The 137,818-nt window shown below is 41.1% G+C and overlaps 1 protein-coding gene across 1 annotated transcript; it reads left to right on the forward strand.

Annotated features, from left to right (window-relative positions):
- Positions 1-29,564: 29,564 nt before the first annotated feature.
- LOC126252972 (GTP-binding protein 10 homolog) lies at positions 29,565-109,533 on the forward strand. The gene is made up of 7 exons (XM_049953993.1): positions 29,565-29,718; positions 43,791-43,929; positions 44,172-44,336; positions 64,554-64,772; positions 65,378-65,616; positions 81,228-81,351; positions 109,232-109,533. Exons 1-7 carry the CDS (start codon positions 29,674-29,676, stop codon positions 109,453-109,455), a joined length of 1,155 nt encoding a protein of 384 aa, XP_049809950.1. The 5' UTR covers positions 29,565-29,673; the 3' UTR covers positions 109,456-109,533.
- The last annotated feature ends 28,285 nt before the right edge of the window (positions 109,534-137,818 follow it).

Genomic DNA, 137,818 nt, shown 5'->3' on the forward strand with positions numbered 1-137,818 from the left:
AGTAAAAGGGGGAATGGTCTTTCAGACCATGATGCACAAATTTTAACACTAAAAGTCTTTTGTACTGAAATGTCGCATATAATTACAAACTATGTAGGAAAGTTAATCCAACAGCAATACAGAATTTTTTAAACCTTGTCAGGGAACAAGAGTGGCAGGATGTTTATAGTGCCGATAACATAGATCATAAATATAATTCTTTCCTTAACACATTTCTCATGCTCTTTGAGAGTTGCTTTCCATAAAAACCTTCTAAACGGGGTATTAGAAGTAATAGACAGCCTGGGTGGCTGACTAGTGGGATAAGGATATCATGTAGAACAAAGTGGAAATTATATCAAAATGATAGAAGTAGTCACAATCAAGCTGCAGTAGCCCATTATAAACAGTATGTTAAGGTGCTTAAAAATGTTATTAGGAAGGCAAAGAGACTGTGGTATGCAAATAGAATAGCTAATTCACATGATAAAATTAAAACCATATGGTCAGTTGTGAAGGAGGTATCCGGTCAGCGGCACAAGGTCGACGATATACAGTTAGTTCATAGTAAAAATATTTCTGTTACTGATAAATCAGATATATGGACAGTATTTAACGATAATTTTCTGAACACTGTTGATGAATTAAATAAAAGTTTAGTTTCTACAGGGAATCATAACTTTCTTGGCAAGTGCCTTTCTGAGACTGATGTCTGAAATACTCCTCTGTGATACAGACAAGGGAGAGACTGAGTCAATAATTAAATAACTGAAGACTAAGGACTCTCATGGATATGATGGAGTGCCTAGCAGAATATTAAAGTACCGTGCTGCACATGTTAACTTGTATTTAGCCATATTTGTAATTTTTCCTTTAGGAGTGGTCAGTTTCCTGAATGGTTAAAGTACTCAGTAGTGAAGCCACTTTATAAAAAGAGAGAAAGGAATAGTGTGGAGAATTTTAGACCTATTTCTATGCCATCAGTGTTTGCTAGTGTTATTGAAAAGGCTGTGTATGTAAGGATAATTGATCATTTTATATCACATGATCTGCTATAAAATGTACAGTTCACCTTTAGAAGTCGTTTAACAACTGAAAATGCTATATTCTCTTTTCTCTGTGAGGTACTGGATGGGTTAAATAAAAGATTTCAAACGCTAGGCATATTTTTTGCTTTAACTAAGGCATTTCATTGTGTTGATCACAAAATATTGCTCCAGAAGTTGGACCATTACGAAATATGGGGAATAGCTCACAATTGGTTCACCTCTTACTTTAGCAACAGACAGCAAAAGGTCATTATTCACAAAGTTCAGAATGACTGTGACGTGAGGTCTGAGTGGGATACAGTCAAGTGGAGGGGGGGGGGGGTGCCCTAGTGATCGATGTTGGCGCCACTCCAGTTCCTAATTTATATATAAACGATATGTCCTCTAGTATTACAGGTAACTCTAAAATATTTCTGTTTGCTGATGACACTAACTTGGTAGTGAAGGATGTTGTGTGCAACATTGGCACGGTTTCAAACAGTGCAGTTCATGATCTCAGTTTATGGCTTGTAGAAAATAAACTAAGGCTGAATCACAGTAAGACTCAGTTTTTACAGTTTCTAACACACAATTCAACAAAACCTGACGTTTTATTTTCACAGAATGGACATATGATTAGTGAAACTGAACAGTTCAAATTTCTAGGTGTTTAGATACATAGTAAACTGTCATGGAAAGCCCACATTCAGGATCTTGTTCAAAGACTTAACGCTGCCATTTTTACTCTTCGAACGGTATCTGGGGTGAGTGGTAGTTTGGCACGAAAATTAGTCTACTTTGCTTATTTTCATTCGCTTATGTCGTATGGTATTACATTTTGGGGCAACTCTTCCCACTCTAAAAGGATATTTTTGGCTCAGTAACGGGAGGTTTAGGCTTGATGAACAAGTAAGTGTCTGACTCAGACAGCTTGCCAGCAGAGTACGAACACCTACAGCAAGTGTTCGCAGACAATGGCTACTCAACAAGGGACATCCGCAAGGTGTTACATCCCTCCAGACGACCTGATACTGAGGGTGAAGAACAAGAAGAAGAGACCAGGAGGGTAACCTTTCTACCGTATACAGGACCTATATCTGCTAAGACCAGCAAAATACTGAATAAGCACAATATCAAGAGTGTGTTCTGCCCACCAAACAAGATCAGGGCGCTTCTTGGAACGGTTAAGGATGTTCTGGGATTGAGAAAACCTGGTATCTACCATATATCATGTGAATGCGGTATGTCTTACATTGGCCAGACCACCAGGACCGTTGATATAAGATGTAAGGAGCACCAAAGGCATACCAGGCTATGAGAAGCCACTAAATAGGCAATAGCAGAACATTGCTTGGAACTTGAGCACACCATGAATTATGATAAAACCAGGATCTTATCTCAGACTCCAAATTTTCGAACAGTGTCATCACTGAATCGATCGAAATCAAGATGACAGAACATGATAAACGGGGAAGCTGGATACCAACTCAACACGGCGTGGAACCCGGCTTAGGACATATTACAAAAACAACGGAAGGAAATACAAGACCAGGAGAATGACAGGGGCGCTGTAGAAAGTCGGAACAGTCACCAACAGCAAACGCAGCCTGTGGACAGTGCTAGGAACGCGCCTGGCGGGCACAGACCTAGTAGGGTACGCCATGAAACGGCCGCCACCGGGGAAACAGCGGAAGCGGGCGCGGACGTAAGACGGAACATCTGGAGACCAACCGACACGGTCGCAGCGGGAGCGGACGGCGTAGGGAAAGACAGACACCACCCAGACATAAATGCGGGACACGGTCAGCCTGTCGTTCAGTCAGAGGAAGCACCTGATGAAGATGCCGAGGTACGACGTCGAAATATTGTGTTAGATAAACGCGGACCACCGGCAGTACACCCGATTTAACGAGATGTCACAAAATCGCCTGGAAAGTCTAAAAAATTACTTCAGTAACATGAATTACACAGAAGAGGCACGCTTTTCAGCAAGAAAAATTTACATCTGTCTGTACTGAGTACAGAACCATTTTTGATGACGTTATTGTGGTTAAAATCTGTAATCAAGCGGACTGCCAAGAAAAATTAGAAAATGGACAATCTTTAATGTTAAAGAGGGAAATATTTGGTGGATTTAAGAGTCATCTATATGGTAAATTCTCAAAGCGCATTTCTGTGTGAAATGACGTCAAGGCAAAACAGTGCGACTGCAAGAGGAATATTCGAAGAGATTGGTACAGTAGCTCTGGAAACCATTTTGAGGAAATATAAGAATCTTATAGCTGTACCATATAAAGTGGAACTGGTTGACGCTAAAATGGTTGTATTAATAGATGAGCTGCCTGGGATATTGCAACAACTCTTTCTAGACGACTATTGCGTTAGGAATTCGGATACAAGGCAATTTTTCTGGGATTTTTTAACAAAATGGAAATGTGTGATTACCTACCACAAACTAAGATTTCTGTGTACCAGAATACTACGAAGGAAACAGCAATGTGACTGTGAAAAACGTTAAGACACTTGGAATAGGCACTTTAAGGAGGATGAACTCCAGTTGTAAAATAGAGACACATAACAAATTTATGTACCAAATCACAAGGCCAGTAGTGGGCTGAGATATCTGTAACCATTTTAACAATTTTATATAAAGTTCCCTGTTATGCATCTACAAGGAAGTATTATGTCTTATAGGGCTAAAGAACATGGTATTACCAGACTGGAACCTGCGATTTATAACTGCTGCTTAAGATGTACTTTGCCATGCTTGTGCCTATCACTTCTATGCAGCATAAAGTACGGCTTACAGAGCAGTTGGCGTATTTTTTTTAAACTGTTCTGCAATTTATCCAATTGGGTGCAATAAGAATACACAAAAGCTGAGTAGTGTGCAAGTAAACTTTCCAGCCAATCTAGGTTTAGAGTAGATTGTAAACTATGTTCTTCTTGCCTACAGTTTTAATTATTTGCCAGCAAACAGTGTGGACATGGTTAACACAAACTCCAATAAGGACAAAATAACTTTTATATTGGAGAAAAGCATTTTTTTTTTTCCAATCCAGGACACTGATTTCCAATCATCAAATACATATATTGCTGCATTTTGTTTTTTCCCACAAATAATGTTAGTTTTCAGGTCTCAAGAAAAAGATGTACTATATCAGACTTAAACAACTGCCTGTAACAGACATTACTCTTTTAAAGGCTCTAAATTGAAAAAATGCAAACAGGAATATTTGACAAAAGCAATTACCACAAATGAAGAATATAAATAGTTGTTGAAAAAATAATAATCCATCAAAGATGTGAAACAAGACTTTCTAATTATTTTAAACAAATTATCTGGAAAATATGGATACAACTGTGTAATGTAGGATTAAGCATTTACTGTAAATACCCATGGATAGTGGCCATATGTTGGAGTACTTACAGAGAATTATGGATCCAAGGACGTTTACTAAATTTCAAAATACATTTCAAAAGCTTGTTTCTAAACATCCATTCCCCTTCGGGTCTGCTTAAAAGGAATGGTAACATTGTGTCAAATTGTTTTGGTCTCGACACTGTGCATCTTTGCCACCTGCAGAGTTTAAAACTGAACCAATAAATACATTTAACGACTATTTATTTGGTAAAGTGATAAACTTAAACTTCTGCAAGAATATTAGGAAGAATCCACAGAGTTTGTGAGTTTGCACACTGAAACAGTGATGTTTTCATGATGTTACATATACTATTCTGTGATTGTTTGACAGAAGCAAACCAAGCAGCCACCCTATTGATCTAGAGTCCAGGTGTTTCTGAAGCTAACACATTGTATTTGGCGCCTTTCACAGTTGTACTCAACGAGAATATGCAGTTTAAGTGGTACATTAAATTAAAGATCCCTCCAAAATGCTTTTTTGTTAGTATAGTTTGTTGTGCTAAAGTCTCAGGAAACGTGACACCAGTGGCTAAAAATGCCATAGAGCATATCTTGGATTAGCTGTTGATATCATTTACTAGTTGGTTATGAAAAGGAAAGGGGATACAGTCTATAAGCTTTTTAGAGAACCCTGGCATCATATATGTGATTGACAAGTATCACAGGCTTCCTCAGTAATGTAAACAATAAGCCGCATCTCTCAAAGCTACATTGGAACTTTCATAATGCACAGTCAATATAAAACCAGACATTAATGTCAGTTATATTATTGTATTGCATAACATGATGCAGTATCTACTTCCACCCTCCCTGAAAATCGTGTTTAGTGAGGTGAAGCATTACTAAAAAGCTCCTAAAAGGGCAAACGATTACAGTTTGATGTATGTACCACCAGTAACATAACCTCAAGGGGGCCTAAAAGCAAAGAAAAACTATTTTAGCCTTTCAGTAACATCAGTTACATTTTTCTAGGATTTGATGAGGTGAAGCACTATTGAAAAACTTCTAAAAAACTTCAGGTGATTAAATTTTATTTATTACACTCACTGTTTCTTGAACATTACTTGTGACAACCGAAGCTGCCCCTATCCACATTGCAGACAATACAATCATTAAAAAAACATATCCTACTTGGAATTCGGCAAAACTGTGGTATATAGTAAGTGCAAAAACCATTTTACATTTCTCTTACAATTACTTTCAAACATAGGAAACCAAAAATACGAGAGTGAGTCAAATGAAAACCTTAAACATTTTTTTAAATATTATTTATTGTGCAGAAGTGGTACAAAGCTGTATCACTTTTCAACATAATCTCCCCCACGCTCAATGCAAGTCATCCAGCGCTTACAAAGTGCACAAATTCCTTTAGAAAAAAATTCTTTTGGTAGTCTGCGCAACCAATCAGGCACCGCTTGGCGTACCTCTTCATCAGAACGGAACTTATTTCCTCCCATTGCGTCTTTGAGTGGTCCAAACATATGGAAATCACTTGGGGCAAGGTCTGGTGAGTATGGTGGATGAGGAAGACACTCAAAATGGAAGTGAACCCAGGTTTCGTCCCCAGTAACGATTCTTGCAAGGAAGCTATCATTTTCCCGTTCAAAGCGCCGAAGAAGTTCTTCACAAGCATCAACACGTCGTTCTCTCATTTGGGGAGTCAGCTGCCGTGGCACCCATCTTGCAGACACTTTGTGAAACTGGAGCATATCATGCACAGTGTGGTGTACTGACCCATGACTAATCTGCAAACATGCTGCAATGTCATTCAGTGTCACTCGGCGGTTTTCCTTTATTATGGCTTCAACTGCTGCAATGTTCTGTGGAGTCACAACTCGTTATGCCTGACCTGGACGAGGAGCATCTTCCACTGAAGTCACACCATTTGCAAACTTCCTACTCCATTTGTAGACTTGCTGCCGTGACAAACATGCATCACCGTACTGAACCTTCATTCGTCGATGAATTTCAATAGGTTTCACACCTTCACTACGCAGAAAGCGAATAACAGAACGCTGTTCATCCCTGGTGCAAGTCGCAAGTGGGGCGGCCATCTTTATAATGATACTGCAACGGTATGCGTGCATCTGCATTATGCTACCACCTACAGGCCATTCTGCACTCTGTTTGTAGCAAACTTACCAACTTACAGGATAACGGCGTGAAATTTCGATTTATTATTACAAATTTAAGGTTTTCCTTTGACTCACCCTCGTAGGTCATAGATTTCGGTGTAGTAATAAGAGTAACTTCAAATCTATTGTCTTGCAAAATCTTAAAACATGAAATAAAGCAACCATCTGTTTCAACATCTGCAGGGTTAACACGCATATTTTTGGTGCATACTGCTCACAATAACAAAGTCGAAAACAGAAAAGCTAGAAAAGAGATAGGCTTCAGGTAACAGTATATGCCGTGCCCTGTCCTTTGCACTCTAGTAGATGAGTCTTCTATGGGGCATTATCCATATGACACAAACACAGTGGTCGCCGCTGTGCTGGTGCCAGTCTCAGGGATGTAGCTTCCAATCGCTGCACATCCTGTGCCCTAGTCATCAGACTCTGGCGTGTTGCGTATAGTTTTAGGAGGGAACTGGAAAAGAAGTCCAAAGAATCATTGTGCCACTTATCAATTAGGCTATGTATTAAATGAAGTATATAAATCGAACCAAGATGGATATAGGTTCCACTAAAAATCAATGTAAACTGTCATTGTCAGCTTCATACCTGATGATAAAGTGAAAATTGTTATGTGGGGGTACAGATGCCTTTGTGAGCGTCGAAAGCTGTAGGACAAATTCTCACCAATTTATGCAATGTAAACGCATTGGGTACATAGATCAAACCATGAGAGCAATGATGGTGTTCCAAACGATTCAGAGAGTGCACTGTGAGAACAAAGATTGCAGTGGTGTGGGCCAGAGATCAAAGATGGCAGGTGGATCGACTCATCGTCAACTCCCATCCCACCACCTTCCTCGCCGTAGCGTTGTCCCTGCTTCTTGGTGGCTACCAGGGCGTGTGTAGCTATGAGGGCAGTACAGCACTAAATTACAAATCATAATCCAGAAGTCTCATACCTTTGCTACTAAGTACCTGCTCCATAACGCGCAGCTGCTCTCAGTTTGTACAAATAAGATTCAATTCCATGTGAAAATTGCATGTAAATACATGTAACTGTCCATCTATGAACTGCAAGCTGACTATATGTTCGTCACATAAGTGAGCCTCTTATGTGATGACTAATATTCTCTTGAGCACTATGAACACTGCCTTAGAATCAGCCTGTCCCTGAATTACTCTAGCTGTTTCTCTGAAGTAAGCTATTACACGATTTCACATGTGAAGCTATTGTACGTATAGCGCGTTTACCCTTAACTCCTCTAGCAGTTTCCGTAGTTCCTACCTACTCCGTAAGGTTTTAAATTGCATAAGTCACGTACGGTTAAGGTTACCCAGTATGAATGACACATTTGGGCGATGGCTGTGAGCTGTGAGCGTTCACGCGCCTGAAGAAATCATTGTATATTCTTTCGATGTCCACCACCTCGTGCTTCCAGGTGTATAATTATCATAACAAGGTGCACAGGTCTTTCATGTCAATCGATAGTTTGATGAACGAAGCAGAAAACGACGTAAATCCTTAGTCAGGTAAAAAGTTATTTGGCTACCCTTGGACTGAGACAGCATTGTAAGAAGTCAAAGTGTTACATGTAGTATAGTAATACCTTCCAGCCTTCATAAACGTGGATTTAATTCCATTTCACTGTAATAACTGTACCCACAAGAGTGACTGATTACAGCCAGATCATTATTAATAACATTCTCACTAATATTGAAAATAATTATTGTGATGCACAGGTCTGCAACAGCAATCTCTGATCGTCATGGTTAATGTGCTACATCTATAAAAATAGTTGCTTTGAAAAAAAATGTAGCAAGATAAGAAAGAAGTCAGGATTATTAACCTATAGAACATTAAAATTTTTAAAAGAACACTGAGGAGAGAAGGTTGGACCGAAACAATGCAAGTTCAAGAGCAAAAATGAGAAGTATGATGAATTTATCGGCACATTAATGCTTGTCAGGAAAAGCAGCAACACTGCAAGCAATGGATTAGCAAGGAAATAATTGGGTTCTGGAGGAAACTGAAGGATGTTAAATAAACAAGGAATACAAAGAAATACAGTTTGGGAAGAAATGCAGACAGTAACAACAGAACCAAAGGCCAGTTCAGTAAGACAGCTGTCACAAATTAAAATCATAAAAGTAAAACAGAATAAAACGCAATTAACACTGAAAGATATAAAGTAGAGCGTCGATTATCCGAACGTCCGTCAACCGAACGACCGCTTAACCGAACTGTGTACTCGCTCGCACCTGTTACTCTCCCACCCTACCGCCCGTCCATCATCCACCTCACTCCTAAACCAAGTGTCCCACAGTAGTCACCGCACTCGGCCACCGCTGTCTGAGCATTGCTTCTAATGGGGCCTTCACAAGGCGCTGCTGACCGGCCAAGCCGCCAGTCGCTGTGTTTCAACAATCAGCACACTTCTGTCGGCTTGGCACTGGCAGTAGAAGTAGCGGCAGTATCAAAGCTGTTCACAGCGACAGCTGCGACAGCTTAGAGTTGAGGCGTGCCGCTCCGCGCAGTTTGAAGGATTGCGCGCCCCCAAGAAGAGCTTCTCACGGTGCGAACAGTCACCTTCTGTTCTCTGTTACTACCACTTGTGTGCTACTGCGTGAAGAAGTGAACTTGACGATACAAAATGCTTAAACGTAAACGTGTTGTCCTTTCTATGAGGGACAACTACGAGATTATTAAAACGTTAGAAGAAGGTTAATCTGCAACCACTTTATCCAATGAGTACAAGGTGGGGAAGTCGACAATTACGGATATAAAAAAACAAAAGACGAGCATAGCAAATTTTATAGCTCTGCTTGATTCTACTGATGGATCAAGAAGCCGTAAAACTATGAAGCTCGCCACTAACACAGATCTAGATGATGCTGTTTATAAGTGGTTTACACAAAAGAGATCGGAAGGAGAACCTATCTCAGGTCCCATTCTACGTGAGAAGGCAATGCAGTTCAACGAAAAACTTGGAGGGCCTTCGAACTTTAAAGCGAGCACGGGTTGGTTAAAACGCTTCAAGTCAAGACACGGCATTTGTAAGCTTACAATACAGGGAGAAAAAATGTCGGCTGATTCTTCAGCAGCTGATTCTTTCAAAGTCAAACTTAGGGACGTATTAAGGGAAGAAGATTATGCTCTCGAAAACGTTTACAATGCTGACGAAACTGTACTTAACTGGAAAGCTTTACCGAGAAAAAATCTTGTTTCACGTCATGAATTAGCAGCACCTGGTCCTAAAACTAGCAAGGACCGTATTACAGCTTTGGCTTGTGCTAATGCTACTGGAAGTCACCGACTGTCTATGTTCGTCATTGGTAAAAGTAAAAAACCGCGTTGTTTCAAGCATGTTAATATGTCAGCCTTGCCTGTTGTGTACACCTCACAAAAGAGTGCCTGGATGGATAGTACGATTTTTATGAAGTGGTTTCTGGACGTTTTCGTTCCCTCTGTAAGAGGTCATCAGCTAAAGAATTGGAAGAGGGAGAAAACACTACTTCTCCTTGTCAATGCACTAACTCATCCCGTCATGTGATATTTTAAACAAAAAAGACGAGTTCATAAAGGTAATATTTCTTCCACCTAACGTAACCTCCTTATTACAGCCCATGGATCAAGGCGTTATTGAGACTTTCAAACGATATTACAGGTGTAACACTTCTTTCCCTAAACGTAACTGGGTTTTCTCTTTTGATGCTAGTCGGTTGTCAGGATGAGCATTACTGCAATGGGCATTTAATTCTAAAGCATTATGTCAGGGTGAAAATCCTAAATAAATTAATTTTTCTCTCTTAACAACATGTGGGCAGGGTGGGTTCTTCCTTGGCTCGGGGATGGGGTAGAATGAAACAGCATTTTTACATAAGATAACTTTTATTGAAAGTTTTGTACAACTGTTTCTTACTGGATGTTCTGGCTTGGAGAGCGGCAGCTGTGTCGTTTGCGAAGCCTTCTGCTGTGGCAGCGGCGGCGTCTGATTACGCCTGGCGGTGTGTATCTCGTGTCGCCATCTCGCCCAGTTGACTGGAGACGCGCCTCGTGCCTCTGCGGATGGTGATACCTTGGATGTGGCGTCCCAGTGTTTCTCTTCTCTAAACGGCCGCGTGTGTTGTGCGTCGGTCAGCGGAGTGGCGCGGCGGGGGAAGGCCAGTGTCCCGGACTAAAACAACGTACTCCCACTTGCCAGTCTTCGGCTGTCAGATCTTCAGCCCAGCTCACAGGTGACTGCTGATGTGAGGCCGTCTCCTTCCCGTCCTAACGAGACACCCGGGTACGTAAAAATCAGACTTCAAATACCTTTTAACTTCTGTCTTCCGGCGCCGAGGCTGCTGCTTGCTATTCCATTGCAGCGGCGAAGTTGGTGCGTCTGTGTATGATGTAGTCTCTTCTTGCATGATGGTCTTCAGCACCGAAACTGACTGAAAACAACTGCTACTCTTCTCTTCTTCCTTCGTCTGTTGGGCCCACTGCGTCTCGCGTATTTATTCACTTCAGTTTACTGGAGGTGAACGACTTCACGGTCATTGCCCCTTCTGTCAAGTTGAAAAGCTTCTCGAAGAATCTTCTTAACGTCGGTCATTGGCTCTTGGAATGTAGGCGAGGGCCTTTGCTCACATGTGACAACTGAGAAACACGTGAGCCGGTCGGGCGATGCCCTGACGGCTGGATCGACAGCGTCCGCTTATGTGGGGAGGACGATGGCTCCTGAACTTGCTCACTTCACGGTCATTGCCTCTTCTGCTCTGCTGCTCTGCCCACTGTTTGCCAGTGTGTAATTCTTCTAAACTAAACTAAGTTTTTCATTTATTTTCTAGTTTCTACTTCACTTTGATTTCACTAATTTATTTACTTATCTTAAGTAACACTCAACATGTGACAACTGAGAAACATGTGAGCCGGTCGGGCGATGCCCTGACGGCTGGATTGACAGCGTCCGCTTATGTGGGGAGGGCGATGGCTCCTGAACTTGCTCACTTCACGGTCATTGTCTCTTCTGCTCTGCTGCTCTGCCCACTGTTTGCCAGTGTGTAATTCTTCTAAACTAAACTAAGTTTTTCATTTAATTTCTAGTTTCTACTTCACTTTGATTTCACTAATTTCTTTACTTATCTTAAGTAACACTCAACACAGGAAAGAATTGTTGCGTAAGTTAATGTTAGAAAGAGAAGAGGATGGAGAAGAAAGTCTCTTAAGAAATCATAAGAATATTGACTTGAAAGACACGTCCTACATGATCAGCGCAGCAGGGAATAGTGTAAAGGAAGAGAATTTGAAGAAAGCCTGGAATAAAATTTTGGACACAGAAGAAAATTCACAAGTTATGATTGAAAATGACGAACAGAATGATATGTCTGAAATTCTCGGTATGCTAAAAGAAATAGATTGCCACGAATGTGATGAAGAAGACGATCATGAATGGATGAATATCGATGATGCAGATCCAGGACACCAAATCATGCAGGACTGCGAGATTGTAAACTGATAAAGACAACGCCGCCAGCATCTCATCAATCAGTGCTCCAGAAAGTGAAGATGAAAATATACCAACAGCTTCTGAGGCGTTTACTTGTTTAGATACTGCCTTGCGATGGTTTGAAGCCCAAGATGAAAGTGACCAGTTTCAGATATCTGTAATGAAAAAAGTATGTGACTTAGCTGCTCATAACCGTGTAGGCTTGCTTAGACAGACCAAAATAAGGGATTTTTTAAAATGTTAATTTTGTATACTGTGTGTATTGTTCATGCAAAATGCGTATGTAATATGTATATATTTTTGTTTAATAAACTGTGCCACATACTATATATTCCTACTGAAGTTGCCTTTGTATGTTACTTTGTAATACTAAGAGAGATGCCTGTTTTTATGAATAAATTTACTGTACAGTACTTCTTTTTGGCAAATAAACATGTACAGTTCGATTATCTGGACAAACCAGTTTTCCGAACACCCATGTCCCCCAATTACTTCGGATAATCGACGCTCTACTGTACTAAAAATAGCACGAAAAACTGTAATATTATTAAGACAATGAAAACTGAGCACAACATGTACTCAAAAACAGTTTCAGAGATGCTGAAAAGAATAATCAGGGATCGAAGCATCCGAAAACACTTGGATAATCATTTCACTCAATGTTCCTGGAACCACTGACAAAACAGGAACTTTAACAACAATTCAGAAATTAAAATCCAAGAAATATGCCTGCAAATGAAGAAATAATTGAACCATTTTTGGTTACAGCAAACTGTTCATTCAGAGAATGTGTGTTTTCAGAAAAATAAAGAATAATGGACAAGGTACCAACATACAAGAAAACTGACAAATATGGCCCAAATTAGTACACACCAATATTTGGGTTTCCAAGTATACTAGAGACGCTTAAGTATAGCAGATTGTTTACACTCATAGATAAACATTGTTGTATGTCTCTGGCACACTATAGTTTTCAGGTCTACAGAAAACGCTATCTCTAGTCTAGTAAAATCTGCTATAGTACATCAGAAAAAAGAAACACGCTATTTACGGTTTCTGGATTTGTCACAAGCTTTTGACACAATCACCCATACGGCACTAACTGAAAAACTTGAAACCTGTACCAAATGTGTACGGGCAGGGAAATAGAGAAAATCATATCTGGACACATATCTGAAATATGGGCCATTAAGTATGGTTTACCTCAACAATCTGTACTTGTACCACTTTTGTTCAACCTCCTTATAAATAATAATAGAGACAATTAGAAGGGAAAAAATACTATATGTTGATGACATGGCATAAGTAAATGTATAAAAAAGGTCTGAAAGCAATGGAAAGAAGCGCATTTGTTTCAACAATAACACAGCGCAGTGACAGAGAAAACGCTAATTATTTTACTAATAGAGAAAAGGAGGATCACATTGACATATTCATAGCTGAAACAAGACTGAAAGAAGTTACCTCAATAAATGTTTTGGGAGTTACATTTGACACTAAGGTCCAATGAAGATAAATCTGCTCTTGCAAATTAAGCACTGTAATATTTATTAAAAACTGCTTTCATATTATGTAGACAACTTACATGTACAGTGTACCATGTAAGCTTACAGTACAGAATTACTGTTAGGGGAAATACCAGCAACAGTAACACAAAAAGAACATTTGTGTTGTAAAAAGAAGCCATTAGAACCATTCTTGATAAAAAAACAAACTGACTCATGAGAAATGCCTTCTGCAATCTAAAGCTATTGATATTCAATCCATGTAAATGCTGAACAAAAATTTCATTAATCAAATGCTACACATTAGTAGAATGAAAGCAAACGTTCATTCCTCCGGTATAAGAAACAAAGGACAACTGATAAGTACACCATACAGACAGACAGATGTTAAATAAAAGCCACCATTACTCGTGTAAAAATGGTAAAGTGTCATAGAGTCTACAGGACAGTATAAGTGAAAAGACAATCCAGAAACAATAATTATTTAATGGAAAAAAGATTTTAAACTGTAGAGGAGCATATGTGGGAATGAGGAATGTTTTATTATCTGTATGCATGCATCCACCCCCACCCCCGTCCCATGAAGCATGGGCTGACGTGGCTTGCGTGCCTCAACGATACACATGACCGTACAACAGGTGCAACTACAATGGAGAGGTATCTGTTGAGAGGCCAGACAAACAAGTTGTTGCTTAAGAGGGGCAGCAGCTTTTCCAGTAGTTGCAGAGGCAACAGTCTGGTTGGCTCACTGATCTGGCCTTTTTAACATCAATCCACATGGTCTTGACATGCTGGTACTGCGAATGGCTGAAAGCAAGGGGAAACTACAACTGCTGTTTTTCCCGAGGGCATGCAGCTCTAATGTAAGGTTAAATGATGATCGCATCCTCTTGGGTAAAATATTCCAGAGGTAAAACAGTCCCCCATTCGGATCTCCAGGCGGATACTACTCAGGAGGACATGTTAGCAGGAAGAGACATTCTACAGATCAGAACTTGGAATATTAGATCCCTTAATTGGGTAGAGAGAACTTAAAAAGGAAATGAATGGGTTGAAGTTAAATATAGTGAGGATTAATGAATTTTGATGTTAGGATGAATAGGACTTCTGGATAGAGGAACACAGTGCTGTAAATTGAAAACTAAATACAGATAATGCAGTAGTAGGTATAATAATGAAGAAGAAAAGAGGAATTCAGGTAAGCTACTATGAGCAGCATAGTGAATGCATTATCATAGTCTAGACAGACATAAATTCAACACCAACCACAGTAGTATATATTTATATGTCATCTTGCTCAGCAGATGAAGAGATTGAAAAAACGATGAAATAAAAGAGATCATTCAGCTAGTTAAGGAAGAGAAGAATTTAACTGTTAAGAAGCAGAAAGAATAGGAGAATATGAACTGGGGAGTGGGGGGAGGGGGGGAGGAATGGAAGAAGAAGTGGCCTGGTAGATTTGAGAGATGAAACAGTAAATGTAGCACAAGGTCAAATAGGTACAAAGACAAGGCGTTCTTGAATATCACAGAAAATATTGAATATAATTGATGAAAGGAGAAGGGATATGTGAAAGAGAATACAATTGTCTAAAATATGGGATTGACAAAAAGTGCAAAATGGCTAAGCAGGAATAGCTAGAGGACAAATGTAAGGATATAGAAGAATATATCACTAGGGCATAAATAGATACCATCTACAGCTAAAAATTAAAAGAGCTTTTGGGGAAAAGACAACTAGCTTGGAGGCAGTATTATAGAAATGGAAGAGAATGTAGATGATGATAAGATAGGAGATATGATACTGCAAGAAGAGTTCCACAGAACACTGAGAAACCTATGCCAAACCAAGGCCAAAGGAGTATGAGTAGCTGACATTCTCTCAGAACTGAGAAATCCTTGGGAGAGCCAACCATGACAAGATAACGTATGTGAGGCAGAGGAAATGCCCTCAAACTTCAAGAATAATGAAATAGTTCCAAAGAAAATAGGTGCCAAGAGGGTCATTATCGAACTATCACTGTAATATATATTGGCTGCAAAATGCTGACTCGAATTATTTACAGAAGAATGGAAAAACTATTATAAACCGACTTCACGGAAGTTCAGTTTGGATTCCAGAGAAACTTAGAAACATGTGATGCAGTACTGACACTAGATTTCTCTTACAAGATTAAGGCAAACCTACCATTATAGCGTTTGTAGACGTAGAGAACACTTTTGACATGATTCACTGGAATACAATCCTTGAAATTCTGAAAGATGCTGGGGTAAAATGCAGGGGACAAAAGTCTATTGACAACTAGTACAGGAAACAGATGGCAGTTACAAGAGTTGTGGCATGAAAGGGAAGCAGTAGTTGGAAAAGGAATGAGACAAGGTTGTAGCCTATTCCCAACGACATTAAATCTGTACACCGAGCAAGCTATAAAGGAAAACAAAGAAAAACTTGGAGTAGGAATTGAAGTTCAGGGGGAAGAAATAAAAACTTTGGTGTTTATTGATGACATTGTATTTCTGTCAGACAGCGAAGGACTTGGAAGAGCAGTTGAATGAAATGGACACCATCTTGATAGGAGGATATAAGGTGGACATCAACAAAAGCAAAACAAGTATAATGAAACGTAGTCAAATGAAGTCAGGCGATGCTGAAGGAATTGGATTAGGAAACGAAACACTAAAAGTAGTAGATGAGTTTTGCTATTTGGGCTGCAATATAACTGATGATGACAGAAAGGATATGAAATGTAGACTGGAAATGCCAAGAAAAGCGTTTCTGAAGAAGAGAAATTTGTTAACATTGAATATAAATGTAAGTGTTATATAGTCTTTTCTGAAAGCTTTTGTCTGGAGTGTAGCCTTATACAGAACTGAAAAGTGCACGATAAACAGTTCAGACAGGAAGAGAATAGAAGCTTTTGAAATTTAGTCTTATAGAAGAACACTGAAGATTAAATGGGTAGATTGCATAACTATTGAGAAGTTACTGGACAGCGCTAGTGAGAAGAGTATAATAAAGAAACACACATTGCTTTTATTGACTTTAAAAAAGCTTTTGACAATATCAATAGAAAGAAACTTTGGGAAATAATGACAAATCAAGGATATCAAAACCTCTAGTAAATGCGATAAAAAGTTTATATCAAGACACCAATATCATTCTAGATCTCAATGGCAAAACAACTGATGATACCAACTAACAAAGGAGTATGACAAGGCTTCTGCATCTCTCCAACTTTGTTCAACATCTACATTAATGAAATAATACATAGATGGAAATCAGAATTTCAGAAAGGCATCTACCTAGACAAGAACTTTCTTTTATGTAATTTAACTACATGTCGATGATGCAGTGATCCTAGCAGATAAGGAAGATGATCTTCAGAAAGGAGTCTACTTGCTAAACAAATAAGTGCAAAATTTAATACAGAAATTTCAAAAGAAACAACTAAGACAATGGCCCTCATAGGGAAAGAACCAATCAGAACCAAAATAGTGATAGATCAGAAGATTTTAGTGCAAGTAAACCATTTCAGCTATCTCGGATTTAAAATGACATATGGCTACAGCAGAGATCTAGAAATTAAGCTTAGTAAATTCAACTGGGTATGTGGAACAATTAACAGAAACCTAAAAAACAAAACCAGGAAAGACACTGAAATTAAATTTTACAAAACTGTTGCAGTTCCCACACTGCTCTATGGAACTGAGACAGGGGTGATTACTAAGAAGGAAGAAAGCGGGATTCAGGCACGAGAAACGAAATTCCTTAGAGGTGTTAAAGGTTGCACAAGAAATCAATTTATTAGAGAAGAACTGCAAATCTTTAGCCTCAATGATAAAAATCGAGATTACAGAAGAAAATGGAACGAACGTCTACAAGGAATGGAGCGTGAGAGGCTTCCCTTAAAGGCAAGAAATTAAAAGTGCCATGGGAGAAGAGACAGAGGAAGACCCTGACAGAGATGGTACCATAACAGGCAATTCCTCCCTAATACCTGAAGAGATGATGATGAGAAACAAAATTTTGCTACATTTTTCGCTGTTTGTAGAAGATCATGTCGAAAACTTTTGTAACATTTATATAGACTTCCTATATGTATACTACTGATGCAAAGAACTCTGGTTTCCAGATGGGTAGCAGCTTTAAGATCCCACCGCAATATGTGTATAACTCTCGTCGAAACGTCGCAGTATCTTAACGCTCCCACCAGGCTGGAAACCAGCACTTTTCATATCCTCTCGTAAGCTTTGATTTTAACAGATTGTAGAAGCGTAGTTCAAGATATACACACACCAGCCATTCTAAAAAAAACTAATCCACTGGTAATGTACATCATGAAAGCTACCAAGGAAAACGAAAATCTCAGAAAGAAGGCGAAATTCATGTGGACCCAAGGCCACACTAACATTAAATATAATGAAATGGTCGATGACTTACCAGAACCTGTCGCTTTGAACAACACTTTTAAAAACATCTTATTACCGCCATCAGACTTGAAGATTACACTATATAGAAGAACAAGGAACAATGGGAAGACGAATATGTCATCATCATTACGCACTAAAAGGAAATATTATGGACAAATGTAACCAAGGGCGATGCCATCGAGCATCGGCGCAAGTAGTATTGACCACCGCAGATATACTGCACAGCAAAACGGTAACATGAGTCGCTGTTTACTCGATTGCTGAATATGCATGTTCGGCGTGGTACAAGTCCAGCCACGTCAGAAATACAGATATGGCGCTCGATGAGGACAGTCGCATTACCACAGGTCATTTAAGATGTACATCTGCAGATAAACTCCACTGTCTTGCTGGCATAGCCTCTCCCCAAATTTGACACAAGGTAGCTGCTAGATGTGAGGAAAGTAAGGCTATGGCTACGGTCGTGCAGACAGCACATTATCGGTCAAAATCAAGAAAGAGCTTCTTGGCAAGCGTGGTGCTGTACAGACCAACAACTATCCATTACACTGTTCTTTATCTCCAACCACATATACCATAAGAGTCCTGATATGGATGACATCGAACACACTCGACATGGCTAATTTCTGGTCAAGCAATGTATAAACTGAAGTCTTTTGTTGATTACCTACTTTGTACTTCTGGTACAGTAATAAATAAAAAAATTAGCTAAACATGTGGAAGGGTCACATACGTACAGCTTTAGAGAGACTTGCTGTGCAACCTAAACCTGTCAAGAGACTGATAACCGGTACACCCTGGCCGAGGTGATGAAAACGTCCGAAGTAAGCAAGCTGTTAAATACCAAATCACTTGGGAGCATACTGTGAACAGTGAGCATTAAATTGTTGTAAGGGAGTTATATCACGGTTATCGATGCCAAACAACTCTATTGAGAACAGGAAAACGAGTGTATCACAGAAGTCAATAATTTTATGACAAAAGTATATGATGTGCTCGAGAAGACATCTTGTATTCTGACTTTCCACTTACCCAAGTTGACTGAGTGCACTGCAGCAGGTTTTAACCTGCTTAACGTTAGATTCTAGATAGCTAATCCAATACACTACTCTAAGTGCCATCATTCCAGTCACGCCAATGAGGTTTTCACAGGTCGGGTTGCCCACAAAGCAGGTGTGCGGTATACTATCCCACTCACGTGTGTCAATTGTTCCCATAGGTATCCAGTTTGGAGCAAAGAATGTTCTGTATTCGCATAAGAGAAGAAAATCAAGGAGATAAACGTTACAATATGTAGGGGATATCCTACTTCGAGACAAAAATGGCTTTAAGATCAGCATTAAAGCAGCCTATATGAAAGACTAATACTGGCATACAAACATTGATAGCTGAACAGGACACGACAGCCTGCAGTTGTAGATGTAGCTCCAAACTTAGGCCACTGATTCCACAAATTAGTATTCCCACAACTGAAACAGTGTTGCCAGTAGCCATACTGTTGGAAAGCATGATACAGCCTCGCATACAGAAACTGACAGAAAGGATCTTCTTGACAATCTGCGGACACATTCCATTGTTTTTACACATTGTGCAGGAACTATTAAGGGTTTGCTATATAAATTCCAGGTCAAAGAACACGTTACTACCTTTCACCTTACTACAGAGAAAAAGTGAAGGCAGAAATTCATTCGATGCTAGAACAGTCATAGAACCTGCAGTCAGTTCATATAATGGCCCATTAGTACTGTGAAGAAGAAAGATGGCATGATTAGACTTGTATTAGATTCTAGGCAGATTAACACTATTATTTCAATAGAAACAGACAGACCACAACATTAGAATAACTCTTGCAAAAGTTCTATGGTGTGCAAATTTTATATTCTGTAGACCTCAACTTAAGTTTTTGGCAAATAGAGTTACACCCAGAATGTAGAATATATACTGTTTTCTTATGTTTTGATGTGTGCTACCAGTTTCACAAATTACTTTTTGGCCTCAGCATCTCGTCAGCTGCTGTTATTTGAGGTTTGAACATTATTTTACCTGACTACTTGAAAAGACACATGACATCCTATATTGGCGATATTCTTATAACAGAAAAATCTTGGTCACAACAAAACCATATTTTGAGAAGCGTATTGCGCATTTTTGAAGATTCGGGAATCACTGCCAACTTAGAAAAATCAGAGTTTGGAAAAACAAGAGTAAAATTTCTTGGTCATATAATTTCATTAGGAGGTACTGAATCAGACCCAAAGAAACTTGAAGCAATTAGGGCAATCCCCTCTCCTACCACAATATGTCAGATTCGAAGTTTCCTGGGTTCAGCGAATTTTTATCTCCGTTTTTTAAATATGAAAATTCTTGCCATTCCTAAATTATGATCACTTACTGGAAAAAACACCATATGGCACTGGGATGAACAAGCACAGTTAGAGTTTCAGAGCTTGAAAGATGCACCTCTTAACGCTACAGTGTTTGCTCATCCTGATTTATCATGAGACTTTTGGTAATCAACGAACTCGTCAAAAATTGGGCTTGTTGCTCATCTATTCCAAGAATTTAGAGAGAATAGTGTAACTGTGCAGAGAAATGTAGCCTTTGCGAGGCATGTCTTGTCTAAATCTGAAACAAATTATTCTGTAACTGAGTTGGAAGCATTGGCAATTATTTGGGCATTTTCTAAATTTTGGTTCTTCTTATTTGGAAACTTACTAAGGGTTACAATGAACGCCAAGCACTCCAATTTTTAATATCATCTAAACTAAACCATGATCGTTTGAAAGGATGACCTTTTATTTACAAGAGTTTAACTTCACTGTTATTCACATTCTTTGTACATACTCAAAATGTTGCAGTGGATACTTTATCACGTGTTCCTATCGGTTTTGTCAAGAACACTTCTGAAAATGATTTGGAGAAAAACTTCAGTTTGTTGTATATACGAAAGGTGTTCTTTGAAAACTTTATTTCCTCATCTTTAGACATAGTGCATGAACAGGATAAGGATCCTATCTGGAATGATATAGAATGTAAATGGTATGACAAAACAAAAACTGTAATGAGACAATTTTATTTGGTACATAACAACATTCTTTTCAAAAGATATAGAGTCAGTGACTCTATTTGGATTGCGTGCATACCTCATGATTTTGTAAATACGCATTTTGGTGTACTCATCTCAGGTATGCCCACGTTGGTACAAAAAAATGCTTTCACAAACTTCATACCACTTGTTACATTAACAACAAGCAGAAAAGAATACAGAACGTTTTAGCAAAACGCAAATTGTGTCAGAAAGCCAAACCATCAATAATTGCACATCGTGCACCATTATGTCCTATAATCGCTTCTAAGCTAAAACAGATGGCTGCAGTAGACCTGGTGGGATCTCTTGTCAGGTCACTCAATGGACTCTCATACATTTATGTTGCTGCTGAATTGACTTCAGAATTCGTTTCATTCACTCCGCTACGAAAAGCTACCGCCAAAACAGTATCCACAGCGCATTTCAATAGTTTTCTACGAGAAGTTGGACACATTGATAAAGTCATTTCCGACAAAGGCCCACAATTTCGCTCAAATATTTGGTTACGCGTTTTACGGCATCACAAAATTAGACCTGGTTTTTTTTTCACACTTTTGGCCTCATTCCAATCTTCAGACTGCATTAAGCGAGAACTTAACAAGCTGTACAGCATATATTGTCATCATCGACACCAGACTGGGGACAAATACGTTCATACATTCCAAGAGATTCTCAATGCGTTACCACACGATTCTACATCGTTATCTCCATTACTTGTACTCAAAATTCAACAACCATCGGATTGTGTCAGAGAGTTAATATCATTTCCAGCCGCGAAAAAATTACGACATAAATACATAGTAGATATAGCGCTAAACAACATCAAAAAAGGCTGCAGAAATAAAAAGAAAAATCAACAGGGACAAGTAAACATCAAAAAGATACAGGTTGGACAGAAAATTCTGCTTAAATCTCATCCTTTATCTTGCAAAAGAAAACCACAAATTCTTTCTTGTAAATAAGGGAACTTATAGGATTTGTAGAACTGTACACGACGAGGTTGTGGAAACTGAAATGATTCGGATAAACAAGAGCAAGGGATGTCATCATATTTAGCATATAAAAACATATATAGAATAATTCTATTTACTAAGGTAGTACCCAGATGATAGAACTACATGTCACTTGTTTCTAAAATATTTGTTGCATTATTGGACCACTTGCCTCAGCGACTCCTGTCGCACAGCAGGCTACTTTTTGCAAGAATCAGGCGACTGTCGCCGAGCAACAAGCTTCAATTATTGCGCAACAAGTCGAGCGATTTGCTGCCACGATGCGTGCGCTAAGCAAACTGGTACAAACTTTAAATTTCATCTAGAATCCGAATAACTATTAATAATTTCTAATAAAATGAACACTGGCAGCATTTTTAAACCAGCTCTGAGAGGTTACACATGATATCAGCAAAGAGGTTTTCACTTGAGAAGTGTTTTTAGTTGTACATAGTGGTGATAATACGGAGATATTTAACACTTTCTTGAAAGAAAGAAGCCCACACTTTCTAGTGTGATGATAAATGGAATTCTGGTAACTTCTTTGGCTCTTTAGGTGGTGCACCTTCATGTTCACTCTTGTCATCATCAAAGAGCATTTCTATCATAGTTCTAGGAGGTCCTTCTGTTCTAAATTGCTTATATGTTTATCAGGTATCTTTGGCAGGTGGGCTCACTTGCACACCTCGATGATGCTTGAGACGTTCTATAGTCGACTCGGATTTGGAAGACCGCAAGAGAGATAAAAATGCTGTTGTTAGCTTTCAACTGTGAAGCGCTAACAGCTACAGTAGAAGCAGTAATCATCTACAGTGCTCTGACAACACTCAGGTTTTACCATACAGTTGTTTGCAGAATCGCTTTCCTAGTGTCTTCTGTTTTTGAAATGTCCTTATTTTAGTACTTGGTTCAAAGGAAACTTTTTGACAGTTAAACAACATGCAAAATGTCTAGGCTTTCAATAGATGAACGTTTTGACACTTCATTTACATAGGTAGCAGCAGCTGTTTGTAAACTATTTCACGTTTCCCTCAAATCTCTGATTAAGCTTTCCTTGATTACTCTGACTTCTTTGAAGCCATTAAAGTTGTTCTGCAAAACTAGGCCTCATGCTGTTCCATTTGATAACCCACATGTTGATTTTCCACTGTTCGTTTGACTATGAAAATCTAGACAAAAATTTTCCCTCATGTCACTAATTATTTTTTTCTAATTGCCCTCATTATTTTCAAGCTTTTAAAAACTTTTTTACAAAATTATATCTCATGCTGTGCAATTTGATACACCACTTGTATATCCCTGCAGTCTGCATTTGCCTATAAAATTTGGACAACAATCCATAATGTAAGTTTCCTTCAAATCACTCATTAAGTTTATCTTAATTACTTGCATTAGTTTCAAGTAATTTAATATTTTTAGCACTAGACTTTACACTAGTTAATTTGATACTTCATTTACCCATCTCCCAATTTTCGTTTGGCTATTGAAATTTGGACAAAAACCAAAAGTGTAATGTTTTACAGAGTCATAGTTTCATTACACTTAAACATTTGACTAATAATAATAACAACAACAACTATGATAATAATAATACTGTACCATAAATGACTGAACGAAAATTTTAATCCTGAATTAACAAATATATGAGCAGTATGCTTCACATAATCATTACCATTTTGTGATACGAAAAGTGTAGCATTCATAATTGTAGAACAAATAGTTACATTGACTGTCAAATGACAGAGTGAAAATAAGAATTACCATGGGTGTAATGAAGCCTTACATCCTATATGTACAAATAACCAAGTATTTTATGTCAGTCCTGTATAATTTCATATGTGTTCAGACACAAGCTGAATTGGTGACCAGTCACTTACAGCTCCAGGTGGTGCTGGCTTCGATCACAGAGATTGATGCTGTTGTCAATGGACATCACAGTGTGTGGAGGGGGTGGGCAGAATGAGGATCCAAGTTACATTCAGGGCATCCCACACATCAGTCAATTGGTCCACTACTGTGGCTGCCCCAGTTACAACCCACAGTGGTGTTGATTCCTCAGCTGTGTTCGAGTGGGAGGTCATTCTAAGACGTGGGAGTTCATTCCAAGGTGCAGCTGGAAGTGAAAGACTTTCTGAGAGCTGATTGAAGGTCTTCATCTGACAAATAGATCTCAGATGCTGTCTGTGTTTGATAAAGATCATGAGCCAGATGCTGTCACTTGCCTTGTTTCAGAGGAAGCATATCGGCCAGGAAAACCTGGGCAGTCAGAAAGGGTGGGATTAATTGTAGTTGGTAGCTCCAATTTTATGTGCATAATGCGGTCAATTAGAGATATGACTGTCAAGGAGGGAAAGAATTCCAGTGGGAATATATTAACAACAGTAAGGTGAAAAAAAATTAGCATTTATCAGTACATAGATCTACTTCCTTTGCCTCTGTAATCCCAAACATTGTCCATAATGCTGTGTCAGAGTCATGTGACTTCAGTGTTTGGTCACAGTTATCAAAGTATCTCTTGAAGGCTTATATATTTGATATATCATTAATTGACATTTAATGATAAGGGTGATGTTTTTGTGATAAATCTTCAATGCACCATTGGCTTGAAATGGAGTACTGCGAGTTATAATAAAAAAGAGCTAAATGTGTCTAAATGAAAATGATGTCTGAGACATCAAGTCGAAAATAGCATCAGTATGGTGTAAATGGATTCCCTCAGTGTAGCAAAGCAGTTTAAACCACTTAAACAAGGCAAGTCCTCCAGTCCAGATGGTGTACCAATTAGATTCATTTCAGAATGTGCTGATACGATATCTCCACGCTTAGCAATCATATACAGCTGCTCGTTTAACAAAAGATCCATACCTAAGGACTGGAAAGTTGCACAGTTCACACCAATACTCGAGACAGGAAATAGGATGAATTCTCTGAATTACAGACCCATAACACTAACATCGATTTTCAGTAGGATTTTGAAAATATACTGTGTTCAAACATAATGAATTAACTCAAAGAAAACGATTTGTTAACAAATAGTCGACACAGATTCAGAAAATATCGTTCTTGTGAAAGACAACTAGCCCTTTGTTCACACAAAGTAATGATTGCTGATTGAAGATCTCATATTGACACACATTTCTAAATTTCGAGAAGGTTTTTGACACTTTTTCTCACAAGCGACTTCTAGTCAAATTGAGTGTTCTTGGAGTATTGTCTCAGTTTTTTCTGTGAAAAAGGTCACATTCCATGATAACTGACAGGAAAGTCATCGAGAAAAACAGAAGTGACCTCTGTCTTTCCCCAAGGAAGTGTTATAGGCCCTGCAGTGTTCTTAACCTATATAAACGATTTAGCATACAATCTGAGTAGTACTCTTAGATCGTTTGCAGATTATGCCATCATTTGCCATCTCATAAAGTCATCAGATGATCAAAACCAATTGTGAAATGATTTAGACAAGATATCTGTATGATGTGAAAAGTGGCAGTTAACTCTAAATAACACATGAATACTAAAGGGAATCCACTAAATTTCAGTTACACGATAAATCACACAAATCTAAAGGCTGTGTATTCAACCAATACTGTTGGATTATAATTATGAATAACTTTAGTTGGAACAATCACTTAGATAATGTTGTGGGGAAAGTGAACACTTAGAAAATGCAGCTGATCTACTAAAGAGACTACTTACACTACACATTTCTGTCCTCTTCTGTAGTACTGGTGTGTAGTGTGGAGCCCAGAGGCAGATAGAGTTCATGGAGGACATCGAAAAAGTCAAAGAAGGGCTGCTCATTTTGTATTAGGGCTGAAGTGCCACAGAGTTGTTATATCAATCATTAAAACGAAGGCATCTTTCGTTGGGCAGAATTCTTTTCACGAAATTTCAACCGCCGACTTTCTCCTCTGAGAGCGAATTTTTTTTTGTTTGTTTGTTTTCTGCACCCACATACATAGGGAGAAATGATCTTGGTAATAAAATAAGAGAAAACAGCTCACATAGAAAGATCCAAGTGTTTGTTTGTCTCATGTGCTGTTCAGGAGTGGAACACTAGTGAAATAGCTTGAAGGTAGTTTGATGAACCCTCTTCCAGGCGCTTAATTATGAATTGCACAGTAGTCATGTAGATATAGATTTATTATATAATTTTCATTATTCCTAGAATGAATTTTCACTCTGTAGCTGAGTGTATTCTAATGTGGAACTTCCTGCAGATTAAAGCATCCTGGAGATTTTGAACAATTAAAAAGCATATTTTCTGGTAGTCCTACTAATATTCCTGTTGAACCTGAGGGTGATTTTATTCTAGTTAAAATATTTGTAACTGCATGTCCAAATTGTGATTACTTTAAAGATTATATATGTGATGAAAGAATTGAAAGATATTGTTGGAAACTGCAGAATACATGAACTATCAGAGAATTAAATCCTTATACATTGTACTTGTATTTACTGAATGTAAATTTTTACAATAAAATAGATGAGGTAAAAATACTTTACTGTTGCTTTAATGACATGTATCTTAACTAAAATCTTTCACTTCTAAATTAACTCTACTTTTCACAACCTTACTCTCTATTAAAATTTTCTTTTCTTAGCACATTTCTTACAATACGAAACAATAGGAAAAGAGTCCAAACGAATTTCCGTTCTGTAGCAGACTGCATACTGATTATAATCTTCCTGCCAGATTGAAATTGTGCTTCAGATCAGAACTCGAATCTGAGACCTTTGCCTTTCATTAGCAAGGAGTTCTTCTACTGACGGAGCTATCCCAGCACTATTAACAACTCAACCTCACAGCTTTACTTCTGACAGTGACCTGTCTTCTCCCATCCAGCTGTCCTACTTTCCAAACTTCACAGGAGTTCTCCTGAAAGCTTGGTGGGAGAAAGGATGTTATCAGGAAGTTTCGAGTCTGTACACACTCTGCTGCAGGGTGAAAACTTGTTCTGGAAACAATACTGCAGACTGTGGCTAAACCATTCTCCACTACATGCTTTCTTCCAGGAGTGTTAGTATACAAAGTACTTAGGGGAACTTCTGTGGAGTTTGTAATGTAGGTGGTGAAATACTTGCGAAAGTGAAGCTGCGAGTGTGGGTCGTAAATCGTGTTTGGGTTGCTCAGTCTATAGAGTACTTGCCCATGAAAGGTAATGGTCCCAGGTTTCAGTCGTGGTCCGACACACTCTTTTAATCTGGCGGGCGTTTCAATAGAGAAAAAGTCATCAGACATTTCAAAACTTCAACGTTAGTTGTTAGCGCAAGATATACATTCAAACACACCAAATAATGTTTGTGAGACAAGTACCAAATAACATTAATAAAATTATTTTTCTTTTTCAATAGAGTAATTTAGTAAAAATTGTTTCAAAATTGTATTCTTGTTTACGCATTGTATTTTTATTTACGCACAGAGCAGACTTCTTTTGCCCCAGAGGTATTGCAAAATCTAAATCAATTACGTAGAAGCTGGGAAGAAGCAAAATTAAAGATCCACTACCATAACAAGAGCGAATGCTGGAAAAATAGATCGGCTACCGATGTTAGCAGACTATGACACCGTCCCAGTCACCAGTTTGAACGTTAAAGATGGTTTTTTTCCGAGAGACATGGACGCTGACGTCCCGTTCCGTTCCGTTAACAGCCCACGTGAATGTTATCATTTGAAATGCATTGTGCAACGTTTTGACTTTCCCTCAAGTGCAAATAGATCTTTATTGGCAGAATACTCAAGAAAGTAAAATCCTTCTCTAAATGAGATTTCTTAAAACCACTCATCCAACCCATATTTCAATATTGTACAAATATGTGGGACGTACCAAGTAGGAATAACAAGGGATATGGAATGCATATTAAAAATACCAGCGCGAATGGTCACAGGTTTGTTCAACCTATGGGTGAGGGTCACAGAAATTATGAAAATCGGAACTGGCGGATGCTAAAACTAATGGAAGGCCGAAAATCCTTCTAGAGGTCCTCCTGCTCAAACAATTATACACAAAAATTGGCTGCATTGATCGCACTTTATTTCTTCAAGTGCATACCTCATTTTCGCAGATAGTAATCATCGGATCAAAAAGTTAAACAATCAGTACATCGTATTACGCAAAATGGTACACGATCGTACTAATCTGTACGATATACTGATTCTTCAAATTTTTGATCCGATGACGGCAGTCTGCCAAAAAGAGTTTTCAATAAATGAATTACGATCTAGATAGACTTTTCTTTATAGGTGCGTAAAGATAGCTGTATATCCTGCGAAAGCTTACTATTTAGTTTCAAGAACCAGTATTACGTGGAGAATCTAAGAACGCATTACAACCCTCCCCCTCCTCCCGCCAATTACTACTCCTGTAAGGACCACAAAACTGGAGTACTGTGCGCACAGAGGCATTTAAGCAATCATTATTCCTGCATACCAGTGGAACAGGAAGAACTAACAAGTGATACAATTTAAAGTACCCCTTCCAAGCACTTAACATTGTTTTGTATAGCATGGATGTAAATTCATGGACATGGTCTACTAGAAAAATGATGGATTGTCGAATTGACTAAAAGGCTCGGCGGTAATAATCTCCCCTTTCTATATTTGAATTCCATCAACCCGAAAACGTATTGGCAAAATTTTGGTTTTCTTAAATCAATGTTACCTATGGAACGAAGTAATACTTTTTTCGGTAATTTTCCAAGATTGTTTGTCTATCGAAGCTGCGGATTGCAAACGATATATATCGAACGTGTGATTCTAAATCAATCACGCGACTGTGGTGACGGGCTTTCGGATAAATTATTTGTGAGATGCTAGGAAAACCCAAACGATTTATGGCGGTAGTGAGTAGGATGTCTGGTATTGTAGACATCTCGTCAGCTGATTGCCTTACGTGGAAGAATCTAATTCCATGCTTATGCAATGTAGAAAATTGTTAAAATTTTTGTCGTAAATGTGACACTACCAATATCTTTGCATGACATTGGCAGAGTCTACCCAGGTTACGGAAAAAAGGGAATGCTTCCCGTAGCAAACACATCAAATGGACTTTCTCATGACGCCAACGTCAACGTCGAGTGAGGTAAGTCGTTACCTTTGTAATTACAACTATTTCAGTAACGCTTTTCTTTTGTCGTTGATGTAGTGACCACTGTAAACATGCTCATACCGTCCGCCACCTCAGTCGCGTGATCGGTTTAGAATCGTATTTCGATATCTATCGTTTGGAGCCCGCGACTTCGTTAGGATAACATTCTTGAAAATTACCCATTTTTCACATAAGCAAACGCGAATTCATCATTACAGTAAAAAACTACAGTAAAGAAAAGTTTATGTTTGCTTCGTTAGTTACCTGCAACTGACAGCTTATCGAGCTGCTGATTTCAATATTGGATGTTTTGCACTGTTATGTCAATAACGATAGACGCAATTTTATGACATGAACCTCAGCCAACTAGTAATGCAATACTTATCGAATGTACATAAAATTTCGGGTGCGCCAAGGGAACCCTTTGCTTAAGTCAATGTCAAAGATAATGTACGCGCTGCGATGTAAATAAACAAATCGTCGTGTACCAAAACAAAACAGTGGTAATTGGTTATGATTGAAACGTTAATGTAATGGTAGTATTCAGTTATGTTGTAGCCGCTGCGTCGAAACATAAGGTACATATTTTAAAAACATTCCCAACAGTCTGTGTGGACACTCAGAAATAGTATAATAAAATTCCTGAAACATTTAGAACTTCTGGCATGATCCGCAAATAACGTCAGTATCAAATCAGCTGTAATGCAGTTTTTGGATTATCTCATCAACATGCCTTCCAACTCCACCAAATGTCAATTTACGAATTATTGTACCTGTTCATTTTGCAACAACCTCGTAACTTATACTGTGCCAACAGCAGCGCCTTTGTTTACTTACGTACGTTTTTTTGGTAGCCCTATACAATAGCTATAGATAAATAAGTCGTTTTTGAAAATGCTTCCACAAACTTAACATGTCAACCGAATAACTGTGAAACCACGTTCCATCTCAAGAAGAAAGTCAAACCAGTTGTACATAAAAGACCGCTCCCAAACGGTTGATGCTCCTTATTTTGACGCTTTGCAGTTGATCCACTATACATATTTGTCTCCTTTCAAAAGTTATATAATTTAATGCTATGGGTCATAATTTTGTTTCCCTAGTACATTGTCCGTCAAATGAATGTGGTGGTGGTGGTTAGTGTTTAACGTCCCGTCGACAACGAGGTCATTAGAGACGGAGCGCAAGCTCGGGTAGGGAAGGATTGGGAAGGAAATCGGCCGTGCCCTTTCAAAGGAACCATCCCGGCATTTGCCTGAAACGATTTAGGGCAATCACGGAAAACCTAAATCAGGATGGCTGGAGACGGGATTGAACCGTCGTCCTCCCGAATGCGAGTCCAGTGTGCTAACCACTGCGCCACCTCGCTCGGTCAAATGAATGTGACATTACATGCATCACGATGTACATTGTACTGTTTGCAAGATGGTATTTTCTCCTTTTGTTGCACAAGTCATTGGATGGCTACAAACAAATTCTTTACATGACGTATATACTATTTTAATTGAATAGCCTAAAATAGTGTAATTTTGATGCTTCATATCACTTAAATCTATTTGATGATATAGACACTGTCAGAGTGAAAATGATATGAATAGTGAATCCACAGATAATCTGCATTTTTCATTGTAGACTACTAATTTTTGCACTTTTAACATATCACCCACATCTATTACTAAACCTCTCCTTTCACTCTCCATTTTTTTTTTTTTTTCTTTCCTGTGTAGGCCCGTTTAAAGTGTTTCATTTATAGGTATTAGTTTATTGATACCTATTTATCTCTTTATATCTTTCTTTTAATTCATTGTATACTTTTATCTTTTACACTCGTAATTCAATATTTCTTGTGCTAATGATGACATTGCTGCTGCTCTTCACTTTGTAGAATGTCTTTTTAAATCTGATTTTCTCACATGTTACTCTTTTGGTATGTATCTGTGTCAATCCAAGATAACAGTGTGCCTCAAATTAATGATATCCTTTGCTTCTTAATCATGAAGCTAAAAAGTTATTGCACCATATTACTTATCTTATGTGAGAATGAAAACATCTGTGTTAATTCTTGTTGCAAATTACATTTTAAAACTGCTGTCCAATCTTCCCTCTTTTGTGCAAATCTTGTGTTCATGGCAAGAAAGGTTCTTTACTGCCTTATGTAGGTCTAAATGCTGATTTACTTCGGCAACTGTTATAAAAGTATCATTTATTGTATAATTTTTCTTCCCATATTAACTCTTATCTGTGTGTGGGAACTGTTTTCTATTGGCCTAGCTTGAATACAAAACAGAAATGGGACAATTGTAAGATTTACAGTTTAAATTTCTTGTCAATAAGTGTATTGACACAAGTGCAACAATGGATGTTCGCAATATGTGAATGATTGCAACTTTTTCAATTATTTGTGTATTGTTTCATTACTAATTTTAGTCAAGTTTCTCAACTTAAAATGTATCTACTCTTGGAAATGAAGTGTTTTCATTATTTTGTAACACTCTTTGCAGTAATCAGATTTATGTAATATTTTACAATAGTACAATTTCAACTTCTTCTATCATTCGTGACAGGCATGAAAATGAATTGTAAGGAGAATATCTGAAGATGAGCCAGAGTGACTTGAAATTGTGTTTTAACATTATGAAAATATATAAAGTGCCTGGTATCACATTCAGTTTAGTGTTCATGTAGACAATTTAATAAAACTGAAGAACGTCCACAGATGTATGAGAGTATGACAAAAGATTTTCATTCCTGTTAAAAAAAAAAAAAAAAAGATAGTTCCCATAGTTAAGCTGATTCACTATGGGGAGTTTTAGAAGTGGTGCTAAAACTATAGCATTGTCTCTGAATAATGCAATTATGGTCTACATATGAAATGACCCATGGTACACTCCATTTAAAATTATTTCGTTCTAAGTTTGTTAGAGATGGAATACTAGCCAAGACTGAAAATGAATCCTGAAACTGGATTCATATCTTACATAACATTAAAAACAACCCTGCTGTATAGGTGCCATTCGCAGTGGATATAAATGTCAACCAACAGATTTCTAATGTCATATTTGTCTGAGTTTTCCTGCACCAGCCAATTTATATTGTGAGGGTGAGGCCAATTTCTGATGCCACCCGTATGGTGAGTGGTGGAGTGATGGTCCGGTGGTGCACAGTGACAGACTGGTGGTCGAGAGAAATACTCTATTAGACTTCATTTACACATCTCAGCATTGACAATGTGGGGCAGTTACACCCCACTCTGGCGTGACATGCCAGTAGTGGCCAGCACACAGGAAAGAGATACATGCGTCACCATCCTGTAGCGCTGATGTGAGTCCAAGCAGTGGCTGGCAGCCTGCCAGTGGGCCAAGGCCGTGACATCAACGACAAATTTCTTCTTTTTGCTGTCACTGCATTCTGCTGTTGAGCATCTGCACCCAGGTGACTCAAGACCAGCTCGAGTCCATCGTGGAGATGAGGGAGAACTGCCATGCACAGAACATGACGTGCTGTACCCTGGCAGGAACCTGGTGGTGGCAGGCATGGAAGGCAAGTCAACGGCACTGTGCCGCCAACACAGGAGACTTAGTGCAGGAGGCCTGTGACGCAACCCTGTGTCAGTCAAGATGACTGCAGTTGCCAGTGCCCAGTCACCTTGTTGCCTAGCATGGCTCTGGTGATATGGTGGTGCTGCTGGACTCAGAATGAATCTGCCTCAAAAGTCACAGCTGTTTATACAGCTCCATAGTGTGTTTGTTACCCTATTATCCAGTACTTGCTCACATTACTCATCACGTTGTTCATGCCCTGGCGCCCTACAAATTAAGCCTTAATATCACCACTCATGACTGAACTGGATTGCCCTGTACAAAAGACACTCCTCGCAGCAGATCAACAGTGATGACAGCTTCCCCTAACTGGAATGTTCTAAGTTCCACCACATCTCATTGAAGGTCAGCTATGGCATGATGCTGATGCAGAAAGTCCAACACTAGGATCATACTGTAGCAATAATGCTTACATGAGACACCACTTCTACACATTGCCTAAACTTGCTTGCCTCCAATTGAATATTCACCATTATGGACCCCAGTGGCCATATATGGTTATCCTATACTCCATGCAAATTATAATGTGGCGGGGCCCATTGTCTCTTACCTACTAAATCTCTCATGTTCCCCTATATCCAACAAAAACTTATACTTCTTACCATCTACTACACCCATTATAACACATTCTGCCTCTGCATTCATATTCACTGCATTTGCTTTTATTGGGAATCCATTTTGGCATTTCTGGTGAACTTTTGAGTTTAACAGGTGCTAATTACCACCCAGACTTCCACTACCATTAGTCCCATGATGCTGAAGCTGTTTCGTACCACCCCTATTATTCAGTGGTTGTGGTGTTGCTCTGCACACATCCCATACACCCAAAATTAAAGTGCCCTGTCACAGCATCAGTTCCTTCAAATTCCATTGCTAACCTAAGTGCTGCATGGAGATCCCTAGGTGCACCATTGTGCGCCCTCCCAGACATTCCTACTGCTAAACATGTCAGGAAAGCATTGAGTGCCCTCTGCTTGGCTTCCTGCTACCTTGTTTGCCTCATCACTCCAAGTCATTCCATACATATGCACATTAATTTTTTTATCGTGTCCACAAAATTCTCTATGGCTTCATTCAGCATCTTAGAAATTATACTAAACTGCTCACAGATGAACTGCCCCCTATTCTGCTTCTTATTACTTTGCACCAACCCTTGCCTGAGCTGCTCAAAAAAGTTTGCACCTTGTTCAGTGCCTCCATATGTCATACAAAGGACTTCACTTTCCCAAAAGGTGCAATCTTGTGATTTGCAACAACTGTTTGTCTGACCAACCACCTATGTCAGCTGATGACAAGAGATCCTCCACAAGCAATAACACATCCCCGGCATCCTACCAGAAAATGAGGTAACAAGTTTCGCAATTGCTGAATCTGTCCTTAGACACTGCAATTACAACCACCAGAATTCCTCATCCTTTTCTACTAGCTTATAAACGTATTCTTTGCTCTTAACTGTGCTACCTGATCAACTAATGTTTGCCCAAATTCCTCACCTACAGCACCTTGTCTCTCTGATTTCACCATAGTATCACCCTTACTCACATTTGCAAATTCAGCAGCAACAACGACAACCCAGTGACAACAAGAACAGAACAGTCCATAGTTAATAACACTACCATACTTATTTCTTATGTGTTAATCATGAGTGACCTAGACTCCCTGTACTGGTGGGGATACTAAAACCCTTAAACTGGGAGTTATCCACTGGCTCCTCTGGTCTCACAAAAGTAACTTTACAGTTATGTTGACTCCTAACTCTTGAACCATGATTGTCAAAAATCAGAAACAGTAGTCTCACTCATCCCACAACGAAGATACCATAAGCTGTGGTTTGTATGTTGTGCTGCAGGGAGTGGTACACCTCCTCTGTCCACAGGCAATGACATCAACACTTCTGACACCAATCCTTATGGGTGAGGCCAATTTCTGATGCCACTCAACAGGGTGAGCAGTAGAGATGGACTATTGGTGACACATTGGTGGAAATACTTTATTAGATTTCAATTGCAAATCTTGTCAATGATATTGTGAGGCAGACACGCCCCACTCCAGCACAGCAGGCTGGCAATAGCTAACAGGTGACTAGCTTCTGTCCTGGTGGAGAAGTACATGTGTCAGAGCCCTGTGATGCTGACATCAAGCCAAGCAGTGGCAGGCAGTTTGCCAGTGGGCCAAGGCCCTGACATCAGTGGCTTGTTTCTTCTTCTTCTTACTGCCACTCCATTCTGCTATTGAGCGGCTGAACCTGGTTAACTCAGGCCTGGCTCATGTCCACTATGGAGACATGAGAAGACTGCCTTGCACAGGACACAACTTGCTGCCCCCAGGCAGAAGTCTCCCATGGAGGAGACTTACTGCAGAAAGTGGCTGACCTGACCCCATCTCGAACCCATAGCTGCAGCTGCTGGTATTCAGGCATCTCGTTGTCTAACATGGCCCTGGTGTTGTGGTGGTGCTGCTGCTGCTGGACTCTGAATGAATCTGCCTCAAATTTCACAGCCATTTATTTACTGCTCCAGTTACTTGCCCTGGTGTGGTGACATCAACCTGCCCACTCTGGCCATTACCACAGTGTGGTGTAGGTTTTGGAGCATGGCGAGCCCAATTTGCAATCCTTGTGTGTACATGTTGTTATAACCTATACTATGTGATTAAAATTATCCGGACACCTGGCTGAAAATGACTTACAAGTTCGTGGCACCCTCCATCGGTAATCCTGGAATTCAGTATGGTGTTGGCCCACCCTTAACCTTGATGACAGCTTCCACTTTCGTAGGCATACATTCAATCAGGTGCTGGAAGGTTTCTTGGGGAATGGCAGCCCATTCTTCACAGAGTGCTGCATTGAGGAGAAGTATTTATGTCAGTCAGTGAGGCCTGGCACGAATTCGGCATTCCGAAACATCCCAAAGGTGTTCTATAGGATTCAGGTCAGGACTCTGTGCAGGCCAGTCCATTACAGAGATGTTATTGTCATGTAACCACTCTGCCACAGGCCGTGCATTATGAACAGGTGCTTGATCGTGTTGGGGCAATCACTATCCCCAAATTGCTCTTCAATAATGGGAAGCAAGAAAGTACTTAAAACATTCATGTAGGCCCATATTGTGATAGTGCCATGCAAACAAGGTGTGCAAGCCCCATCCATGAAAAACACGACCACACCATAACAGCACTGTCTCCGAATTTTATTGTTGGCACTAAACATGCTGGCAGATGACATTCACTGGGCATTTGCCATACCCACACCCTGCCATCGGATCGCCACATTGTGTAGTGTGATTCGTCAATCCACACAACATTTTTCCACTGTTCAATTGTCCAATATTTACACTCCTTACACCAAGCGAGGGATCGTTTGGCATTTACTGGCATGATGTGTGGCTTATGAACACCCGCTCGATCATGAAATCCAAGTTTTCTCACTTCCCGCCTAACTGTCATAGCACTTACAGTGGATCCTGATGCAATTTGGAATTCCTGTGTGATGGTTTGGATAGATGTCTGCCTATTACACATTATGACCCTCTTCAACTGTCGGCGGTCTGTGTCAGTTAACAGACGAAGTCAACCTGTACGCTTTTGTGCTGTACATGTCCCTTCACGTTTCCACTTCACTATCACATCTGAAACAGTTGACCTAGGGATGTTAAGGAGTGTGGAAATCTTGCGTACAGTCATATGACACAAGCGACACCCAATCACCTGATCATGTTCAATGCCCATGAGGTCCGCAGAGCACCCCATTCTGCTCTCTCTCACAATGCCTAATAAGTACTGGGGTCGGTGATATGGAATACCTGGCAGCAGATAGCAGCACAATGCACCTAATAAGAAAAACATATGCTTTTGGGGTGTCCGTATACTTTTGATCTCATAGTGTATATGTTGCCAAACTGCAAACCATTGGTAACTAATGCAATGCTTCACTGCTGCTTTCTTATAAATTCCTACAAGTTTCACTTAAAAGCAGTTAGCGACACTGCACTATGCTGTTAACTGTATAACACTTTGTACATCTTACATACTGTAGATGCAGACTGTTTCAAACTTGTCTATTTATTAATTAATTTGTCTTATTTATTTATTTGTCTTTTGACCATTCAACACAGCAGTATAGGACATGTCAGATATATTACAGAAATAGTATATACGTATATAAAACATTTACAAAGTTGGATAGTATTATGTGAGTACAGGACAGGAAAGTGACAATGGCCTTATCAGGGGAACAGTCCTGGCATTCACCTTAGCAGCCATGGAAAACTCAAGTCAGGATTGCCAAATGAGGTGCGAATCCCATTCCTCACGAATACGAGGCCAGAGCATTAACATTGCTTTAAGAACTTGACTCGGTTTATGATTTGTAAAAAAAATCACATGTGCATTGCCCATAAAGAGCTTATATCTTGCACAAGAATTATAATCAGTGACATAAACAGTGTTATATTAATATTCAGAAAAGACTAAAATGTGAAACATTATATTACACTTCTGAAAAAAAAAAAAAAAAAAATACACAAACACCCGCCAATACTGCATCCATCAACTACTTTTCCAACTAGTTCTCTTCTCTAAAGAGATGAATTGCACTGCATCTGGAACAGAGAAAACAAGAAACCAACAGCAGAAACATTATTGTGCAAAGATACACACACAGCATAAATTGTACATCTGTTAACAGGTTAAAAAGTACTCAACAATAGACAAGGGTTTAGTATTTCTGTAAGCTAGCATATTTACTTACACTGTAAAAACACTTCTCAACAAGAAATGTTTTTTTGCCCTGCCTGCTCAAATCTGTTTCCTTCTCCAAACATTTTGTGTACGTTGGCAGTGCATTATAAAAAAATGACACCCAAGTGGCACACATGTTTTTGAGTATGAGCTGTTCTTGCTCACTGTACATGGAAGGACCCACAGTTGTAAGTGTTATAACTATGGTAATCACTATTAGTTTTCAGACCTCCAGGTTTAGCCCAAGTCATCAACACACATGTGAATATGTATAATGAGTGTACTGTGAGAACAGACATCTTTTCAAATGCATGCTTGCAGTAAGCAGTTATAGAGCTATGTTGCAAGATTTGAATAGCATTTTTTTGCAATGTAAAAATTTCATTTAATCAACTATTAGTTTTACCCCAAAAACCTATTCCATAATCTGCAATGGACTGGAAGTGACCAAAAGTAACCATTCTAGCACCTTATGAGGATACTTTTGAAATGATTCACAGATCAAAACATGCCAAACTTAAGGAGTTTTCTTATGTTGTCTTTCCAGTTTATGTCTTTATCAACATACTTTCCTAAAAATTTTTGGACATCATACTCTTGCTGACACATCTCCACTCATTATCAGTTGGAGATCTTGGTTTTGATTCGTTTTTCCAAATTGAATGTAACTTGCTTTCTTCACTTTAAGAGCCAGCCAGTTGAAATTGAAGTATGAATGCGTGGACTCGATGACTTGATCCATTGTTGTAGACAGATATTCCTCAAAATTGGTCACTGTTACATGAGTGTCATCTGCAAACAACATAAGGCCTGTAAGACATTTATATAACTAAGGAACAGAAGGCGGCCTATATCATTACAGTGCATGCCTTCTTGCTTTTTGTTTGATATTTGAACCATGTTTGGTAGAGTGGTGTTCAGGTAACTTGAGAGGTGGTGGGGAGATACAAAGTATCAAAAGGGAGTGTGCCTTTGTGATGGGTCGTCATTATGTAGTGTGCATCCCTCATCAGCATTTCATGTAGCATGTTGAAAATTTGCTGTTGATTTTCATGATTTTGGGAAGATTTAACGGCTTCTCAAGGCAGTGAAAATCCGTAACCCACATATATTTTGTTGGACATGAGGAAATGAAAAGAAGTCATTAGGTGATATATCAAGTTAATGTGAGGATTAAGACATAAATTTTATGTTTCTCCAATCAATTGTTTCACATACTGTGTGACAGCTGGCTTTGTTGTGCTGAAGAATGATATGTATTATTAGTTGTTTTTCCTGATTTGAGGATGACATTGTTGTATACCATTCAGCATTAACTGTATTTTGATCCTCATGACAAGTCTAGTTTAACAAAACAAACAAGCAATTACTTTCTTGGAAGTACTTTGTGAAGAAACCACTTTTGTTGGTTTTGATTTGTCTTGGTACACCCAAAAAGTTTTTTGCTGCCTGATTTTCAATTCATGGGAATATACCAAGTTTCCTCTCCTGTTAAGAGTATTCTATGTGGATTATGCATTCTCTTACACCAACTGATCTGTGGTCATCAGAATGGCTGAGGTTGCCTCTATGTTATGTGCTGATCCTCTTGAATCATGGTGCACGCAGTGTCAATGCTTTTTGGAACAATGCCCAATTTTATTCAACCTTCATGAAATTTGTTGCTGATGGAAGTAATGCCAAGACATATTTCTATATAAATCAATTGTATAGTTTCTTTCTGAAGGTGTTTGTTTACCAAAAGTTGAATAAAGTCATTTGAGGTATTGTTAAGAGAATTGAGCCTTTATGAAAATCTTAAATATATATATACATATATATAATCTAACAGAAACCTTCATGTTAAATTTTCAGTTTTACAATACTGTTTCTTTAAACACTCACTGTATACAAACTACTAACTATTTTCTGAAGTGACATCGTTTTAACAGTACCCTCGTATAAGATATCTGTGTCTCATCACCCATAACACTGTGAGACAACATATCTTCCCCAGCTTGCCAATAGCAACCCACAAAATTACAATACATATTGACAGTATTTGTTCTCTATGTTGTTCGATAAGCATTTTCAGTGCCACCTTCCACACTATTTGCACCGTCCAAGCTATTCCACGACAGTCACATAAATAGTGGTGCATACATTATTAGGAAATTAATCAACCAGAGTGCCAGTTGTCAATTGTTGATCAGATTATAGTTTTTATTTAATTGGATAGATAAAAAAATCTACTCACCAAGTGGCGAAGTAGCTGATTAACACATTCCAGACCAGGATAATACTGAGTCAGCAGTGCTGTGCTCTGAAGCTGTTTTGTGGAGGGAACAACAGTACCAGGACTGGATGTGATGGCCTGGGAAATCTGCTAGGCTGGTGGGGTAATTACAAGCATTGACGGCTGACACGAGAATTGTCGTGTATTACTGTAAAGAGTCTGGATCTGAACAAATACGTTTGCCTTGGATGCCAAGGCTGTATGGAGGGGGCGTTTGACATGGAAAGGATGGCAACTGTCAAAATGTAAGTACTGTTGTTTATTGGTAGGTTTAATGTGGACGGAAATGTGGAGCTGGCCTTCAGTAAGGACATGATCAATATCAAGGAAAATGACATGGGATTCAGAGTAGAACCATGTGGAATTTAATTGGTAGAAGATAATCAGAGATTCCAGGAATTTTAGCAGGCCAGCCTAACCATGACTCTATATGGTAAAGATGTCATCAGTGTATCTAAACCAAACCACGTGCTGAAGACTTATGGATCCCAGGGAAGCCCCCTCCAAGTGACCCATGGAAGGTCATAATAGGAAGGAGCCATCCTGGTTCACATGGCTGTACTCCTGATCTGTTTGTATGACTGCCTCTCAAAGGTGAAAGCTGATTAATGTAAGTAGGAAGGATGTCTTAGATTTGGAATCAGGTGGGTGCTGACTGAGAAAATGTTCAGCAGCAAACAGACCATATATGTGGGGGATGTTGGTATAGATGGAGGTGGCGTCAGAGGTGAAAAGCAAGGTGTGTGGTGGGAGTGAGATGGCCATGGATTTCAGATGGTCTAGGAAATGGAAACTCTGACTACCTTCTCCCAATTAAATTTCACATGGTCCTATTCCGAATCCCATGCCACTTTCCTTGATGTTGATCTCATCCTTACCGAAGGGCAGCTACACACTTCCGTCCACATTAAACCTACCAACAAACAACAGTACTTACATTTTGACAGTTGCCATCCTTTCCATGTCAAACATTCCCTCCCATACAGCCTTGGTATCCGAGGCAAACATATTTGTTCAGATGCAGACTCTTTACAGTAATACACGACAGTTCTCGCCTCAGCCGTCAATGCTTGTAATTACCCCACCAGCCTAGCAGATTTCCCAGGCCATCACATCCAATCCTGGTACTGTTGTTCCCTCCACAAAACAGCTTCGGAGCGCAGCACTGACTCAGTATTATCCTGGGCTGGAATGTGTTAATCAGCTATTCTGCCGCTTGGTGGGTAGATTTTTTTTATCTATCCAATTAAATAATTTATGATATCAATATAATAGAGGAAACATTCCACGTGGGAAAAATATATGTAAAAACAAAGATGATGTGACTTACCGAACGAAAGCGCTGGCAGGCAAACTGTCTATCGACCTGCCAGCGCTTTCGTTCGGTAAGTCACATCATCTTTGTTTAAAAATTAAATAATTTTGTCAATAATTGATTGTTTTCATTTTTAGATTATAGTTTTTGGTGCACTTGTATGATTTCATTGATCTGGATATTCAGCCCACCTCTCCACTCTTCATCATCCACATTTGTACTACAATTTCTTATGTCTCCACATCCTTGTCTAATCTTTCCTTCACTCATTTTGGCAGAGCCATAAACCAAGCCCAATTCTCAATGAATCTGAGCAGCTGTAGATCCTTTTGCACACATAAACCAAATTGCTGTGTACACATCACAACTGGTGGGGAGCATCGGTTTACTTCCATGGCTTCAAAAATAATTAATAGATGGTGCAGCATTTGTACAAATTTATTCTGAAGTGGAAACATTTAAATATGAACAAAGAGCCTTTACCTTTCGAAATATACCCTCATATTTAAGTTGAGCACAATGCAAAACACCATTGTAGCATCCTATAGCACATATTCTGTACATTGATAGGGGCAGTCGGGTTGAAAAAGGCATATCATTCTTTCAGAAGAAAACTGTAGTGACAACATAAATGAATCTGTGAACTTTGAGAAAATTGAGAAGTTTCTCTAACTGTGGTGACTTTCATACAGATCCATATCACGCTGCTGTAAAAACTAAGCAACAGAGAAATTATTTTTGAAAGGCCGTTCATTCATACCTGCAGGTTTTTGAAAAGCCTTTCATAGATTTGCACATCTACTCCTTTCCAAAATTATAAATTTATTTTAAGTATCTAATTTTCAAACTGTTTTACATAAAATTGGCTCCAATCTTGTGCCTTCTAAAACTGGATGTATGTACAGGGTGTTTCAAAAATGACCGGTATATTTGAAACGGCAATAAAAACTCAACGAGCAGCGATAGAAATACACCATTTGTTGCAATATGCTTGGGACAACAGTACATTTTCAGGCGGACAAACTTTCGAAATTACAGTAGTTACAATTTTCAACAACAGATGGCGCTGCAAGTGATGTGAAAGATATAGACGACAACGCAGTCTGTGGGTGCGCCATTCTGTACGTCGTCTTTCTGCTGTAAGCGTGTGCTGTTCACAACGTGCAAGTGTGCTGTGGACAACATGGTTTATTCCTTAGAACAGAGGATTTTTCTGGTGTTGGAATTCCACCGCCTAGAACACAGTGTTGTTGCAACAATATGAAGTTTTCAACGGAGGTTTAATGTAACCAAAGGACCGAAAAGCGATACAATAAAGGATCTGTTTGAAAAATTTCAACGGACTGGGAACGTGACGATGAACGTGCTGGAAAGGTAGGGCGACCGCGTACGGCAACCACAGAGGGCAACGCGCAGCTAGTGCAGCAGGTGATCCAACAGCGGCCTCGGGTTTCCGTTCGCCGTGTTGCAGCTGTGGTCCAAATGACGCCAACGTCCACGTATCGTCTCATGCGCCAGAGTTTACACCTCTATCCATACAAAATTCAAACGCGGCAACCCCTCAGCGGCGCTACCATTGCTGCACGAGAGACATTCGCTAACGATATAGTGCACAGGATTGATGACGGCGATATGCATGTGGGCAGCATTTGGTTTACTGACGAAGCTTATTTTTACCTGGACGGCTTCGTCAATAAACAGAACTGGCGCATATGGGGAACCGAAAAGCCCCATGTTGCAGTCCCATCGTCCCTGCATCCTCAAAAAGTACTGGTCTGGGCCGCCATTTCTTCCAAAGGAATCATTGGCCCATTTTTCAGATCCGAAACGATTACTGCATCACGCTATCTGGACATTCTTCGTGAATTTGTGGCGGTACAAACTGCCTTAGACGACACTGCGAACACCTCATGGTTTATGCAAGATGGTGCCCGGCCACATCGCACGTCCGACGTCTTTAATTTCCTGAATGAATATTTCGATGATCGTGTGATTGCTTTGGGCTATCCGAAACATACAGGAGGCGGCGTGGATTGGCCTCCCTATTCGCCAGACATGAACCCCTGTGACTTCTTTCTGTGGGGACACTTGAAAGACCAGGTGTACCGCCAGAATCCAGAAACAATTGAACAGCTGAAGCAGTACATCTCATCTGCATGTGAAGCCATTCCGCCAGACACGTTGTCAAAGGTTTCGGGTAATTTCATTCAGAGACTACGCCATATTATTGCTACGCATGGTGGATATGTGGAAAATATCGTACTATAGAGTTTCCCAGACCGCAGCGCCATCTGTTGTTGACAATTGTAACTACTGTAATTTCGAAAGTTTGTCTGCCTGAAAATGTACTGTTGTCCCAAGCATATTGCAACAAACGGTGTATTTCTATCGCTGCTCGTTTAGTTTGTATTGCCGTTTCAAATATACCGGTCATTTTTGAAACACCCTGTATGTTAATCATGAAAGCTATAAACCTACCACCAGCAAGCATTCTGCTGAAAGTTTCCTTCTATAATTTTCAGTACTAGCAATAAGCAAGTCCTGTTGAGGTTGCAAAACAAGATAGATAGTAAAATAAATACCATTATTTTCCTTCTCTTCTGGTGAAATGATAGAATCTGATGCCTTTGTCATGAACCTATCTGAAAATAGCTATTAAAGACAAATTTCCTATTTGTGATAAGCATATGGTGCTAATAACTATTTTGGAAATTTCTATTACAGGCAACAAGAAAATTTTTGCGTGGTAAATTTATCGATTCATTGAGAATACATGTCAAAGGTGGCTCTGGTGGTAACGGTCTTCCAAAATATGGTGGTGTTGGTGGCAAAGGAGGAGATGTCTATGCTGTAGCAAAGGAAGGTACTTATATTTTGGATACTACGATGCAGGAATAGGAGCTATACTCATGTAGTGAGTGCAATCGGTTGATGTATATTTCATGTTCCAACCACATGGATGTATGTGGTTTATGACAAGACTTTAGAAGTACATTAAAATAGCATCTCAGAAAGAGAAAAAAGACGATTTAAAAATGTTTAGGGTGAGTTTATAAAAATAGTTAAGGTAAATATTGCTATATTAAAATAATTTTTATTTTGTAGGAATAACCTTGAAAGATGTACAGAAAAAATTCCCAACAAAGCGCATTTCTGCAGCTTCAGGAGGAAATAGTCTGCGTACCAGTATTCTTGGGAAGCCTGGTGAAGATAAGGTTATAGAAGTCCCAACTGGTATAACAGTTATCGATGAACACAAAAGAACTCTAGGTATGTTTTACTTTTTTATACATAAGTGAAATTTGAGCCATTTATAGAAAAATGTTGAAATAAATCTTGTTATAAGGAATGTTAAATTGTTACAGTTATTCCTTACACATCATGAAAAAGATGATATGTACTGGCCTTTAGCTAAACCTGTGGTTTATGATCAGCAAATAGAGACAATGCCAAAAACTGAATATGTGTTTCAGGTTGTTCACTTATTTTGCAGCTAGTCATACAGAATACAAAAAAAGGAGATGGAAAAAGGCTTAATGTACTCATCATCATTGTGAATTTTAAAAAAGACATTCCTCTTTTTGGTCTGATTACTGAACACTTGTTGCCTTCAGTTGTTGTTGTTTGATAATCACCCTGATCATTGTGGAAACTGGTTTTATTAAATAAACTCGAGCTATATTTTGCATCATAAGTAAGAGAGGCAGTTTTTTGTGGGAGGTTGTGGATATAATATAAATCATATGAAAGAAGCTATTAAAAAGCAGATATCAACACAGCTGCCAGCACATGATGGGATGGTATTCACCAGTAAACCTCTGCTGGAGAAGAGGAGGGGGGAGTAACTGCTGAGTTCTCTCTTAGTGAGAATAGAGTAATTTAGGTTCGGGGGAGGGGGGGAAGGAGACAATAAATGACAGAGACAGATTAGATACATAGAGTAATAAAAGAGCAGTATAGGAGATCTAGAAGTTACCACCTTGGCTTCTTAAGAGGCCTTGAGTTGTGTTAGACATGACAATAAACCTGGAACTCCGGGTGTTGCTTTTAAATCATTTTTCAGCAATATTGTACCCAAGTACAATACTTTATTACAGTGAAGAGTGATGAATGTAAATAGTGGAGTTCTCTTGGTTACTCAGTCATTTTCCCTGATCATATTTTTAGGATTCGCATATCAGATGAATTTTCAGTCTCCAGTGCAAAACTGTTTTTGTTCCTAAAGGCACTGGGACATATGATGCAAATGTAAGACAGGAGGAAGAATTTTCTCATCTGCTCCAATTTCTTTAGTGCCCTCTCAGTAATTTCTCACATGTATTCAGCAGAAAAAAGTGATTCAGATGATGCAGACCTCCCGTATTGGACTAATGGAACAGGGCATGTTGAATCCATAGAAATAAGGAAGTTTATATGGTATCCAAGGAAGCCCGTCAAGTACACACTGCAGTAAAATATTAAATCTCCCAGCATGCTGCTTCCATGCTGTTGAGTCTTAAGCCATTGGCAGGAAGAATGGCTAGAAGTGATGGCAAAAGAAGCTGTCATGAGTGAAAGCCGCTGTCCAGCCATGGCAATACTGCTTCACGTAATAGAGACAGAATGAGTCACACTGACTTGTCTTCCTGCAGATCACTTCTTCTAACCCAGTGTTCTCTATTCCAAGGAGAGGACCTCAGCTGTATGTAGAGCTCATGATGGAGTGCACATTTCAGTACACCACATTTTAAGTTATTTAATTAGATAAATAAAAAAATTTACTCCTCAAGCGGCAGCAAAACACACACGTAAAAGACGGCTGTAATTGGCAAGTTTTCGGAGCCTGTGGCTCCTTCTTCAGGCAGAAGGATTGAAGGGGAAGGAAGAGGGGTGAATGAAAAGGACTGGAGAGTTCTAGGAAAAGGGGTAGATTTCAGAAAGTCACCCAGAACCGCACATCAGGAAAGACTTACTGTATGGGATGAGAAGTGTTTTATATTCTTATGAGATGGCAGCAGTAAATTTAAGTATGGACATGTAAAATGACATACAACAAGTATTCTGTGTGTGTGTGTGTGTGTGTGTGTGTGTGTGTGTGTGTGTGTGTGTGTGTGTGTGTTGGGGGGGGGGGGGCGTACTAACTTTCAGTAACATGGGGTGGAGGGTTCAGGGTTCACTTTCTTTCAGTAACATGGGGTGGAGGGTTCAGGGTTCACTTTGGCAGTCATATGGCTATAATTAGGAAACTGCCCACAGACGTAGAACTTTATCTAACTGAAGACAGACTACTTTGCGTCTGTCAAATTCTGAGTAATGTCCTGCTGACAAGCAGGAACAGTACATGGATATTCTGATATGTAGTAGTTGAATTATAATAAATTTGGTGGTTGTAACCACTTTGAAATAGCCCGCAGCACTGTGCATATTTGCAATCCTTTTTTCAATCCTGGTATGAGGTCCTAAAATCACTACCAATGGCTTGTAATTAGTGATTCAGTGGAATTTAGTACTATATGGTGCACATGAATATTTCTTATCACAATTACAGTTTTCAGTCATTGCAAAGGCACTCGTCTGGATGATTGACTGATCTGACCTTGTAACATTAGCCAGCTGACTGATCTGGCCTTGTAACATTAGGCAACATGGCCTTGCTATGTTGGTACTGTGAACAACTGAAAGCAAGGGGAAATTACAGCTGTTATATTTCCCAATGATGTGCCCCTTTATTGTGTGGCTTAATGATGACAGAATCTTCCTGGGTAAAATACTCTGGAGGAAAAATAGTCTCCTACTCGGATCTCCAGACGGGGCCTTCTCATGAAGATATTGTCATTAGGATAAACAAAACATGTTCTGTGAATCAGAGCAGGGAATGTTAGGTCCCTTAATCAGGCAGGTAGTTTAGAGAATTTAAAATGGGAAAGGGATAGGTCCCAGTTGGACACGGTGGGAATTAGTAAAGACTGCTGCAGGAAGAACAGGACTTCTAATAAGATCAGTGTAGTGGCACCAACCCAAAATCAAATAGAGGTACCTACACCTACATCTACATCTATACTCCGCAAACCACCATGAGGTGCATGGCAGGGAGTACATTCCATTGTACCCATTTTCTTCCCATTCCAGTCATTCATGGAGCATGGCAAGAATGATTGTTTGAATGCCTCTGTGACCGAGCGAGGTGGCGCAGTGGTTAGACAATGGACTCGCATTCGGGAGGACGATGGTTCAATCCCACATCCGACCATCCTGATTTAGGTTTCCCATGATTTCCCTAAATCGCTCCAGGCAAATGCCGGGATGGTTCCTTTCAAAGGGCACGGCCGACTTCCTTCCCCGTCCTTCCCTAATCCGATGAGACCGATGACCTCGCTGTCTGGTCTGCTTCCACAAAACAACAACAACAATGCCTCTGTGCTTGCCGTAATTATTCTGATCTTATCCTCACGATCCCCGTGTGAGTGATACATAGGGGATTGCAGTATGTTCCTAGAGTCATCACTTAAAGTCGGTTCTTGAAACTTTGTTAATAGACTTTCTTGGGATGGTTTAGGACTATATTCAACAATCTGCCAGTTCAGTTCCTTCAGTGTTTCTGTGAAATTCTCCTAAGGATCAAACAAACCTGTGACCATTCATGCTGCCCTTCTCTGTATACATTCAATAACCCTGTTAGTCCTATTTGGTATGGGTCCCACACACTTGAGCAATATTCTAGTACCAGTTGCACAAGAGATTTGTTAAGCAATCTGCTTAGTAGACTGATTACATTTCCCCAGTATTCTACCATTAAACCAGAGACTACCACCTGCTTTACCCACAACTGCGCCTGTGTGATCAATCCATTTCATATCCATACAAAGTGTGACACCCAGGTATTTGTATGAGTTGGCCAATTCCAACAGTGTCCCATTGGTGTTATAGTCATAGGATGCCATATTTTTTCCTTTAGTAAAGTGCACAATTTTACATTTCTGAACATTTAAAGCAAGCAGAATTACATCTAATAATGGATGCAAAAACAGGGCTGTGGATGAATTGCTATAAACAGCATAGTGAACGTATTGTCATACACAGGGTAAGATACAAACCAAACATCCATTAATACAAGTCTATGTTCCTACTAGCTCCTCAGTTATTGAAGAGAATAAAAGTGTGTATAGTGAGATAAAAGAAATTATTCAGATAATTAAGGCAGACTACATTTAATTCTTCCCCCAATGACCCATAGACCTTGCCGTTGGCGGGGAAGCTTGCGTGCCTCAGAGATACAGATAACTGTACCGTAGGTGGAACACAATGGAGGGGTATCTGTTGAGAGGCCAGACAAAAGTGTGGTTCCTGAAGAGGGGCAGCAGCCTTTTCAATAGTTGCAGGGGCAACAGTCTGGATGATTGACTGATCTGGCCTTGTAACACCAACCAAAATGGCCTTGCTGTGCTGGTACTGCGAATGGCTGAAAGCAAGGGAAACTATAGCCGTAATTTTTCCCGAGGGCATGCAGCTTTACTGATGGTTAAATGATGATGGCGTCCTCTTGGGTAAAATATTCCGGAGGTAAAATAGTCCCCCATTTGGATCTCCGGGCAGGGACTACTCAGGAGGACGCCGTTATCAAGAGAAAGAAAACTGGCGTTCTACGGATCGGAGTGTGGAATGTCAGATCCCTTAATCGGGCAGGTAGGTTAGAAAATTTAAAAACGGAAATGGATGGGTAGCTCTGAGGGATGAAGTAGTGAAGGCAGCAGAGGATCAAGTAGGTAAAAAGACAAGGGCTAGTAGAAATCCTTAGGTAACAGAAGAAATATTGAATTTAATTGATGAAAGGAGAAAATATAGAAATGCAGTAAATGAAACAGGCAAAAAGGAATACAAACGTCTCAAAAATGAGATCGATAGGAAGTGCAAAATGGCTAAGCAGGGGTGGCTAGAGGACAAATGTAAGGCTGTAGAGCCTTATCTCTCTAGGGGTAAGATAGATACGGGCTACAGGAAAATTAAAGAGATCTTTGGAGAAAAGAGAACCACTTGTATGAATATCAAGAGCTCAGATGGAAACCCAGTTCTAAGCAAAGAAGGAAAAGCAGAAAGGTGGAAGGAGTATATAGAGGGTCTATACAAGGGCGATGTACTTGAGGACAATATTATGGAAATGGAAGAGGATGTAGATGAAGATGAAATGGGAGATATGATACTGCGTGAAGATTTTGACATAGCACTGAAAGACCTGAGTCGAAACAAGGCCCCGGGATTAGACAACATTCCATTAGAACTACTGACGGCCTTGGGAGAGCCAGTCCTGACAAAACTCTACCATCTGGTGAGCAAGATGTATGAGACAGGCGAAATACCCTCAGACTTCAAAAAGAATATAATAATCCCAATCCCAAAGAAAGCAGGTGTTGACAGATGTGAAAATTACCAAACTATTAGTTTAATAAGTCACAGCTGCAAAATACTAACGCGAATTATTTACAGATGAATGGAAAAACTAGTAGAAGCCGACCTTGGGGAAGATCAGTTTGGATTCCGTAGAAATATTGGAACACGTGAGGCAATACTGACTCTACGGCTTATCTTAGAAGCTAGATTAAGGAAAGGCAAACCTACGTTTCTAGCATTTGTAGACTTAGAGAAAGCTTTTGACAATGTTGACCGGAATACTCTCTTTCAAATTTTTAAGGTGGCAGGGGTAAAATATAGGGAGCGAAAGGCCATTTATAATTTCTATAGAAACCAAATGGCAGTTATAGGAGTTGAGGGGTATGAAAGGGAAGCAGTGGTTGGGAAGGGAGTGAGACAGGGTTGTAACCTAACCCCGATGTTATTCACTCTGTATATTGAGCAAGCAGTGAAGGAAACAAAAGAAAAATTCGGAGTAGGTATTAAAATCCATGGAGAAGAAATAAAAACTTTGAGGTTCGCCGATGACATTGTAATTCTGTCAGAGACAGCAATGGACTTGGAAGAGCAGTTGAACGGAATGGACAGTGTCTTGAAAGGAGGATACAAGATGAACATCAACAAAATCAAAACAAGGATAATGGAATGTAGTCGAATTAAGTCAGGTGATGTTGAGGGAATTAGATTAGGAGATGAGACACTTAAAGTAGTAAAGGAGTTTTGCTATTTGGGGGGCAAAATAACTGATGATGGTCGAAGTAGAGAGGATATAAAATGTAGACTGGCAATGGCAAGGAAAGCATTTCTGAAGAAGAGAAATTTGTTAACATCAAGTATAGATTTAAGTGTCAGGTAGTAGTTTCTGAAAGTATTTGTATGTAGTGTAGCCATGTATGGAAGTGAAACATGGACAATAAATAGTTTGGACAAGAAGAGAATAGAAGCTTTCGAAATGTGGTGCTACAGAAGAATGCTGAAGATTAGATGGGTAGATTACATAACTAAAGAGGAGGTATTGAATCGAATTGGTGAGAAGAGGAGTTTGTGGCACAACTTGCCAAGAAGAAGGGACCGATTGGTAGGACATGTTCTGAGGCATCAAGGGATGACAAATTTAGCATTGGAGGGCAGCGTGGAGGGTAAAAATCATAGAAGGAGACCAAGAGATGAATATACTAAGCTGATTCAGAAGGATGTAGGTTGCAGTAAGTACTGGGAGATGAAGAGGCTTGCACGAGATAGAATGGCATGGAGGGCTGCATCAAACCAATCTCAGGACTGAAGACAACAACAACAACAACAACAACAACAACAACAAGATAGTGTCCTGATGGCTCTTGTCATTTTGGGTTAAATAACTAAATGTAATAGTTTGCTATTAATGAGCAGTATAAACTGTAAATCATTTATTACTGGAGAAGATGTCACTCCTAATTGTCTAGTGGTAAAGCACATGCCTGGAAACTGAAGGTTTTGGGGCCAAATCACAGTCAGACCACAGAATTTTCAATCTACCTTTAATCTAGCTTTTATTTCTCACTGACATGAATATTCCCCAGGAACAACATGTCATTCAAATTCTACATTAAATTGTAGTTCCCTTTCTTGGTAGTATTACTGGGGTACGTTAGGGACACAGAACTCACTGGAGTTGCATCCAATTGACAGACTTGCATCAGGCTGTTGAGCACAGAAATTATTATTATGCTGAAGAACATAATTTTGTACAATGCAATTAACATCTTGAATCAGTTAATATGTGGCATTGGGTGATTGACATGAATGTTTAGTCCAAAATAACTATTTATATCAAGAAAGCGCTGGCAGGTCGATAGATACACAAACAAACACATACATGCACACAAAATTCAAGCTTTCTCAAACAATGGTTGCTTCGTCAGGAAAGAGGGAAGGAGAGGGAAAGATGAAAGGATGTGGGTTTTAAGAGAGAGGGTAAGGAGTCATTCCAATCCCGGGAGCGGAAAGACTTACCTTAGGGGGAAAAAAGGACAGGTATACACTCGCACATACACCCATATCCAACCACACATACACAGACACAAGCAGACATTTGTAAAGGCAAAGAGTTTGGGCAGAGATGTCAGTCGAGGCGGAAGTACAGAGGCAAAGATGTTGTTGAAAGACAGGTGAGGTATGAGCGGCGGCAACTTGAAATTAGCGGAGGTTGAGGCCTGGCAGATAACGAGAAGAGAGGATATACTGAAGGGCAAGTTCCCATCTCCGGAGTTCTGACAGGTTGGTGTTAATGGGAAGTATCCAGGTAACGCGGACGGTGTATCACTGTGCCAAGATGTGCTGGCCGTGCACCAAGGCATGTTTAGCCACAGGGTGATCCTCATTACCAACAAACACTGTCTGCCTGTGTCCATTCATGCAAATGGACAGTTTGTTGCTGGTCATTCCCACATAGAAAGCTTCACAGTGTAGGCAGGTCAGTTGGTAAATCACATGGGTGCTTTCACATGTGGCTCTGCCTTTGATCGTGTACACCTTCCGGGTTACAGGACTGGAGTAGGTGGTGGTGGGAGGGTGCATTGGACAGGTTTTACACTGGGGGCGGTTACAAGGGTAGGAGCCAGAGGGTAAGGAAGGTGGTTTGGGTATTTCATAGGGATGAACTAAGAGGTTACGAAGGTTAGGTGGACGGCGGAAAGACACTCTTGGTGGAGTGGGAGGATTTCATGAAGGATGGATCTCATGTCAGGGCAGGATTTGAGGAAGTCGTATCCCTGCTGGAGAGCCACATTCAGAGTCTGATCCAGTCCCGGAAAGTATCCTGTCACAAGTGGGGCACTTTTGTGGTTCTTCTGTGGGAGGTTCTGGGTTTGAGGGGATGAGGAAGTGGCTCTGGTTATTTGCTTCTGTACCAGGTCGGGAGGGTAGTTGCGGGATGTGAAAGCTGTTTTCAGGTTGTTGGTGTAATGGTTCAGGGATTCCGGACTGGAGCAGATTCGTTTGCCACGAAGACCTAGGCTGTAGGGAAGGGACCGTTTGATGTGGAATGGGTGGCAGCTGTCGTAATGGAGGTACTGTTGCTTGTTGGTGGGTTTGATGTGGACGGACGTGTGAAGCTGGCCATTGGACAGATGGAGGTCAACGTCAAGGAAAGTGGCATGGGATTTGGAGTAGGACCAGGTGAATCTGATGGAACCAAAGGAGTTGAGGTTGGAGAGGAAATTCTGGAGTTCTTCTTCACTGTGAGTCCAGATCATGAAGATGTCATCAATAAATCTGTACCAAACTTCGGGTTGGCAGGCCTGGGTAACCAAGAAGGCTTCCTCTAAGCGACCCATGAATAGGTTGGCGTACGAGGGGGCCATCCTGGTACCCATGGCTGTTCCCTTTAATTGTTGGTATGTCTGGCCTTCAAAAGTGAAGAAGTTGTGGGTCAGGATGAGGTAATGAGGAAAGAGGTTTTAGGTAGGGTGGCAGGTGATCGGCGTGAAAGGAAGTGCTCCATCGCAGCGAGGCCCTGGACGTGCGGAATATTTGTGTATAAGGAAGTGGCATCAATGGTTACAAGGATGGTTTCCGGGGGTAATAGATTGGGTAAGGATTCCAGGCGTCCGAGAAAGTGGTTGGTGTCTTTGATGAAGGATGGGAGACTGCATGTAATGGGTTGAAGGTGTTGATCTACACTCCTGGAAATGGAAAAAAGAACACATTGACACCGGTGTGTCAGACCCACCATACTTGCTCCGGACACTGCGAGAGGGCTGTACAAGCAATGATCACACGCACGGCACAGCGGACACACCAGGAACCGCGGTGTTGGCCGTCGAATGGCGCTAGCTGCGCAGCATTTGTGCACCGCCGCCGTCAGTGTCAGCCAGTTTGCCGTGGCATACGGAGCTCCATCGCAGTCTTTAACACTGGTAGCATGCCGCGACAGCGTGGACGTGAACCGTATGTGCAGTTGACGGACTTTGAGCGAGGGCGTATAGTGGGCATGCGGGAGGCCGGGTGGACGTACCGCCGAATTGCTCAACACGTGGGGCGTGAGGTCTCCACAGTACATCGATGTTGTCGCCAGTGGTCGGCGGAAGATGCACGTGCCTGTTGACCTGGGACCGGACCGCAGCGACGCACGGATGCACGCCAAGACCGTAGGATCCTACGCAGTGCCGTAGGGGACCGCACCGCCACTTCCCAGCAAATTAGGGACACTGTTGCTCCTGGGGTATCGGCGAGGACCAATCGCAACCGTCTCCATGAAGCTGGGCTACGGTCCCGCACACCGTTAGGCCGTCTTCCGCTCACGCCCCAACATCGTGCAGCCCGCCTCCAGTGGTGTCGCGACAGGCGTGAATGGAGGGACGAATGGAGACGTGTCGTCTTCAGCGATGAGAGTCGCTTCTGCCTTGGTGCCAATGATGGTCGTATGCGTGTTTGGCGCCGTGCAGGTGAGCGCCACAATCAGGACTGCATACGACCGAGGCACACAGGGCCAACACCCGGCATCATGGTGTGGGGAGAGATCTCCTACACTGGCTGTACACCACTGGTGATCGTCGAGGGGACACTGAATAGTGCACGGTACATCCAAACCGTCATCGAACCCATCGTTCTACCATTCCTAGACCGGCAAGGGAACTTGCTGTTCCAACAGGACAATGCACGTCCGCATGTATCCCGTGCCACCCAACGTGCTCTAGAAGGTGTAAGTCAACTACCCTGGCCAGCAAGATCTCCGGATCTGTCCCCCATTGAGCATGTTTGGGACTGGATGAAGCGTCGTCTCACGCGGTCTGCACGTCCGGCACGAACGCTGGTCCAACTGAGGCGCCAGGCGGAAATGGCATGGCAAGCCGTTCCACAGGACTACATCCAGCATCTCTACGATCGTCTCCATGGGAGAATAGCAGCCTGCATTGCTGCGAAAGGTGGATATACACTGTACTAGTGCCGACATTGTGCATGCTCTGTTGCCTGTGTCTATGTGCCTGTGGTTCTGTCAGTGTGATCATGTGATGTATCTGACCCCAGGAATGTGTCAATAAAGTTTCCCCTTCCTGGGACAATGGATTCACGGTGTTCTTATTTCAATTTCCAGGAGTGTATGTAGGCAGAGATACGTTCTGTGGGGGCTTGGTAACCAGCTACAATGGGGCGGCCGGGATGATTGGGTTTGTGAATTTTAGGAAGAAGGTAGAAGATAGGGGTGCGGGGTGTCGGTGGGGTCAGGAGGTTGATGGAGTCAAGTGAAAGGTTTTGTAGGGGGCCTAAGGTTCTGAGGATTCCTTGAAGCTCCGCCTGGACATCAGGAATGGGATTACCTTGGCAAACTTTGTATGTGGTGTTGTCTGAAAGCTGACGCGGTCCCTCAGCCACATACTCCCGACGATCAAGTACCAGGGTCGTGGAACCCTTGTCCGCCGGAAGAATGACGATGGATCTGTCAGCCTTCAGATCACGGATAGCTTGGGCTTCAGCAGTGGTGATGTTGGGAGTAGGCTTAAGGTTTTTTTAAGAAGGATTGAGAAGCAAGGCTGGAAGTCAGAAATTCCTGGAAGGTTTGGAGAGGGTGATTTTGAGGAAGAGGAGGTGGGTCCCGCTGTGACGGAGGACGGAACTGTTCCAGGCAGGGTTCAATTTGGATAGTGTCTTGGGGAGTTGGATCATTAGGAGTAGGATTAGGATCATTTTTCTTCGTGGCAAAGTGATATTTCCAGCAGAGAGTATGAGTGTAGGACAGTAAATCTTTGACGAGGGCTGTTTGGTTGAATCTGGGAGTGGGGCTGTAGGTGAGGCCTTTGGATAGGACAGAGGTTTCGGATTGGGAGAGAGGTTTGGAGGAAAGGTTAACTACTTTATTAGTGTGTTGTGGTTCCAGATTGTGTTGATAGGAATTTTGAGGTTTTGGAGGGAGTGGAGCTGGAAGTGGGAGATTGAGTAGATGGGAGAGACTGGGTTTGTGTGCAATGAGGGGAGGTTGAGGTTTGCTGGAAAGGTTGTGAAGGGTGAGTGAGTTGCCTTTCCGGAGGTGGGAAACCAGGAGATTGGATAGTTTTTTGAGGTGGAGGGTGGCATGCTGTTCTAATTTGCGGTTGGCCTGTAGGAGGATGCTTTGAACAGCCGGTGTGGATGCCGGAGATTCCTCTCCTGTGGCCCCATAGTTGATGCATTATAATCAGCTTTTGGTGTAATATTGTGCATAATAATTTGTGCTCGTTTTCACAATACCCAATTCTTTGGGTTTTACTTTTCGCCCTAATTCTACTTCATACAGCTAAGTGACTGACCCATCATCCACTTCCATTTTTCCTTCCGTATTGGTACAGACTGAAATTGCTATACAGTGAAAACACTGTACAGCAGTTACAACATTGTTTACAACATCACTAAGCAGTCAGTAAACTTTTCCCAAAAACCAGATTTTATACTTATGTGTTTCAGGAAGGCATAGATACTATGCTGCTTCTTTCCCATGGACTGCTTATTTGGCAACATTTTCTTATTTTTTTCAGTGTTGTGGATTTTTTGCCTGCTATTTGCCAGTTGCTCTGTCACTTTGTACACACTTGGGCTCCTTGTTTGTGTTGCACCCACATTCTATGACCAGTTGTTGCCTACTATTGATTTCCTCTATTGTCAGCTCAGTGTTCACTTTTTATGTTTAATCCATGTTTGTTTCATTTTGAAAAATAGCTTATGAGACAGTAAGCCACATGCATTGAGTTCCTCACCATATTTTATATTAATTTAAGTCACTGAAAAGTTACTGGGGAAGTTGAGTGCACATGAGATCAAAAATATGCTAGACCATGTAGATCCTATTCAGGGTGTGATGTTTTAATTTGGAGGATTTTATATTACCAGTTCAGATCTGATGGGATAAAACTACCTACTATGCTACTATGCTGATAAAGGCTCAGTTATTCCTGACAATACCTGAAGCTCGCTCACTCTTTTGTTATTAAAATCATCACAAGAGAACTTTAATGTGCTTGTTTATCATTGCAGTGTAAGTCCCATTAATCAACAGATTAGTAATTTAAACCTACAATTGCCTTTGTAAATGAAAACATTTGTGTATTCACATGCATGCTAACAATTATATGCCATGTTGTCCTCCTATATTCTGATAGTGGTCAACTACCTTTTTATTGCTTGCCCGTAAATAAATTACAACCTTCTGTAATCATACTACTGTTGTTCTACTGTAATGTTGTGACTACTTTCCTGAATTGAGACCAATTGCCTGCCGTTGGTAAGTTGTGTTCATTAACTGCTGTATATTTATTAGTGTCCTCAACTGTTCACAGCAGTCTTCAAATGCTGACTTACTTCGTTGAAATTTGCAATTCTAAAAACGTGTAACACACATAGTAAATCCTGGAAGATCAGGGATATGTAAGGGTAGCTATTTGACAAGTGAAACCAATGTCAAACATTATAGAAACTTGTACAACTGGTGATATTTCAAACAATATGAACAGTAATTAGAAAGGCTCATCTTTCTCCTTAGATGTTATTTCTCTCATTGATTGTTTCCTGAATGGTCTGGTATTCAGAGTTGTTTCAGCTGAAAATTAGGCCATACCTCATGATGGTTTCAAACAGTTAGTAATGAAATCCTTTAGTTGGTAAAGAAAGTGCAGTCACTGTAAAACTAGTGCTAGTTAAAACACATACAATTTTAATGAAAGCTTTAACAGTAGAATCATTCAGACTGTTCCATAGCAGAATTTATCTAAGCCAATAGATGAAAATAATGTGCCATACATCCTGAAACCATGGTACTCATCCAGTGTTTGACACTTAACATTCACCTGTAGGAAATGTGATACCAGCAGGTGTGCATACTTAATAAATGGTGTGCAGAGTGTGGTAGACAAGTCCTTACTTTATTTTGCTGGACAGAATTACATCATAGTCTACACTAATCAAAGGTTTGACACATACTCAGCCATCACAGATAGCTCAGTAGCTCAGATGGTAGAGCACTTGCCCGTGAAAGGCAAAGGTCCCGAGTTCGAGTCTCGGTCGGGCACACAGTTTTAATCTGCCAGGAAGTTTCATCACAGATATTATTGTTCACTCAATACCGAGCAAGGTGGCGCAATGGTTAGACACTGGACTCGCATTTGGGAGGACGACTGTTCAATCCCGCGTCTGGCCATCCTGATTTAGGTTTTCCGTGATTTCCCTAAATCGCTCCATGCAAATGCCGGGATGGGTCCTTTCAAAGGGCACGGCCGACTTCCTTCCCCGTCCTTCCCTAATCCGATGAGACCGATGACCTCGCTGTCTGGTCTCCTTCCCCGAAACAACCAACCAACCAACCCAGTGCAGCAATGTTTATTTTGTCAGTCAGAGGTGACATATAGTCACTATGTCACCAGTGAGACCCCGCCACCTTAGTGTGGAGCACAGGAGAAGGAGAAGCATTGCAAGGAGGTTAAATATCATCATTGATCTGAGGTGTAGCAAGAGCCGCAGTGATGCCGGAGATCTTGTAGTCTCTGAGGTGGGCAGGAGGCTGGAGAGTATGTCCAAAGTAGGAAGTAGCCAGTACCAGTGCACTGTCGTCAGTAGCATCCTCAGCAGAGGGTGTTGAGGGTGGAATGGCTGACGGTATAGTTCTATTGTCAGCTGTAGCAGGGACAGCCACACCATAAACTGGGGTGGTTATGATGAGGAATCCCTTGGTAGTGAGCCAGGACATCAATTCCACCATGACAATATCGGCCTGTATAGGCAGTGTGTAGAGGTAATGGTGCAAAATCGTGCTGGCCCCAGATCTCATGTCTTCGTACTGCACGCAGACAACCAGGTTTTCGTTAATGAGCATCAAAGATATATCCTCAGGGAGAAAGTCAGAGAGGTTGAGCTGCAGTGTGAAAAGGGTAGAAGACAGTTGGTCAGGTGCAGGGCTAGATGGCGGCTGCAGAGATCATTCTGCAATGGTCCAAGCTGGCTTTAATGTATTAACAGACACTGTCGATCATTTGTCCTATCATTATGTCGAATGTGTTCATGCTGCAAGTAACTGCTTTATGAGGGCTTGTATGCAGTGGGTACAGGGCCAGTCTCACAGCAACAACACATAGCATCACATGCAAGCAAGTGGACAGTTCCGTATGGACAAGGACCTGCAGTGTTGCATGGTGTGATAGGGGGGAGTGACAGGTAGATGCAGGTTTTGTACGTGGCATCTAACACAGGCAATGAGTTCTGGTAGGTCACAATCAGTGGAGGATGTAGCCTGTTCAACAGAATCGGCGGGAAGAGATAATATGCTTCCACACAGGATCTTGGCTAAAGATACATCTTACTTATGGGTAGTGCAGACACCAAAAAATACACAGGGAAGGGCTTCTGTCCAGGATTCTGGATGGCACATTACTACCACTTTTAATGTGTGGTGCTGTCTTTCAATGAGACCATTCGACTGCGGGTGAAATGCAGTGGTATGTAAATGGTGGCAGCCACAAAGATGATATAGTTCATTGAATAGAGAAGACTCAAATTGTCTACCCTGATAGGTATTGAGCAACACAAGGCAGCTGAAACATGTGATCCAGGTTTTGTACTTGGCATCTAACACAGGCAATGAGTTCTGGTAGGTCACAATCAGTGGAGGATGTAGCCTGTTCAACAGAATCGGCAGCAGTCTTGGTGGCTTTATCAGCAGTGGGTGCAGCCTCGACCCATAGCATAAGTCTATCAGTCAGTGATATAACATAACGCACTCCATCTGAGACTGGAAGTGGTCTTGTTATGAGGATTGGGAATTTGCCAAGGGGGGGTTGGGGGGGGTGGGAGGCTGAGCATGGCAGCCTGTTTCACTCTGCTGACACGGGATGCACACTGTGTTCCATGTGGCGCAGTCTTTCCTCACAGGGGGTCACACGAAATGTTCTGTCACTAAACATACAAAGAGACATACCCCAGGGTGCGCAAGATTGTGGATGAGATGGAAGATTTGTTTAGGAAAAGGTTTCAGGACAACTGGTCAGACCCTGTCACAGGACACATCGCACCAAACTGGTTTGGCGAAGCCATGGAAGGTATATTACTCAAGTTTGAGGCCTGTATCCAGGCTGTGAAGGAGGTTCTGTAAGTCTTGGTCTGAGTCTTACACTATGTTGATCTGGTGGTAATCGAACCAGACAGAGGAAGAGATGATGCGCAACAAACAGTCTGTGACAATGTTGTCAGCGCCTTTGACGTAGCACACGTTGGTCATGACCTGTGAAATGAAATTGAGGTATTGAACATGCCTGGGGAGGGGTCCTCAGAAAGGTTGTGTAACATGTCAGCCAGAGGACAGTAATCCAAGTAAATAGTGAGAGGCCTGCCCTCTCTTCTCAATAGTAGCAGATGGCCTCTTAGGTGGTGAGTAGCTCATGGTCAAAGGTTATCAACTTACGCTACATGTCTGAAAGTTTATGAGAGAAAAACCACCGATAGCAAGCTCTCTCACATTTGCTTTTGTAGTAAGGTGGGTGTCGGGAGATGGATGAGCCAGTATAGTCATGTACAGGAAGTTATCCTTAATTTTGTCAAAGGTGGATTACATAGGATGTGTCCACTTAAGGCAGCATTTCCTTATAGTATTCTTCCTGTGCAGGACTTCATTCAGAGGAAGGAGGATCTCAGCTGCGTGTGGGATGTGTCTCCTGTAGAAATTTCTGACACCTAAACACTGTGTAACTCGAGGTAGGTGAAGGGAGGTGGCAAGAGTCATATTTGGTCAGTCTTCTCTGATGTTGGCTGGATACCTGAGACATCTATGAGCTGAGCAACAAATGTCACATGGGCTTGTAATAACTGACATTTGTCTTCATTAATGACAAACTCACGGGCAGTTAATCTGTCAAGGACTTGTTGTAAGTGAGCCTCCTGCTCTTCCGCTGATGGTGAGAATAAAAGGACGTCATCTATGTAGGCATAAAAAAATGGTAGACTAAACAAAACTTTGTCAGTAAAATGTTGCCATGTTTGTGTGGCAGTTTTTAATCCATAAGACATACACAAAAACTCAAAGAGTAATGCTTAGTTATCATTGTCTCTGGTATGTCCTCTTCCACTACGGGAATCACAAGCAACTATTAATCAGATTGCGTGCATATGGAGTATTGTCTCAGTTGTGTGACTGGATTCATGATTTCCTCTCAGAGAGGTCACAGTTCGTAGTGATAGATGGTAAATCATCAAGTAGAACAGAAGTGATATCTGGCATTCGGCAAGGTAGTGTCATAGGCCCTCTGCTGATCCTGATTTACATAAATGATCTAGGTAATAATCTGAGCAGCCCCCTTAGATTGTTTGCAGATGACGCTGTAATTTACAGTCTAGTAAAATCATCAGACGATCAATTCCAATTACAAAATGATCTAGAGAGAAAATCTGTATGGTGCGAAAAGTGGCTATTGGCACTAAACAAAGAAAAGTGCGAGGTCATCCACATGGGTACTAAAAGAAATCCGATAAATTTTGGGTACACGATAAATCGCACAAATCTAAGGGCTGTCAATTCGACTAAATACCTAGGAGTTACAATTATGAGCAACTTAAATTGGAAAGACCACATAAATAATATTGTGGGGAAGGCGAAACAAAGACTGCGCTTTGTTGGCAGAACACTTAGAAGATGCGGCAAACCCACTGAAGAGACAGCCTACATTACACTTGTCTGTCCTCTGCTGGAATATTGCTGCTTAGTGTGGTATGCTTACCAGGTAGGATTGACAGAGGATATCGAAAAAGTGCAAAGAAGGGCAGCTTGTTTCGTGTTATCGTGCAATAGGGGTGAAAGTGTCACTGATATGATACGCGCGTTGCAGTGGCAGTCATTGAAACAAAGGCAGTCTTCTTTGCGGTGAGCTCCATTTACAAAATTTCAATCACCAACTTTCTATTCCGAATGCAAAAATATTTCGTTGACACCCACCTACATAGGGAGAAATGATCATCATAACAAAATAAGAGAAATCAGAGCTCGAACGGAAAGATTTAGGTGTTCCTTTTTCCCACGCACCACTCGAGAATGGAATGGTAGAGAAGTAGTATGAAAATGATTTAATGAACCCTCTGCCAGGCACTTAAGTGTGAATTGCAGAGTAACCATGTGATGTAGATGTAAATCTGGAGGTAGAATGTTTTACAGTCAATAACACTGAATATTTTGGCAGTCCTGTAAAGTAGGGACTGGATAACTGTCTATAACAGTTCGATCACTGAGCCATTAGCAGTCGCCACACAGGTGCCACAATTTGTCTTTGATAGGAGACACCCAGGGACTGTCCGATGGGTGGACGTTGCTTACCTCCATTAGTTTGTCCACGGTGGCCTTCGCTGCTTTAGTTTTGTGGAGAGGAAGGCATCAAAGTTTACATCAGACAGACGGGCAGGGTGTAGTGTTTATACGATAAGCAGTACCATCGCAAACAACACAAACTGCATGTGGCCTGATAGTAGGCTGTACATCTATGGCTGGAAACATGCCACAAGAATCACGCTCTGAAGTTGGATATAGTTCACTAAATTGTTCAGATTCCTTGCAGATAGGCTCTGTAAGTATGTTGGAATCCTCTGAAGAGGCAGATGTTTGGCGTGGCTGTTGCACATGTTGTAGGACAGCAAGGTTGTGCTTAGAAATGTGAAGTAATGCTGCAGTATCAGCAACGCGCTGCCAAAGATCCATGTTTTTGCATCTTGCGATGTCATTTGCAGTGTCTATCAAAGAATAGTTGGACATCAGAGAGCAAAGTTCTCTAAAGAGCACTGAGCACTTTAGGAGGAGGTCCACTTGTGTGTCTCCATTTGATAAAGAGGTGGGAGATGGACAGGAACTTTCGAGGAGAACTTTGCTGATAACTCCAGTGGTTGGCTGCTGACTGTCACTGTATAATAACAGTGGGTGAGGTCAGGAAGCAGGTGGTAGTGCTGCAGAAAGTCTGCTCCCAGGACTGGCTCAACCATCTCAGTGATAGGGGAGGTGCAGTGCATGTGACTCTCCACCCCTAAGTCAAAAGTGATTGAGGCAGTACTGGTGACCGTGATGAGAGTGTCATTTGTGGCACATAATTGGAGTGATGATGGTGAGAGAGTAGTCAGTGCTCGAGCTGGTGGGGCAATGCTGACATCAGCATCCATGTTGATGAGGAAAGTTTGCATCAGATGGTCGTAAACAAATAAGCATGAGCCATCAGAAATGTGACTTGAAATGGCAGACTTGGGCAGGTGAGGTTGATTAAGGCGTCTTGAGGTTGTAGAGTGGCCTGGTGCGCCTCTGACAGGTCACTGTGCTCATTTGGGTGAGCACAAGGTGCTCTGCAGTTGTTACCTCCTGTCCAAATCTGCTATGGAACCAATAGTATCACTTGGCCGTTGGAGGGACAGAAGTGGGCGACATTGTTCTCTGAAGTGGCGTCTGTTTGTAAACAGTGCCCGAGGGGAGGGGATGGGGGGGGGGGGTGTTCGTTGTATCATTCAGTAATTGTTGTGGAAAGGGGCCCAGGCCAGATCAGCCGAAGTCTACTGATCTCGAATGTGTGGCGGCTGCAATATGGTCTTTTTGAAAGCCTACTGAATGAGGTGACATATGCCACCCACAATCCAACACAACAACACTCTGTTACCAAAGAAGTAACATAGCAGTGGAGTGGTGGTGCTGGGGTTTACAGGCATATATAATGACATTCCAATGAACAAAGTTTCATGCTTTCATTACTCGCAAATATTTAAACAGAAGACTCAAGAGGTGAACCCCCATTTAGCCTTACAAGAGAATTGATAAGACAATTTTATCACACAATGCTTTTTTTTAAATACAACTTTTAAGATCAATGACTAGGGAAAATTTGAATTTATACTTTCATTCCCCTTTTACCCTTAAGAAACAAATAAGATTAAGGCAGCAGCTAATGAACTAGCATGACATTAACGTACTAGGAATCAACCAACACAACTTTCAAATTATGCAATGGGTTCACCTTCCTGCATTTAGAATAAACAATTTTAAAGTGCCCACAGATAATCCTTACACAATAGACAAGTCTATTACTGTGCTTTGTTCATCGTAATAATGAAGCTGATGTAAACAAACGCAAACGCAATGATTATTTAGCAGCCGTAGCTCTTGTGCACTGGTGCTGTTCCATGCTTGGATGTAGATCGAACTTATGTATTAGATATCTTATTACTATGTCACTGTAAATGAAACTCTATGGCTGTTAATGCATCAGAATGTCCTAAACATTTTTCTTACTTGTACTTTAGCTAAGTAATTTTTATTTCAAAAATCATGTACAGTCACAGTCTCTGTAAATGCTACTTGTGTTCTGATTGTCTCACTGTTGATATGTACAGTGAAAATGGATGACACTGCTTCCTGCTTTGTAGTGAAACGTGCGCGTGGAACACTGTTAATGGCAAGAAACAAATTATTCTCAATGTTTTTTGCAACATTACAGAGAAAAATCAGCTTTGGCAAACAATAGCAGCATTGTTGAGTACCCAACCGGCGCAGCAGATTTGCTCCTAATCACAACACAGTGTGGCAGATGGGGTCTCCACTGTAGGGAATGTGGTACCAGCGGGAGTGCATATGTAATAAACAGTACATGGAGTATGGTAGACAAATCCTTAGTTTATTTTGCTGGACAAATTACATCATGGTCTGCACCGGTCAGAAGTTCAAAATGTACTCAACCGTTACAGATTTTATTGTTCGCTCTACTGCCGAGGGCAGCAATGTTTATTTTGTCAGTCAGAGGCAACATAGCCACACACCTGTTTATAACTTTCTCCTATTCATTAGCCTTTGAGCTCATTTCGTCTGGCTAACTCTAGTTAATCACACAACCGCAATGTGGTTACCAATTCTCCTCCAGTGGGTGTACCGATATCTACTGTCAAACTGTCATAGCCCACACTCCTTTCTCTGCTGTGGTACTAATGAAAGATAAACTGGGTAAACGACTGACTGTAGAAACTATCTGTGTTGCATGATACTTCAGGTTTTATGCCAGAAATCATATAACTAAGGGTATTCTATTTTAAATAATTAATTTGCTTCCCAGCATTTAACAGTATTCTTAGAAGTGCAATGATCATTTATTATACTTTCAGGTCAGTTGGACAATGATGGAGAGAAACTCCTCCTTGCAAGTGGTGGTGCCGGTGGTGCCCCACATTCTCAGTTCCTGGGCAGAAGTGGCCAAGTGCATTCTGTCACTCTTGATTTAAAAATTATCGCAGATGTCGGGCTTGTAGGCTTTCCAAATGCAGGGAAATCTTCCCTCTTGCGAGCCATTTCTCAAGCGAAGCCAAAAGTGGCCTCTTATCCCTGTAAGAACTAAACTGCATTTTCTTTTCTGCATAGATATACAGTATACTAACACCGTGTTTCAAATCAGTTATCATCGTAGTTGTCTAAAACAAAAAATATAGTTTTATTGCAAGTGGTTGTTAAAATTAACCATTTATCACATTGTAAGAGTAAGAGAAGTAGAATTTGTCTACTAATATTTTTATAGGATTTTTTTCTTCTACAAATTTATCTTGTTACTGTTACATCTGTACATGATATTTGTTACTTTACAACAGCATTCAGGTATGTACTCGACAGATAAGAAACTATATATGATTGTGAGCACAAGGTGTGAATATGATTTGTTTGCCCTCCATTCCATTCAGATACATTATGCATAAAAAATTACTTACCAAATATGTGCTCTAAATGCTATAATTTTGTCCTGTCACCTACTACAGACAAGCTAATGTATTATGAGGATCATTGAGAATTTAGTAGTATCACCCAAATTTTCACATCTATCACATCTGAAAAGCTGTGTAAGTAATTTCACTGGAAATCTAAATGTCTCAAAGATTTTTCATGAGTATAACGTTTATTGCTGTAAACTGATAGAAAGTATTTTTTGTTTCATTCCTAGTCACAACCGTGAGGCCAGAGATTGGAATTATTGAATATTCAGATATGAGGCAGATCAGCGTTGCAGACCTACCTGGACTTATTGAGGGTGCTCATGTGAATGTGGGACTGGGCCATAAGTTTCTTAAGCATGTGGAACGCACTCGACTCCTAGTACTTGTTGCCGATGTGCAAGGATTCCAACTGAGCCCGCAGCACAGGCATCACACATGTCTTGATACTGTAGTGCTTCTTAATAAGGTAAGGCATATGAATTGCCCATTAGTAACATTTAGTGTATGGTTTCAGTTGTTAGAGAAATCCAAGATTATATGAAACACTGTTATGTTTCAAGATAGTGATAACATAAGATTTTATTTGGCCTTAATTCTCACTGTGTCCCATGAGAGTTAGTAGCAGTAAAAAGATGGCAATTAGTGTTGTGTAGATATTCAGTTTGCAAAGTGTTGAAACTGATTTTGATAACTCACATTCCAATTATTCACTTTTATCTGTTTCCTTAATTCTTTGCTTTCCTTGTATCTTCTTTAGCAATGTAGGTTCAGGATGAGCAAGTCACTACATTTTCAGGGTGCAGCAAAACAATTTGACCAAAAGTGCAAGCCAGAAAGACAGCATTAAATAAAGGAATTTGATTACAGGAACTAGGGGACTCAGTTGAATATTTTCAGCACTACAGGAATGTAATTGAAATCTGACACGTGGACATCTTTACTCAAATTGTAATGTAATTCGCAGGAAATGCATTCATAAACAAAATCTTTGGGCCAACCAATCATCACGATGAGAACAAGAAAAACTTACAGCATCACATACACACTTAGTTGCCATATCCTACAGCACTTCTTCACAAAAAAAAAAAAAAAAAAAAAAAAAAAAAAAAAAAAAAAACCAATCGTGTGTCCATGTTTTATGTTTCAGTATGTCTAAAAGGTCAAAGTAAATGAAAAATGAGTACACTCTTGTACTCAGACTTACCACCACATAATTAATACAAGTATGTCATAGCAAATGTTCAAACTGACCACCATTTTCACACTGATGTAGCACCCTAAATACTCAGCTGTGACTCCTAGTTCCTATACTCAAATTCATTTTTCTGGCGCTGTCTTTCTGCTGTATGCTTTTGGTCAAATTGTTTTTCCACATGTTACATAGTTTCCAGAATGTATTAGAGACAGGTATGGGCACCAAGTGGCCTTTTCTGAAGTGAGCATGAAAAACTAACTGGAATTCGCATTCAGTTTAGTCAGGCTATCAGACCAGAGATTATTAGTCTAATATGATACAAGAGTAGTGCATCTCACTGCTATTGAAACAAGTGTGCTACATGTTATAGTATATTTACTACCCTGTAAAGAAAATAGATCACAGGAAAAAATTTTAAAAAACTGTTATTGTCAACATGAAAATAATTTTGTGATGCTATTTACTGATAAAATTCTGTGGATTAGCAGTCACATCAAGTGGTTTAAAATCCACAAGCTTTCAGTAAAGTGCTCCTTGACCATTGCCAAGTGGTGAACGTTGTGTGATTGTGACTGTCATATGATTCCTGTTGCCATCCTTATATAGTCTTGCTGCCTTCTTGACGTCATTGGCACTCAAATCAGTGCCATTTATGCTAATGCTTTTGTTGTGCACATGCCACATCTGCTTCAACATCCTGATAGCTGGCTCCCAAGCTTTGTTTAGCTGCAGGCCACCATCTTTATCAAGGATGTTGTCACAAATTTTTATCTACATTGCTTCTTTTATGCCAGTATTCCAGAAACTGTTAGTACAGATGTCTCATTGAATGCAATTCGGTGTCTCTTTTCAAGAGCCTGCTCTGCTACCACCGGTTTTTTTGGATAGTGTAAGTGGAACCACCTGTCATGTTCTACACAGTGCTATTCATTAGTACACACATTCTGTCTGACATAAAATTGTCCACACACACATGGTATTTTATATAGTCTTGACATTTGGAGGCCTAAGTCGTCTTTTACAGGCCTTGTATGTTGCCGATTTTTTGCTGGAGGCCTCAAGACTGTATTGATTTTGTACCTCTTTAGAAGCTGATTAATCTCTCCTGTTACTGACAAGGGAACATTTCCAAGTGTCAATAAACAATCTAGATGAAACTTGGTGGAGGTGTAGAGGGTCCAAAGTATTACAGTACATATTTTTTGTTTGTGGTTGGTTGCTTTGTGGGATTGAAGGTACCAGACTACTACAGTCATCAGTCCCTTTTGTTTGTGCCCAATTTCACTTTCAAAGGGTAAAACACATTCCATAAGGAAATTTGGCATTTCACATTTAGGGGGGATATCTTCAAGTGATGATATATGAAAAATGTCTGTAATATAAAAGCTGATATGTAATTAATGTTCTTGAAAATTATATAATCATCTTTTGTAGTAATTTGAAATTTTGCAAAATACCCCACCACTATTAATTAATTTTGAAAAGTGAAAACTTTTGTTATGACATAAGGTAAATAAGCTTTCAAGACACACACATCCATAAAGCTGGTTTCTGAAATACCATTTTTGGGAAATAAGCTGTACAAAATGTGCTGTCGTAGCATTTTCAACATACCTAATTAAATATATAAACATATAATAGAGGGAAACATTCCACGTGGGAAAAATTTTTTCCCCTTAAGGTAAGTCTTTCCGCTCCCGGGATTGGAATGACTCCTTACCCTCTCCCTTAAAACCCACATCCTTTCATCTTTCCCTCTCCTTCCCTCTTTCCTGATGAGGCAACCGTTGGTTGCGAAAGCTAGAATTTTGTGTGTATGTTTGTGTTTGTTTGTGTGTCTATCGACCTGCCAGCGCCTTCGTTCGGTAAGTCACCTCATCTTTGTTTTTATAATAAATATATAAACATTCATTTTGATTCTAATTATTTATTTTACTTATATTTGTTTTATGTTTTACATTTTTATTCATATTTCAGTTAACCATTTCACACAAGTGTATTTTGCTAATTGAAAATAATACGTAACTCATTATTATGACAGAAAATAATTAAAATAAAGATAATCTGTAAATAAATGCTTAAAATGTAAAGTTCTTTTACACCACGCACATGAAATGAATGAAATTTATTCATGTAATCTACACAACGGAGAAGACACCATGAAACGAAATTCAGCAGCATTTCATATTGTCATGGATGATTCTCTAAAACTTAATCAGACGTATTTCAGTGCATTGGTAAGTCTTGGCAAAGAGAATTGATTATATACAAATGGCAGCTGTGTGATTATATTGTCACATAGAAGAAGGTGTAAGTAGATGAATGACGAACACTAACTTCACTTAACGAAAGTTTATTCAGCGCTGCTTCTAGCCAGAACACATACAGTATATATAGAGCTACAGAACATTCCATTACAATGATTCTTCACATTTGTGGATACTTCTAGAATGTACTCGAACCGTATATAGAAATTAAAATTGTAGAGTCCAGGTGAGTTTTGAACTCATAACAGTTTAGTATCATCACCACTACACCACAGTGCTACTCAGCTACTTCTGTGACATTGCTCCCTCCTTAAGGAACAGCATCTCGATGTTACGTCCTCCTAGTCCAGGAACAAGTCATCGGCCCTGCATTCTCCAACTCCCATGACTGATTCTCGCCCTGGCGGTGATCTTCTTAGAACTTCATTTGCCACTACAGTTTTTGTCACCTTTCCGCTTGTTGCCTGTCACTGGAGCTTCGAATTTACCCTGGGTTGCAGGATCCTTATAGGGCTTTATTTGGAGGACATGGACCGTATCTCAGATCTTTCGTCGTCTTGTGTTGGGGTCGAAATCTTCAACTTCATAAGTAACATCAGACAATTGTCTTACAACTTTATAAGGTCCAAAGTAGCACCTGAGGAGCTTCTCAAAGAGACCAACCTTCCGGACAGGAGTGAAGATCCAGATGAGGTCACCAGGCAGGTAGACAGCAGGGCAGTGGCTTGCGTAATACCTTCGACGATCATATTCATGAGCTTGCAACGTGCGGAGTCGAGCTAACTGTCTAGCTTCCTCAGCTCTGGTTAACACCTGGCTGATGTAGTCATTGTCCACGTCATCAGGACGTAATGGAAACACAGTGTCCATTGTTGTAGTCACCTCACACACATGCACCAGGAAAAATGGCGTAAATTCTGTGGTGTCTTGTTTGGCGGTGTTGTAGGCAAACATCACAAAAGGTAGCACCTCATCCCAGTTGCTCTGCTCAACATTGATGAACATTGATAGCAATTTGGCCAAGGTCTTATTAAGGCTTTCACTAAGCACATTAGTTTGCAGATGGTAGGCAATCGTCATGTGATGAGTAATGTTGCACCGACAGTTTATCTCTGTCACAAGATGCGATTGAAGAACTTTCCCTCAATCCGTAATTACTGACCTTGGGGCACCATGTTTTAATACAATATCATCCACTTTGAATTTGGCTACCTCGATAATAATCCATCTATTGCCACTAGCAGATGTTGGAAATTCTCCAAGGAGGTCAATCTCAACACGCTGGAAAGGCATTTTGGTTGGTGGAATTGGTATGAGTCAGCCAGGTGGTTTCTGAAGAACTGGCTTTCTCCTCTGGCACTCTGGACAGTGCAACACATAGTGAAGGACACTCCTAAATAAAAGTGGCCAGAAAAATCTCTTGCGGATCCTATCATATGTCTTAATAAACCCTAAATGTCTGTCCTCAGGTGAGTCATGGAATTTCTGTAGAACATCTAAGCACATGTGCTTAAGGATCACTGGTAGCCACCTCTTTCCAAACGGATCAAAGTTTTTCTTGCAAAGTAATCCATTAACTACCTTAAATTGTCCTTTCACATACTCTGACCAATTTAAGGCAAGCATAATATGAGATATTTTGACATCTTTCTTCTGCTCAGCTGAGAGAGATCCTGGAGTGCAGTGAGACAGTCACTATCTTCATCAAAGTTTTGATGGTCTTGCACAGGTTTTCTTGAGAGACAGTTGGCATCTTGGTGTTTTCTTCCACTTTTGCAACTATGGTAATGTCATACTCTTGAAGATGTAGTGCCCACCTGGTGAGTCGTCCTGTAGGCTCCTTAAGACCTGTCAACCAACAATGTGAATGATGGTCTGTAACAACTGTGAATGGCCTTCCGTAGAGATACTGTTGAAATTTGCACATGGTCCAGATCACAGCAATACATTCTCTTTCTGTAGTTGAGTAGTTTCTCTCAGCTTTTGTTAGTGTCCTAGAAGCGTAGGCTATAACCTTCTCTTTCCCATCCAAAATTTGCACCAGAACAGTTCAGATTCCACACCCACTGGCATCTGTGTGTAGTTCTGTAGGTGCTCTCTCATCATACAGACCAAGTACAGGGTCAGTCATCAGAGCTTTTCACAACACATCAAAATAATCTTGTTGAGAACCACCCAGATAAATTTAGCATCAGCTTTTAACAACTCTTGGAGTTGCCTGGCTTTAATACAGAAGTCTTTGATAAAACTACGGCAATAAGAACATAATCCGAGGAAACTTCTCACATCTCTAATACTTTTAGGAATAGGAAATTCTGTTACAGCTCTCAGCTTTTTTGGGTCTGGCCGCACACCTTCATTTGACACAAGGTGTCCAAGTATTTTGATTTCTTTTGCTCCAAAAAGATGCTTTCTTGGATTAAGTTTCAGTCTCCCTTGTTGGAGACACTTAAGATTGGCCCTCTGTCTTTTTATATGCTCATCAGGTGTTTCTGAGAGCACTATAATGTCATTTAAATAACAAAGACACATTGTCCACTTCATGTGCCATAGAAGATTGTCCATCATCCATTCAAAAGTTTCTGGTGCATTACACAACCAAACAGCATTACCTTAAACTCATACAGGCCCTCAGGGGTGATGAATGCAGTTTTCTCATGATGAGCCACATCTACTTCGATTTGCTAGTATCCCAAGTACATGTCCATGGTTGAGAAAAACTTAGTCCGCTTCAGACAATCTAGTGCGTTGTCAGTTCGTGGAAGAGGGTAAACACCTTTTTTAGTTATCATATTAAGCTCCCTGTAAACAACACAAAAGTGCCAATTGCCATCTCTCTTCCTGACGAGAGCCACTGGTGACGACCATGGGCTCTGCGAAGGCTGAATGATGTAGTTCTTCATCATTTTCTCTATCTCATCCCGAATCATTCGACATTCCATTGCTGGCACACGGTATGCTCTCTGACTTACTGGTTGATGGTCTCCAGTGCTAATCCGGTGCTTCACCGTCAATTTGTCTAATTTGTCCTTCACCTGTGGATTGAAGCATTTAGAGAACTCTTTAAGAATGGCAAGTAGCTTCTCCTGTTGTTCCTTAGTGAGATCTGGTGATAGTCAAGCTAGATCTTGACTCTTAGTGGTAGCGCCAATTTCGCCCACAGACTTGGCATCAGAGGTTTCTATGATGCTCAGCTGTTCTGCAATTAATGACTCAGCGTTTGCTACACACATGTGTCTTGGAAGGATCTGCAGTTCTCGGCGACAGTTAACTATCCACAATTCAATGAATCCATTCTTAAACAAGACGACAGAGGCTGGGATGACCAAGTTATTCTTCAGTGGTATGCTTCTCTTACATTCCACTACCAGATCCATGGATTGATGCATGGCATGGCACGTGATAGTTACCTTTCTAGTGCTGACTGCAGGAATGATCATTTCATACAACACACATAGTCTCCACACACTCGGATGCGCATCTTCCTGTCTACAGTTTCTCATCTCGTCTAGCATAGTCTTCGTGCCACCACAATCCATAACTGCCTGAGAAGCTTGCAAAACCTCCCATCCCAGAATGACATCATGACTACACTCTTGTAAGACAATGAATTCTAAGGGCTGTGAATGGCCACTTATACCCACACTAATGGTACATCTTCCTGTAGGTTTGACATATTTCCCATTAGCCACCTGCAGCAGAGATAATTGCTGTTGACAAATACGGTTTCTGCAACTGGCGACGGTACTTCTCCGAAATGACTGAATATGATGCTCCAGAGTCCACAAGAGCTTGGGCTTGTAGGCCATCCATGAGGATATTGACGGAGTTTCCTACCATTTTTGTAGTGATCAATGGCGGAGTATTTTTTTCTTCGGCGGCCTCACCTCCAAGGAAGGTCGCACCCTTTAGTTTTCCAGATTGCAGTGGCTAGGTGATCGGCTGGAGCTTCTAAACAGTGATGGAGACCTTGATCGGCGTGTTGGGGAGCATCCTCTCCAGTGGCTAGCTTGCGGTGATGGTGACCTATGTCGTCCTGCACCCACATCTTCTTGTTCATCTTCTTCGTCCTGGAGTTGTCATCGACTATGATCAGTCTGCTGTCTTGTGGTGTGGGCATCATCAAATATCCGCGCCTTTCTCATCAAAAGTGCACCACATGTCCCTATCGTCCACAGTGGAAACATACCGGTTGGTTATCATGGGTCCTCCATATGTCAGGCTTCCATGGTGCCCAAACAGTTTCCTCATGTGGCATTGTAGGAACATAACTCCACCTGGGTCTCGACTTCACCGTTTTAAAGGGAAATGAAGGATGAGAGATTGGGTTCAATGTCTGTTCCACTTCCTTCCTTATGACCTCTTGAAGCTTCTTGGTTTTTTGCTCACCATGCAGTCCAAGTGCCTTCTGAACTTCCTCTCTCACTATCTGACAAAGAACACTTGTGAAATCAGTTGCTTCTTCCATCACAGACATCGATATTATGTTTGGAAGCCATTCAGATTTCTTGAATGTAATTCTTTTTTGATGCATTGTTTCGATATACTGGCACCACTCAATGAAGTCGTCTGCTGTCGAAACCTCCTTTAGGAGTAGGGCTTGATAACATGTCCTCAGCAACACCCTTCATGAGATGTGCAACCTTATCTTCCTCCTTCATTCTAGGATCCATTGTTTTATACAGCTCCAAGACGTTTTCAATGTAGGATGCTGTAGTTTCTCCTGGATGCTGTGCCCTGCACTTTAATTTATCTTCAGCCTTGCACTTCTGTCATTGTGCGTCACCGAAATACTTGCGCAGTTCCACCTGGAATACTTCCCAGCTTGTAAACTTCTCCTCGTTGTTCTCATACCATTGCTTGTCAGTGCCCTCCAAGTAGAAAAATATGTTAGCCAAACACACGATGTCATCCCATTTGTTAAATTTTGCTATACGCTCATATACCTTCAGCCACTTGTTTGGATCTTGGCCATCATCACCAGAGAACCCGGAAGGATGTCTCATGTGGTAGCACACAGTTGCTGGCATCATAATGTCCTCTTATTCTTCTGTTTCCGATAGAGTGAAATCTGTTGAATATGGCTCGAACTCGGGTTGCTCTCCACGTAAACGGCAGCTTTGTCGTGGTCTGATGGGAGCCACTGTGTCGTCGATAATGGGCACTATCACAAGGTCCAATACCCAGTGCCTCCACTAGAATAATGTCACGTAGAAGGAGGTGTAAGTAGATGAATTACGAACACCGACTTCCCTTAACGAAGGTTTATTCAGCACTTCCACATAAAAGAGCACGTAGCAAACTGCCTCTGGCCAGAACCCATACAGTATATATACAGCTACAGAACATTCCAGTATGATGATTCTTCACTTTTGTTGATACTTCTAGAATGTACTCAAACCGAATATAAAAATTAAAATTGTAGAGTCCAGGTGTGTTTTGAACTCACGACCCTCCATGCAACAGTTAAGTATTATCACCACTACACCACAGTGCTACTCAGCTACTTCTGCGACAATATTGTTTCCTGGTGGAGGTTGACATCATAATCATTCAACAGAACTAGATCTGAAAACCTTCTCACAAAGCACTTCCAACATCGAAATCTGTATACGTCCTGTGGCTGTAACTGTGAGCTCTGTGGTATTATCAGATGAACAAGTTCCTTGACCTCATGCGTGATGCTCTAAACCGTTCTTTCACACAGTTCACTGCAAGAATGTAACAGTAATACAGATATTTCTCTTTCACTTGGAAAGAAAACAGCTTTCAAATATCTTTTGACCCAGTCAGACATTTGTTTATCAGATTTTTTATGCTTTCAAATGCACATTTGGGGCTTCAAAAAGAGACTCTCAAATTCTCGGTTCAAACTTACCATTAGTTCTTTTAAAACTATAAAAAGGCAGATGGTCATTGTAATAAAATTCATTTTGAGTGTCATACCCAAGGGTAAGAAACATTTGATGATCTGAAAGGGCTCCACCGCACAGGTACAGACATTGAAGATATACGGGTTTCAGTGTTGGTAGAACTTTGTGAGTAGGCTTCAACATCTAGTTCTGTTGAATGATTACATTGTCAATCCCCACTTGAGAAACAATATAATCAACAGCAGTCATTAGTACATAACGAGTTGTCTTTATAAAGACTTACCAATGTACTGAAGTATGCCTGATACAAATCAAGATTTTAGAGGATCATTTTTGACAATTTCAAATCCTGCTGAATTTTGTTTTATTTGCCTTCTCCATCATGTATATTATGTGAAGCAATTTTTTCATTATATGTGCATGGTGTAAAAAAAGTTATGTTTTAAGCATTTTTTAAAGATTATCATTATTGTAATTATTTTATTACACGAGTTACTTATTATTTCCAGTTAACAAAATAAACATATGTAAAACAGTAAACTAAAAAACAAGAAAAAGAACACCATGAATGTAAAATAACAGTTTAAAACATTAAACAAATATAATTAAAGTAAATGATTAGAATAATAATGAATGTTTATACACACATCAAAAAAAGTTTGCATCACTCCAGTTCCCAGAACTCCTGAAGATAGATGTTGACTGTGGATACTGTATCACAGACACAGTCCCTCTGACTGTTCAGAGATGTTACTAAACCTGCCCAAAGATGTAAACAACCATGCATGAGCAGTGCCTATTAGACGGAGGGGGTCCGACAGCCAATCAGTTCCAGTCGTTCCACCAGGAAGGAGGTACACGGCTCATTTTGTTTGTAGTTCAACCATGCCTAGACGGTCAAAACTGCATTTAAATCATGTCCACATTGTTAATTTGTGCCAGGAACGGCTCTCAACAAGGGAAGTGTCCAGGCATCTCAGAGTGAACCAAAGCAATGTTGTTTGGACATGGAGGAGATACAGAAGAACAGGAAATGTCAATTACATGCCTCGCTCAGGCCACCCAAGGGCTACTATTGCAGTGGACGACTGCTGCCTATGGATTATGGCTCAGAGGAACCCTGACAGCTATGCCACCGTGTTGAATAATGCTATTCGTGCAGCCACAGGACATCGTGTTATGACTCAAACTGTGCACAATAGGCTGCATGATGCGTAACGTCACTCCCGATGTCCATGGTGAGGTCCATTTTTGCAACCACCACCATGCAGTGCAGTACAGATGGGCCCAACAACATGCCGAATGGATCGCTCAGGATTGGCATCATGTTCTATTCACTGATGAGTGTCGCATATGCCTTCGACCAGACAATCATCGGAGACGTGTTTGGAGGCAACCCAGTCAGACTGAACACCTTAGACGCACTGTCCAGTGAGTGCAGCAAGGTGGAGGTTCCCTGCTATTTTGGGGTGGTATTATGTGGGGCCAACATACACCACTGGTGGTCGTGGAAGGCGCTGTAATGGCTGTACAGTACGTGCATGCCATCCTCCAACCAATAGTGCAACCATATCGGCAGCATATTGGTGAGACATTCGTCTTCATGAAGGACAGTTCGCACCCCCATCGTGCACATCTTGTGAATGACTTCCTTCAGGATAACAACATTGCTGGACTAGAGTGGCCAGCATGTTCTCCAGACATGAACCCTATCAAATATGCCTGGGATAGATTGTAAAGAGCTGTTTATGGATGACATGACCCACCAACCACCCTGAGGGATCTACGCCGAATCACCATTGAGGAGTGGGACAATGTGGACCAACAGTGCCTTGATGAACTTGTGGATAGTATGCCATGACGAATATAGGCATGCATCGATGCAGGAGGACGTGCTACTGGGTATTAGAGGTACCGGTGTGTACAGCAATCTGGACCACCACCTCTGAAGGTCTAGCTGTTTGGTGGTACAACATGTAATGTGTAGTTTTCATGAGCAATGAAAAAGGGCGGAAATGATGTTTATGTTGATCTCTATTCCAGTTTTCTGTACTGGTCCTGGAACTCTTGCAACTGAGGTTATGCAAAACTTTTTTTGATGTGTGTATATTATAATTAGGTATGTTGAAAATACTTCAACAACACATTGTGTACAGCTTATTTTCCAAAAATGGTATTTCAGAAACCAGCCTTATTACAAAGGGATGTATGTGACTTGAACGCTTCTTTAATTTATTTTGCAACAAAAGTTTTCTTTTTTCAAAATTAATTAATATTTACAAAATTTCAAATTATTACAAAAGTTTATTATACAGTTTTCAAGAACATTAGTTACACATCAACTTTTGTATTAGAAACATGTTTTGTATATCATTTTGAAGCTGTTTCCTCTAAACATGAAATGCCAAATTACCATATGGTGTGTGTTTTTCCACTTAAATGTGGAACTGGACTCAAACAAATAAATATGTACTGCATATTTTGCCCCTGCTACACATCCACCAAGTTTCACCAACATCATTTATTGACACTTCGGAATGTTCCCTTGCGAACTATAGCATTGCAAAAACACAAACTCCTTTGTATACTCCTTGGGGATCTTCAGCCTTCGGAAATATAGCTTGCAAAATGTGCCAGTTGTCATAACCATTTTCTGTGAATAATTTTTGTAAGCAGCTCAGTTCCTTTGGAATGTTTTCAGTGTCTGAAATGGCTTCCACCCGAAGCACTAAGGTCCTCAGAACAGCGTGTTTTTGCTATGGGGTGGTGGTAGCTGTTAGTGAACAGATATTGGTCCACATGGGTAGGTTTCTAGTCAACATTATAGCTGATTAGTTAAGGTTTACTTATCTTTGTGATTTGTTGAATAATTAATACTGCAGCACTCCTTGTAACAAAGCACAAAAAAGGCCCTCAATGGCTAAGTGCAAATAATTGTAGCTTAACTTTACAGTACATAGCAAATGCAATATACAACAACTGTCTGTTCACTTCTAAGAGTTCACTAAACGACGTTCCTGAGTCTGTCAGCCCTGGACAATGATGTACCAGGTGAGGAAGAAAGGATGGATGTTTTTAGAACAGCTAGTATTCAGGCTCAGGCAGTCGGAGTGGAGGGAGTGATGTAGTAACGTAATTGGTAGCTCCTGCCATTTTGTTTAGTCAAGGTCATGGAGCCGTGGACTATGCAACATTGTGTGTTTAGCTAAGATAGTTTTGTGCGCAATAATGAGTCTATCATTGCAGTGCAGCATGAGTTTCATTGTCATTTCAATCTCGCTAGACATGATAGTGTTCCCACTCGTAACACCATTTTACGTTCGGTAGAATCATTTCGAACACGAGGAACAGTTATGAACAAAAAACCACCAGGAGCTCCTCACTCAGTTCGGACACAAGAAAATGTGGAAAGGGTTTGGCAAGCCATGCTCTGTAGTACTGGTCAATCTGCTAGAAGACACTCGGCTGAGCTGCGCCTCAGTAATCGCTCGGTGAGGCATACTTCGCATACTAACCTAAAATTTCATCCCTACAAAATGCCCATTCTGCAAAAATTAAACCCAAGATATTATGAACAGCGGCTAAATTTTTCCCGAGAAATGAAGGCCAAATTTGAGCAAAATGACAACATTATTTTGCTTGTGAGTGATGAAGCTCATTTCCATTTAAAAAGGAATGTTAAATCAGCAGAACTGTCATTATTGGGCCAGTGAAAAACCCAAAACTGCTGCATGAGAAACCATTACATAGTCCCAAGGTGACTGTTTGGTGTACTGTGACAGGTACAGATGTTATTGGTCCATACTTTTTCCAAGACGAGAACGGGAACACTGTAACCGTAACCTCTGAATGATATAGAGAGTTGATCACTGAATTCTTCGTACCTGAATTAAGAAGAAAATGTATTCCTATCTGGCGAGTGTGGTTTCAGCAGGATATAGCTACAGCATACATGGCAAGATTGACTATGGAAGCAATTAAGACTGTTTTTCATGGCAGAGTTATTTCCCAGTTCGGGGACATTCATTGGCCTCCTCATTCCCCTGACCTATTCATGTGTGACTACTTTTTGTGGGGTTAACTCAAATCAAGTGTGTACCTGTATAATCCACATACACTTGAAGAATTGAAGGAAGCTGTTCATGTGGAAATTGTCCAAATAGACAGAGGCATGTTGCAGAGAGTTGAAGCCAACTTCAGAGAGTGCTTTGAGAAGGGCATCGCTGAAAATGGCCGTTGCCTTGGAAATGTTTTTTTCAAGCATTAATTTTGTTAAATGGCAACATTATTTGATTGTTATTCTGTAATTAAAAAATGTTTGAAGCGCTCTTAATGATATATTGTTCATTTGAAAACCGTTCATCCTTCATGCCTCACCCTGTATAACCATGTGGGTGACAGCTGCTCTTTTATCTTCAGAGAAGGCTTCTGTCCATTGTTGTCTGCTCATTGGTGGATTGTACTCGGCCGGCAATTGGCCGAGGCGAAGTTGATATCTTTATTCTCAGCACCGCCTGTGGTGCTGGTGGAACTCGCACAAGTGGCAAGTTTCTGTGGCACTGGCATCAGCTCGCATATTTGCACATGTGGTGCTTTTCCCCTGGCTGTGTCTTGTTCGAATAACACAGCACACTATACTATAGATTTAAAAAAAAAAAAAAATACATAGGCCTTCTTCCTCCATCTGGGATTGCAAGCGTAAAGAGGCCACTGAAATTAGGGTCCAGGGGAATATAATTAACAAATACAGTGGCCTACAATTGAGTCAGGCATGAAATCTTGCACTGAGCCAAGAAAAAGCAGTGTTCCCATACAGTGAGGTGTGCAGTTGACAGTGGTAGTGTGGAGTCTGCTGACTGCAATTCGCAGCCAGATGCTGCCATCCCCACCACTGCCCCCACCCAACACAGTGGTTGTATGTATGGTGACGGGAGAGGAGTGATGGCAGTGGTAACACCCAATGTATACAGGACCCCAAGTGTGTGTCTGCTGAAATATTTTGGAGACCTTACAATGGGACCAGGGCGGACAACTGATTATTCTAGTAGTTAGTGAATTATTTACTTAATACCAGGTACTGAACAAATCAGTTAGTACCAAGTACATAATTCACTGTGAAAATTAAATATGTCCGATACAGTTAGAACAATAGGCAAATTGATGTACATGTTTTGCAGAAAGTATAAAGAACCTGTTCCATACTAATGCATGCATCTGTCTGTCAGAATTGGACAGCTTATAGTATAGAACCAATAAAACATTTATTCATGTTCAACTGTTATGTTTTATCACTTTCCTAATGCCAGACTGATCATGATGCTTTGGGACCGCATAGGAAAGTATTCAGTCACATGGAATTTAGTACAGGGAGTTGAATAATAGGAAATGTAAATGAAAAGGCATGTAGACAGTCACAGGAAATCTAGAACAGGCAGTTGAATAGTAGGAACTGTAAATTAAAAGGTGCTGTCACTTAGAGATCTACAATAAATATTCATCAACTAAGTATAATGTGTTCCAATGAATATCTGACAACCCACATCAAATTACTGACATTTAATAATGTAAAACTGGGTTGTTAGAGGAGAAAAGATTTTATGTAAGAAGAGTGCAACAACTGAACTGGATTATTAAAGAGCAAGGAAAAGAGACAAAGTATCTTGATGTTCCTGAACTCTGGAGATGGCAACTTGCTCTCCAACACAGCCATGCAATCTGACATTCTCCTGGGCCTTAACCTTCGTTAACACATCGCCCCTCACTTTCACATCTACTTTTTTGTTATGTATATTGGTTTTACTCCACTCTCCCCTCTTTTTCTTTTACATCCTTTTCCTCCTAGATTTTAATTGCATTATTCATCTTTCTTCTTCTAATCCATCTTTATTTCTCAGTCTCCTACTCTCTCTGATGTCTCCCACTTCATATTTGTCTCCCCTCATCCTCAGAAAAGGTGTCACCCAGTCATCCTGGGATCTGAGTTACTGCCATTCCTTTTTAAACTTCCCTATTATATTACTCTTTCTTACTCAAGAAAGGAACTAATAAAGCTGAAAGCAAGGCTGTGTACATTTATACAGTGCTGTAAAAAAAATGCAACACCTTCAAGGACTATGTGCAGTGGCGTCACACTGTAATATGTGCATACTGAGGTCTATAGTGTTTGTAATTCATTTGTCATGGTCATTGGAGGTCAGTCACCCCCAACCCGCTATCCTGATCCTAACCCACTTCATACTGCCTCTTTACCTCCACCACCCACCCCAGATTGCTGCTCACGTCAGATGCAGTTTACATTCAGGTCACAGCAGCTGAACACATTGGCTGTGTGTGTGTGTGTGTGTGTGTGTGTGTGTGTGTGTGTGTTCTATTTCAAAAGAAGGACATTTTTATCCAATAGCTTCATTGTTTAGCTATCTTTTCACTGTGCCTATCTGCGACTCAATGCCACATCTACGTGGTGAGTAGAACTCTATCTTTTTCGTAATATTGTTTTTATTCTATCCTAGACTTGCCATTGTTTAAAAGTAATGAATGATTTATTCAAGTCACAAGGAATGCTAACTGTCAACAGCAAGCTTGCAAGGCTTATTAATAAAAAGGTTGAAGTACTGCATATCAGTCATCCAGCCACTAAAAGCAACAAAACAAATTATTTATTTGAAGTATTGTTTTTCCATGTTATATTTTTTTTATAGCATTTAATTATGCTTCTGAGTAGCTGTTTAAACGGTGCTTACAGGAGTTGGAGCTCTATGATGATAACTTGCTAGATAAGCCAGCTATATTGCTTATAAACAAGATGGATACAAAAGGTGCTGAAGAAATGTTTGCAACTGTCAAAGATAAGCTGCATCATTTATCAGGTATACAGCTTTTACTAATTTATTGCTCTTAATTTTTTCAGAAATGAAGCAGACATAAAGTGAAACTTGTCATTTTATTCTCAATATTGTAAAATCATTACCTAGAATTTTTATTTGTTCTGGAAGGTACAATGAATGAAGCTTTGTGTTTTTGCACTGTATATGAGGTTTGTTCAGAAAATTCTGGAACTTTGTCCACAAATTTTTTCTACACTTACTATTTACTTATTGAGCATGGCCTCCTTCAAAATACTCTCCTCCACAATTGATATACTGCTCCCAATACCGTTTCCACTTCTGGAAGCAGTCTTGGTATGCCTCTTGCTGGATCACTTGAAGTGGTCTGCGAATTTTCATTTATCTTGTCTATCATCCCGATAGTACCATCAAGTAACAGTTTGCCCCTGTAGCATGAATTCATGATGAACTAATCCTTCTGAAAGTCAAAGCATGGCTTTGATGTTTGACCTGATGGGATTTTTGTTTTGTTTTGGAGAAACTTTTCTGACCCATTGTGAAGATTGAACCTTGACCTTAACTTCATAACTATAGATGGTTGGTTGGTTGGGTGGAGAAGGGACCAAACTACGCGATCATCAGTCCCTCCGACCATGGATTAACTAAAACCAAGAAAATCCCATATTAGAATCATAACCATAGACCCATGTCTCATCACCAGTTATAATTCTCTTAAGGAACATCGTGTTCTCCTTTATGAGATCCAAAGGCTCTTCACAGATTCCAAGGTGAAGGCCTTTCTGGTCTTGACTCAGGAGTAGTTGAGACGAACTTGGTGGCAGCACGATGCATTCCAAGATGCTGTGTCAGAATTGCAAGATGTGATCCAACTTGAAATGACACAATCTCTTGGATTGTAGGTCTTCGATTGGCAAGCGCAATTTCATCGAAGCTCCTAACGTGAACGTTGTCCGTAGATGTCAAAGAGTGTCCTAAACAAGAGTCATCTTTAACTTCCGTCTGGCCATTTTTAAACCATGTGAACCATTCTTAACACTGAGTACAGCTTAACCACTCATCACTGTAAGTTTCCTGCATCATTTGGTGTGACTCTGTAAAGGTTTTCTTGAGTTTCACACAAAATTTCTGTGAGTTTCATGCAAAATTTCATATAGATGCATTGCTCCTCTAACTCTTCCGTCTCAAAATTCAGTGTACTTCGTCCAATGTACATTAATGAAATCTGAGGAAATGCATGAAAGATCTTTGAGGAGAGTACATAGTGCGGACACTGACCATCATGAAGTAATCACCAGCCTGCTAAATTTACAAAATGTCACTTCTCCCAACCCTTATCCACATGAATATCCATATGGAAGACCCAGATGCAAGGCCTGTTCCATACAGCTTCCAGCACATCCTATTCCCATCAGTCTTTCTTGTATCTTATGCTATTAGACAAGTCACTTATTATTATATTAAGTTTGATTCATGGCTACTACTAAAGTACATGGAAGGGCAATTTTCACATCCCAGTTGTAGAGCTCAGTGCTCAGCAGAAGAGGGTCACTTTCAGTGGCTGCTTCAGAGCTCCTTGTCATCTGGATCCTCCCTCCCAATAACAGTTTCTTTACCAAGCGAGGTGGCACAGTGGCTAGCACACTGGACTCTCATTCGGGAGGACGACTGTTCAATCCCGCGTCTGGCCATCCTGATTTAGGTTTTCCGTGATTTCCCTAAGTCGCTCCATGCAAATGCCCGGATGGTTCCTTTGAAAGGGCATGACCGACTTCCTTCCCCTTCCTTCCCTAATCTGATGAGACTGATGACCTCGCTGTCTGGTCTCCCCCCCCCCCCCCCCCCCCAGAAACAACCCAACCCAACAGTTTCTTTGAATTGCATAGACCTTCCAGCGTATTCTTCAGTTCCAGTCTTAGTCCTCACCAGTCTTCGTCCTTCACTTGTCTGTGTTTCTTGCCCCTCTTTCCATCCCATTTCCAGAGCCCCTTTCCCTTCCCCTTTCTCTTCCCCTTCCCCTTCCCCTTCCCCTTCCCTTCCCGCTTCAAATTTCTAGCAACACGTTTCCCTAGTTGTACTTATAGATCTTTGCACGCAACTTGGTATGTTCCCTGATGCCCTTTTTATATCTACTGCCACTTGGTCTCATTCAGATAAAACAATTGTTTGTGTGAAACCAAATCATTGTCCTGTTTATTGGCCAATATTTCAGCTACTATTTCCAGGAGACTTTCATCAGTGTGGTGTATTTCAAGTATGTCCAAAAAAAAAAAGAGAGAGAGATAGAGGGAGATAGATTTAAGTCTATGTGCATCACAAAAATGGAAAGAATGAAATGCAAGTTCACAGCAAAATACTCAAATTCTCTCTTCCTTGGAAATCTCAATGTTCATCAGCAATTTTCCACATACTACTGTCACTTGGTTTCAATAGAAAAATACTGAATGCAGAAGAGTGAAATACATTGATAATGTAACATAAAACAGTAGATTATTTGAATGAAAATAAAGAGTCTTTTCTTTAACAGTAACTTACCACACACTAAACAACTGCCAAAATAGATAGGATTTTTTTTTCATTTTAGCACACATCAGACAAATCAATACAAATAAAGTAATGTTATTTTTTGGCAGCTGCTTGCAGTATTGTTAACAGCACTAGGCAATGGACTTCAAAGAGAAAAGACGCAATATGCCTTCTTCGTGTAAGTGTATGAAGCAGTGATGATGGTAGTGGGGGATTCATCCATGTATTTGTCAACGGGCACTGAAGAGCCATTTCTACTACATATTTGGAAGATTGAGTGTGTTCAAAAATCACGTCATTCAGTGTTTGAATAGCTAGGCCACAGCAGTATTCGTCAGTGATCACATGTGGTCCCTGAGTTTGACACTTGAGGTGTGTTTAATGTAATCACATGACAATGTGGTCACCTGTCAGAAATCATTTTATTGAAGCTGACAACATTTGCAGAAGCCAAAGTAGATGGAGGCTTTCAAAGATTCTCCGTCATTTTCCACAGCTGGAAAAAATGGATGACTTAATTCAGACGTGGCCATACTTCTCGTGAAGATGATTTACATGAGGGACATCTCAAAACAACAACCACAGATGAAATATCAAGAAAATGCGCATTATAGTACTGGATGAGAGACTGACATCCCAGGCATATCTGGAGAAACAGTTTGGTTCAGTTTGCATGATGATTTAACAATAAGAAAACTTTGTATCACTCAATATCACATTTATTAAAGTTTGAGGACAAGCAGATGCAAAAATAAATTTCTCATCATGCTCAGATCATTTTAAATAGGATCCAACTAATTTTATTATTTTGACCAAGGCGTGGGACCACTCAATGACAAAACTGCAAAAACAGCAGCGTGCGGAAACTGTTGACACTGCACCAAGGCAGTGATCAGTTTTATCAGCTGGAAAATTCAAGGTCAGTGTTTTCTGGGATCCCAACCAGATTCTTTTTATTTGTTACCTTGCAAGGGATAACACAATAACTGGTGAATGCAATAGAAATTATCCGGGCCACCTGGTTGAAATATTACATTAGAAAAGGCCTGGATTGCAAATGAAAAACAATAAAGATCAAATAACTATTTTTATTATTGGAAATGGAAATATGAGTGGACTGTAGTACAGACTGTTGGAATATCCCCCCCCCCCTTTCTCCCCAATTCACCAGATTTAACACCCTGTGACTTGCACCTATTCCCACACCTAAAAAATTTGTGACCAAAAATGATTTGGTCCATGATGAGTCTTTCAAAACTAGGTGATTTTTTATCCAAAAAATGCATGTTTGCTTTTTCTGTGCCAGTACAAAACTTTTAACTCTACTTAAATGTTACCATGAGCATCATGTCAGTTACATTAAACTCATTTATTTCTGGTCTTCATTAGATTGTGTCAGGCTTTGCCATTATCTTTGATTTCTAGCTTCAGTGAAATACTTCCAAATACATTGCCGGAAGAAAAAAGTTAGTACACTTGGAAAGATGATGTCAATTTTGATCCTGTGACAGCTTGTGCCACCTGGGAGATAGATGTATTGATAATGCTTTTAATATCATCCACCAACAGAAATTGTTGTGGCATAGCTACTAGAACATCATGTGTGTCTACCTTTTAATAGGGAATTCTCACAGCAAGAAGGCCCAGGGTGGTGCAGATGTGTGAAGCAAGCAGGCAACCATGCCACAGGGATGCACTTGTGCTTCCTACAGCCAAATGAGTGAGTTTGAGAGGGGTCAAATTGTGGCCTTTCAAGTGGCAGGATGGTCCTTTTGGAGAATTCCACACAAGTTGGATGTGCTGCCTCAGTGATCATGAGAACTTCTCTCATCCATAGATGAGGTTCTGGACATCCATACAGCACAGACACCTACCAGGATCACCATTTTGTAAAGGCAGCAGTGGTAGATCATACAGATACCACAGCACAGATAACAGGGCTTGTGAGCCCAGACGCGTCAACACAAACTATTGTGAACTAGTTATTAGCAGCGGGATTACGGGCACACAACCTCTAGCCCATCTTCCACTCATGTCACAACTTACATGCTTGGCTTGACAGATGCCATCAGAGGATCACTTGTAAGATGGAATGGTGCACCATGGTCTTCAGTGATTTCGTTTGCACATACGACATATACCTGGTGAGCATTGTCTTATAGAGTGCATTTATCTGACACACTGGCCCCATCCCAGGCCTTGTGGTTTTGTGTGTGATAAGTTACAACTTTGGTGCACCTTTGGTGTTTCTGGAGGGGTGCTAACCAGCATTGGTACATGCAGAATGTTGTTATACCCATTCTTTTGCCATTCCTGCAACAGGAATGTGGTGTGTTGTTCCAACAGGAAAATGCTTACCCACACACTGGATGTGGAACTCAACATGCTCCACGAGACGTGTAGCAACTTCCCAGGCTAGCATGATCTCCAGACTTGTCTCCAATCGAGCATGTGTGGCATATGATGGGACAAGAAGTAACTTGTGCAACTCGTCAATCAACAACTCTTGCAGAACTGCATGAACAGCTCAAGGTGGTCTGGCGTAACGTTTCCTGGACAGTATTTGTCATCCGTACAATCAACTGGATGCCAAAGTCAGTGCCTGCATTGTGGATATGATATGTGCTACGTCAGAACTGCTTGCGCTATTGATCTGTAAATGCAATTCTTTCATATACTCCATATGCACTGTTGCAACAATAAAGCTCAAGTGAATTGAAAACCTCTAAAAGGGTGTACCGTCTTTTTTTTTATCCACACTACTTTATATGTATGGGCAACCACAGCTGAAATATTCCATGACTTGAATAAACAAGACCACCCCAACTGTTAGAATTCTTTATTGAAGAACACAACTGCTTTCACAAATTTAATTTGCATTTTCAAGTGCTTCACTAAATACATAGGGATAAAAGAACTTGTCAGAAATTTAGGCATGCCAAGAAACTGACAAATAAAAGCGATAAGGTCTGTGTCTCCTTACAGTCAAGAGATTAAAGGTTCTATTTACACCAGATGAAGCCATTTCCAACATTTACATCCAGGTATTTAAAACTTCTGACTCATAAATGTGTGAGCATCTATGATAAAATGTATTGAGGGATAAGGCCATCCCCAATCTAAAAACATCAAAGTAAGAATGTAGTAGATATTAAAATAATATATAATAAAAAATAATTAAAATACTCAGCAGAACTGCTGAGATTGTAACATTAGAAAAGAAACAGTTGTCAATAGTTATCACACTTTACCATTATTGTAGACAGCCTGTGGAGAAAGAGCTGCTGTTGCCAGACCAACTAACTGCAATCTGTAGTGAGGCCTATGTTGAAAGCCATGTGTGCACAGTGTCACAGACATTAACTAACCAGATACCTTGACTGAAATGTTGGGAGCTGCCTGCACATTTTAAATTACCAAACTTCTATAATCAAAAATAATATATTCTGTTTATGAGTCACATAAGTCAGCATTACTGTTACAACTAATTTCAAAGGGTCCTACATGCCAGCACTAGCCAATGCAGTGTCCTTACAATTGATAGAATTGTTTTCACAAATGAAAAGTCTTTTACATTATTAAAAAAACAGTGGTAGGGCTGGAAAATGTCATTCACTTAAATAATCAAAATTGAGTAGAATGTTTCTGTGACATAAATCTGTCTGGGAGTTGAGGGAATTTTCTCGTGCTCTTTTCAGTGCTCAAAAAATCTCCAATTATTCTAAAATATTTAGAAAATTACCCTGGTGAAGTAGTTGAAGATTGGTGGCAGAAATTTTAAATCCCTGGATATAAATGTTGGGGAATGGCTTTATCAGGTTTATAAAGAACCTTTAATCTTTTGATTGTCAGTAGACACAGACTTTATCACTTTTATTTGTCTGTTTCTTGGCATGGCTGAATTTCGGATAAGTTTTTTTATCTCTTTGTATTAAGTGAAGCACCTGAATATGCAAATTTAATTTGTGAAACCAATCATGATCTTTTTTCCCAGCATTATACTTCAATTATGGCATCACCCCCTGACCTGTAACCTCTCTGTCAGAATTATTTTTATTTACTCTACAAAAAGTTATCAGGAGAAAGAAAACTGGCGTTCTACGGATCGGAGCGTGGAATGTCAGAGCCCTTAATCGGGCAGGTAGGTTAGAAAATTTAAAAAGGGAAATGGATAGGTTAAAGTTAGATATAGTGGGAATTAGTGAAGTTCGGTGGCAGGAGGAACAAGACTTTTGGTCAGGTGAATACAGGATTATAAATACAAAATCAAATAGGGGTAATGCAGGAGTCGGTTTAATAATGAATAAAAAAATAGGAGTGCGCATAAGCTATTACAAACAGCATAGTGAATGCATTATTGTGGCCAAGATAGACACAAAGCCCACGCCAACTACAGTAGTACAAGTTTATATGCCAACTAGCTCTACAGATGACGAAGAAATTGAAGAAATGTATGATGAAATAAAAGAAATTATTCAGATAGTGAAGGGAGATGAAAATTTAATAGTCATGGGTTACTGGAATTCGGTAGTAGGAAAAGGGAGAGAAGGAAACGTATTTGGCGAATATGGTGTTCCTCAGGATAGAGGTCAGGAGTGGAGGGCGTTGTAAAATGAAAAGTAATGAAGTGGAATGGACCCAGTTTATTCCTGTAACAATGATACATTGGTGCCTACGTTGGGCTGAGCAGCCCCAAGAGGGGTTGCCGTCTGCTCATCAGAGAGGCAGAGGCTAGAGGAGCGACTACTCGGGGCCGAGGTCTGAAACTAAGAGAGCGCGGAGCTGTTTCCAAGCCGCCCTCGCCGCTCCCAGCCGCGTCCCCACGTGATCACATGATTAGTCTCTGATTGGAGGATTGATTCCGCCAACGCGCCTTGCTAGTAGCGTACCCCCGTCAGCGCAACCAACCCGTGGGACTTGAGTCTGACCGAGGAGCACGTGGCAGGAATGTGCCGACCATGGTCTTCCAGCCAGCACCTTCCACCACAGTATGCCCAAGCCGGCTACGGCCGAACATTATGCATGGAAAATTTATTTAATAAAATTTTGTCGGCAATGATCCCTCTTGGGGGGGGGGGATCTCCTCCCTGCACATCCTTTCCCCTTCCGAAGAAGGCTCTCTGGATGAAAATGAATGAGCTTATTCTAATTGATTATTCCATTTAAAAAATATATGATCATTATGAAGGGTCCCAGAAATTAACATCCATAACATAGTGATATCAATATGTGCAAAAGTTACAAAGTGGCCTGAAGGTCCTGGAGGAAGGCTCTTGAATAACAAACTTGTGAAGTTGGTGCGACGGCAGTGGGGCGGCGCCATGCTGTGAGTGTGTGTCGGCGGTATCAATGGTGGTGGGTACCCAGGCGATGATGAGGGGCACCGGAGCACAGCACATTGAAACACTCCACCCTCGTGGGGGTGAGAGAATGCTCCCAGGCCTAACAGTCACAAGGGGGTTTTTCCCCTTAATATTACTTTGAGTTCTTAAATCTAGGATTACAATGGTAATTGCCCAAGTGGGTGAATGAGAACATTACGAAATGACAAAAATTTAAAGAGAAAACAAAATGACTTACATGAGGGTTTAGACTCGACAGTTAAATTGTGATTCCATAGACTTTACATAGAAATACAAATCCATTACAAAATTAGTTCATTGACCTGACACCCAGACTACAACTTAATTCTAAGGGGGGGGGGGGGGGGGGGGGGGGTCATGCCTGATCGCATGCACCAAGGTTGGCAGGTACTTTCAGGTGTGATATTCACCTTCAGGTTGTGGGGGTGGTACTACTTCTCGGAAGGAAGTGAAACATTTGCAAAACCCTCTTTTACAGAGTATCCAGGATACTATATCAGAATCATTACAATGATGATTACCGAACCAGCGCTGGGTAATACAACGGTGGTTAATCTCTTGGTTTGGTGCCAATCAGCAATATGTGAGGCCACTCGGTCAAGAGCAACTTGGTTGTGTTCCTGGGTAAGGAGATGATTGATCGATTGGAGTAGATCTGAATCATTGGTATTCGGTAAATTCTTTAGCTTCTCATGGTGATGGAGTTTAAAAGAGAGTTCAGGAAGGTATAAGGTAAATGTGGGAATGGTGACATGAAAGGTGGAGTGCAATTGAGCTGATATCCTCATAGAAGCAGCGTATACATCACATCTTGAACTATTATACACTAGGCCACTATTATTCAGTGTTACCCAGTACGATTCAGTCTCTGACATTGAACGGTGGCACACCAGGGTGGCAGTGACAGTCTGTGGAACAGCGAACAGAAAACTGTTGCCAACAGGATGAATTATTGGTTGACAAAGTGAGACTAGAACACGAGGACATGGAGGTGTAGTAGTTTCAGCTAAAAACAGTGACATCTCGCACTCAGTAGTGTTAGTGTGTAAAATTAGCATGGAGCATAAGTAATGTGTTGTATGGAAGCAACTGGATATTTCAGCGCGAGAGAGAGTGGCGTGAGTTTTGTCGATCCCGACTAACTATTAAAAATTCTTGAGTCTGCCAAACAACACAGTGGTGAAGGGTAGCCCAAGAGACTGGAAAAGTGTATATTTGATAGCACTCATATTCGCAATTTGCGCACGTGATTGGCAACCTCATTCGCATCCGAATACCGTCCGAATTACGGGTAACTCAGACCTCCAACGCAGCATAGTAAAAGGGGAGGTTGCTTTCCCGCACGGCATTAAGCATTTGTTTAGGGGCCAAAATTTGCGATGACACATTGTGTAGGATGTGCAAGAAGGGCTCTGAGGGTAACAGATGTGGACTGAGCTTTCCTTGCAGTCTGAGTTGAATGGCCGAGTGTAACATGTGCACATGTAACTGTGCTGTGTGTATATTAAATAAAAGAATCTGTGTGGTCTTCACAATGTCCAATGTGATAGACAGATTACGTAATCCCGAGCAAAGATGAGTCCACTCTTGGTTAAAGGATTGTTCAAGTGCACCATAGTGTCATATTAATCTGTCGGCTACAACTTATATTTGTCTAGTTGTGGCTAACAGGTTATTCTCAAGATGTGTCGGGCACACCTGTTGATGTACCAACACTTCGTGATTAACTTGTGTTTCCGAAAGTGCGTCTGTTTCCTCAGGAGTCCCAAAGACAGATTTTAATAATGTACCTCCAACGGGTAACCAGGCTCGTTTGTAACGAGGCCGTGGTACTGCATCCCTAATACTGTTCAATTGACTTCGAAGGGTTGAAATAATTCTAGTCACTTCCCACAAAGATCGGAGAAACTCATGTTCCTTCGTCTGCATCAAGAAGGTTTCATATTTTGACAATTGCTGAGCTGTATCATATAAAGCATGGTCTTCCTCTTCTAATAATGTTAAGTTGACATCAGCTAACACAATAGCATAATGTGGAGTATGCACCAGATTATGACGACGTCCAAAAAGCACGCCAGATGTTGAAGGGTAGACGTGAAATGGAGGCGCCTTAACGGCGACGACGACAACCATTGAGATTAATATGCTTCCCATTGCGGATGATAAATTGACAGCCATTTGAACGGAGGTTGCTTTCAGCTTCCAATGTTGATAACGGTCGACTGCGAGAGAAGGTATTAGTGACCCTACAAGTAAAAATTTCCTGGCTTACTTGATGAGTAATTCAGAGATGACAGAGGGGGTACAACGTTGTAGCAATAATTACCTGGCAAGTAGCGACGATGGACCCGTTCAGTCACGCTTACTGATGAAGAAGGCCACGAAGTAGAATGACGGCAGGCAACCAACAGTTTGGCAGCCGTGGGGGTAGCAAGGCGGCAAGACAATGGTGTAATTCAACACTGAGTATCCGCTGATCAATCATGCGTCAGCAAAAAAGACGCTGAACGCGGAGGCAGTACTACGCAGCGCAGACTAAGCGTAACTCGCTGTAAAAAATTTTTCAACCTGCTATGGGACGAAGGCCAAGTGTCGTTAATTAATTTGAGATTTTGTACGAAGAAAGGTTTTTTTTTTTTTTTAATGAATAAAATGAGAAGGAATCCTGTGATCGCGGTGTAAACCTGCACAGCCTAGGCACCTCCCACGCATTGGCCACTACGCAGGGGCACCCACCTCGCTAAGGCTCGACACGGCGAGACAGGTGAAGTACTTCATAAATTTCAGAAATAATATTGAGTGGTTTTTCAGCTGTAGAAAACCCGAATGATGGTAGGACAACTCAAGTTAACTCAATAATCATAGGATCTTTACTTACAGAAGTGGTCAATAGAGAGATTAACTGTACTGAAGTCGGAAATGAATGTTAGCGAGAGCGAGTCTGTTGCTCGTGAATACAGAGGCTGGGCGTGAAGCAGTGGAGGCGGCGTAGCGCAGCTTTATCAGCGCTGAGCCGGCAGAGTGCTGAGCTCAGATAACAGCGTCGGAGAGTGCTAGTGGCTCTGCGTCCGAGACTAAGACATTGTAAGTGCAACTTAAAAGTAACAGTTTATTGCAAAGCAATAATAAATGAATAGCTGATGTCACAAAGACGTTTGATTCCATTTTAACAGAACAACTTAAGTGTTCAACAGGTAAATTGATTACGTTGTTGATTAAAAGAAACTGCTACTGAACATAACATACATACGTACGTACTTCCCTTTCCCCCTTCCGAAGAGCGGAGGGCATAGACGATAAAAGCCTTGTTCATGTACTTAATATATGACAATAGGGGTCTGGTAACATCAACAAGTTACACCAAGGTAGTGTGGATATGAACAGTGTGAGTGTGTTGTAAGTTGTTATTGGGCGTATGAAGTGTTGTGTAAATGTGTGACTAATGGTAGCTGATGGCGGATACGAATTGAAGGCCAATAGGTGCTATCAGAGATACTTCCAGTCGAGAAACAATGAAAATTAAAAGGGAATACCGAGTATGACACAAAATAACGTATAACCATAAAGTGTACTAACATTAATCATAACTATAAATTGATAACAATAAGACATGACATTGAAGTAATAATAATTGACAAGAAATAAAATAAAGGGAATATTTCCCGAACATAAACTTCCGAATCGGATACGAAATCCATCAGGGGATGTTGTTTTTTAGTCGGTTGACGAAGTGCATAAGGGACTACGTCAGTAGAATCCGACAGTGTGTGTATATAACAACATTGTTCTTAAAAGTGCAGTTTGCACTGTCAGATGGTGAAAAGCAACGAATCCATTCAGCAACGGAAAAGGCTGCCATTTGGGGAACGGTATCTGAATCTTTGGCAGAATCCAATGATTTTGCAATGGAATTGCCATGTAGAAGAAAGTGGCGTTGTATAAAATGTAATAAAAGAGCGTCTGGGGCTCAGTTCATTTGTGGTTGAGTGCCAAAGGCGTAGTGTGAGTGCAAATTGTCTCACGGTAATTGATGTATGAATTGTTTTGTGGTCAACCGAGGAGCCTAGGATTCGGCGACGTATAAGTACAAATTCGCGGTGCAAATGAGCTACCTGCGAGTGACTCGACTAATAAGTTCAGCAGTGCATTAGTGCAATCTGCAGACTTGGATTGATGATTATATAATTTGCAGGGCAATGGAGCAACTTGCGAACAGTGCTAAGGCAACCTGTCTAATAATTGAGGGGTAGGCAGTGCATTGGAGCTATCTGCGATACCGTGGTTCGCCCGCATCTCGTGGTCGTGCGGTAGCGTTCTCGCTTCCCACGCCCGGGTTCCCGGGTTCGATTCCCGGCGGGGTCAGGGATTTTCTCTGACTCGTGATGGCTGGGTGTTGTGTGCTGTCCTTAGGTTAGTTAGGTTTAAGTAGTTCTAAGTTCTAGGGGACTTATGACCACAGCAGTTGAGTCCCATAGTGCTCAGAGCCATTTTTTTTGATACCGTGGTTCAGCGGGCCTAAGGGCGTCCATCTGACTTAATAAGAATTGGTGTAGGCACATGGGTTTCCTGCGATACATGGAATAAAAGTATCAGTGGCGTTATTAGCGACCTGCTGTACTAGGAAAATGTCGACTGTTCAAGCAATAAAAATAGCTCTGAAGCTAGAATAGCATACATGCATAAATAGCGTCACTTTTTGTGCGCGCAGTACATAACACTACATAAAATGAAAATCATGAACTATAAACCACTAGCGCTAGCATAATGACATAATTAAACACAATGACATATATTGACAGAAAATAAAAACACAATGATGTATAATAATAACGCTCTAAGTAGTCGAAACGCTCAACGTTAACATGTAACACTGGCCACCTGGGGCTGGCTGCTAGGCTGCGTGTGTGTTAGTTTTAAAACTGACGATAACAAATTGAACTGAAAGGACAACTAGGCACAGTTCCCGTAGCGCTTACATCACCGGCTAATTAGAGGCAAAGTACGTATCTCACAATGGATCATCGGCCGATATTTTGGGGCAAGACTGCAACAAGGGAGAGCAATATCTCAGTGTAAATAGGTGGTAAGATTAAAAGACCGGTACTGTCGGAAGAGGGTACCTAACATGTTGTAGGGGCCTCCTCATCGACAGAAGAAAGAAAACAGGATAGAACAATGACCACGGCAGTAGAGTAAAATAAATGGGTAGGGCAAAAATAACTGTGTAGCAACCAAGGAACAATCGCCCACCGATATACGGCAGCCCGGAGGATTGGTCGTTTGTGCCTCGTCAGTAGTGTGAAAAACCCGTGGCATTGCATTGGTTTGCCCATATCTGGCCTTGTCCAAGGAGGATAACGTTAAATGTCCTCATAGTTCGATGTGTAAGAGGATTAGGGCTGTAGTTTGTAGCTTATACAATGAAGCAAAGCAGTAGTGAAACTTCACTTATAGGATTGGCAGACTAAGGTATGCAGAATAATGTAAATCATTAAGAACTTTGTGTGATTTATCCAGCTAATGTGAAACAAAACAAGGAAAAGAATTTAAACAATGAATCACATCTACTTAATATTTATGTTAAGATTTATTGGGATGTTTGAATGAATTTTGTTTGCCGTGTCATCCGGCTGCATGAAAGAAACCAGCTTGGAGCTGTTAGCGAGCGCGCAGCGCACGCATAGGTGCGGAGTAGGCACCGGCACGTCAGCGGTTATGTGAGACGGCGTGTAGCCGCAAGAGACCGGCCGCTACTGCAGCGACAAATATCACGCGCTTAGCGTGTACAAGAAATAACGATGAATTATAAATTGCTAATTATCTAGAATAAGAGTTTTTTAAAAATGCTGTTAGTTATATAAAATGATGGTAAATGCATTGTAGTCTGTCATACACAGAGGATAGGGCAGTAATTTGCGGTTTGTTTTTGTAACTACTCGGACGCGCCGCGTGTTGAGACGCTGGAGGCGGCAGCGCACGTGGTGATAAGATACGTCATCGCGCGGAGCGCTGTTACTGGCTGAGAAAAAATGATGGCCGCTGGCCAGTTCTTGGCGAGGAGATGGGACAGCGCTGAAGAGAGGAGGGGAGGCGACAGCTGATGTGTTGCCCTGCCAACAGCTGGTCCTGTAAACAAAGCGTACGAGGCGTATGCATTTCAAGTCCTGGCTTTATCTGTTCCGATTACTTACGATTAGCTGCAGCAAATACAGAACTACGACATATAGTACAATACACTAGACGTCAACGTAACAAGTATTAAGAAAAGCTCGGAGTAAAAATACTCCACATGTACTGGTTTGCCAAATAGATGGCAATAGAGGACATTGAAGAATATTATTCGGAGTTAGCAGCAGCGGTACTGCCAACACCAAGTGTAATGGTTGCATTTGAAGCAAGTCAGTTGCATGACGTCTAATGCTTGGCGTTGCTTGCAAAACATAAAATATAATCATACATATAAAAATGAGCAAAATACATGACAGGACTGGAAATTGACAATTGAGAATGGCTGGGAACTCCGTGGTGGCCAGGCACGTCTTGCTTCCAAGTCCCTGGAGAAAATGACTTAAACTAAGCTGCAATAAAACATAACATAAAACTCTAATTAGGCGTGATTAATCACGCGACCTCAACCCATAAGGGTGTCGATTCCGCAAAGGGTATCTACAATCCTGTGGAGGTAATCTCCTCCATTTTTTCTTTCATCTTTGTTCCACTTGAGGTGGAGGTGACACAGGCGGATCGGGGTCTGCGACCTGTTGTGGTGACACAGCCCTACCGTGGTAAGGTTTCAGGCGGTCAAAGTGCACTATCACCATACGATCGGTCAATTGCAGTTCTGCATTGACTGGTGAGGTCAACCGTACAATCCGATACGGGCCTTCAAAGCGGAGAGAGAACTTTTTAGTTCGTCCCTTTTTGATTGCCGGGTTTCGTAGTAACACTAAATCACCTGTTTGATAAGTCGGTAAAACAGCATTTTTGTTCTGCCTGTGCAACTGTTTATTAGTAGCTTTGATATTATTCCTCTTTACCTTATACCAGATCGCTTTTAGCCAGCGGGCTAAACCTTTTACTTCCTTTATTTCTACACCTTGACGTAGTTTGTCTATTTCGAACGGCGAATTCATCGGCCGTCCAAACACAGCTTCGTAGGGTATACCCCGTGGATTCATGTATTCGGGTGTTGTATGCAGAAGAAATATACGGTACATATCTGTCCCAATCAGCGTGCGTTTTTGCAACATAATAGGATAACATTTTACAGATTGTACGGTGTACACGTTCAACGCGACCGTTGGCTTTAGGATGGAAGGGAGTTGTACGTCATTTTTTGATTCTTAGCAATTTACAAACTTGTACAAATAAATCAGACATGAAATTGGTTCCTTGATCCGTTAAAATGGCATCAGGACTTCCAAAAGGTAGTATCACACGATTTACAAACTCTCTCGCCACAGTTTCAGCTGTCATGTCAGGGAGGGGAACCAAAATTAGATAACGTGAAAAGTGATCAATAACAGACAAAATATATTTGTTACCTTGTTGCGACTGTGGAAAAGGACCTTGGAAATCTAAAGCAAGAATTTCGAAGGGTGAAGATGCCTGAGGAAGTGTTTGCAGCAGCACTCGCGGATGCCTATTTTGTGCTCGTTGTGCACACGGCAGGCAAGATCTTACATACCTGTCCACGTCACGTGGTCGGTATTGCCACCAATAACGTGTTGCAATTCGAGCGTTCGTAGAGTGTTTTCCGCTGTGACATGCTTGGATTGTATCATGGCATTGCCGTATTATACGTTGCTGCAAGCATTCCAGTATTACCAAACGATTTCCATGGGGAGTTCTTCGATACAAAAGGTCGTCTATTACTTCAAATTCTGGCAAGGTGGCATATCTTTGACGTTGAACTTCCACCTGCTGTGCTTCTTTTAACTCTTCAATTGTTACCTCATCTGATTGAATGACACGCATTTTTCTACTTAATGCATCAGCAGTTTGATGCAACCGACCAGGCTTGTGCCGAACTTCAAAATCATATTCTGACAGTTTCATGGCCCAGCACATAAGTTTGCTGCTAGGGTCTTTAAGATTCAATAACCACTGCAGAGCAGAGTGATCAGTAAGAACTGTAAACTTGCGACCATAAAGGTAACATCTAAAATAATTAATTCCAAAAAGAAGGGCAAACAATTCCTTTTCTGTAGTACTGTAATTAGTTTCTGCTTTATTCAGTTGACGAGAGGCATACCCAACGGGTTTTTCCTCACCATCTTGCACTTGGCTTAGGACACATCCTACAGCAAAATCAGATGCGTCACAAGATAAAATAAAAGGTTCAGCGAAGTCTGGGTAAACAAGTAGAGGTGAACTAGTTAAAATAGTTTTCACTGTTTGAAAGGCAGTCGAACATTCATCCATCCAAACAAAAGGAGTATCCTTTTTCAACAATTTAGTAAGTGGTTTGGTAATAGTAGCATAATCTTTAACAAAACGGCGGTAATAATTTGCAAGGCCAAGGAAGGGTTGTAATTCCTCTAAATTTGTTGGAATAGGAAAAGTGTCTACTGCTTCAGTTAATCGTGGATCTGGCTTGACTCCGCTGGAACTGATGACATGACCTAAATACTGCACTTGTGATTGAGCAAAAGAACATTTTTCTAATTTTAAGCTTAAATTAGCATTTTCCAAGCGCAACAGTACACTGCGTAGATGTTCAGCATGTTCAGCAATGGATTTTGAAAATATAATTATATCATCAAGATACACAAGGCACATAGTAGGTTTCAACCCACATAATAGCAGATCTGCAAATCGCTGAAAGGTTGCTGGCACGTTGCGAAGCCCGAAAGGCATCCTTAAGAATTCATATAAGCCACCAGGAACTACAAAAGCTGTCTTAGCTCGATCTTGAGGAGCAATTGGAATTTGATGATACCCACTGCGCATGTCTAATGTTGTGAAGTACCGGCAATTGCCCAGACGATCGAGTGTTTCATCAATCCGGGGTAATGGATAATGATCTGGAGTAGTAACTTTGTTTACTGCTCGCATGTCTACACAGAGGCGATAGGATTTTTCTCCGTCTATAGATTTCTTTGGAACGACTACAACTGGGCTAGACCACGCACTAGAAGAGGGTTGTATTATTCCTGCTTCTAGTTGCTGTTGTATAGTTTCCTCTACCACTGACTGAAGATGGTAGGGAATTCGGTACCCTTTTTGAGCTATTGGCCTAGCATTTCCGGTTGGAATCTCATGTTGGATTAGATCTGTTGCTGCTAAATATTTCCTGTCTTCAAACAACCATGAATACTCATTCAATACTTCATTTATTAGCTTTTGTTCATGCAATGGGAGGTGACTAAGCTTAGCTTTAAATTTATCTGTCACATGTGACGTGATTGTCAAAAGGTGTTGAGAGGCGGCAGCAGTCTTTTTCTTTTTCAGAGAAGGGGTTCTCATTGGCAACTCATCTTCTGTGATAACCTGTAAGCTGGCTAATACTGTACCACGCGGTATTAAAGCTTGCTTGTGACTAAAATTGTCTAAACACACGGGTACGCAATTTTCTTTTTGTACTTGCTGCGCTTTGCACAGGCTACGTTTTACGTGGACCTGCATCTGCTCAAGAGTTTCATTCTGGCAGAGTGGATGTACCAAGAAATGAACCTCTTCGGATTCACGTATCCCGACAGGCACCCAAAGGATCTTTCCTGTGCCTTCTGGTATCTCCACGGGATTATTGGCTTTTAGCATCGTTACGGGAGACTCCGAAACTTGGGAAACGGATCCTTTTTTCCCAGCTCCGCTCGCCCGCAATGTGCAGTCACGTCCAAACCGGTGCACATTGTCGCCGAATTGGACGGTATTTAACCTATAGTCAATAACCCCCTGGAAATGACGCAGAAAGTCACTTCCCAGGATGATGTCGTAATCCGTGCGCCTGTTTCGTACAACCTCCATCGTAAAAGCATATTCTGTGGAGTCCAACATGAACTCAACACAACAGCTGCCATCAGGTTTCACTATGCCGGGACCAATACCACTGATATGGTACCGCGGCGTTTGCAATGTTCTTTTATCTCTCTTCGATAAAAATGCCAAGCTGATCTGTGCGCCTGTGTCAATTAGCACGCGTATTGGTTTGCGGCCTCTAACACCATAGACAACCACGCTTGCCACCTGCGTGATTCCCTTATAAGCTAGGGGGGTCACTATTTTTAACGGGGGCCGTGAGGGGTGGCACTTCCTGCCCCGCGGCCGTTTCCCGAATTCTGTGGTTGGTTTGCATTTCGCCTGGAATTTGCAGGTGGTTGTGGCCTACTATTTGGACAATGCACGCTTTGGTGACCCATGTTCCGGCACTGATGACAATATGGCACGCGACATTGCTCTGCCACATGTCCTTGTCTATTACAGCGCCCACACTTAGTATCGTTCGAAAAGACACGTCGGGGCTCGCTTTGCCGCGCAGAGACGGCCACAAATCGGCTCGCCTCCTCTCTCAAGAGTGCTAATCACACGGCTTCGTGTAAGATGCGGGGGGAAGCTACCTTGATTTCGCCCCCTATTTGAGGGTTTATGCCACAAATAAACACGTCTATCGCACGACATTCTGATTCTTCCAACAGAACCTCGTTATGAGCAGAACTGGCACTTAGTGCGTACGTGTGGCATGCGACGCTTCTAATCCTGTCCGCGAATGCTTCTAAATCTTCACCCATTTTTTGCTTAAGGGTGGAAAGCAAGTCGCGATAGTAACTAGTACCACGTTTGTCTGTATACCTTTCAATCAACACTGTTGCAAGGGACTGGAAGGTAGGGGCATTTTTCAAGCTCTCGACCGACTGCACGTAGTTCCACGCTTCGCCGGTGAGTTTCACTTTCATCACGTTTAAGAGAAATTCATCTGGCCAACCGCAAAGCTTTCCAATGTCCTGGATATTCTGGACAAGCGTTTGAATATCCTCGTGCGGCTTTCCAGCGAACGCCGGAATAAACGCTACTGCTGGAAAGCTCTGCACCAAAGTAGAGGTGGCTACTGCCACAGGTGATTCTGCACTAGTGAGTGGTGGAGTCACCTGCTTCGGCTGTTCTTCCACTAGCACTTGCTTAGCAACATTAGATTGCGGAGAAGCCATTTCAAGATCATCTATCTGTTGCTTAAGCTCCGCGTTAGTTAAAATTAATTGATTTAACTGGGACTGCAGCGCCAACAGGGGATCTTTATCCTCTCCAGCTGCTCCTGGTTCCGATTGCTGCCTGGTGATTGGCAGGTTACAATAGTGTGGGCATCTACACCACCGTAGCGTTGCTAGCGACTTACAATATTTAGTGGCGTGCAGACGACGGACGGCGGTGTCGACGAGCGGCGGCAGGCGCGTTGATCACGTGCGGGCGCAGCAGGCGGCGGGCGACAGCACGGACAGCTGCGACGGCGGGGCGGCGCGAGGGCCACATCCCGGACCCTGGCGCAGGCGGTGACCCGTGGCAGCTACGGACAGCAGCAGCGGCGAGTGTGACTGCATCACGGACCCTCCTCGGCTCGCGTCCGGCGGCGAACTGCGTCACACTTGTGGCGCGCTAGTGCGCGGCCACGCACATTCTGCAATGCAGGCAACTGGCTGGCACGCGCATGGCGTGCTGCAGCCTCGCCACGTTCGGTCTAGTTTCCTTTACTTACTCAGCCTCGGCCCCTTTGTAGTACTCATACTCAACTGATGAGTTGATTTTACAACCGTAAGGTGGGTCGCATCCCATTTCTGACACCACATGTTCGTCAGGATAGAGGTCAGGAGCGGAAGGCGTTGTAAAATGAAAAGTAATGAAGTGGAATGGACCCAGTTTATTCCTGTAACGATGATACATTGGTGCCTACGTAGGGCTGAGCAGCCCCAAGAGGGGTTGCCGTCTGCTCATCAGAGAGGCAGAGGCTAGAGGAGCGACTACTTGGGGCCGAGGTCTGAAGCTAAGAGAGCGCAGAGCTGTTTCCAAGCCGCCCTCGCCACTCCCAGCTGCGTCACCACGTGATCACATGATTAGTCTCTGATTGGAGGATTGATTCTGCCAACGCGCCTTGCTAGTAGCGTACCCCCGTCAGCGCAACCAACCCGTGGGACTTGAGTCTGACCGAGGAGCACGTGGCAGGAATGTGCCGACCATGGTCTTCCGGCCAGCACCTTCCACCACACTATGCCCAAGCCGGCTACGGCCGAACATTATGCATGGAAAATTTATTTAATAAAATTTTGTCGGCAATGATCCCTCTTGGGTGGTCTTCTCCCTGCACAATGGATTGGGGGTAAGAAATGAAAGAGGAAGCCGCCTGATAGAATTTTGCACAGAGCACAACTTAATCATAGCTAACACTTGGTTCAAGAATCATAAAAGAAGGTTATATACATGGAAGAAGCCTGGAGATACTGACAGGTTTCAGATAGATTACATAATGGTAAGAGAGAGATTTAGGAACCAGGTTTTAAATTTTAAGACATTTCCAGGGGCAGATGTGGACTCTGATCACAAGCTATTGGTTATGAACTGTAGTTTAAAACTGGAGAAACTGCAAAAAGGTGGGAATTTAAGGAGATGGGACCTGTATAAACTGACTAAACCAAAGGTTGTACAGAGTTTCAGGGACCTAGTAGGTAAAAAGACGAGGGCTAGTAGAAATCCTTGGGTAACAGAACAAATACTGAATTTAATTGGTGAAAGTAGAAAATATAAAAATGCAGTAAATGAAGCAGGCAGAAAAGAATACAAACGTCTCAAAAACGAGATCGACGGGAAGTGCAAAATGGCTAAGCAGGGATGGCTAGAGGACAAATGTAAGTATGTAGAGGCTTATCTCACTAGGGGTAAGATAGATACTGCCTACAGGAAAATTAAAGAGACCTTTGGAGAAAAGAGAACCACTTGTATGAATATCAAGAGCTCAGATGGAAACCCAGTTTTAAGCAAAGAAGGGAAAGCAGAAAGGTGGAGGGAGGATATAGAGGGTCTATACAACAGCAATGTACTTGAGGACAATATTATAGAAATGGAAGAGGATGTAGATGAAGATGAAATGGGAGATACGATACTGCGTGAAGAGTTTGACAGAGCACTGAAAGACCTGAGTTGAAACAAGGCCCCAGGAGTGGACAACATTTCATTAGAACTACTGACGGCCTTGGGAGAGCCAGTCCTGACAAAACTCTACCATCTGGTAAGCAAGATATATGAGACAGGCGAAATACCCTCAGACTTCAAGAAGAATATAATAATTCCAATCCCTAAGAAAGCAGTCGTTGACAGATGTGAAAATTACCGAACTATTAGTTTAATAAGTCACAGCTGCAAAATACTAACACGAATTGTTTACAGACGAATGGAAAAACTGGTAGAAGCGGACCTCGGGGAAGATCAGTTTGGATTCTGTGGAAATATGGGAACACGTGAGGCAATACTGACTCTACGACTTATTTTAGAAGCTAGATCAGGAAAAGGCAAACCTACATTTCTAGCATTTGTAGACTTAGAGAAAGCTTTTGACAATGTTGACTGGAATACTCTCTTTCAAATTCTGAAGGTGGCAGGGGTAAAATACAGGGAGCGAAAGGCTATTTACAATTTGTACAGAAACCAGATGGCAGTTATAAGAGTTGAGGGGCATGAAAGGGAAGCAGTGGTTGGGAAGGGAGTGAGACAGGGTTGTAGCCTATCCCCGATGTTATTCAATCTGTATATTGAGCAAGCAGTGAAGGAAACAAAAGAAAAATTCGGAGTAGGTATTAAAATCCATGGAGAAGAAATAAAAACTTTGAGGTTCGCCGATGACATTGTAATTCTGTCAGAGACAGCAATGGACTTGGAAGAGCAGTTGAACGGAATGGTCAGTGTCATGAAAGGAGGGTTTATGATGAACATCAACAAAAGCAAAACGAGGATAATGGAATGTAGTCGAATTAAGTCGGGCGATGCTGAGGGAATTAGATTAGGAAATGAGACACTTAAAGTAGTAAAGGAGTTTTGCTATTTGGGGAGCAAAATAACTGATGATGGTCAAAGTAGAGAGGATATAAAATGTAGACTGGCAATGGCATGGAAAGCGTTTCTGAAGAAGAGAAATTTGTTAACATCGAGTATAGATTTAAGTGTCAGGAAGTCGTGTCTGAAAGTATTTGTATGGAGCGTAGCCATGTATGGAAGTGAAACATGGACGATAACTAGTTTGGACAAGAGGAGAATAGAAGCTTTCAAAATGTGGTGGTATAGAAGAATGCTGAATGTTAGATGGGTAGATCATATAACTAATGAGGAGGTATTGAATAGGATTGGGGAGAAGAGAAGTTTGTGGCACAACTTGACTAGGAGAAGGGATCGGTTGGTAGGACATGTTCTGAGACATCAAGGGATCACCAATTTAATATTGGAGGGCAGCGTGGAAGGTAAAAATCATAGAGGGAGGCCAAGAGATGAATACACTAAACAGATTCAGGAGGATATAGGTTGCAGTAGGTATTGGGAGATGAAGAAGCTTGCACAGGATAGAGTAGCATGGAGAGCTGCATCAAACCAGTCTCAGGACTGAAGACCACAACAACAACAACATGCCAAGAATCACAAAGAAAGTGAATTCAGTTTTATCTCCATTGTTAACACAGAGCGATATCACAGAGGCAATTGCTAATTATTATGTATGTTATATGAGGTGCAAATTTAAGCAAATAGTAACTGTGAACAGTTATTTCAGAGAAACTATCAATGGAAACTGAAATTCACTTTACATATTATGATCACATTGTGCCATGTTATCTGTTTATTGATATGCCGTCCGTCGAGGACATGTGCCCGCCATGTTGCGCATATATGGTCTGCAACAGCTACGGCAAGGGTATACAATTCGCCAGCTGTCAGGTGAGCTAGGACTTCGGAAATTTTGACATTGGGTTTCTTTCGGTATATTCTTCCTGTATAAAAAATTCTACCAGGTGATCAAAAAGTCAGTATAAATTTGAAAACTTAATAAACGACAGAATACTGTAGAGAGAGAGGTAAAAATTGACACAAATGCTTGGAATGACATGGGGTTTTATTAGAACAAAAAAAAAAAAAAAAAAAAAGTTCACAAGATGTCCGACAGATGGCGCTGGACAGCAAAACGTCAGTGACTGCGCATGACAATCGTGTATAAAAGGAGCTGTAATGAGAGGGAGAATCAGATGCGCCAGCAGCCACAGCATGTTGATGTTATCTGAAAATGCGTTTTTAGTGATGCTGTATTATCAGAATGGGGAATGTGCTAGTTCAGCATTACGTTCCTATCGCCATAGGAAGGGAATTTGAATCGGTAAATGTCCATTGACAAATGCAGCTGTGGCAAGAATGATTTCAAAGTTCGAAGCCACGGGTTGTTTAGATGATAGACCCTGTAGTGGCCGACCAAGCACAAGGCGTAATGCTGCTGAGACAGTTCAGGAAGAAATGGAGACTGTAGCGGGTTTGTCTATGCACGGGGAAGTCAGCGCTCATGCAGTTGCACGTCGCACCGGCATTCCATACACTACTGTTTGGTTGGTACTGAGGCGTACCCTCCGATGTTATCCGTACAAAATCCATCGGCATCATGAACTGTTACCTGGCGATTTAGTGAAGAGGAGGGCATTTGTGGTGTGGGCGTTTCAAAAGATGGCGGAAGATGACAATTGGTTGAGTAACGTGTTGTGGACCGACAAAGCTCATTTTGCACTCCTAGGATCTGTCAGCGCCCACAACTGCAGAATTTGGGCCACCAAAAATCCTAGAACTCGTGTAAAATCCATTGCATGATGAGAAAGTCATGGTATGGGTTGGATTTACCACATTTACCGTTATCGGGCCTTTTATCTTTGAAGAAATGCACGATTCTGGTTTTGTAACTGCTACCGTAATGGGTGAGAGGTACGCCGATATGTTACAGAATCGCATCATCCCCAGCCTGGCTGATAAACACCTGCTGGAACATACAATGTTTATGCAGGATGGCGCTCCACCCCATATTGCTAGACACGTGAAAGATCTCTTGCACGCGTCGTTTGGTGATGATCGTGTGCTCAGCCGCCACTTTCGTCATCCTTGGCCTCCCAGGTCCCCAGACCTCAGTCCGTGCGATTATTGGCTTTGGGGTTACCTGAAGTCACAAGTGTATCGTGATCGACCGACATCTCTAGGGATGCTGAAAGACAACATCCGACGCCAATGCTCACCATAACTCCAGATATGCTTTACAGTGCTGTTCACAACATTATTCTTTGACTACAGCTATTGTTGAGGAATGGTGGTTATTGAGCATTTCCTGTAAAGAACATCATCTTTACTTTGTCTTACTTTGTCATGCTAATTATTGCTATTCTGATCAGATGAAGTGCCATCTGTCGGACATTTTTTGAACTTTTGTATTTTTTTGGTTCTAATAAAACCCCATGTCATTCCAAGCATGTGTGTCAATTTGTACCTCTCTATCTACATTATTCCAGGATTTATTCAGTTTTCAAATTTAAACTGACATTTTGATCACCCGGTACATGTCAGATTGGACAGTTTCCTTGTTAGTTGATTGCCTGGTAGTGTTCATGCATCAAGACTCTTTGCACAGCACTTGCCAGCAGTTTTCCCTGCCAAATCATAAATCGGCTTGTAAATCTGCCCTACAGTTTTGTGAAAAGTAACATGTTGTTGCTGTTGTGGTCTTCAGTCCTGAGATTGGTTTGATGCAGCTCTCCATGCTCCTCTATCCTGTGCAAGCTCCTTCATCTCCCAGTACCTACTGCAACCTACATCCTTCTGAATCTGCTTAGTGTATTCATCTCTTGGTCTCCCTCTACGATTCTTACCCTCCACGCTGCCCTCCAATACTAAATTGGTGATCCCTTGATGCCTCAGAACATGTTCTACCAATTGATCCCTTCTTCTAGTCAAGTTATACCACAAATTTCTCTTCTCCCCAATTCTATTCAATACCTCCTCATTAGTTATGTGATCTACCCATCTAATCTTCAGCATTCTTCTGTAGCACCACATTTCGAAAGCTTCTATTCTCTTCTTGTCTTAATTCGACTACGTTCCATTAGCCTCGTTTTGCTTTTGTTGATGTTCATCTTATATCCTCCTTTCAAGAGACTGTCCATTCCGTTCAGCTGCTCTTCCAGGTCCTCCGCTGTCTCTGACAGAATTACAATGTCATCGGCGAACCTCAAAGTTTTTATTTCTTCTCCCTGGATTTTAATACCTACTCCAAATTTTTCTTTTGTTTCCTTTAGTGCTTGCTCAATATACAGATTGAATAACATCGCGGAGAGGCTACAACCCTGTCTCACTCCCTTCCCAACCACTGCTTCCCTTTCATGCCCCTTGACTCTTAAAACTGCCATCTGGTTTCTGTACAAATTGTAAACAGCCTTTTGCTCCCTGTATTTTACCCCTGCCACCTTCAGAATTTGAAAGAGATTATTCCAGTCAAAATTGTCAAAAGCTTTCTCTAAGTCTACAAACGCTAGAAACGTAGGTTTGCCTTTCCTTAATCTAGCTTCTAAGGTGAGTCGTAAGATAAATATTGCCTCACATGTTCCAACATTTCTACGGAATTCAAACTGATCTTCCCCGAGGTCGGCTTCTACCAGTTTTTCCATTCATCTGTAAATAATTCGCGTTAGTATTTTGCAGCTGTGACTTATTAAACTAATAGTTCGGTAATTTTCACATCTGTCAACACCTGCTTTCTTTGGGATTGGAATTATTATATTCTTCTTGAAGTCTGAGGGTATTTCGTCTGCCTCATACATCTTGCTCACCAGATGGTAGAGTTTTGTCAGGACTGGCTCTCCCAAGGCCATCAGTAGTTCTAATGGAATGTTGTCTACTCCCGGATCCTTGTTTCGCCCAGGTCTTTCAGAGCTTTGTCAAACTCTTCACGCAGTATCATATCTCCCATTTCATCTTCATCTACATCCTCTTCCATTTCCATAATATTGTCCTCAAGTACATCGCCCTTGTATAGACCCTCTATATACTCCTTCCACCTTTCTGCTTTCCCTTCTTTGCTTAGAACTGGGTTTCCATCTGAGCTCTTGATATTCATACAAGTGGCTCTCTTTTCTTCAAAGGTCTCTTTAATTTTCCTGTAGGCAGTATCTATCTTACCCCTAGCGAGATAAGCCTCTACATCCTTACATTTGTCCTCTAGCCATGCCTGCTTAGCCATTTTGCACTTCCTATCGATCTCGTTTTTGAGACGTTTGCATTCCTTTTTGCCTGCTTTATTTACTGCATTTTTATATGTTGTCCTTTCATCAACTAAATTCAATATTTCTTCTGTTACCCAAGGATTTTTACTAGCCCTAGTCTTTTTACCTACTTGATCCTCTGCTGCCATCACTACTTCATCCCTCAGAGCTACCCATTCTTGTTCTGCTGTATTTCTTTCCCCCATTCCTATCAATTGTTCCCTTATGCTCTCCCTGAAACTCTGTACAACCTCTGGTTTAGTCAGCTTATCCAGGTCCCATCTCCTTAAATTCCCACCTTTTTGCAATTTCTTCAGTTTTAATCTACAGTTCATAACCAATAGATTGTGGTCAGAGTCCACATCTGCCCCTGGAAATGTCTTACAATTTAAAACCTTGGTCCTAAATCTCTGTCTTACATTATATAATCTATTTGATACCTTTTAGTATCTCCAGGATTCTTCCATATATACAACCTTCTTTTATGATTCTTGAGCCAAGTGTTAGCTATGATTAAGTTATGCTCTGTGCAAAATTCTACCAGGCGGCTTCCTCTTTCATTTCTTACTCCCAATCCATATTCACCTACTATGTTTCCTTCTCTCCCTTTTCCTACTCTCGAATTCCAGTCACCCATGACTATTAAATTTTCGTCTCCCTTCACTACCTGAATAATTTCTTTTATCTCATCATACATTTCATCAATTTCTTCATCATCTGCAGAGCTAGTTGGCATATAAACTTGTACTACTGTAGTAGGCATGGGCTTCGTGTCTATCTTGGCCACAATAATATGTTCCTTATGCTGTTTGTAGTAGCTTACCCGCAGTCCTATTGTTTTATTCATTATTAAACTTACTCCTGTATTACCCCTATTTGATTTTGTATTTATAACCCTGTATTCACCTGACCAGAAGTCTTGTCCCTCCTGCCACCGAACTTCACTAATTCCCACTATATTTAACTTTAGCCTATCCATTTCCCTTTTTAAATTTTCTAACCTACCTGCCCGATTAAGAGATCTGACATTCCACGCTCCGAACCATAGAACGCCAGTTTTCTTTCTCCTGATAACATAAGACTTAAAAAAGCAAATCAAGAAAATAGTTTCTGATAATAATAATAATAGTAATAATGTATATGAGCATGAGATCCCACCTGAGTAAAACAGTGCAGAGGTAAGACACTTGGCATGAATTTGAGAGGACAGCAGTTCAGATCTCCATCCAACTACTGAGCTTTAAGTTTTCCATAGTTTCCCTAAATTGCCTAAGACAGATGTTGGCCTGCTCCTTTGGAAAGGAATGGATGATTTCCTTCCCATCCTTCCCAATTCTGAGCTTGTGTTCTGTCTCCAACAACCTCATTGCTGACATGGTGATAAACCATTATCTTTCAATTTTTTTACCCCAGAGTAGTGATTCCTTAGCATTTTACTCCCATATTTGGTCCCTAATTGAGTGCACTGCTTTCATCTGCATTCCTGATTTATCTTTCGACATACTACACTGATGAAATTGCCTTAGAAAAATACAATAGTTCTCTCCTGAAAAAACATATAAGGTGATCTTCATGGTACATTGTTCCATGTTTGTTATAATACAGTCTAGATTGCTGCATTCCCAGTTTTTTTAGTCTGTTATGATATTATTATATAATGAAAATACCTTAACAATTGTCTCTGGTAAAATTGTGTTTGAATGATTACTTTATTAACAGCAGAATACTGCATATTAATACCTATTTAATGTACTGAACTTTTAACAGATATGGAAGAGCTAGAACCAGATAGTCTCCCAAGAAGGGTGCTGCAGTTTCATGATGTGATTCCCATTTCTATACAGTGTGATGCTCTAAGTGTACAAAAAGTAAAGGAACGAATTAGGGCTGTACTGGACTTCCAAGCTGAATTATTAAAAGAAGACAATGAAAATTCTGTTCTTCAGAATATTCGAACACAAAACAAGGAATTTGCAGCAAAGATGGTGTGATAACTTGGGAGTTATTTTCTAAATGTATTTACTTTATCATTTCTTATATGTAGAAATACAAGATTGTCTAAAAAGTTATTTGTAAGATTTTTTTCTTGTCTCCTTTTTTTCCTCGAATAAATTCATGAACTACACTTGTTGATTATTACTGCATCTAATGCAGCTGCATTGGAGCACAAATTATATTCTCATTTATATACTAATCATTTGTGTACATAGATATTTCTAGGGTTCCAGTTCATCATCATAATTTTTTATTTCTGATTAGCACACAAACTGAATCAGCATCCCTGTCTAGTTTGAGTATTGGTATGAGTTTGAATCACAGGTACCTGAGCCATACAGTAATCCTAATATCTGACAACATTGTTGAGGAGCCCATATGTCATATGCCACGGCCATGTCAACTGATGTCTGGCTGCCGACAAATACATCAGTATGAGGTAGCAAAGCTCTTCATTGTGTCATATGAAGCTTACAATTATCCACCGTATTGATCTGTGCATTATCTATCTTGCTGCATGTCTTACTGTTGTCGGGTTGCACTTTGAAAGGAAAGCACTTGCTTATCAATGACATTTGCAATGCTCAGGAGTTTATTTGCAGTTTGCCATTCACTTTGTGAACTCTATCATTACTGACTGCTTGAAATTTTATTAATGTTCCTTTGGTTGTAGCTTCTTGAATGATTGTGTGGATTGTTTTTGTCTGCAGCGTCAGGCAGGAAAGAGGTGATGAGGATGTTTCCCACTGTGCATCAGACCATTGAGTAGCATGGCTTAAAAGTTTTTTAAATTATGTATTAGACAAATAGAGGTGTTGGCTAAACACAAAGAATTGCCAAAGTTCTTGGTTCAGCATCAACAGCTGATTAGTCTGGTGTCTATCTCTCAACTGTATGCTTGCTTCAACTAAACAAGTGAAAGTTAGGTGGTCTACCTCCATCAATTTCTTTTTCAGTATGAATCAAGTCAGTTTACTGGTCCTGTTTGTTAAAATCCTCTTCTACTACAGTCTGGTATCAAGCTGTACAAAATGGTTCAGAAATTTTGACTGCTCTCTGATCTAAGTAGTTTGAATTTTAAAGAAATTTGGTGTTTGGCGAGTAGCTACTATGTAGTTGCAGCAAGATGTAATTTCAGTCAAAGTGGTAAGCAATGCAAGCAGACTTTTGCCTTCTGGGTTGTACACTCCTGGAAATGGAAAAAAGAACACATTGACACCGGTGTGTCAGACCCACCATACTTGCTCCGGACACTGCGAGAGGGCTGTACAAGCAATGATCACACGCACGGCACAGCGGACACACCAGGACCCGCGGTGTTGGCCGTCGAATGGCGCTAGCTGCGCAGCATTTGTGCACCGCCGCCGTCAGTGTCAGCCAGTTTGCCGTGGCATACGGAGCTCCATCGCAGTCTTTAACACTGGTAGCATGCCGCGACAGCGTGGACGTGAACTGTATGTGCAGTTGACGGACTTTGAGTGAGGGCATATAGTGGGCATGCGGGAGGCCGGGTGGACGTACCGCCGAATTGCTCAACACGTGGGGTGTGAGGTCTCCACAGTACAACGATGTTGTCGCCAGTGGTCGGCGGAAGGTGCACGTGCCCGTCGACCTGGGACCGGACCGCAGCGACGCACGGATGCACGCCAAGACCGTAGGATCCTACGCAGTGCCGTAGGGGACCGCACCGCCACTTCCCAGCAAATTAGGGACACTGTTGCTCCTGGGGTATCGGCGAGGACCATTCGCAACCGTCTCCATGAAGCTGGGCTACGGTCCCGCACACCGTTAGGCCGTCTTCCGCTCACACCCCAACATCGTGCAGCCCGCCTCCAGTGGTGTCGCGACAGGTGTGAATGGAGGGACGAATGGAGACGTGTCGTCTTCAGCGATGAGAGTCGCTTCTGCCTTGGTGCCAATGATGGTCGTATGCGTGTTTGGCGCCGTGCAGGTGAGCGCCACAATCAGGACTGCATACGACCGAGGCACACAGGGCCAACACCCGGCATCATGGTGTGGGGAGCGATCTCCTACACTGGCCGTACACCACTGGTGATCGTCGAGGGGACACTGAATAGTGCACGGTACATCCAAACCGTCATCGAACCCATCGTTCTACCATTCCTAGACCGGCAAGGGAACTTGCTGTTCCAACAGGACAATGCACGTCCGCATGTATCCCGTGCCACCCAACATGCTCTAGAAGGTGTAAGTCAACTACCCTGGCCAGCAAGATCTCCAGATCTGTCCCCCATTGAGCATGTTTGGGACTGGATGAAGCATCGTCTCACGCGGTCTGCACGTCCAGCACGAACACTGGTCCAACTGAGGCGCCAGGTGGAAATGGCATGGCAAGCCGTTCCACAGGACTACATCCAGCATCTCTACGATTGTCTCCATGGGAGAATAGCAGCCTGCATTGCTGCGAAAGGTGGATATACACTGTACTAGTGCCGAAATTGTGCATGCTCTGTTGCCTGTGTCTATGTGCCTGTGGTTCTGTCAGTGTGATCATGTGATGTATCTGACCCCAGGAATGTGTCAATAAAGTTTCCCCTTCCTGGGACAATGAATTCACGGTGTTCTTATTTCAATTTCCAGGAGTGTAGATCCTGCAAGGTTTAACACATCAGTGTCATTCAGTTTGAGATATGTGTCTCATCCTGTTCTTACTCTTTATTTGTATATGTCATTCTCAGCTTTGTTCCAGATGAAGAGGGCAATGCCAAAGTATACAGTCATCAGACATAACACTTGCCATAGTTTCAAATACCACTTGAGGTCATGAAGATAGCAATGGTGGTATAAGCTTCGTACAAGGACAGACTCTTTGTAGCAGAAGTTTCTAATAGCCATAGTTATTTGCATCAGTCAGATGATGACAAGCATTCATCATCACCATCTTCCCAACCAACCAAGCATAATATTATGCCAATGCTTGATAAAGTAGCCAGTTCAGTAGTTAGTGATTCATACTCTAAAATGATGGAAGATACGCAAAAATTCAATGTGATGTCTACTGACAGTCCTATAGACAGTGAGGAGAAGCACATAAAATTTACTATCCTGTGACACTAAATGTATTACCCAAGAAAATTGTGTCCAAACTGTTGGGCCAGACATAAACAACATCACTGTCTATGTCATTTGTTTTGCATGCAACAGCAGGGTCATACTTCAAGTATGTCTCTCATCCAACAATGAAGAGAACCACAGCTGTCACACCACTGCACACAAACAGATTGGAGATCATAACAACAGACGCAGCTCTCTACAAGGTAACAATGGCATATGTGATAAATGGCCCTGCAGTGAAGTTCCAACTCAACACCAAAGCCACTATGACCTTAAAGAAACTGGAAATGTACTGGCACACTGGCTCACTACTCATTCCAAAACTGCAATGGTATGTGGTGACTCATAATATGCAATTGATTCCACTATAGGATCCAGTTACTACTCACATCACACACAGAAAGGTAATAAAACAAGTATCTTTTCAACTAGTAAATTCCAACGTAACTATTAACATTGTTCTGCATTTCCTTTGTTTGTCCATAAAACACAAATCAAATTACCAAAAACACTATTTAAAGACATGCACAAAAACATAGAATTGTTAGAGAAAAATTCAAGAAGTTTTACTTACACACACTTGCTCAATGCAAAACATGATTAAAATGTCATGCCATTTTTCACTGAGACTGCTGTAATAAAGTGCCAAAGGAACTGGTATAGGCATGCAAATTCAAATACAGAATATGTAAACAGGCAGAATATGGCACTGCAGTTGGCAAAGCCATATAAGACAACAAGTGTCTGGCGCAATTGTTAGATCGGTTACTGCTGTTACAATGGCAGTTATCAAGACTTATGTGAGTTTGAACATGGTGTTATAGTCAGCACACGAGCGATGGGACACAGCATCTCCAAGGTAGCGATGAAGTGAGGATTTTCCCATTTCACGAGTGTACCGTGAATATCAGGAATCTGGTAAAACATCAAATCTCAAACATCACTGCGACCGGAGGAAGATCCTGCAAGAATGGGACCAACAATGACTGAAGAGAATCATTCAACGTGACAGAAGTGCATCCCTTCTGCAAATTGTTGCAGATTTCAATGCTGGGCCATCAACAAGTGTCAGCATGTCAACCATTCAACAAAACATCAATATGGGCTTTCGTAGCCGAAGGCCCACTCAGGTACCTTTGATGACTGCATGACATAAAGCTTTAGCCCTCCTGGGCCCATCTACGCAGACATTGGACTGTTGATTACTGAAAACATGTTGTCTGGTCGGACAAGTCTCATTTCAAATTATATCGAGTGGATGGACATGTACAGGTGTAGAGACAACCTCATGAATCCATGGACCCTGCATGTCAGCAGGGACTGTTCAAGCTGGTGGAGGCTACGTAATGGTGTGGGGCATGTGCAGTTGGAGTGATCTGGAGCCAGTGACTTGTCTAAATATGACTCTGACAGACAACATCTATGTAAGCATCCTGTCTGATCACCTGCATCCATTCATGTCCATTGTGCTTTCCGATGGACTTGGCAATTCCAACAGGATGATGCGACACCCCACACATCCAGAATTGGTGCAGAGTGGCTCCAAGAACACACTTCTGAGTTTAAACACTTCCACAGGCCACCAAACTCCCAGACATGAACATTATTGAGCATATCTGAGATGCCTTGCAACATGCTGTTAAGAAGAGATCTCCACCCCCTCGTACTCTTACAGATTTATGGACAGCCCTGCAGGATTCATGGTGTCAATTCCCTCCAGCACTACTTCAGACATTAGTTGAGTCCATGACACGCAGTGTTGTGGCAGTTCTGCATGCTTGTGGGGGCCCTACATGGTAGGCAGGTGTACCAGCTTGTATAGTTCTTCAGTGTATCTACTATATTATTTCAATCCAGCAGTTTATCTTCACAGTGAACACACATGCTACAGTAGTCCTCAGATGGTCCAGCCCTCTAATGCAATTTAGAGTGATTTTGAGAGATCTGAAATAGAAATGTCAGTTAGTTAGTTAGTTTTTTAGTTAGTTACATGTTTCATTTATCATTTTGCACAATAGATCATACTGATGTGGAACAGGTCATTTTACGTTCCCTTAATAAATTAATTTGTATAAATGGTTATGTTCTGAGTATTTATGGTGTTTTTTGAAAAAGAAAAAAAGATATACACATGTGAGTTAGTAATTACTACCTACCAACTCGTACGCATTATAGTAATAGAAATTATTCCATGGAATAGGATGAGTAGTAAAGGAGAAACTTGCACAGTTTGTTTTCAACTTTTAATTTGCTGTCTGTCAGACATTTTATATTACTAGGTAAGTGATCAAAAATTTTTGTTGGAGCATTGTACACTCCTTTTTGGGCTAAAGACAAGCTTAATGTTGAGTAGTGAGTGTAATTTTTCCTTCTGGTATTGTAATTAAGTACACCATTCTTCCACTTGAACTATAGTGGTTTACTTACAACAAACTTCATGAGGGAATAAATAAATTGTGAAGCAGTAGCCAGAATGCCCGACTCCTTAAACAGATGTCTACAAGATGGTAACGAGTGATCACCTAGTTAGATACTTTTACAGATTATGGTTTTGTTTACTGTGGTATTTTCCATTGATGTTCTTTGCACAGCATTAACAAGATTTTAAAATCAGTGTGATGCATCAAGTTTGAGGAATGATTGATTGATTTTTTGAGAAAACAAAGTGCAAAATCAGCATTCAACTTCATGCAGTTATGGATGCAGCATAAGAATAAAGGGTCTGTTCACATAAAAAAGCATTCACCTTAGCATTAATTTGTTTAAAAACAAAAGAAATGAAAAGTGGTTTATTGTACAAAATTTGAAATTTGATTAAGGAAATTGTTACTATTACAAAGGGAGAGAAAAGCTGGCCAGTATTCACGTTCTGCATACAGAATTATGAGTACTGATAATAGAATGAAAGTAAAAATTAATATTCTTAAATCCTGTAGGGGAGAAAGGAGTATATTTGGGGAAGATTGAAAAGGAAGAATAGGGAGGGAGGGCGGGCACTACAATCCTATGTAAAGAGTAGAGGGTCAAAGAAAGTACAACTTCTGACAATAAAGTTCAGTGAATAGTCCTGTAACATTAACGTAGATGAACTGTGAATTACAGTTACCTTACTGTCCTTTGAAATAGTCATCTCCCATAACTATGCACCACTGAGCTCTGCAAGACATGTCCTGGAAACTTTGCATGAAGTCTCCCTTTGGGATAGTGTTCAAAAGCCGCAACACGTTTTGTTGGGTGTCAGTAATATCATCAAATCTCTTTCCTTTCAAAGTGAGTTTGAGTCGAGGGAATAGGAAGAAGTCTGGAGGATTGAGATCCAGCGAGCATGGTGGATGTTCTAGTTGCACCACCCCCTTTTTTGCCAGGAACTGTTTGACGATATTGGTTCTGTGAGGGCGAGCGTTGTCATGAACGAAAGACCAGGAATTTTGTTGTGCATACTGGGGTCGTACCATGCCTAGATGTTGCGTGAAACAGGTCAAAATTTCAACGTATCATACAGCATTCAACATCATTCCTTCAGGTAGAAATTCCTTGTGGATAATGCCTTGACTGTTGAGAAAGGTGACGAGCATTGTTTTGATGCGTGATTTTTTGGCTCAGCTTTTTCCAACAAGATGATGTCGGAGAAGGCCATTCCATGCTTTGCCGTTTCATTTCAGGCTCTTACCAAAGACGCCAGGTTTCATTCTCAGTGACAATATGATTCAAGAAACTGTTTGTCGCATCCACCATTTTGACAAAATCCTGTGGAGCCGCTAAACGTGCCTGCTTCTGATCTTCAGTCAAGGGATGCGGCACAAGACAACAACATGTTTTCCTCTTCCCTAACTCCTGGGTAAGGATTCGTCGCATGGATTCATGGTTCATCTGCAGTTCATCCGCTATCATGTGCGCAACTAATCAATGGTCATTCATGATTAATGTCCTCACTTTCTCAATGTTTTCATCACTGATGGTGGTTGCTGGTCATCTGCTATGGGGATCATCAGAAACACTTTCCCGGCTTCCTCAAAAATGGGCGAACCAGTTATACACACACTTCATGGACAATTCTTCATCTCCATAAACACTTACGAGCATTGCATGCATTTCTTTTGGTGTCTTTGCCAAGTTCAGAACCAACGCACTAAACAAGTACTTCGTCCAATAGGTCTAACACGTAACACACACGATGCTCAACTGAACTATGGTGGGGGCAGGTTTGCAACACCAGCCGCTACACAAGTGCAGCGTTATGAGTTGCCAGTGTTGCCTGATTGACCATTCTGGCTTCATTCACTGAACTTTATTGTCAGAGGTTGTATTATACTTCAGACAGTGCAGATAAAACTTAAGTAACAAATGGGATAACATACTATAACAACACTAAAATAATGTGAGCTAAAGGCAAAAAAGGAAGTACTACAAATAATGCAGTCTAACAGTTATTAATGTTATTTTCTGAAGTTAGTTACATTTTAGTTACATTTTGCATTCTCATAAAATTCAGGTAATGGTAGATAATGAACTGCAGTAAACCAATATGGAGCAAAAGACACAGGTTGTTGCAGTAATAATGGTAGGTAAAGAATTACTAAAATCATATACTACAACCTTTACAAAATACCTGTTTTACTCATATAATAAAATGGATGATAATCATTTTGCTGAGAGTCTTGAGTGTAGCCACTATGGCAGTAGCTAAGCATTGAGAATTATATGACTCGCCAAATTTATATGGGCAAGGCTCACATTTCCAGATAGTTGTTTTCTCAATTCAGCACTGTTCCTTTCACATGGACAGAAAATTCATTGTATTACATCACGGGGAGGGTCAGTGCAGAATACTTCAGTACTACTCCCATGTCAGTGTTATGCCTCATAGAATTGTATGAGACACACATTATTTTCTGGTAATCACCTTCACCTTCAAAGGAAAAGGCTGTTTCTTTTTTTTTACCATAAACTGGTATGTTACTTTTTTGCTGGCTCATATTTGCAGTTAGATCAATCTAGTCATGAAATTTTAGGCCAGTGTCAAATAACATGTTTGGTGCAACTTTGCAATGAAAAGTCTAGAATTTAAAGAAAAAGAGGATGGAGGGGGGCAGAAAGAGAGAGAGAGAGAATGAAAAAAAGTTACTCAGAAACCACAAAAACAATTATAGCAGTGACCATCAGTACCTTCAATGTGTCATGAAGTTGAGTTAAAGTAATTAGTTTTGTTGGAAAATAGTATGGCATGCCAGCATTTTAAACTGTTCTTCAAGAAGTTGGTTGTTTGGTTATTTGGAGGAGGAGACCAAACAGCGAGGTCATCGGTTTGCCTGAAGCGATTCAGGCTGTGACAACTATGCCTTTGTAACCACGACCTTATGGAGAGCTTTGATGTGATTCCATTTCACCACAGTGCTGCTTTCTCATTCCCCCCCAGATGATCGAGGATTCAGCCCCACATTGGCTACTCTCCAGCGACAACAATTATGAAGAGATGGATGGTGTCACCATGGAGTGTCCTCTGTTACCAGTTGTGACAAACTTTTTCATAAAGAATTTTGAAAGAAAGTAAAAGCTGCCCTGAAGCCAATATGCATCTTTAGATATACTGATGACACATTTGTGGTGCGGCCACATGAGCTTAAAAGGCTTCAGAAGTTCTTCCGGTATCTGAACATTCTGCACCCCAGCATCAGTTTCACCATAAAGGTGGAAGACAATGGTGAACTCCCCTTTTTGGATGTCCTAGTCAAGTGCAAAGAAGATTATACTATTGGATGCTGTGTACAGGAAAGTCACTCATGCTAATTTGTACCTGTATGTCCAGCAGCCATCATCCTTTACAGCACAAGGGTGTGCTAAGCACACTGGCCCACAAGGTTGCACAGTGCTGGAAAGCATATTTGGAAGCTCAGCCACCTTAAGGACGCATTCAAATAAAATGGCTGTAACATGAGGCAAACCCGACATCCTTTGAGGCAGAAGTACAGGCCCAGCAAATAAAACAGAATTAGGAGAATAAGACAATGGCATAACTGCTATACACCAGCAAACTATTGAACAAAATCAGCATAATTCTGGCTCACCTTAACATTAAATGCTTTTTCTGGCACTATTATATATGAAGAAAGATGACTTAGGGATCGATAATCTGGTTGTCTACCATGTTAATGTGGAAAGGCATGCATAGGGCAGATTTTGCAGACAGTCAAAAATTGTCCTAGGTGTGCAATATGTGACAAAATGGATTGACTTCCATCATTGTACTTTTTATGCACTGCCATTTCATGTAAATGGTCTGCATGAAATTTTTGATAATTTTTGTTTAGAAACTCTGATTTTATAGTTCGTACATTAAGCAAACATTATGCAAATTGAAACCTAGAAATTCAAAAGGGGTTAAGTACCATTTTTGTGAAAAAGGAGATTCTACTGTCAATAGGGGGTACATGTCAAGGCTGTTACACGACGAGAAGTGTCATGTCCGTATGTGCTCCCATTAGTTTTCTATGGCTGCTCATAGATGGCATTCAACCTGTGAGGAATGTTGATATGTGCTAAGTCCACGTTCTGCAACTGGCACACTGCTGTTCCATCAGTTGACATTTGTTAATGAAGATGGCTGAGGTTATGATGCATTGTGAGTCTGAATGCTGTGATGGTCCAAAAGCAATGAAGAGACAATGTGAAAGTGTAAGTAAGAGAGTTCTGGAGAAGAAAGGAAAATGTCTGGTTTATCACACAAGACAGGAAAAGGAAAAGAAAGACCTCCCAAGCACACAGACACGGGATGAGTACATCAAATGTTAATGCTCCACAATAAGATTATCTACGTTGTGCTGGCATAAGCTGTCACCAGCAGACTGGTCAGCAGAGAGGTTGGGAGAAGATCGATAGTAGGTGCAGGAGAAGCACGCCTATCAGGAGAGAGGCCAAAGACAGACTCGCAAGAAACGCCCTCTCGACCGCCAATATTTAGATCGCCACCGCAGACAGGGGGGCCCAGTCAGTCACAGACTGTCAGCCCAGTTGCAGACAGAGTCAGTCGCAGTTGCAATCAGCTCAGTTACTAGCTCAGTCACTATTCTAGTTGGCATCTGTCAGGTCATGTCACCAACTACAAGAGTTTAGTGTTTGTAGCGGGACTTGCACTTCAGCAGCAGTGAGGCTAATGTGAACCATTACGGGAGAGCTTGTACTACAACAACTTGCTTAGAGATAAGTAGCTTCTTGTTCTTATGAATAAAGAACCCTGTTAATACATGTGTGCAGTTGTGTTGTAGAAAGACGATACCGGCCACCAAACAACATCCTCTTCTTGGTTCCCATTGTGCAAGACTCTACAGTGTCAACAACGATACAAAATATGCGAGACTCGTATTATTGAAAACTCATAATATAATACTGTAATGTATTGTATTGTATGTTAATTGGGAGCCTAGAAATGATGGAGAGGCTCTGTCCCCACCGCAGCCGCAGTGGCCCACAACTCCACGACGACTACCACAGTCCACTTCATCGCTCCGCCACCGCACACCAAACAACTCTTTCAGGTTCCATAAAAACACAGGAGAACTGCCGTAAGTCAGTAACATCTTGCCACGATATTTCAGCACAAAGTCTTTTGGCCATCTTCAGATGAGTACAGCTGTAGAAGTACTGGCAAATGCACATTGAGCTCTGCTATTTAAAGCCAAAGGGGGCTGCATGCGCTGCGCATGTACTGTTTAGCGTGCGCGTTCACCACTCCGTGCACTGCGCCTGGCACCCTCCGCGGTGAAAACTTTGCATTTCGATATCAGATCGATCTTTATCTTTATACCGATAACTACGTTGACTACGAAGTTTCTCTACAACAGAATTCCAAGCGGAATTTAACTGGTTACCGCTATCTCGATTGATAAGAGTCTCGCTGTCTGACAATTTTATTTCTATGGATTCATTTATAATTGAACTCCCGAAATTTGATGTTTGATCCACAATTTTTGTATAATTGTAATTCATAGAGTGGCCAGTAGAAATGCAATGTTCAGCGATTGCGGACTTGGTGGGTTGGAGAAGGCGAGTATGCCGCTGGTGTTCCACAATACGTTCCTGCACCGTTCTTGTTGTCTGCCCTATATATGACTTGCCGCAATCACACGGAATCTTGTAGACACCTGATTCACGTAGGCCCAGGTTATCCTTAATGGATCTCACCAGTGATGATATTTTAGGAGGATGGCGAAAGATGACTCTAACGTGATGCTTCCTCAATATTCTACCTATCTGTGATGAGATGTTCCCAATAAAAGGTATATAAGCCGTTGACCTGAAGACCTCTTCTTCTTCCTTGTTGCGTCGTTTGTAGGACTGCATAGCTCTGTTCACTTGCTTAGTTGAAAAGCCGTTCATCAGGAATACGTTTTGCAGGTGTTTGCCATTTTTAGATGTTCTGGTACGACGCAAGAATGATGGCACACTTGGTCATACTGTGTATAGGAAACCGACCCATACACATTTGTATCTGCAAGCTACCAGTTGCCACCATCCAGCACAAACAATGGGTGTCCTTAAAACTTTAATCCACCATGCCCATACTATTTCTGATGTCGACAGTCTTCAAGCGGAACTGAAACACCTGCAAAAAGTTTTCCTGATGAATGGCTTTTCAACAAAGCAAGTGAACAGAACTATGCAGTCCTACAAACGACGCAACAAGGAAGAAGAAGAGGTCTTCAGGTCAACGACTTATATACCTTTTATTGGGAACATCTCGTCACAGATAGGTAGAATATTGAGGAAGCATCACGTTAAAGTCATCTTTCACCCTCCTCCTAAAATATCATCACTGGTGAGATCCGTTAAGGATGACCTGGGCCTACGTGAATCAGGTGTCTACAAGATTCCGTGTTATTGCGGCAAGTCATATATAGGGCAGACAACAAGAATGGTGCAGGAACGTATTGTGGAACACCAGCGGCATACTCGCCTTCTCCAACCCACCAAGTCCGCAATCGCTGAACATTGCATTTCTACTGGCCACTCTATGAATTACAATTATACAAAAATTGTGGCTCAAACATCAAATTTCGGGAGTTCAATTATAAATGAATCCATAGAAATAAAATTGTCAGACAGCGAAACTCTTATCAATCGAGATAGCGGTTACCAGTTAAATTCCGCTTGGAATCGTGTTGTAGAGAAACTTCATAGTCAACGTAGTTATCAGTATAAAGATGAAGATCGATCTGATATCGAAATGCCAAGTTTTCACCGCGGAGGGTGCCAGGCGCAGCGCACGGAGTGGTGAACGCGCACGCTAAACAGTACATGCGCAGTACATGCAGCCCCCTTTGGCTTTAAATAGCAGAGCTCAGTGCGTATTTGCCAGTACTTCTACAGCTGTACTCATCTGAAGATGGCCAAAAGACTTTGTGCCGAAATATCATGGCAAGATGTTACTGACTTATGGCAGTTCTCCCGTGTTTTTATGGAACAATCAGTACGCCGGGAAAGTTTCAAACATCACAACTCTTTCAGGGTTATTGTGCGGTTCAGCACCCGGTGGACACCCCCCAGGGAATGTCTTACACCAGACGAGTGTAACCCCTATGTTTGTGTGGTAGAGTAATGGTGGTGTAGGCATACATGGAGAACTTGTTTGCACAGCAATCGCCAACATAGTGTAGCTGAGGCAGAATAAGGGGAATCAGCCCGCATTCACTGAGGCAGATGGAAAACCACCTAAAAACCACACAAGCCCTCCAGGCAGATTCGTGCCTGGGACCAGGCGCTCCTGCCCAATCCGGAAAGCCGTGCATTAGACCACATGGCTAACTGGGCGGGCACTGTAATATTACTATGTGTCACGATATTTGGTTTTAGATTACCTGCAAATGTGGGTATTATTGTGACTCTCTGTCAGTGGAACATAAGACAGACTTGTTTTCTACACTCTACCAGCAATGTGAGCAGACATGGGGTTCATGGACGTTATTCCAGTAGAATGCTGGTGAAATGGGAAGTATGCCAATCCAGAGGAAAGTGACCACCAGTGCATGTTGGTTTTCATGGTTCCTGATGGTGAGGCTGCACATAAACAGTTATGTAAGAAGACTTTCATGGATGTTTTTGGTATTTCAAAGAAAAGAAATTAGAGATGATGGCAAAGAAGAAAAAGACCATTAACAATGGACAAAAGAGATGGAGCATTTAGTAGAATATATACGCAGATGAATATCGGCAGATTGTTGAGGCTCACTTTCACGTGTTGCCTAGAGATTGAGTCAGCACAATAGAAAGCACACAACGAAAGAGTACTTAAGCCCTGATCTCAATCTGAACAGGCTCTTCACTGCATCAAAGTAAAATGTCCCAATAGTACTGTGATGTATAAATTTTATAGAAAAGTTCTCCTTGCGGATTTTCCATGCGTATCCTTCAGAAAGCCATGATTTGATACATGCCGAATATGTGAATGATTAGTTCTAGGAGGTAAGGCAAACCACCAGAACACTGAGAAAGATAAGCAAGAACTTGAATTCACAATCGCAAAGATGAAAGGGCAGTGTCATGATACTATGCTAAGACACTTTGACAGATGCTGCCCTGTTAAGAAAATACAAAGAGTGTTCACCCATAACCAAAGTGCAAAAACCAACAGACTGATACTTCCAGCAAATATGATAAAACTCAGGCAAAACATCCAGGACCTGGATGTGTTACACAAGTCAACAAACCTGCAGGTTTTTAAGGCCAAGTACAACGAAGCCAAGAAAATCTTTAAGAAAGAGCTTTCAAATCTAAGAAAACAGATATACAGCAGTGAAATAGCTCAATCAGACAATATAGCCAAGACCTCATGGAGAATTGTAAATCAATTTCGCAAAGCCACACCGAAGCCAGAAACTGAATTTTTAATTATAAGACATGAAGGAAACACAATTAAAGATCCTAATAAAGTCTGCAATGTTTTCAATAAATACTTTATATCTGCAGCTGTTAGTCCAATTAATAACACAGTTGTGAGTAGTGAGGTAAAGCTCTGCCCATTTGAAGAGCCGCCTTTTGAATCCAAACAAGTAAGTGAAAAAGAAATAGGCAGGATAATAAATAACCTAAAGAATAAGTTCTCAACTGGATGGGATGGTTTGAGTAGTATCGTGATTAAAAAGTGTAATAAGGAATTAGTTAAAATAATCACCCACCTGGTAAACTGCAGTATCAGAGAACATACATTTCCAAATGTATTGAAATGGAGCACAGTTAAACCAGTGCATAAAAAAGGATCCAAGGAAGAGGTTTCAAATTTCAGGCCCATATCATTAATACCTGTCTTCAGCAAAGTATTTGAAGTTGTGCTGCTGACACAACTTAGTGACTATTTCTTGAAAAATAAGTTCCTAACAGAGACACAACACGGATTCCGAAAAGATCATAGTACTATGACAGCAATTACGGAATTTCTTCACAAAACGTATGGTGCCCTTGATCAAGGAATGCAAACAGCTGGCATATTTCTAGACCTTACTAAAGCCTTTGACTCGGTAAACCATGAGTTACTTTTAAGTAAACTTGAGTCATACAATGTAAATGCCGCATCCATGCAATTGCTGGCTACATATTTATTTAACCGCATGCAGTGTACAATGCTGACTTACAAAATCAATAATCAGATCATTAATTTTCAGTCCAAATATGAGACAGTCACACAAGGTGTACCCCAGGGCTCAATTTTGGGCCCTTTCCTTTTCCTAGTGTACATAAATGATATAGAGCAACCTCTCAACTCCCAATTGGTAACCTATGCAGACGATACCTCACTGTTATTTCTTGGTAAACAAAATGATGAGTTAACGTTGGTAGCCACTGAGGGACTACAGCAAATAACTACTTATTTCCAAGATCAAGGTTTGAAAGTTAATATCAGTAAATCTCAGTTATTGCCATTTAAACTTACAAACTCACACCAAACCTCTATCAGTAACATAGGTGGAATTGAAGTAGTGGACACAGAAGGCTGCAGATTTCTAGGTATTCACCTAGATGAAAATCTAAGATGGGTAAACCATATCAAATTTTTATGCAATAAAATCAGCAGTTCATTACATCTAATCAGCCAGTTATCAAAGGTAGTTCCACATCAGACATTAAAAACAATTTATTATGGAACCATTTTTCCACAGATTAATTACGGGATAGAGATATGGGGTTGTGCTGCCGACATACATATGAACAGAATATTAACCCTACAGAAAAGAGCAATCAGAATTATCCATGGATTAGGGTATAGAGATTCATGCAGGGAAATCTTTGTCCATCATAAATACCTAACAGTCTACTCACTGTATCTTTACAAATTAATTATATTTTTTGTGACACATCAAAACAAAGAAACAAAGTGCTCTGATATGCATGCCTATAATACAAGAAATAAAGACTGCTACTACAGACAAAGAACAAAATTAAAAACAACAGACCATAGTCCATGCATTAGTGGTCAAATATGGTACAACAGATTACCGAGCTCTATAAGGTGCCACAAAGGGAACTTATTCAAAGTGAAACTGAAACATTTCTTGATTGACAAATGTTTATACTCTTTAAGTGAATATTAATATTAAACTAAAATAAGTTATTGTGTATATATATATATATATATATATATATATATATATATATATATATATATATATATATATAACAGAGGGAAACATTCCACGTGGAAAAAATATATCTAAAAAGAAAGATGATGAGACTTACCAAACAAAAGCGCTGGCAGGTCGATACACACACAAACAAACACAAATATACACACAAAATTCAAGCTTTCGCAACAAACTGTTGCCTCATCAGGAAAGAGGGAAGGAGAGGGAAAGACGAAAGGATGTGGGTTTTAAGGGAGAGGGTAAGGAGTCATTCCAATCCCGGGAGCGGAAAGACTTACCTTAGGGGGAAAAAAGGACAGGTATACACTCGCACACACACACATATCCATCCACACATACAGACACAAGCAGACATATTTAAAGACAAAGAGTTTGGGCAGAGATGTCAGTCGAGGTGGAAGAGTAGAGGCAAAGAAGTTGTTGAGAGACAGGTGAGGTATGAGTGGCGGCAACTTGAAATTAGCGGAGATTGAGGCCTGGCGGATAACGAGAAGAGAGGATATACTGAAGGGCAAGTTCCCATCTCCGGAGTTCGGATAGGTTGGTGTTGGTGGGAAGTATCCAGATAACCCGGACGGTGTAACACTGTGCCAAGATGTGCTGGCTGTGCACCAAGGCATGTTTAGCCACAGGGTGATCCTCATTACCAACAAACACTGTCTGCCTGTGTCCATTCATGCGAATGGACAGTTTGTTGCTGGTCATTCCCACATAGAATGCATCACAGTGTAGGCAGGTCAGTTGGTAAATCACGTGGGTGCTTTCACACGTGGCTCTGCCTTTGATCGTGTACACCTTCCGGGTTACAGGACTGGAGTAGGTGGTGGTGGGAGGGTGCATGGGACAGGTTTTGCACCGGGGGCGGTTACAAGGATAGGAGCCAGAGGGTAGGGAAGGTGGTTTGGGGATTTCATAGGGATGAACTAACAGGTTACGAAGGTTAGGTGGACGGCGGAAAGACACTCTTGGCGGAGTGGGGAGGATTTCATGAAGGATGGATCTCATTTCAGGGCAGGATTTGAGGAAGTCGTATCCCTGCTGGAGAGCCACATTCAGAGTCTGGTCCAGTCCCGGAAAGTATCCTGTCACAAGTGGGGCACTTTTGTGGTTCTTCTGTGGGGGATTCTGGGTTTGAGGGGATGAGGAAGTGGCTCTGGTTATTTGCTTCTGTACCAGGCCGGGAGGGTAGTTGCGGGATGCGAAAGCTGTTGTCAGGTTGTTGGTGTAATGTTTCAGGGATTCCGGACTGGAGCAGATTCGTTTGCCACGAAGACCTAGGCTGTAGGGAAGGGACCGTTTGATGTGGAATGGGTGGCAGCTGTCATAATGGAGGTACTGTTGCTTGTTGGTGGGTTTGATGTGGACGGACGTGTGAAGTTGGCCATTGGACAGGTGGAGGTCAACGTCAAGGAAAGTGGCATGGGATTTGGAGTAGGACCAGGTGAATCTGATGGAACCAAAGGAGTTGAGGTTGGAGAGGAAATTCTGGAGTTCTTCTTCACTGTGAGTCCAGATCATGAAGATGTCATCAATAAATCTGTACCAAACTTTGGGTTGGCAGACCTGGGTAACCAAGAAGGCTTCCTCTAAGCGACCCATGAATAGGTTGGCGTACGAGGGGGCCATCCTGGTACCCATGGCTGTTCCCTTTAATTGTTGGTATGTCTGGCCTTCAAAAGTGAAGGCCAGACATACCAACAATTAAAGGGAACAGCCATGGGTACCAGGATGGCCCCCTCGTACGCCAACCTATTCATGGGTCGCTTAGAGGAAGCCTTCTTGGTTACCCAGGTCTGCCAACCCAAAGTTTGGTACAGATTTATTGATGACATCTTCATGATCTGGACTCACAGTGAAGAAGAACTCCAGAATTTCCTCTCCAACCTCAACTCCTTTGGTTCCATCAGATTCACCTGGTCCTACTCCAAATCCCATGCCACTTTCCTTGACGTTGACCTCCACCTGTCCAATGGCCAACTTCACACGTCCGTCCACATCAAACCCACCAACAAGCAACAGTACCTCCATTATGACAGCTGCCACCCATTCCACATCAAACGGTCCCTTCCCTACAGCCTAGGTCTTCGTGGCAAACGAATCTGCTCCAGTCCGGAATCCCTGAAACATTACACCAACAACCTGACAACAGCTTTCGCATCCCGCAACTACCCTCCCGGCCTGGTACAGAAGCAAATAACCAGAGCCACTTCCTCATCCCCTCAAACCCAGAATCCCCCACAGAAGAACCACAAAAGTGCCCCACTTGTGACAGGATACTTTCCGGGACTGGACCAGACTCTGAATGTGGCTCTCCAGCAGGGATACGACTTCCTCAAATCCTGCCCTGAAATGAGATCCATCCTTCATGAAATCCTCCCCACTCCGCCAAGAGTGTCTTTCCGCCGTCCACCTAACCTTCGTAACCTGTTAGTTCATCCCTATGAAATCCCCAAACCACCTTCCCTACCCTCTGGCTCCTATCCTTGTAACCGCCCCCGGTGCAAAACCTGTCCCATGCACCCTCCCACCACCACCTACTCCAGTCCTGTAACCCGGAAGGTGTACACGATCAAAGGCAGAGCCACGTGTGAAAGCACCCACGTGATTTACCAACTGACCTGCCTACACTGTGATGCATTCTATGTGGGAATGACCAGCAACAAACTGTCCATTCGCATGAATGGACACAGGCAGACAGTGTTTGTTGGTAATGAGGATCACCCTGTGGCTAAACATGCCTTGGTGCACAGCCAGCACATCTTGGCACAGTGTTACACCGTCCGGGTTATCTGGATACTTCCCACCAACACCAACCTATCCGAACTCCGGAGATGGGAACTTGCCCTTCAGTATATCCTCTCTTCTCGTTATCCGCCAGGCCTCAATCTCCGCTAATTTCAAGTTGCCGCCACTCATACCTCACCTGTCTCTCAACAACTTCTTTGCCTCTACTCTTCCACCTCGACTGACATCTCTGCCCAAACTCTTTGTCTTTAAATATGTCTGCTTGTGTCTGTATGTGTGGATGGATATGTGTGTGTGTGCGAGTGTATACCTGTCCTTTTTTCCCCCTAAGGTAAGTCTTTCCGCTCCCGGGATTGGAATGACTCCTTACCCTCTCCCTTAAAACCCACATCCTTTCGTCTTTCCCTCTCCTTCCCTCTTTCCTGATGAGGCAACAGTTTGTTGCGAAAGCTTGAATTTTGTGTGTATATTTGTGTTTGTTTGTGTGTGTATCGACCTGCCAGCGCTTTTGTTTGGTAAGTCTCATCATCTTTCTTTTTAGATATATATATATATATATATATTATATATATATATATATATATATATATATATATATATATATATATATATATATATTTTGTACTAAACTTGTAAAAAAATGCTATGACGTTTGCAAAAGACACCAGTTGGTGTCTCCATGCAAAAAAAATACAATAAATAAATAAATAAATAAATAAATGTCATAGTTAAGAACTGATGCATTTGTTGCAACATTACCAAACAGTAATACTTGAACTCTATTCGTAGATCTCCAGCAGGTTATGTTCACGCCTTTCCTTACACATTCAGATGTGCTCTGTCTGCAGCAACTCCTGTGTTACAATTTTGGTGTACATATGCACGACACCGGTGTTGCAACAATGTATATGTGAAATGAGATGGAAGGAGGCAGGGGAGGCAATGAAATCACATCCTGTTTATTTGCATTTCTCAGTCAGGTACCTAGTATCTCAACAAAGAAAAAATTGTGTGTATGGAGTGACAACTGCTGCACACAAAATAAAAACATGTCTCTATTATCTTGTGGTATGTTTGAACATGTTGACCATTAATATCTCATTTCTGGACATAGCTAACTGGCATGTGATTGAGATTTTTCAGTCATTGAAAAGAGAAAGAAGACAGGAAAGTTTTGAGGAGAATAATTGGCCCTGTATATGACAGAGAACAATGGAGGAAAAGTTACAATGCAGAACTGTACACTATATATGCCGATGCTCCTGTAACAAAAATCATACGATCAGGAAGGATAAGATGGGCTGGTCATGTGGCATGAATGGAGGAGTCTGAGGTGATAAAGAAGATTCTCTTTGGTAATCCAGGAGGACAAAGAGGTTGAGGTCGACCTTGAGCAAGATGGCTGGATGGAGTGGAAGAAGACCTACAGAAGCTCGGATGCAGAAACTGGAGGAGAATAGCATATGACCATAATGGATGGCGGAAGCTCATTGGGAAGGCTAAGGTTCATCCTGGACTGTAGCGCCACACAAGAAGAAGTCATAAATTAGCTGCTGCTGTTCATACCAAACAATATTTAAACAAAATATAATAATCTTGCCAGACAGTAAAAACCGAACATTCTTACCTATGGAATTTGTAAACTATTATAAATTAAAGAAGTTGAACAATACTCTAGGGCAAGTTTTCATAACCCCAAACCTCATGCCATTTTTCAGTCAGTCTGTTCATTGTCCTGCGATAGCTTCAGCCTTGAGAACCGTTTGTGTTGCCTTCTCCATTCATTTAGTTCAAGCCGAGACAACATATTTTATATGTATGAGCAACAGACACAAAGATAACTGTTGTGATTCAGTGGAATAATATTTGTAGCTATAGTAATAGTTCTGTGACCTTTTTTCCTTAACTGCATGTGAAGCAAATTATGATAATTTCATCTGTACCGTATGTACTTTTGCTTTCTGAAGAGCTAACTGTTAAGCTCCACATACACATGCCGTGCTAACTACCTGTGTGTAAACATTGCTAGAGACTAAGAGACCTGGTCCTCACCAGAACAATCTTAAGACAGCAATTGAAGATTGGTGAACTTCTAATTTTTAACTGCCAAAAGCAGCTTCTGGGTATTCATTTTAAGGATAAATCCTACAACAGCATTTTTACGTGGTGATTCAGTGAAACTGTGCTGTTATTCCATAACAGGTAAGACTAGTTATGCGAGAAGAAGACATGCCAAATTCAAGTAACCCACAAAATTCGTGGTTGCACAGCTATAGGGGTCTTGATTAAATACAAACAAACAAAAGTGTTAAGAAAGACCTCATCATTAGTAATTACATTGTACCATTAGTTGATGTGCGAGTGGCTGATGAAGACAGTTGCTTCAGTCCCTGTAAAATGTAGGACCCTGCATAGTGCTCAGCCAACAGAAGTGACAACATCGGCTGAGAGCCACTTCTGCATCTAATGAACACAGCAGAAGCATTAAGGGATTGGAGCTCGTGCCCAACTTTAAGTGATCACATCCCACTGCCACCCCACCTGACACCTGGCATAGGTGAAGGGGTGAGGAGTGATAAGAATATAAAGGAAGAGCAATGTAGCGAAGATGCACATTCTACAGGTGTTGCTTGAAGATGATGGCAAAGTATGCTGTTGAAATACTGTGTTTCATAAATGGCTGCACCCAGCTGGACACCCAAGAGCAATTTGAAGTTTCTGTCTTGCAATGGTATAATCTATCTGAAACCTTTCAGGTGTCTTTGGGTCTGTTCCATCTATAGAACCGCCATATTATTATTTATAAATCAAGTGTTAGCATGGTTAAATTGTGCTTGTTCAAAAATTCTACCAGGGAGCTTGCCCTCTCATTCCATCCTCCCGCCCCCAGTCCCTCTTCACCTACTATTTCTTCTTCTCTTCCTTTCCCTACTATTGAACTGTATATCACCATCGCAATTAAACTTTTGTCCTCCTTAACAAGCTGAATAACTTAGCTAGTAGACTTATATTTGGGCTATTATGTTGGGTCATAGGTTTATGGCTGTCTTGGCTACATTAAATCATTCACCATACTGTTCATATTAGTTCACCTGCATTTTTATTTCCATTATTAGTCATACACCTGTGTGTGTTATTCCTATTTGTTTTTGTGTTGATAACCACAGGGACAATGTTCCTGGGAGCATTACATGTTCCCACCTCTTGCCATATGAGGGTATGTCCAGCATTGCTGAATGTGATCGTTTTGGTGGTCCAGGTGTTTGGGTGTGGGGAAGCATAATGTTGTGTGGGCTACTGACCTCCATATCATTGAACATAGAACACTGATTAGATTAGATTAGATTAGTACTTGTTCCATAGATCATGAATACGACACTTCGTAATGATGTGGAACGTGTCATGATCAATGTTATTGCGATAATGTATTCCTTCCCCCACATGTATTTTCTCAGTGGAGCATTAGGTCCTGACTTCATTTTTATGGATGACAATGCATAACTGCATCAAACAGTGCTGGTGGACGAACTCTAGAACCAAGAGGTAATTCGGCAAATGGACTGGCCTCCCCCTTTCTCTGACTTAAGTCCCTTCGAGCATGTGTGGGATGCATTGGTGAGATGCAGTATGTCCACATGCACCAAGGACCATCCAGCAGCTGTCAATCAAACTGGTGGAGAAATGGGATGCCCTGCCACAAAAACTTTTTACCAACCTTGTGGCCAGCATGGGAGCATGTTGCAGAGCACACATTGCCATCCATAGTGACCAAACACCCTATTAAGAACCATGTCCTGCCTTTTGTAATGTCCACGGTATGTACTATCTTGAATCGCAGTGACTTCAGTGTAACTATTGTCATTGAATAAAAGTCATTTCTATTCGTCTCACTGTGTATTTCTTTCAGTTACCTTCCATACTGTACTACACTATACTATACTGTAGGAGTTCTTTCGAAGTTTGGTCGATGTTTCATCGAGTTATGTTATTTGGCAGTGACACATCATGCGAAATTTACTTTCGTCCATAAATTTTGCACAACAGTGTACTAGCACTACACAGAAATACGAGACAGAACAAAACCAAATAACATTACAAGTGCGCACGTCAAAATGCGGAAGACTCCTCCTATAAATCTCTACGTAACTGGTGCAGCTGCACGCAGAGCATGTAATTCATTGAAATGTGTAATCAAGCGTGTAATGTCAGTGAACCTCGTCCATTAGTGACTCAAATATAGGTTCACATAATCCCTGATGTTTGAAGAGACTTATTATTCCCGAGGAAACTAATGAGAGTGCAAATCATCTTGCTGCCCGCGGGAAACGGAACGTAATTAAGGCGGGAGCCGCTCTTATTAAGCGTCTTCTAGGTTACACGTTCCAGATGCTGCGTGCTGCAAAGGAACCGGCGCTTGACGTTTTTCTCTTCGCCCACACTCAGTTCATCTTCACTCTTCACAGTAGCGAGTCGGAAAGTATAGTCTGAACGCTTGCGGCAGGTTACATGAAATTATATAAAAACTCGCTGGCAGCTAGCCCTTCTGAAAGAGCGTGTGGTCTATGATTAAGGTAAGCCAAGCGTATTTTATAATCAATGAGTTGTAATTCGAAATACTTGAACTACAGTCGGGTCCATGTTTAATTCACGTTACACTATCTTGATATGATGCCTTTATTTGCTAAGTTCTTTAATGAGCATAGCATACTTTGTACCTCTGGCAGGAGAATTTAGCGGAAAAGTTCTCCGTGGAGTTAAATAAAGGACACATCATAAATTAAAACACAAGTTAGATGTTCAATTATTTTCCTCGCACACCAAATTTTGATTTTTAAAGTTAAACTACTCGTTAATTTTTTCTGCTTTGCTTTTAATGATTCTGAGCCGTTTGGATCAGCTGATATTCACTTTTCATCGGTGACAAGGTACACGATATTTTGTTCACTTTTTCTTTCGCGTTGTAGGAAAGAGATAGGCCTACGAAGCGCGTAGATCCGTCCCGCGCACTTGGCCTACAATTGCGCGCGAGTAGAGTAGGGTAATTCATTGCTTTGCAATTCTATCAGAAACCGAAACAGCATCTTATTTTTGTTCAGTATTAATAGTAAAAAAAAAAACTGTCTCCATGCGTTGGATGCGTTTATTTCTACTGCGTCAGACGTATTTCAATGCTAAATTTCAGTGTCGTGGAAATATAGAAACAAGGTTAACAGCTTACGTTTTTTTCTGTAATTCCCATAGCGTGTAACCATACTAAACAGCAAACAGAGTCACAATTTAGGGTCTTCCACTTTTACACCCATGAATTTTAGCCAATTGTTTATCCTTTTACAATCTTGAAAATGTCTGGTGAGACAGCGTGTGCTTGTGAAAGTGACTTAGTGCATTGAAAAGTTTAATTCGCAGTTGTTTATAAGTGCCGGTGTTGTAAGTTTTGCCAAGGCTAGTAGTGTGCTAGTCAGTCGTGTATGGAAGGTTTTCTATTGATGAACTGACTGACTCAATTTGTACCGTAGGTCTGTTGATTTCCTTTCGTGTGTACATGTGTACAGGTAGTTGAGTATAGATGACAGTGGAAGCAACACAGTACTCAAATAGCTAGTTTTATTTAAGAAAATAACCTACGGTACAGGATGCATTGTCATTTTCACGACACTTGAATAAATCTGACTGCCTTCTTCCGCCACATGAAAACCTCTCTTTCTCCCGAAGTAACGGTACCTTATGCAGTACGGTGTATTGCCACAAAAAAAATTCAGAAGACAGATATCTCTGATGAAATTAAACCCAGTAATTATGATTCATATGAATTTACGATGTATTCTGTACTTATGTCATTAAATGTTTGCTATCTGCACCGGTGAAAAAGTTCTGCACTCGCACTGTCGCTTTGGTCGAGTTGGCAGTGTAAACGCAGTGTTTTTTCACCTTTTCAGATGGCAAAATTCAACGACAAAATGAAAATAAACATAGTAAATCCATATTCACATTCACAATTACTTTACAACAAATTTCATCCGAGGTGTCATCCTCGTAAATTTAACAGCTGTCTTATTTTGTTTAATGCCAGGTGGAAACGAGGTACGGCACATTAAAAGCCGAAAACCTTTTCTCTGAAATTAGAGTTCCGTTCCAGAACGCTTCAGACACAGCAGAAATGATAAACACAAACTGCCTGAAATAGTGATGGAAAACTTTTTGCTTTTGTTAATTGTCGAAGGACTACTGAATGAGAGAAAACAATCCACAACGGCACTAAACACGGCCGCCTGTTTAGAGGCAGCCGTGCACTAACGCTGCTACTGCGCCTTGTATTATTAGGTAGCGAAGATTGACGAAACCGGATGCATGTGCGCTGTTTAGTTTTATTTCGTTTATTTCGTAAGACTTCACATTCGAGGCAAGAAATAAAGTAAACTGTTACTGTCTGCTCCTCTGTAGGCAGATTCGGACTACAGCGACATTTTTGCGTACACGGTTTCGAAATATTACATTCAATTTGGTTATTGCGCACAAACGCTATTTTCACGAAAATTTGCCCTTCATGTGTGTTGTTTACTATATTTTCAATTGATTTAGAAGCGTTTTACGGCTTCCTTCTTCAGACACTTACACATAGTTATCGACATGGTATACACCAAACGTATCACGTGTTTCTGTACCTTTAATGGGGTAAATATAAGACAGTTACTGAAATAGTATCCATCTGATACAAATATATTCTGTTCCTGTACCACAGCCACTTCTAATGCAGTAAAATATAAGACAGCAACAGATTATACTTGCAGTGTACACCATTTCTACATCCATATTCTACAAGCCACTATGAAGTGCATATCAGAGAGTACTTTACATTGTTACAGTTATTAGGTCTTCATTCTGTTTCATTTATGTAAGGAACATGGGAAGTTTGATTCTTTGGATACCTCTATGCAAGCTGTAATTAGACTAATCTTATATTTGTAATTCCTGCAGGAGTGATACGTATGGGACTGTAGTAGGGTGTATGTGCTCCTAGATTCACCACATAAAGCTGCATTTTTAAACTTAATAAGTAGGCTTTCATGGGGATACTTAGCATCTGTCTTCAAGCATTCGCCCATTCAGTTTTTTCAGCATCCCTATGATGCTCTCCCATTGGTCAAACAAAGGTGACCATCCATGTTGCCCTTCTTTGCACATGTTCAGTACCCCTGTTAGCCCTGTTTTGTACAGATCCCACACACTTGAGCAACATTTTAGTGTGAGTGTTTTGCAAGCCATCGTCCTTGTAGACTGGGTGAGCTTTTCACTCTGCAGCAGAGTGTGTGCTGACATGAAACATCCTGGAAGATTGAAACTGTGTGACAGACCAAGACTCGAACTTTGGACCTTTGTCTCTCACAGATAAGTGCTCTAACAAACAGCTACTCAAGCATGACTTGTGACTCATCCTCACAGCTTTATTTCCACCAGTACCTCATCTTTTACCTTCCAAACTTCACAAAGCTCTTCTGCAAAACTCACAAGACTAGCAGTCCTGGAAGAAAAGATATTGTGGAGACATGGCTTATCCACAGCTTGGAAGTTTCATTTCAGGACGTACTCTGCTGCGGAGTAAAAATCTCATTCTGGAAACATCCTCCAGGCTATGGCTAAAGCCATGTCTCTGCAATATCCTTTCTTCTGGGAATGCTGTTCTTGCAAGTTTTGCGGGAGATCTTCTGCAAAGTTTGGAAGGTAGGAGATGAGGTAATGACAGAAGTAAAGCTTGAGGATGGATCATGAGTTGCCTTTGTAGACTGATTGCATTTCCCTAGTATTCGAGTAATGAACTGTAGTCTGCCACACATTCTCTCTACCACTGAGTCTATATGATCATTACATTTCATATCCCTACAGTTTGTTATAGCCATGTATTTATATCAATTGACCAATTCCGGTTGTGAGTCACTGATACTGTAGTCATAGGATACTATGGTTTTTCATTTTGTGAAGTACACTGTTTTACATTTTTGAACATTTAAAGCAACTTTCCAAACTTAGGACCCCTCCAAAATCTTATCAGGATCTGACAGAAAATTTGTGCACTTTCTTTCATAATAGTTAACTGTGTCATGTGCACAACATATGAAGTTATACTGTGAATATTGTCTGCAAGGTCAAAATACATAAAACATGAACAGTGAGGATTCCAACACACTTCCCTGGGTCTCATTTGAAATTGCTTCAACATATGTCAATGACTCCATCAAAGATAATGTACTACGTCTCACTACCAAGAAACCCTTACTCCAGTCACAAATTTCTTTCAATACCTCATGTGATTACACTTTTAATAATAAGTGTAGGTGTGGTGCTGAGACAAATGTTTTTTTGGAAGTGAAGAAATGCTTGATCTGCCCAACTGCTGCATTCCATGGCTTTCAATATGATACGTGAGAAAAGTCCAAGTTAGGTTTCATACGACTAATGCTTTTGGAATCCATGTTGGTTGGCATGAAAGCAGTCTTTCTGTTCAAGGGATCTCATTATATTTGAGGTCAGAATATGTTCTAAGATTATACATCAAATGTGTGTCAAGGATATTGGACAGTAGTTTTGTGGATCACTTCTGCTATGCTTTTAGTAGATTGAATGTGATCTGTGCTTTCTTTTTGTTTGCAGGATGTATGGTATATTATGATTCAGAGAGGAGCTAACTCAGTCACAAATTAGGTATAGAATCTAACAGCGATTTCATCAGATCCTGGAGCTTTGTTCAATTTTAATGATTGCAGCAGTGTTTTTCCAGCATCACTGATACTAGTGTGGTACCTACATCTCTCAACTTCGCAAGAATTAAACTGGGACAATACTCTCGGATTTTGCCTTTTAAAGGAATATTTGAAAATGAAGTTCAGCATTTCTAGATTTTGCTGTGCTATTCTCAGTTTTAGTTCCTATTTCATCTACGAGTATCTGCACACTAACTTTGGTACTGCTAACAGGCTTTACATATGATTAGAATTTTTTTGGTGTTTTATGAGAGATCTTTCAATAATATTCTGCTACAATGGTCATTGAAGGTGACATCCATTGGCCTCTCAATAGTCAAATGTGTTTCATTCAGCATCACAGCATATGTAGCCCTAGCAATTCTATAATTGTGTTTAAGTGCCTGCAGATGATCCCATGAAATGCTTTGGAATCAACTGCAAATAAAATAGACAACAAACAAAGTTGAGTAGAAATTTAGTGTTCAAACAGCATTTGTGCTCCATAAAAAAATAATTCACTTCTGAAGTCCCCAATATCCAGCAACATGGAAGCAACAGGATTAGATCCCATTAACTGATGTCAATCATGTTGTGGCGTAACAAGACCGCTACGCCACACGGAAGTAGCCGAAAGGCACGCGTTAATCTCACGTAGGCTAGAGAGAGGTCTGAAACAGGATACGTAATGAATGCTATAAAGAAAAGTACGTAGCGGCTATAATACTTAACTTTATTCCATCATTTGTATACAGCATTCTTGATGATACAAGTGAGACTCTATCTTGAAATGGTTAATGGCGCCTTGCTAGGTCGTAGCCATGGACTTAGCTGAAGGCTATTCTAACTGTCTCTCGGCAAATGAGAGAAAGGCTTCGTCAGTGTAGTCGCTAGCGAAGTCGTCGTACAACTGGGCGAGTGCTAGTCCGTCTCTCGAGACCTGCCGGGTGGTGGCACTCGGTCTGATCACTGCCAGTGGCGACACGCGGGTCCAACATGTACTAATGGACCACGGCCGATTTAAAGCTACCACCTAGCAAGTGTGGTGTCTGGCTGTGACACCACAAATCATATGTTGGTTGGGTAATTAAATTTCTCTCACATTTTTGTGCTAACTACCATTACTGTCAAGTAATAAATGACATTACAAACCCACCTGCACTGAGGGTTGCACA

Source organism: Schistocerca nitens, chromosome 4 (assembly GCF_023898315.1).
Source record: "Schistocerca nitens isolate TAMUIC-IGC-003100 chromosome 4, iqSchNite1.1, whole genome shotgun sequence".
NCBI lineage: Eukaryota > Metazoa > Arthropoda > Insecta > Orthoptera > Acrididae > Schistocerca > Schistocerca nitens.

What these genes read in the sequence shown, in the direction of transcription:
- LOC126252972 (XM_049953993.1), top strand. Translation starts at nt 29,674, where the DNA reads ATGGTAGTATTCAGTTATGTTGTAGCCGCTGCGTCGAAACATAAG. An exon ending in CTATGCTGTAGCAAAGGAAG is followed by an intron (nt 43,930 to 44,171) that starts GTACTTATATTT and finishes TTTATTTTGTAG; the next exon opens with GAATAACCTTGAAAGATGTA. An exon ending in AAAAGTGGCCTCTTATCCCT is followed by an intron (nt 64,773 to 65,377) that starts GTAAGAACTAAA and finishes TTTCATTCCTAG; the next exon opens with TCACAACCGTGAGGCCAGAG.